The sequence below is a fragment of the Bos taurus genome, chromosome 15 (assembly GCF_002263795.3).
Source record: "Bos taurus isolate L1 Dominette 01449 registration number 42190680 breed Hereford chromosome 15, ARS-UCD2.0, whole genome shotgun sequence".
Lineage (NCBI taxonomy): Eukaryota > Metazoa > Chordata > Mammalia > Artiodactyla > Bovidae > Bos > Bos taurus.
In genome coordinates, this window is record NC_037342.1 from 66,976,414 (window position 1) to 67,120,592 (window position 144,179).

The following is a 144,179-nucleotide window of genomic DNA, read 5'->3' on the forward strand; positions in this document are numbered from 1 at the left end:
CAGATTCTTTACCAGCTGAGCTACCAGGGAAGCCCCATTGAGAGGATAAATTGACCCATTTTACTGCTTTCCTTAGAGGAAGAATGTACCAGCCATAGGCTACAGGAGTTATGTTTTTAATGTAAACAGATTATTTTTGTTTGATTTGTAGATTTGTTTTTCCTGTGAGCTGAGTTAGTGTACAGGCACACTGCGTGGAAAAAAAAATCAGTTTTTGAGCTGAAAGAGCTAAGAGTCAGAATATATTACCAAGGTAAATAATACGTTATGATTTCTCTTGGTACATTCTCTTCTAAACTCTTTTGAAGGCATTATTGTTAAGAAGGATCATCCAAAATTTGAAACACAGTAAGAAGGCAACCGTGTCATTGTTTACCATGCTCACATAATAACTATTACATTTAACTATCTATGTCTGCCCTGGAGGAGGCATGGCAACCCACTCCAGGATTCTTGCCTGGAGAATCCCCATGGACAGAGGAGCCTGGCGGGCTGCAGTCCATGGGGTTGCAAAGAATGGACACGACTGAGGGACTAAGCACACAACACATATCTGTGTCTGATAATTCACCTGTTTGACTTTGCTATTTACTATTTGATTAGAGATGAGACACTGAAGTTGAACATTAACTCATAGATTTGTTTAGTAAAAAAAAAAAAATACTCCCAGAGATTAGCGCACTGTATGCTATTAACCAATTCGTATCTGTTAAGCTGGTAAATCCATTTCCGCTTTCTTTTGACTGACTATAAAATTCTCTCAATAATTAATGGGTTGAAAAAAATCTTACAGTATGTTCATTCTTGATTTCTGTGGCAGTCATGTTGAAGTTTTTGAAAACTATGCTTTAGCATTACAACATTCCTGCTTAACTCTGCTTCTGTCCAACGTTTGCATATTGAATGAATCTCTTAGATTTTTGCAGGGTTGGTTGATGTTTGAATACAACAATGTTAAACCTTTCAGGACATTGGGATCCTTAAAAAAATCCTAATCATGGCACTGTATAGTTGTTTGGGTTATCTACATTTTGAAACAAATAGAGGATTGCTGTTTGGAAGGCTATAAGTTCAAAAGCCTCTTATGTGTGAGTTCCTGCTGCTTGCCAGGTGTGGAAATTCTCACAGCTGCAGTGGAAAGCAGACAAAATCTGAGACATGAAAGAGGAAGTGTCCAGAACTGCGGTCTGAGCTAACTTGGTGGGAAGAACAGGAGATACATTTCCAGTGTTCCTCATTAGATTTTATAATATAATTTCCCCAAAAGGCAGTTAAATAAATGTTTCGTTTCCCTGATTGTCCACAATTGACGTTGAGATAATCTGTCTTTTATGCAACAGTATTATTTTTCATAACTATATCTCTTTCATTGCAAACATTTTTTCAGATACGAGTGTGAGTGAAATTGTCTTTCGTGGGGCAGACAGAGGTGGAAGTGGGGAGGGGGAAAGTGAGTCCCGATTTTAACAATGTTTTCATAGAACATGTGTAGTTTGTTGGAAACAGCTCAATAAAATTCCTTTGGGGGAGAATATACAATTTTTTATAGCTTGGAAACAGCCTAAATGAGGATTACCACAATGACAAAATCAAGTAAATTAAAAGCTGCTTTACTGTAAAAGGGAATGGAAAGGGTGTGTGTGTGTGTGTGTGTGTGTGTGTGTGTTGGTAATGGTGTCACTCCTTTAAATTTTTTATCATATCTAGTAAGACACATTCTGGGCTTCTAAAACCTTTGTGTTTTTCTTTTTCATGTGGTGCTGTCATTAATGCCTGTGATTGTTAAGACAAAACAATTTTCAGTTTCAAATAGAACTTTCAGCATTTCATCCACCAAAAGTATCATACTTTCACCTCAGTTTCTGCCAGACCAAAATGAATTTATTTCTGGATTTTCTAAGTAAAACATTGCTTTGATGAATAAGGTGGGACTGGTTACTTTCTTGTAACAGAGTAATCTTCATGTTCTGAATTATGGCTAATCCTCCAGGCTTTCCTGAAGGAGATTCTGTAGGAGATACACCATATAAGAATTCTGTTAAACTAATAACGATCTTTCAAAACTCTACATTTTCTAAAACGGTTTCTTGAGGATGGTGGTGGTAATTTCTTCTCAAGGCATTTATTAAGTATCATTTACACTTTTCTGTTTTTCTGTGCCAGTGAACTAGGGATATAAGGGTCAGTAAAAGAAATCAATGAACAAGATATCATTACAGCCATGACCAGAGAGGCATTGTTTTCGGATAGGAAATTCCTCAAAGCTAAATTGGGAAAGAGCCAAGTAACAGACTCCAAAGAGGAAACAAAGTCTGAGAGATTGGAACACAATTGGAAACTGGAAATGATGCATCAGCTTTCGTTCTGTGGCCCATAAAATAGTTTATATTTATTTTATTTCTCATATAAAACATTTCCAAAGTAATTAAAATATTTACTTTTATTGATTATAAGATAATAGTAAAGAATGTACAGTTTCCTATCTAAATGCCTGCGTGTATAATAAGTTAACTATTCCTCTAAATTGGAACATCAGATTATTCATATAGTATTTGCTTTTATAATGTGTCAGTGAACTTCTGTGGATAAATCTTTGTCCACATTTTAAATTATAACTTTACGATGGGTTCCTTACATGGAAATTGGCAGGTCAGAGGCTATGGATATTTATAACTGTTTCAAATGACTTCCCTGAAAGACCGTCAATTTTTGTTCCACTGAGTTCTTGGTATGTCTCTTACTCATTCTCCCTAGGATTCTAGGGTAGAGTATTATTTTAAAACACAAATGAACACATACACAGAGAGAGACACAAAACACATACCACATATCCCTATAACTTTGAAAAGAAATTAAAACACACATGCAAGATAAATTATTCATTACAGAAGGTAAAAAAAGATTTCTCCTTACATTTTTGAAACTCAGTTCTACTTTCCTGAAGAAACCACTGTGAAGGAAAAAATATGACTCACTTAAAATTTTTAAACAAGGCCTTGCTCCTCATCTGACTATGTTATGGAAGGAGGAGAATGTCTATTGCTCGGACTTGGGGACCATTTATCACTGTCACAACACTTCGAGGAGAGTACAATCGAAAGTCACCTCTGGGAACCGCCTAGCACTTCACTGGAGAAGATGAGACCCCACGGCATTTGGACAGGAGGGGAAGGTAAACTTTGCAGCTATAAGTCGGCCAACTTGAAAAACTTGTTTAAAGATACTGATAATGTACATTTGAAAAAGTTTCCAGTATCTGATCTGTAAAATGTTTTATAAAAAGTCTATAGCATTACCTATAGGGATAGAAAAGTGGGCAACATTTGTCTAGGCAAGCAGGGAGTGAAAGATTCCTGGTACGGGACAGAGTTCATAACTTTCATAACTACTGATTATGGAGGCTGTTTCATCACTCTTGTCTATTTGTTCATCTTTCAGGAATGTTCTATGTTGGCCGCTTGGCTTGCTTACTCTCGCCCTCCTTCCACCCCAGCCCCCTTAATTATTTGAGAGTTTAAAAAAACTTATTTACTAATTACTTGAGATTTAGGTGCAGGTGTTGTTACATGTTATCCCTAAATAATTTATTATACTAAATAATTCAGTGTAACAATGAGTTATATGGGCTCCTGTATAATCATAACACTATGATCACACTTAAAAATTTACCTTGTGCAATAATTACTGTTTAGCATACAACCGTATTTAAATCTCCCCAATTCTACTCCAAATAATCCTTTAGAGCTCTTAGTTTGGTTTGGTTTTCCATCTAGGATCCAGCCCAAGTTTGCAATTGTATTTGCTTGTCATTATAGAACCTTTAAAAAAATTAAACTTTAAATTTGAGATAATTGTAGATTCTCATGCAATTACAAGATATAATACAGAGAAATCTCATTTCCCCTTTACCCAATTTCCACCAATGGTAATATATCTCGAACAAACATAGCACAATATCACAATATCTTGATATTGATCTGGTCAAGATACTGGATATTTCCATAACCACGAGGATCCCCCATGTTGCCCTTTTATAGCGACACCCACTTCCCACCTCCTTCCCCGCTCCTTCAACCCTGGGGACCACGAGTAATCTGTTCTTCATTTCTAATTTTACCATTTCAAGAATGTCACACAGGACTTCCCTGATGGTCCAGTGGCTAAGACTACACACCCTCAATGTGGGGGGCCAGGTTTGATCCTTGATTGGGGCACTAGATCCCACACACCACAACTAAAGATCCTGCGTGCCATAACTAAAGATCCCACAATGAAGACTGAAGATCATGTGTGCTGCAGCAAAGACCCAGTGTGTGTGTGTGTTAGCCACTCAGTCGTGTCCAACTCTGTGACTCCAAAGACCATAGCCCTCCAGGCTCCTTTGTCCATGGAATTCTCCAGGCAAGAATGCTGGAGTGGGTGACCATTTCCTTCTCCAGGGGATCTTCCCAACCCAGGGATTGAACCCGGGTCTCCTGCACTGCAGACAGATGCTTTACCAGTTGAGCTACTAGGGAAGCCCTGGTGTAGTCAAATAAATAAATACAGATTTAAAAAATAAAAATAAATTTAAAAAAGAATGTTACACTAATGGGATCACTTAGCATGGAAACTTTTGTATTGGAATTGGTGATAAACATTCCTATACAGATTTTTGTGTGAACATAAATGTTTTTTTTCTAGGGGTCAATGTCCAGGAGTGCAATCCCTGAGTCATATTGTATTTGCATTTTAGCTTTTTAAGAAACCTCTAGATAGTTTTCCAGAGTGGCTCTATTATTGTACATTCTCACCAGCAATGTAGTGATTCAGGTTTATTAGCCATGCTGATAGCTGTATAGTGATATATCACTGTGCTTTTAATTTTCATTCCCTTAATGGCTCATGATATACAACAGCTTTCCATGTGTTTATTTGCCACCTGTACCTTATCTTTGGCAAAATGTCTCTTCATGTCTTTTGGTATTTTCTAATTTGCTAGTGTTTTCACTGTGATCCATTTTGAATTAGTTTTCATGTAAGTTTTGTTGAAACTAGGTTTCCTTCCTTCCCTCATTCCCTTTCTTGCTACTTTCTTTTTTTGCTTTTGGATGTCCAATTACTCCACCATCACTTGGTTGAAAAGCCCTCCTCCACTAAATTGTTTCTTTCACCTTTGTGAAAAATTAGTTGGGTATATTTGTATGGGTCGATTTTTGGTTCCTTTATTCTGTTCCATTGATTGGTATGTCTATCTCCTCAATATTACCACAGAGTCTTGATTTGTATAGTTATATAATATCATGAAATCAAATAAATGAGCTACTCCTACTTTTGATTTCTTTTTAAAACTTGCTTTAACTGTTTTAACTTCTCCCTGGAGAAGGAAATGGCAACCCACTCCAGTATTCTTGCCTGGAGAGTCCCATGGATGGAGGAGCCTGGTCGGCTACAGTCCACGGGATCACAAAGAGTTGGACACGACTGAGCGACTTTATTTCACTTCACTTAACTGTTTTAGTTCCCTTGCTTTTCCATATATATTGCTTTAGAATAATATTGTCTATCTGCAAAAAATCTTACGATTTTGATAGGAGTTGTCTGAAACCTATGTTTCAATTTCTGGGAGGACTGACATCTTTATTATGTTGAGTTTTTCAATTAATTAACATAATATGTCTCAATTTGTTTACATCATCTATGATTTCTTTCATCAGCTCTTTGAACTTTTGCAACTTGATAAAGAGCATTCACAATATTAAGGGCTTTAATGTAAAGAGTTAAGGGCTTTAATTCATTAACATCTTTAACACTTCTGAGTACCTCATATAAGTAGAATCAATCTGTATTTGTTTTGTGTATTTATTTCACTTAGCATAACTGAATCGAGATTCATTGATGTAACATATGTCAAAATGTCCTTTCTTTTTAAGGCTGAATAACAGTATCTTTGACATACTCCTTTTCCTATTTGGAACCAGTCTGTTGTTTCATGTCCAGTTCTAACTATTGCTTCCTGACCTGCATATAGGTTTCTCAAGAGGCAGGTCAGGTGGTCTGGTAATCCCATCTCTTTCAGAATTTTCCACAGTTTATTGTGATCCACACAGTCAAAGGATTTGGCATAGTCAATAAAGCAGAAATAGATGTTTTTCTGGAACTGTCTTGCTTTTTCAATGATCCAGTGGATGTTGGCAATTTGATCTTAGAAGCTGGAATCAAGATTGCTGGGAGAAATATCAATAACCTCAGATATGCACATGACACCACACTTATGTCAGAAAGCAAAGAACTAAACAGTCTCTTGATGAAAGTGAAAGAGGAGAGTGAAAAAGTTGGCTTAAAGCTCAATATTCAGAAAACTAAGATCATGGCCTCTGGTCCCATCACTTCATGGCAAATAGAAGGGGAAACAATGGAAACAGTGAGAGACTTTATATTTTTGGGCTCCAAAATCACTGCAGATGGTGACTTCAGCCATGAAATTAAAAAATGGTTGCTCTTTGGAAGTAAAGCTATGAACAACCTAGACAGCATAGTAAAAAGCAGAGGCATTACTTTGCTAACAATTGTCCATCTAGTCAAAGCTATGATTTTTCCAGGAGTCATGTATGGATGTGAGAGTTGGACTATAAAGAAAGCTGAGCACCGAAGAATTGATGCTTTTGAACTGTGGTTTTGGGGAAGACTCTTGAGAGTCCCTTGGACTGCAAGGAAATCCAACCAGTCCATCCTAAGGGAAATCAGTCCTAAATATTCATTGGGAGGACTGATGCTGAAGCTGAAACTCCAACATTTTGGCCACCTGATGCAAAGAATCGACTCATTTGAAAAGACCCTGATGCTGGGAAAGACTAAAGGTGGGAGGACAAGGGGACAACAGAGGATGAGATGGTTGGATGGCATCACTGACTCAATGAACATGAGTTTGAGTAAGCTCTGGGAGTTGGTGATGGACATGGAAGCCTGGCATGCTGCAGTCCATGGGGTTGCAAAGAGTCGGACATGACTGAGCTACTGAACTGAACTGAATTTCATCAGACACTTGCCTGGGGCTTTCAAGTTAAGGCTCAAGCTCAGGCTTTCCTCATCTGGTAGCATATTCCATAGGCCCTCTTGCAATGTGGAAGCTTATTTCTTCCAAGCAGCAGAGGAGAAAAGTCTCTCTCTCTGGCTATTAAGACAGCGTCTTACATGATGTAGCACAATCAAGACAAGATTATCGCCTGTGTCTTGTTCCCTGGCTTTGGTCAAGTCATAGGTTCTACCTGAATTCAAGGGGAAGCGATTTATACATGAATGCTTTTATGCAGTCTTCTGTATATGTAATATATCTTATAGTACATTAAAAAACAAATAAATTAAAAAGAGAAGTAGCATAGATATATAAAAGAATGGAGTCAGCCTGTCTATCTACCTACCTACCTATCATCATAATCAATCTATGGTAAATTAAAAATGAAAACAAAAGCAAACCAGTGCAAGGCATTAAGTGTATCTTAACCATAGTGGAAATCAAAGAAAGAACATCTACAAGCACAATGAAGGTCATTTTATATTGATTGTACTTAATTTTTGCTTTTCAAAGGTAATTTTTTTCACAAGTGGATATTTTCATAATGTTTATTATTCTTTAAATGTTAGCATTTTAACACAATGCACCTTGGAAGAGATCTCTCTATTCATTACCTTTTTCAGAACACAGTGATGAACTCTTCTAGAGTTAAAGCTTTGTTTAGTGCAGGAAAATTGACTTCAATGCTATCCTCAATAATGCTTTTATTCCACGTGATTTGACAGGATTCAATTATTTTGGGGGGAACACACACCAATCTGTGGGTTTCATTTCACTATATTATTTCTTTTATAATATCTATCCCTATTTTTTCTCATTGTTTTCATTTCTGCATTCACTTCCTGTGTGACCTGAGACTTTTTTCCAGTTTGTCTTCTAGATCAGTAAGTTGCAAATGTGTCTTTTATCCCACCCAGTGTATCCATTTTATTTCTTCTCCCTGAGTGTTAGTTTCATTACATATCCTTCTTATCTTGGTTTATCTTGTCTTCAAGGAGGTTGCTTGTTCAACAGAGGCAATTCCTTATAGGAACATAAGTGAATAAATATTTACCCATTTGTCTTCTGTTTCAGAAAAAGCTTTTCCCACTGAATGATTTGGTCATTTACAAAGGCTTTTCTTCATGCTGTAGAGTTTCTTCATAGATATCGTATTGATTTTGTTCTATTATTCATCCTAGAAAGAGAAGTCTCTATAGAACTGACGTTAAAGAATATTTCTGTCTATTTCAATCAGAACCCTCACACTTTCCTACGAGGGGCTACCTGCATTTCTGCTTGAGTTTAAGGCTGCCTGTCTACCACATACAGGCATATAGCTGTTGTGGTTCAGTTACTGAGTCATGTCTAACTCTGCAGCCTCATGGACTACAGCACGCCAGGCGCCTCTGTCCTCCTGTATCCTGGAGTTTGCTCAAATTTTGTCCATTGAGTCAGCGATGCATTCTAACCATCTCACCCTCTGCCACCCGTTTCTCCTATTGCCTTTAGTCGTTCCCAGCATCATGGTCTTTTCCAATGAATTGGCTCTTCCATCAGATGGCCAAAGTATTAGAACTTCAGTAGGTATACCTTGGGATACTGTAGGTTTGGTTCCAGACAGCCATAATAAAGCAAATATTGCAAAAAATGAGTCTCATAATTTTTTTTCATTTCCCAGTACACATAAAGGTTATGTTTACATTATATGGTAGTTTATTAAGTGTGCAATAATAGCATGCCTACAAAAACAATATAAACAGTTTAAAGTATTTTATTGCTAAGTAATACTAACCTTCATCTGGCTCTTCAGAGAGTCCTAACCTTTTTGTTGTTGCAGAGTTTTGCCTCGATGCTGATGCTGCTTTCCGAGCGTGGCGGTTGCTAAAGATTGGGGTGGCTCCGGCAATGTTTTAAAATAAAATGACAGTGAAGTTTGCCACATTACCTGACTATTCCTTTCACAATTTCTCCGTAGCATGCGATGATAGCGTTTTACCCACAGTAGAATTTCTTTCAAAATTGGAGTCAGTCCTCTCAAAACCTGTCTCTGCTTTATCAACAGCTTTATGTAATATTCTAAAACCTTTGTTGTCCTTTCAACAATCATCACAGCATCTTTACTAGGAGTAGAAACCATCTCAAGAAACCGCTTTCTTTGCTCATCCATAAAAAGCAACTCCTCATCTGTTTTATTATGAGCTTGTAGCAATTCAGTCAAATTTTCAGGCTCCACTTGTAATTCTCTTGTTATATCTACCATATCTGTAGTAACTTCCTTTACTGAAGTCTTGAGCCTTTTAAAGTCATCCATAGGTGTTAGAATCAACTCTTCTAAACTCCTGTTAAGATTGATATTTGGACCTCTCCCCACGAAACACAAATGTTGTTAAAGGTATCCAGAAGGTGAATCCTTTCCAGGGTTTTCAATGGACTTTGCCCAGATACAACATAGGGATCACTATCTATGGCAGCTTTAGCCTTATGAAATGTATTTGTTACCCAATAAGATTTGACAGTGAAAATGACTCTTTGATCCACGGACTTCAGATGGATGGTGTGATGGCAGTCATGAAAACAACATTAAAGTTATGGTGCATTTCCATCGGAGATTTTGGGTGACCAGCAGCACTGTCAATGAGCAGCAATATTGTGAAAGGCAACTGTTTTGTCTACCTTGAGAATCTGTTGTTTAGCATAGCCACCTTCACCATTCCCTTAGCATTAGATCTCAGTGGGCTCGGGATAGTAAACCATGCTGTCAACAGATGTGCTATCATCCAGGTTTTGTTCTTCAATTTATAGAACAGAGACAGGGTAGATTTAGTAGGATTTTTAAAGGCTCTAGGATTTTTGGAATGGTAAATAAGCACTTGCTTCAAATTCAAGTCACCAGCGACATTAACCCCTAACAAAAGGGGGCTATGGTGCTTAAAGCCGAGTACTGAAGCTTTGGAGCCAAGCACTGATTTTTCCTCTCTAGCTATGAAAGTTTTAGGTATCATCAGCTTCCTTTACAAGGCTCTTTGTCTATCTTGAAAAGCTGTTGTTTAGTGTAGCCACCTTAATTATTTACTTTAGCTGCGTCTTCTGGACAACTTGCTGCAGCTTCTACATTAGCACTTTCTGCTTCACTTTGCACTTTTATGTTATGAAGATGGTTTCATTTCTCAAACCTCACCCATCAACCTGCGCTATTTCAAATTTTCCTTCTGCAGCTTTCTCACCTCTCAGCTTTCAGAGAACTGAGGAGAGTTAGGGTCTTGCTCTGGATGAGGCTTTGGCTTAAAAGGAAGTTGTGGCTGCTTTGATCTTCTATCCAGACCAGCAACACTTTCTCCAAATCAGCAGTAAGGCTGTTTTGTTTTGTGTGTTCACTGGAGTATCACCTTTCATTTTGGCCAACTGTTTCATATCAAAGGCCTAGATAGGCCTAAAACTATAGGCCTATCTCAGCTCTTGTCATGCCTTCCTCACTAAGCTTAATCATTTCTAGTTTTTTATTTAGACTGAGAGACGTGTGACCCTTCCTTTCACTTGAACACTTAGAAGCCTTTCACTTGAACACTTAGAAGCCATTGCAGGGTTATTAATTGGCCTAATACAACCCTAATTGTTGTATCTCAGGGAATAAGGAGACCCAAGACTAGGGAGAGGAGTAGGAGAAATGATGGTCAGAACACACACAGCATTTTTCAATTAAGTTCACTACCTCATTTGGGGATGGCTCGTTGCAGCTCAAAAGCAATTATAGTAGTAACATCAAAGATCACTGATTGGGACTGGCCTGGAAGTCCAGTGGTTAAGACTCTGTGCTTCTGATGCAAGAGGGGCGAGTTCAATACCTGGTCAGGAAACTGATTACCACATGCTACTCAGCCAAAAAAAAAAAAAAAAAAAATCATCCATCATAACAAATACGAAAAATTATGAGAACTACCAGATTGTGACAGGGACACAAAGTGAGTAAATGTTGCTGGCAAAATGGCATGGATTTGCTCAATGGAAGGTTACTACAAACCTTTGATTTGTAAACAAACATAGCATCTGTACAGGGCAATAAAGTGAAGCACAGTAAAAATGAGGTCTCCTTACAATAAAAACAATGCTATCTTTCTCTCTGAACATAAAGCTCTTCAATGCAAATGCAAAGAGAAATTGCTCTTACTTGATTCAGCAAGTTCTTTCTTATTTGATAGGATAAGGAGGCAAATAGGGATAGGACTGTATACTCTGCAGGCTCCTTTTAGTCTCTTAGCATGAATTTAATATGGTAAAACAAATACACTGTCATTGAACTGAGAATAAATTTTATATGCCTCTGAAGCATTGGTCAGGCAAAAGAGGTTTTAGGGAGAGGCTTCTTGGGGTGTTCTTTAACCTGTCGTTTCTGCCTGACTTCCTGGCTAATGCATTGCTGCTTGCCTGAAATGGATTTTCATTTGTGCCTTTGGAATTAGCTTCTAGATGCTTGGAACAGCTGCTTCTCTGTGCAGATTCTCTCGTTTCCTCTAGGCTCCAAAGCCTCTGTGCTTTGGATGATCCTGTTCATCAGGGCAGCCTCCCTTCCCAGCTCCAAGTTGGAAGGTATACCTGAGGGTGTCAAGAAAGGGGTTTCAAGTCACTTCTCACTGAGCTTTCCCTGTTCTCACTTTTCCCCTTCTCTACTTCTTCCCTCTCCCCTTCTTGCCTGTTTTCCTTCCAGGCTATTTTCTCTGCAAAAATTGAGAAGTGGATTGCAGCCCTGTTATGGACTGAATTATATCCATACCCCTACCCAGATTCATATGTTGAAACCCTAACTGCCTGTGTGACTATATTTGGAGATAAGGCCTTTAAAGGGGTGATTAACATTAAATTGTGGTCATTTCACATGCCAGCAAGGTCACGCTCAAAATCCTTCAAACTAGGCTTCAGCAGTATTTGAACCAACAACTTTGAGGTCTACAAGCTGGATGTTGAAGAGACAGAAGAACCAGAGATCAAATTGCCAATATTCATTGAATCATGGAAAAGGCAAGGGAGTTCCAGAAAAACATCTACTTTTGCTTCATGGACTACGCTAAAGCCTTCAACTGTGTGGATCACTACAAACTGTGGAACATTCTTTGCAGATGGGAGTACCAGACCACCTTACCTGTTTCCCGAGAAACCTGTATTCAGGTCAAGAAGCAACAGTTAGAACCAGACATGAAATTGACTGGTTCAATATTGGGAAAGAAGTACATCAAGGCTGTATATTGTCACCTGCTTATTTAACTTATATGCAGAGTACATCATGTGAAATGCTGGGCTAGGTGAAGCACAAGCTGGAATCAAGATTGCCTAGAGAAATATCAACAACCTCAGATATGCAGATGACACCACTCTAATGGCAGAAAGCTAAAGAACCTCTTGATGAGGGTGAAAGAGGAGAGTGAAAATTCAACATTGAATTTCAATGTTGAATTTCAATATTCAACATTGAGAATTTGAATTACCTCATTAAAATTAATGAGGTAATTAAAAGCTTGAAATTCAACATTCAAAAAACTAAGATCATGGCATCTGGTCCCATCACTTCATGGCAAATAGATGGGGAAAAAGTGGAAACAGTGACAGATTTTTTTTTTCTTGGGATCCAAAATCACTGCAGATAGTGACTGAAGTCATGAAATTAAAAGACGCTCCTTGGAAGAAAAGCAATAAAGAACCTAGACAGCATATGAAAAAGCAGAGACATCACTTTGCCAACAAAGGTCCATATGGTCTAAGCTATGGCTTTTCCCCTCTAGCTCAGATGGTAAAGAATCTGCCTGTAATTCAGAAGACCTGGGTTTGATCCCTGGGTCAGGAAGATCCCCCGGAGAAGGAAATGGCTACCTGCTCCAGTATTCTTGCCTGGAGAATCCCATGGTCAGAGGAGCCTGGTGGGCTACAGTTAATGGGATCACAAAGAGTTGGATACGACTGAGTGACTAACACACACGCCCCCCCACACACGTACAGATGTGAGAGTTGGATCATAAAGAAGATTGTGCGCCAAAGAATTGATGCTTTCGAACTGTGGTGCTAGAGAAAACTCTTGAGAGTCCCTTGGACTGCAAGGAGACCAAACCAGTCAATCCTAAATGAAATCAACCCTGAATATTCATTGGAAGGACTAATGCTGAAGCTGAAGGTCCAATGCTTTGGTCACCTGATGAAAGAGTTAACTCATTGGAAGAGACCCTGATGCTGGGAAAGATTAAAGTCAAAGGGAGAAGTGGGTGGCAGAGAATGAGATGGTTATATAGCGCCACTGACTCAATGCACATGAATTTGAGCAAACTCTAGGAGACAGTGAAGGACAGAGGACCCTGGCATGCTGCAGTCCATGGAGTCACAAAGAGTCTGACATGACTTAGTGATTGAACAACTACACAGAGGTCATGGGGTCATGTGGATGGGCCCTAATCCAATAGGATGGGAGTCCTTTTCAGAAATAGAAGAGACAGCAGGAATCTGTAAGCCTAGGGGAAAGACCATGTGAGGACGCATCAGGAAGGCAGCCTCTAAGCCAAGCAAAGGGGCTCCAGGAGAAACTGACTCTGATGACACCTTGCTCTTGGGACTTCCAGCCTCCAGAACTGTCAGAAATCAATTTCTACTGGTTAAGTCCCCCAGTTTGTATTTTGTTATGTCAGCCCTAGCAAACTAATGCAACCCAATTTCTTTCTCCTAATCTATAGAGACTTCTGGGGATCTTGGCATAAGGCTAATTTTTATCACTTATATCTGGTCCTGCTGAAATTTTTCTCTCATCTGGGATGTTTTTATGGGCATCTTCAAGGGGGCATTGGAGAAGAAGGGTCTCCTTGGCCTTCCCTTAATCTCCTCTGACACTGTACATTTCTTATGGTCTCTAGCATGCAATTTAGAAGTTATGCCCTATCTGTTCCATTCATTAATAGCAACAGCTTTCATATCATCTGCCCAATTAACCTAGCTTGCAAGCAGCAGGTTATTAAATTCTGTTATCTCTGTCTAACACAATGCTCATGCTTAAAAATGCTGGAGATTTGGTCGATTGGTTTAAAACCTGAATTGGATCCAGGGCACAGGGATCCTGTTTCCTCAGTTTAGATGGTGAAGGCAGATTCCAAGGGGACTGAGGGAACTAGGGCTTCTTCCAACAATGTGAGTATTTTGGAGTCCCCAGTCTGATTTCCACATGAAGTGATGTGCTGGTCTGTTGTTTTCCTCAGGGACCTCCAGAAAGATGTAGACAAACAGCAGGTGAGGAGGAAGAGCCCCGGCAGAGCCCGCCGAGCGCTGTAAACAAGCGACGCTATATTAAGAAAGCTCTCCATCTGCAGCACTGCCTCAACCCTGCCCCCTACTGGGCGGATTCCTGAATTGACTTTCCACAGTCAGCTGCTTCGTGACAGGTGTGTCACGATTTTTAAGACACAAGTCGCAGCTTCTTAGAATTGGGAAGATTCTTAAATATCACATCCTTTGGTATTCTGAAAAGTCTCATTGCACAGCATGAAATGAGTTTAGGTAGCACATGAGATGACTTCAGGTGGAGACATTAGCTTCGTGTGCAAGTTAACTGCAGAATTGCTTTTTCTGTTTTTTTTTTTTTTCAATCCTTCTAAATTTGGGAAGGAAAAAGTATCTATTTGGTAGATCTTTATATTCACTAACCTTCCTTTCTAACACAGAGAGAATTTTTTTTTCCTACATTGTATTTCGGCTACAAACATTTGATAGCTTATAAAAATCCTTCTCTAAGTAAATTAATAAGTAAAGAAGGTGGCTTCCTTTAAAGACAAATATTAAACAAATAATAGTGCAGGTGGTATTTGGATGAGGCAAAAATCGTGAATGTGGTCAGAGTGAAATTATGGAGATACTGCTATCCCATTCCCTCCCCTTTGCGTCTACAAATGGAGAAACCGAGGCCTCTTTGTAATGTTTCACCGAGAGGCTGAGTTGGGAGAGATGAGACAATTGAGTAGTGGCATCTGTTATGACTGGGGCTTCCCAGGTGGCGCTAGTGGTAAAGAACCCAGCTTCTGATGCAAGAGACTTAAGAGACACAGGTTCGATCCCCGGGTCAGGAAGATCCCCTGGATGCGGGCATGATAACCCAGTCCAGTATTCATGTCTGGAGAATCCCATGGACAGAGGGGCCTAGGGGTCTACAGTCCACAGGGTCACAAAGAGTCAGACATGACTAAAGCAACTTAGCACACATGCATGGATCTATTATGACTGCTGCTGCTGCTGCTAAGTCACTTCAGTTGTGTCTGATTCTGTGTGATCCCATAGACATCAGCCTACCAGGCTCCCCCGTCTCTGGGATTCTCCAGGCAAGAACACTGGAGTGGGTTGCCATTTCCTTCTCCAATGCATGAAAGTGAAAAAGTGAAAGTGAAGTCGCTCAGTCGTGTCCGACTCTTAGCGACCCCATGGACTGCAGCCCACCAGGCTCCTCCATCCATGGGATTTTCCAGGAAGAGTACTGGAGTGGGGTGCCATTGCCTTCTCCGCTATTATGACTAGGATGCCCCAAAGGAAGAAATGCTGCCCCAGAAGTAACCTGAGTTGGGCCTTGCATCTGCTTGGACCTTCACAATGGTAATGCCTGATACACAGGGAGGGTGAAAGGAATATCCAAGATGAGAGACTGATCCCCATTTTCTTAGTCTGCTGGGGCTGCCAGAACAAAATACCACAGACTGGGTGGCTTAAGCAGCAGAAACTAATATTCTCACAGGTCTGGAGGCTGGATGGTAGATATTAAGGAGCCCTCAGGTTAGTTTCTCCTGAGGCCTGTCTCTTTGGCTTGTAGACGGCCGCCTTCTCATGGCACCCTTACGTGGCCTTTCCTCTGTGCATGCATGTGTCCTTCTTCTCATAAGGACATCAGTCAGATTAGATTAGGATTCACTCTACAAAATTTTTTAACATATACTTTTATTTATTTATTTTTGGCTGTACTACGTCTTCGTGCTGTGCGAGGGCTGTCTCTAGTCGTGGCGAGCAGGGGCTGTTCTTCGCTGTGATGTGTGGGCTTCTCGGTCCAGTGGCTTCTCTTGTGAAGCATGGGCTCTGGCTTCCGTAGTTGCAGTTCCTGGGCTCTAGAGCTCAGTAGTCGTGGCTTATGGGCTTAAGTTGCTCCTCCCCACGTGGGATCTTCCCACATCAGGGATCCAACCTATGTCTTCTGCATTGGCAGGAGGATTCTTTACCACTGAGCCACCAGGGAAATGCAGGGATCACTCTGATACCTTACTTTAACTTAATCACTTCTTTCAAAACTCTATCTTGAAGTCTAGTCACATTTTGAGGTACTAGGGGTGAACATTTCAGCACATTCACATTCACATTTCAATCCAAAGCCCATGTTTAGATTGACAGACACAAACCACAAGTTACTTCAACATTACACTATATTGTTATTGATTGCCACCTGGAGGAATAGGTTTGTTAGAAAAAGGGATTTGTGAGTCCAGGTGGCCAAAAGGCCCGGGAACCCGGGGGAGATTCCTGGAAACTTACAGCGATTTCTACGTAATGGTCTGTGGTCCATGAGAAACAGAGAAGCCACAAAGTCACTGAGGAAGTTTGAGCACTACTCTGATGTCATGCTACTGAGAACCTTTCTTTTTTTCTAGAATAACATATGTAATATGTGCATATTAGAGGTATTCATGGGTTTTGTTGTGGCTGGTGATTTGGGGGAATTGTAGGGGGGCATTGGAGCAACTGGAAAAGTTGAGGGGAGCCTGAGGAGAATGAAGGTAAATTCTTCTTGATGGAAGTAAAGAGCATCAGATCAGATCAGATCAGATCAGTCGCTCAGTCGTGTCCTCCTCTTTGCGACCCCATGAATCGCAGCACGCCAGGCCTCCCTGTCCATCACCAACTCCCGGAGTTCACTCAGACTCGGGTCCATCGAGTCAGTGATGCCATCCAGCCATCTCAATTCAAGCTGAATTCAGCTGGTCTCCCCTTATTTATCACAAAGCAAAGTTATGTTTTAGTTTTATTATTTAAAAATGTATGTTATTATTATTACTGGCTTCACTATAATAATAATTCCTGACCAGGAATTAAACCACCCAAGGCAGTGGAAGCATGAAATCCTACCCACTGGACCTCCAGGGAATTCCCCAGAGTTATTTTTTAAAACTGACATGTGGATAAGAAAGAATAGAATCCAGACTTTCTAATAGAAACTTATATAATGAAATAAATAAATGAATAATAATAATAGTATCTTCAGATACAGAAATAAAGATACAATTTTTTTTTTTCCTGTAACGATAGTGGTAAAGTGTGCTTTTATCTGCATTTGAAAACAGTACTCTTTTTTGAGTGGGAGAAATGTCCCAGAAAAAAATTTATAATAAGATATACATTTAAATCACATAAAATTTCAACTTTTTTGATAAACATATTATAGACAAGTCAATGGCAGGTTTTTGTACAAATATAACTAGAAGCTGATTCTACCTATGTCTTTCCAAAAATCTATTCATAAGTTGAAAAACAATATAATTTTAATTAAAATTTATTAAAAACTTAGCAACTGTTCTCATTAGAGAAAAAGTTAAGCTACATAGTAACTATATATAGACACACAGTTAAATTACAGTTAAATTCCCTTCATTTAAGAGTATTCCTTTCTCACGCTCCAAAAACAATTATAAAATTTTTGGAGCCCCCAAATTGTAGAGCTTAAGACAGATGCCCAATTTGGCTTTTTGTAAACATATCTGTGGCTGTCCTGGAATTAGTCGTTTCAGGCCATTATGTTTATTCCAGGCTTGAGAAACTCATTCCTCAGACTTGAATTTTAACCCCTGGGCACTTGGATAAAATTCATCCTACATTGATATTTGAACTCAGACCCTGTACAGCTGAATGAGATGAGGCAGAAAGAAATGCCTTTCTATGTTTGGGGTTGGAAGGTGGAACAGATGTCTCCAGTTTAGAAAGGATATCTAATAAAGTCTGAAACATTGGATGGCACTTCTCAGTCCTCAAACTCCCTCATGAAGACATGATCCTTAGGTCTTCACTTTCTTGAGGAAGGGGGAGAAGGCACTCATTAAATATTTTCTGGGACCAGTTAGCAGTAGCAAAGTAGGGAGTTCCATGTCAGACCTTTGACTTTGGCGGAAGACTAGAGTTAACTAGGTCAGAGGTCGTGAGCAAGTTACTTTGACCATCTCAACTTCTGATGCTGTTTCTTAGTCTACAGGAATTACGGGAGATTCCTACAGAGGCAGGAGATAGTGAAGGAGATGGGTAAGAAAGACGGAAGTCAGGATACAGGAAGAGAGAAGAGAACCAAACTTATTAACTGCTTCTGAACCAGTTCATGAACTTCCTAAGACTTCTCCTGATGGCCTTTTCTGACTGCTCAATGACACAGCCTTTTTTTGCCCACACGATGGCACTAGTTGTTTAGAAAACAGCTTAGCTAATAATGCCAGAAAGCCCGCCAAGGCACTCCTGAATTTGTGGGGAATGAGCTGCAGCTGACGTTTATAGCAATTAATAATGCATTAGAAAATTTACTAACAGGGATAATCCACATTGAGTTAATTAGAAAGCAATTTCAAGACTGGGGAAGTGGGGGAGAAACGAGCGGGTGGGGTGCCGGCTCTCCACCACCAGCTCTGTGAGAGTCTGCGTTATCACTGAAGGCTCTAGCCTAGCAGTGGCCTGTTGTGGTTCTGCTTCATCGCCAACTGGAGTTCCTTTCCAGGCTAAGAGAAGCAAGAAGGCATCGGGGTGGGCGGGGGACAGATGCTCCCTTTTCAATGTACTGGAAAGAATCTCTTCCTAGGACTCCAGAGACCCGTTTGTAATGCTATTTTTGCTACTAATTCTCATTCCCTCTATGACATTGAATAGGACACTTTACCTTTAGGGGACTGTTTCTCACTTTTAAGAGACATCCATTGGGTCAGATAACCTCTAAGTTCCCTTCCAGCTCTGGCATTCGATTCAGTGATGTTGGAAGACAAGAGTTTTGTGAGCTGGAGATACACAGATACATGCTTCTATATGTAATCACAGTGTCGGTAAACAGCATCTGCTGGATTATGATAAGAGCAGAGAAGGCAGTGTTCACACACTCAGACACAGCTGCAGGAGTAGATTTTGATTGATATCAGCAACTGGAGCTTCTGGCAGTCTGGGAGGAAATTGAATTTGAAAAGGTCTTTTAAAAGGGCCTGCAGGGAGTCCAGGGGAATGAGTGGAGGAAACCTGCTAAGGAGGATTTGGGGCTTGGGTGGAGAGGCAGGTGAAGTGAGAGATAGTAGGCTGCCTGTGCACCATACGGAGCAGGGCCAGTGCTGGCCCCTTCGACATTTCTAGGATTAACCACAGCTAGTCTCTCAGCCAGGAGGGCTCTACTCAGTGCTGGGACCTGCCTGGCCTTGAACTGTCTAAAGTCTAGTTTGCCCTTTTCATTTGTTTCCTCCTGCTAAACTTGGTCAAGATCAGTCGGGCATGTTTTATTTTTAATCTGCTTGGAACAACATGGAAGTCTTGGCAGCTCTGACTTTGCTGTTTCATGATGGAAGAAGAGGTTTGCTCCAGGTGGGGGTCTGTCACATGGCAAAGACTTGAAATGGGAATAGTGGGTGGAATTTCAGTGGCCAGGGAAAGGGGGCATGGATTCATGGCTCAGCGTGTTTTGCTGGCGATCCAATGGAGGTGTCATCTTTCAGCAGAGAAGACGGGACAGCTACAAGATTTCAACATGGATAGGAAAAAGAGGTCCCCAGGTGTGATGGGGAGGGACAGGAAAATATTGGAAATCCTCTCCCTGAAGAATCTGATGTATAAAAATCTAGATTTTCAAATATAAAAAATTAGAAGTGTTTCTTCACATGTACCCAATATCTTATTTTGCCTTGTTTTAAATTTTTAATATTTTATTTGTTATCTTGATTTTTTCTATTTTAAAGGAGACATATGACTGATAAAAGCTTAAACAACACAGAAATCCTTGGCAAATATGATAAAAGATAAAGCTCAGATAAAGCTCTGGTTTGTCTCTGGTCCCTATGGCCTGATGCATATTCTTTAATGAGTCTCTTTGAACATCTAATTTTCCTAAGAACAATTGAAAAGGATTCTATTTATGAATATTTGAGCTTAGAGAAAATTTCCAGCTCTGGTTTGGGGTTGAAGGATGTCCCACTGACTCTGTTTGCCTTGGACTTTCAGGGCCGAACCCAAGAAAGTTCCAGGAGAGTGGAACAGATGGGCCCTCTAGTGTTACATAACTTCTAAGTGGGTTTGTGGAATTGAAGCTGACCCTTGGAAGCTGGGACTTGCTGCTCTGTTCCAGTTCTGTGAGATATGGCTGTTTCCTTGGTTCCTTCAAGGTGAGGTAAGGTGAGGTGGCCCTCCCTTCCTCTTTATGTGAGTCCAGTGGAGATGCAGGGTTTTACAGCGTGGGAGAGTGGAGGGGAAGGGAAACTTCCTCTGCATCAGCGATGCTCTGACGCTTCTCTACATGACCCCATAGTACAAAGAGGATATCAAGACCATAAGTCACATCCTGGAGGCCCTGCTTCCTGCTGATTTGAACATGGGCTTCGTTCTCCAGGAACTTCTCAGGTTCCACCCACCCAGCCTCATGATAGTGTTTGAAACTTGGGTATAAACACAGAAGCTCCTGCAAGACACAGGCCATCTCTCCCAATATTACTGCAATGGCTCCTGCTCAATCTTTATGAGCGGAAACTGTGTCCCCCCAGGACTGTTGCGTGGTTGGACAGGCCTGAGTAAAAAACAATGGGGATAAACCAGGAGAGGAGCTTCCCAGGTGGCTCAGTGGTAAAAAACCTGTCTGACAAACAGGAGACATAGATTCAACCTCTGGGTTGGGAAGATCCCCAAGAGAAGGAAAGGACAACCCACTCCAGTATTCTTGCCTGGGAAATCTCATGGAAATCTCGTTGAGCCTGGCGGGCTACAATCCATGGGGTTGCAAAAGGGTCAGATAAGACTGACTAAACAACAACAACAACATACTAGGAATGTCTTGGAAGACATGTTCTTCCTTGGAAGGAAAGTTATGACCAACCTAGACCTCATACTAAAAAGCAGAGGCATTACTTTGCCAACAAAGGTCCGTCTAGTCAAGGCTATGGTTTTTCCAGTGGTCATGTGTAGATGTGAGAGTTGGACTATAAAGAAAGCTGAGCTCTGAAGAATTGATGCTTTTGAACTGTGGTGTTGGAGAAGACTCTTGGGAGTCCCTTGGACAGCAAGGAGATCCAACCAGTCCATCCTAAAGGAGATCAGTCCTGGGTGTTCATTGGAAGGATTGATGCTGAAGGTGAAACTCTAATACTTTGGCCACCTGATGTGAAGAGCTGACTCATTGGAAAAGACCCTGATGCTGGGAAAGATTGAGGGCAGGAGGAGAAGAGGATGACAGAGGATGAGATGGTTGGATGGCACCACTGACTCAATGGACTCATGGGTTTGGGTGGACTCTGGGAGTTGGTGATGGACAGGGTGGCCTGGTGTGCTGCGGTTCATGGGGTCACAAAGAGTTGGACATGACTGAGCGACTGAACTGAACTGAACTGAGGAATGTCTAAAGAGGGCAGCACAGCACAGAGAAATCCTCACACTGATGCTAACAGTTTTTGCTGAAGATGAGAACAAGGCTGCCCCTCACATATTAGCTGAGCACAGGGGTACTTGGGTCTAAGAAATATAAAGGGGATTTGAAACAGAGACCTTGCTAGGTAGACTGAAGTTCGTTTTTGAGTCATCCTCACACTCTTGCTGCCGATGGCTCTCAGTATTCTCCTTTTACAGAATAGTGAAGTGGTTGAGAACATGCACTTTGAATCCCACTTCACTATTTAGCGGTGTGTGTCCACGGGTAAGCTTCTCCATTGCTTTAAACTTCTGTGGCTTCTCTTTAGAAAAAATAATGTCGAATGCACAGCGTTTTGGTGACAAATAAGTGATAGTAAGTAAAGTAAAGCACTTGGAAGCCTGGCCTATTGCTCTGGATAACAGGGGGCTAATATAATCAATATTGGGATGTAGATGAGGAGATAGCATCTCATAAATCTGTTACTTGGATTTAAGTAATATATCCAAGACCCAAAGCAATTGAAGGCACAGATCCTAGTCTGTTCCTTCAAAACTCTAGTAATGTAAACGTAGTGTTGTTTCGAGGAGCACAAACTTCCCTTACTGAGAACTGTCCAGGTAGGTCATTTCAAAATTATAGTAAAAGTGATCACAGTGTTAGCATTTGATAAGTTCCTATTAAGGGCAGATCTCTGGGCTTGCCAGGTGGCTCAGTGGTAAAGAATCTGCCTGTAGTGCAGGGGATGTGAGTTCGATCTCTGGGTTGGGAGGATCCCCTGGAGAAGGAAATGGCAAGCCACTCCAGTATTCTTGCCTGCGAAATCGAATGGACAGAGGAACCTGGTGGGCTACAGTCCATGGGGTTGCAGAGTTGGACACAACTTAGAGACTAAACAACAACAAGGGCAGATGCTGTTACAAGTATTTTCCTATGATAACTCTCACTGTATAAGCTCACTGACTATTTGAGGTATATGTATTTCCATCTTACAGATGAGGAAACTGAGGCACAGGTATAGAACCTTGGCAGAAGTCCAAAATTATGCTGACAAGATCACTTCCAACCAGTCTTGGGGAGTGACCTGGCGGCTCTGGCAGTGTTTCAGCACACACCAGAGTGTGGTTCTACACTCAGGTCCCCCAGCTAAGCTTCCTGAAGAACCAGGTGCCAGCTGGAGCTGGGGGCTCACGGGCTGTGATTGGCTGCCATCACTTGTGGTTAGCCCTGTGTGGTGGGGGGAGGCTGGGAAAGGCAGTGGAGACTGATAAATAATGCAGCAGCCTGCCTGAAAGACAGGAGAGCACCCTCTGCCTTCTCTTTGGTATCAAGTGATATCAACTGAATTGCAGTCTTCCTAACACTTTGCCCAGGCAGCCCGCTGAGCAAGGTAACACTCATGCTTTTCATGCCTTGAGTCACAATATTTATTATATTTTTATGTTGCTAACTAAAAGTACTTGGGCTTTTTCCCTTGTGGGGAATGAGAGGAGGGATCGAGGGAAGCTGACTTATGTTTGGTTTTTCTCTCTAATGTGCTTAAAATAGGAAAGGAACAAGAGACTAAGTTGAGGAAGACACTGTAGGTTCATAGAGAAGATGCAAAATATCCGAATTACTGTAAATGAGGGCTCTAGGCAGAGGAAGGGCTTGGGGGAGTGTGTTATTTATTTATTTGGCTGCAATGTGTGGCTTGTGGGGATCTTAGTTCCCTGACCCAGGGATCAAACATGTGCCCCCAGCAGTGGAAGCTCAGAGTCCTATCCAATGGACTGCCAGGAATTTCCCAAGTAGTGCCTATTGAAGGGATTTGCAAAGTGAATCAGCAGAAGGAACGGAGTGAGACTCTTGGAAAAAGTACTGCGCTTATCCAGGCAAGAAAAATAATCAGGAGCAAACAAATTTCAGGGTTGGAGGAAATATGTACTTGCCCAGGTATTTGCTAAGAATTGCCAGGAATTTCCTGAGCTGCATCAGATTAAGTAGGAGACCAGTATTTCCCAAAGCATGACCTGTGTGCCCCTAGTAACAGTGCCACTGAAATGCTTGTTAAAAAATACAGTTTCTGGACTCTGTCCCAGATGGAGAATCAGACTCTCTGGGACCTGATGATCTGCATCATTGTTTTAAAACACAAGCTCCCTAGTGATGCTGGCACATAGCAATTTTCAGAACTGCCACTGTAGAGACCCTACACAGAGGTTACATTCGTGAACAGGATTCCTGATCAGGGGCTGTGACAATGCACTTCTTTCTGAAGTAGTTCAAGCAAGAAGTTGCCTGGAGGAAGAGCAAGAATCCTCAGGTCATTTTGTAGATGCCTTGAGACATAAAAAAGCTTTTGATGCTGTCAGTTTTTTGATGTTGGTGTTTGGCAAAAAGCAGACAATAGTTATTTGTGGAGTGAATGAATAAATGAACGAATGAGTGCAACGGGTGTGACAACAAGGGGTCACGCTTGGGCACACAGTAGTCACTCAAGCATTGTATGGGGACCAAATACGTTAAGAGGAGGGACTGTGGACCAAGTACTAACATGTATGTGTGTGAAGAGTTGGGGGCTGGGCTGGGAGTAAGGGCAGTGCTGCAGCTCTGCCTTCCGAAATAACTAATGATGCACTCACATGAATGACAGTTTCTGCCCCAGCCAAGTCACCTTAGACTGGCTGCCAAAGTGAATCCACACCCTGTAGGGAGAAGGACCTCTCCAGCTGTGATGGAAGGTCATAGCAATGCTGAGAGGGTAGAGCACGATGGGAACAGGGCTGAGCCAGCAACAACCACCCTGCCTTATAGAGTCTGACGCTGGTCCACCACTGAGACCCTGTGTTAGAAGAGAGGAGATCAAGAGTTTGCAAGATTCCCAGGTGTCCAAAAGAAAAAAAAAAAATGACCTCAGGATAACTCTTTCATGGTTCAAACTTCATGCTGTCTGCAAGTCCATATTTCAGTCCCCTTTCAACTTGTTTGGGATTCCAGGTGGCTCAGTGGTAAAGAATCCGCCTGTCAACGCAGGAGATATGGGTTCGATCCTTGGGTCGGGAAGATCCCCTGGAGAAGGAAATGGCAACCTGCTCCAGTATTCTTGCCTGAGAAATCCCATGGACAGAGGAGCCTGGCAGGCTACAGTCCATGGGGTCGTAAAGAGCTGGACACAACTGAGCGACTGAGAATGCATGCACAGGTTTACCAGAAAAGAAAAGCTAAGAATGGTGGTCAGATTTGACATTTGGCCAAACTTTTCTGGGAGGAAATTTAGGAAGAAGTATGGGAAAATGAGGAAGGAGAAGAGTGTGTCAGAGGATGAGGTGGCTGGATGGCATCCCCAATGCAATGAACATGAACTTGGGCAAACTCCGGGAGATGGTGAGGAACAGGGAAGCCTGCGTGCTGTGGTCCATGGGGTCACAAGAGTCAGACACGACTGGGCCACTGAACAACAACAACAATGTGGAAATGACTATGGGTACATGGAAATCTAGCCTTAAAAATGTTTTTTCCCTAAAGTGAATATATCACAAAAATTTAAAAAATAATACATATTTGTTGTGAAAAATTCTAATGATATAAAAATGAATTAAATAGAAAATTAGAGATCTTACCAGTATCAATTCTATTTTAAGAGTTGACATTATGAAGGTTTCAGTGCATACTCTTCCAGACTGTCTATATTTTCAGATATATACAAATATGAACAAATATGCAAGAATGAGGTCTTACTATACTTGCTATTGTTGTTCTTGTCTCAGCTTTGTCATGTGTGCATCATTTTATATCTTGATGTATATAGAAATTGCATATATGTATCAATGCATACAGAAAATTTTAATTTCTGTGTTGTTTTCCATTGTGTACCTGGTCCATAGTTTGTTTAATAATGCTTGGTGATTATTTATGCTGTTTTTTTATTTTGCAAAGTAAGAAAAAAATTTTTTAACGCATTTTAAATTTTTTTCTTTCTCTCTTTCCATATAAAATATCACTATGGGAATAACCTGTGGGAATGTTTTTATAGAATTTTCTAAAATCAGATTTATTCCACCAAAGATAATCTGTATTTCAACTTTTAAAAGACATTGCTGCATTTTCCACTAGAAATATTATACCAATTTATACTCCTCCCAAAAATGTATGAAGATACCTTCAATCCCTGTACCTTCATTAATGCTGATGAGCATCAATCTCATGTTTTCAATCTTTGCTAATCAAATAGATAAATGATATCTGATTAGAACTAGTTATTAAAAGTTCTGTCTTCTAAAAATAATAGATGCTTATTTCAGAGGCAGTAAAAATCCTCCATAAGGATAAAAAATATAAAACATCTATAGCTTTCACCTCGGAGAAGGCAATGGCACCCCACTCCAGTACTCTTGCCTGGAAAATCCCATGGACGGAGGAGCCTGGTAGGCTGCAGTCCATGGGGTTGCAAAGAGTCGGACACGACTGCACGACTTCACTTTCACTTTTACCTTTCATGCATTGGAGAAGGAAATGGCAACTCACTCCAGTGTTGTTGCCTGGAGAATCCCAGGGACGGGGGAGCCTGGTGGGCTGCCGTCTATGGGGTCGCACAGAGTCAGACACGACTGAAGCGACTTAGCAGCAGCAGCAGCATAGCTTTCACCTGTGTGCATGCTAAGTTGCTTTACTTGTGTCCAGCTCTTTGTGACCGTATGGACTATAGCCCTCCAGGCTCCTCTGTCCATGGGATTCTCCAGGCAAGAATGCTGGAGTGGGTTGCCAAACCCACCTCTAGGGGATCTTCCCAACCTAAGGATCAAAACTGCCTCTCTTCTGTCTCCAGCATTGGCAGGCGGGTTCTTTACCACTAGCGCCACCGGGGGAAGCCTCATAGGTGCCACACATCACCACTATTAGCTTCTTGGTGTATGTTTACCTAAAAAAGAGAAGAATAACACATTTTCCCTACTCCATTCTTGCTTCTAGTTTGGATAAACTTGTAGCAGCTAAATAGAAAAACAATCTAATAAGTAAATTTGATTTGGATGTCAGTGGCTAATAATAGCATGGTGATGGTACTTTTTCTGGGAGTACTTTCACAAATGTATTTCAGCTGATTCTGATAGACTATTTTAGGGTAGTGGGAGTCAAGGCGAGGTGTGGGTAGGGAGGGGAGACGGTTCTAGGGCTCCTTCTAACATGCCTTGACTTACTGATTATGAAAGTTCAGTATTTAACTTGAATAACTCTAGAGATAGTCATGCATTTTTTAAAAGAATTCAAAGTATTATCTTGGAATTCCAGAGAACTAGCGTGCTAGAAAAAGACAGGGAAGGGGAAGGCTAAAGAAATGAAAAAGACATTTGGGAATGAGTTCAAACCAAGGCGACAGAGGGGGCATGGGAAGGCCCCTGACCCTGACCCAGGACAGAATTTAGGAACATAATTGAACCGTATGCAACTTTGAGGTGTTGGTTGGGCTGCAGCTGAAATACTTCTGAGGTTAAGGAGGCCTTTGAAATGGTTTGGAACTGTTTGGTTCTCACACAGTCCTGCATACAGAACAAGGTAACAGGATTTCCTTTTCAACCAAGACTTGGAAGTTGGCTATTAGTTTTTACAAAAACATGAACCTCCGAAGCATAATGCATGCAAGATGGAGCAGACTTCAGCGGTTTAAGGGATGGCCTGACCGGAAACAGTCGGCAGCCATCAGGACAGCCCTGGCGGCTCCCCCTGCCCTCCCGCCCCCCACCGCCAACCCCACCTCTGAGCAGAGCCTGTTCCTCAGAGGGTAGTCTCCATGACCACATGACTAGAAAAATATCATCAATTTGGTTAGTTAATTGAGGGGAAAATGTTATTTAATATAATCGCCAAGTCAAGAGCATTAAACCAGAGACTTCCCTGGCAGTCCAAGTAATTAAGACTTTGCCTCCCATTGCAGAGGGTGTGGGCTGGATCCCTGATCAGGGAGCTAGGTTCCTGCATGCCTCACAGCACTGCATCCGCCCCCACCAAAAAAAAAAAAAAAAAAAAAAACCTCCAAACATAAAACAGAAGCAATATTGTAGCAAATGAAACCAAGACTTTAAGAAAAAAGAGCATTAATCCAGCCAAATATGGGATATATAGATGACAGTTTGAATATACAGTTGCTGTTTTTTCCAGTTATGTGTACTAAAGAATTTTGAGAATATTGGGCTAATTGGGTCTAGAGATACTCAAATGGCATTTTAAGACTTTTTCTCTACAGTGCCATGATGGCTACACCACAACCCAGATTTCTAGGGTTTCCTGAAATGTATAATTGCTAATGTTTTTCAAAGAAGAAAAATATTACCTCCACCTCTTCTCATTACAAACTATAGAGCTAATTAATGATCAGTGCCTGGTAATGACTTTCAGGATGGCCTGTGGAATTTTATCTGAAAATACTCGAATTTTTCATCTTAAAAGTTCTTCAGAATCTTTGTATATGCACACTGTGGTTTGTTTCAGGTTTAGAGAGTTCTGTGGGGTTTGTTTCTAATGGAGACATAGCCTTTTAATTTACAGCAGCATTCACTAATTAAAATTGTAAGCATAATTACTATCCATGATACTTATTATTAGCATGCATTCATAAAGCTCAAAATTCACTTCATCCTTTCAAGTACTGAGTAATTAGTTTCTTTGGATTTGTAGCTTTATCATCCTTTTATGTCCCGTTTGGAAGAAATAAACAATCAACCTCCTGGGAGACAGCTTTAAAAAGCTGGAAATATATTGTCCAGCTACTGCAAAGAGGCTGATACAATGCAGAAAATATGACTTTTCTTTGGTTTTAGTAGCCAGTTTTTTTCTTGCATTTATTTGGCAAACAACTATTGAGCATGTAATGTGTACTAGGAACCTTGGGGATACAGAGGTAAATCGTGAGATTTTTGTCCTCAAAGACCTTAAGGTTTTAGTGAAAGGGAAATAATATTGTACATATGGTATGTACATCAACTATACCTCAATAAAAATAATAAACTAAAATATAAGGTTGTACACATATATGTAAAATTAACTATGGTGGTGCACGTACTTACATACCTGGTTTAAATGACCATCTACACTGTAAGAACAGGGAATGACTCTATTCTCTGATATATGATCAGCACCTAACATAGTATATTAAAATAGGAGATTTAATAATTAACTTTCTGGATGATTTAATAAGTGAATAATTGAACGTACTAATCTGTATTCTTTCCAAGATGCATCAGTGGGATGTTGACATTTTTTTCTCATCTGACTTGTTTTTATTGTTCCCAGGTTTCAGCCGGCATGGCTGTCTCTCTGCCACCTACCCTGGGACTCAGTTCTGCCCCAGATGAAATCCAGCATCCACATATTAAATTTTCAGAATGGAAATTTAAGCTGTTCAGGGTGAGATCCTTTGAAAAGGCCCCTGAAAATGCTCAAGCAGAAAAGCAAGATTCCTCTGAGGGGAAGCCCTCTCTAGAGCAATCTCCAGCAGCCCTGGACAAGGTTGGTGGTCCGAAGCCAGCCCTGACTCAACCGGTGTTAAAGCCCCACCCAAAATTTCAGAAAAAATCCCACGATGATGGAAAAGCAAGAGACAAAGCAATCCACCAAGCCAACCTGCGACATCTCTGCCGCATCTGTGGGAATTCTCTCAAAGCTGATCAGCACCACAGGAGATATCCAGTCCACGGGCCCGTGGATGGCAAAACCCAAGTCCTCTTACGAAAGAAGGAAAAGAGGGCCACGTCCTGGCCGGACCTCATTGCCAAGGTCTTCCGGATCGACGTGAAGGCAGATGTGGACTCGATCCACCCCACTGAGTTCTGCCATAACTGCTGGAGCTTCATGCACAGGAAGTTCAGCAGTGCCCCGCGTGAGGTTTACTCCTCGAGGAACGCAACGATGGAGTGGCACCCCCACACACCATCCTGTGACATCTGTGATGCTGCCCGTCGAGGACTCAAGAGGAAGAGTCAGCCGCCAAACTCGCAGCTCAGCAAAAGACTCAGAACTGTGATCGACCGAGCGAGACAAGCCCGACGGTGCAAGAGAAGAACTCAGGACAGGATCAGCAGCAAGGAACTGATGAAGAAGACCACCAACTGCAGTAAGATACACCTCAGTACCAGGCTCCTAGCAGTGGACTTCCCAGCACACTTTGTGAAATCTATCTCCTGCCAGATTTGCGAACACATTCTGGCCGATCCCGTGGAGACCAACTGTAAGCACGTCTTTTGCAGGATCTGCATTCTCAGATGCCTCAAAGTCCTGGGCAGCTATTGTCCTTCTTGCCAGTATCCCTGCTTCCCTACTGACCTGGAGAGTCCGGTGAAGTCTTTTCTGAGCATCTTGAACTCCCTGATGGTGAAATGTCCAGCAGAGGAGTGCGATGAGGAGGTCAGCTTGGAAAAATACAATCACCATGTCTCAAGCCACAAGGAATCGAAAGAGACTTTTGTGCATATCAATAAAGGGGGCCGGCCCCGCCAGCATCTCCTGTCCCTGACCCGCAGGGCTCAGAAGCACCGTCTGAGGGAGCTCAAGATGCAGGTCAAGGCTTTTGCCGACAAAGAAGAAGGTGGAGATGTGAAGTCTGTGTGCCTGACCTTGTTCCTGCTGGCGCTGAGAGCGAGAAATGAGCACAGACAAGCGGATGAGCTGGAGGCCATCATGAAGGGACGTGGCTCCGGCCTGCAGCCGGCTGTCTGCTTAGCCATCCGCGTCAACACCTTCCTCAGCTGCAGCCAGTACCACAAGATGTACAGGACTGTGAAGGCCATCACGGGGAGGCAGATTTTCCAGCCTCTGCACTCCCTTCGGAGTGCTGAGAAAGTCCTTCTGCCAGGCTACCACCCCTTCGAGTGGCAGCCACCTCTGAAGAACGTGTCTTCCAGCACTGACGTGGGCATTATTGATGGACTGTCTGGACTGGCCTCCTCTGTGGACGATTACCCGGTGGACACCATCGCCAAGCGCTTCCGCTATGATGCAGCTTTGGTGTCCGCTCTGATGGACATGGAAGAAGACATTCTGGAGGGCATGAGAGCCCGAGAGCTTGACGACTACCTGAATGGCCCCTTCACCGTGGTGGTGAAGGAGTCTTGTGATGGGATGGGAGACGTGAGCGAGAAGCACGGCAGCGGACCGGCAGTTCCAGAAAAGGCGGTTCGGTTTTCTTTCACGGTCATGAAAATCAGCGTTGCTCACGGGTCACAGAACGTGAAGGTGTTCGAGGAAGCCAAGCCTAACTCCGAGCTCTGCTGCAAGCCGCTGTGCCTCATGCTAGCCGATGAGTCTGACCACGAGACCCTGACGGCCATCCTGAGCCCTCTGATTGCCGAGAGGGAGGCCATGAAGAGCAGCGAATTAATGCTGGAGATGGGAGGCATCCTCCGGACTTTCAAGTTCATCTTTAGGGGCACCGGCTACGATGAGAAACTGGTCCGCGAAGTGGAAGGTCTCGAGGCTTCCGGCTCAGTCTACATTTGCACCCTTTGTGATGCCACTCGCCTGGAGGCCTCTCAAAATCTGGTCTTCCATTCCATAACCAGAAGCCACGCTGAGAATCTGGAGCGCTATGAGGTCTGGCGTTCTAACCCCTACCATGAGACGGTGGAGGAACTGCGGGACCGGGTGAAGGGGGTCTCGGCCAAACCCTTCATTGAGACGGTCCCTTCCATAGATGCCCTCCACTGCGACATCGGCAATGCGGCTGAGTTCTACAAGATCTTCCAGCTGGAGATCGGAGAGGTGTATAAGAACCCCAACGCTTCCAAAGAGGAAAGGAAAAGATGGCAGGCTACCCTGGACAAGCACCTCCGAAAGAAGATGAACCTGAAGCCCATCATGAGGATGAACGGCAACTTTGCCCGGAAACTCATGACCAAAGAGACGGTTGAGGCAGTTTGTGAATTAATTCCCTCCCAGGAGAGGCACGAAGCCCTGAAGGAACTGATGGACCTTTATTTGAAGATGAAACCCGTCTGGCGATCCTCATGTCCTGCTAAAGAGTGCCCGGAATCCCTCTGCCAGTATAGCTTCAATTCACAACGCTTTGCTGAGCTCCTCTCCACCAAGTTCAAGTATAGATATGAAGGCAAAATCACCAATTATTTTCACAAAACCTTGGCTCACGTCCCTGAAATTATTGAGAGGGATGGCTCCATTGGGGCATGGGCAAGCGAGGGAAATGAATCTGGCAACAAACTGTTCAGGCGTTTCCGGAAAATGAATGCCAGGCAGTCCAAGTACTATGAAATGGAAGATGTTTTGAAACATCACTGGTTGTATACCTCCAAATACCTGCAGAAGTTTATGAATGCTCATAATGCCCTGAAAGACTCGGGGTTTACCCTAAACTCGCAGGGAGGCTTAGGGGACTTGTTAGACCTAGAGGAATCCCCAGAATCCCAAGATTCAATGGAATTTTAAGCAGGGCAGCCGCTTATGAGTTGGTTTTGCAAATATGTTTTCCTCTGGGTGGCATGAGACCTTCTCCTGGCACCCTGCACTCCAGTGTGTGGGGCTTTACCACACAGGCAGTGGTAGGTTGGAGAGGCCGCAGATGCTGAACCCATGTCAGGAATGGGTAACTGGTGAGCTGATTGCTTGAGCTGTTTAGGGAGTTCAGAAATGCAACAGGGGAAACCAGTTATTTGAAAGCTCAATAGCTGAGAGGAGGAGTAACTGCAGAGGAGCAGAGATGAACAAAGATAGGTATGCGTGTGACTGAGTGACGTGAAAATCAAAGTCAGGGTTGCCAAAGAAGCCAGGGGAGAAATTTGACTTGTGGTCTCCATCCCCCCACCAAGTTACTCTAGTTTATATTGAGCTGTGTTTTTTATATCATTTTTGTAGAATTCTTGGTTTTATAAATTTGATGTATTTTGGCTTATTCTACAAGATTCAAAACAGCTTTTCAGATATCTGTAGGAATAATATCTTCCTTGTGTATGGTACAGTGACCTTGATAAAATGCTCTTGGTACATCCTGTCATTTGGTACACTTATGCAGAAATACCCTACATCCAGAATATTTTTGAAAAATCAGTCCTTTTCTGAATATAAATGATGTCTCTTTTGTAATGGTTAGAGTTTAGGAGATCATCTGTACCATGGATTTTTCAATAACAAAGTTAGAAGAATAAAACTGTTAGCTGCAATTAGTTATTAATCTTGTGGTAGTACATGTTTAGTTTGCTATCAGTAGCCAAGTATGATCTTTATTTTTACTTTTAACTAGATTCTTCAAATGATTGTCCATACAATCTCAAAGGCACATGGGTCCTTTTTTGTTTTGTTTTTACTTTAAAAAATTATTTCTAATTGGAGGATAATTGCTTTGTAAAGTTGTGTTGGCTTTTGCCATATATCAACATGAATCAGCCATAGGTATGCACATGTCCCTCTTCTCTTGAATCTCCCTCCCACCTTCCACTCCACAGTGGTCTTTTAAATCTGGGTTTGTTTACTGTATAAAAACAGATTTAATGTCTTGCTGAAAATTTCTGCCAGGTTTTCTCCATATGAAACCTGGACCAATTTTACTAAATCTAGTTCTCATGGCATCTTTCCCTCTACATTATGTTATTATTTTTTTTTTCTATTATGATCAGTTTAATTTCAGTGTATTAAGGTTTTTGTAGCAGGAAATTGTTGTACTTTTCTCACCTGCTAAGTTTAGAGGGAGGGCTTCCCAGATGGTGTCAATGGTAAAAAATCTGCCTGCCAATACAGGAGATGAAAGAGAGGTGGGTTCAATCCCTGGGTTGGGAAGATCCCCTGAAGTAGGAAATGGCAACCCACTCTGGTATTCTTGCCCGGAAAATTCCATGGACAGTGGAGCCTAGTGGGCTATAGTCTATGGGGTTGCAAAGAGTCAGACATGACTGAGCCACTGAGCATGCGTGCACAAGTTTAGATGGAGCCTGCTCGTGGTAGAGTGGAAGAGTTAACATTTGTAGAGGGTTTTTTTTTTTTTTTTTTTTGCCACTTTTAGAATATTTCCACATTCATCCACATTCATTTGCCTCATTTTTCCTCACGACAACTCTGTGGGGTAGACATTGCTATGATTCTCATTTGTGGAGGGTTAAATGACTTGCCCAAATTTACGGGGATAGTAAATACCTGATCTGGAATTTGAACTCAAATCTTTTGTCTTCAGATTCCATGTTGTTTCTGCCACAAAAACGAACCATTAATTTTTTTGAAATAAAGCAGTAACATAATTTGTTTAGAATCTACAACTCACCACTATAGTTCATAATCTTGAGATTGCATTCTTGGGAGCAGGGACGGGTGGGTTTTAAGTCCTTGGTGTGCTTAGGGCCTTTTGCTAGGAGGAAGAATTGTCAAAGTTCTCAAGAGCCCCCCCAAACCTCTGGTGGCTCCAGTTTCTGGAAACTCTTGTCTGCATCCTTAGGAATTTGGGAATTGCCAATTGCTGGCAATTTAGAGCAGGCATGGGAGTTTATATGCTAGTAAGTCATAATGATATGTTAGTGTTAATTAGTTTTTTTTCTTCATTTGATTTTATTGGCCTTAATTGCCACTCTTCACACACAGTATATCAAAGAGCTTTGTAATTTTGTTGTCAAATGTGCATCAGTGATATTATCCTAAATGGTATGCGTTTGATGCTTTTATAGGGATTGAACCTGGTATTTTCCATTTAAACAATACAGCAGTTTTTTCTTGCTTTTTTTGTATAGAATATATAAATTACAAAGATACTTGTAATTTAGTTGTCAAAAACATACATATTTTAATTTTATTTTCTCTAGAAAACGTTTACGTTTTGCATTAGGTAAACTAATGGACTTTGAAGCACCCCTTTCCTTCATCCCCTTTAATCCTTACAGCATGTCTCTGCCCTAATAAACAGCTAAATTCCTGTAATCTTCTTACTCCCTGAGGCATGCTTGCTCTGGTTTGTGGATTTTTTTTTCCCACTTCCTCTCTGTTACTCGATTGGTGGCAATGTAAACACTCTCCAATGTTAAATTCAACTTTTCTAGCATTGTAGGAATTCCTTTGAATGCATGTGACTAACAGCATGATTTATAGCACAACCCTCCCAGTAATCCCTTAATCAGATCACATTTTAATAAACCTCAGGAACATCTGGCTGCAGGAATTTCAATATGTAGAAATGCGGCCTATGGTTGTTTCTGTCCTCCTCACTGTTGAGATTGTAATATCCTAGACCCTGGTTTTATATTCAAGTCTTATTTTTGACAGTGTCCATTGTAAATGCAGTCACATTCTCTAGGGAAATTCACCACACTGAACGGAGCATTTTTTTTTTTTTCCTGAAGTGTAGACTGAGACTTGAGAAGTGAAAAGCATCTTTTTCCCATGAAACCTGATTCTACAAGTTCTGCCAACCCGCTGAGGTGCGCTGCAGGGCCAGTGATAATGGCTGATGAAAATTGATGAATAGTTGGTATGAGGTCAAAAAGCTCCTTGGGATTAATAAATATGTACCGAGAAACAGGAACAGGAGGAAAAGATGTCTTTTCCTTCCAAGTGAATTAAAATTTAGTTTTGCCTCAATTTGTTATCACAAATATAGATGAAGGTAAAGATTTCTTTTTTTGGGTTGAGCTTGTGGAGGCAGAGTTTGTAAGCACCAGGGGTGGCTGCGGGAATGAATCATCACTTCGATGCAAATGATTTTTGATTGCGGTTATGTCTGTGTCTTCACTTATTGTATGAGAGGTGGTCTATTCTTTCGATGTTGAGAGATTTTGTGACTATATTTTGTCACTATTTGATTTTTTCCATTTAACTACAGTGACCTACATAAATGTACCTCATTCATTTTTGGTGAGATTTTTCCTTTTGTGAAATTGCACTTCACTTTATTTTCATACACATAATTATAAAGTTTGTTTAATGGCTTCTAAGACCTTTCTTCTTCTTTTTTTGTATTTGTTTTAGGAAAAGTTCAGGCACCAGGATGCAGTGGTTTTATTTGATGATTTGTTGTGGAGGAATTTCCATGTCAAATGTTTTTAATTAAAATATGTTTCAGCACTTAATTTTTATATTTTAATATTTCTATTCCTTATTAATATTATGGTTATAGTTAACAGTTGTATGTTTAAGTATTTGAAATAAAAATTTAAAATTTGGAAACAGTGGGTATTGTGATTTATATTCAAATAATAATATTGAGTACAACATTAAAAAAAATGAAATGACATTTTTCCTCGAGGGAACTACAACATGAATTTGGTGCTTTTATAATAAAAAGGCAACAGAGTAATGAATATAGTTTATACTAAAATAAGAAAGACCATTTGGTTCCAGATACTTAAGGTAAATATAGGATGTGAAATGAAAATTTAAATTCCTTTGACAATCATAAAAATACGATCCTCTGCCCCATAAAATTCATGCATTCATACACTCAACATTTTGATCAGAGTGGTTGACTTGCCAGGGCCACACAGATAATGGCAGAAGTGAGCTAGCCCCCCGGTTCTCTTGCCCAGTCCTTTCCCTAGAAACAATGGCGATCACAACAGTAATAATAGCTGCCACTGACCAAACCGTGTGGCAAACACTTTGCCTATGGTTTTCTCATTGGATTCTTTTGGAGTCAGTACTACTATTTTCTTCACGTTACATGCGAGGTCACTGAAGCTTATCTCAGCCCGAAGTTGACAGGACTGCACCTCCACAATTTCCCCTCTAGTTCTGTCCACCTTACCTTCACACTAGTCTGTCAGTGCCACATCATCCGTGAAATTTCAAGCAACTTAGTGCCACCTTTTCTGGAGACTTCCCCAGCTCACTCCTACTCAGAACAGAGATTTGGCCTGGCTAGTGAAAGTCGCTCAGTCGTGTCCGACTCTTTGTGACCCCATGGATTATACAGTCCATGGAATTCTCCAGGCCAGAATACTGGAGTGGGTAGCCTTTCCCTTCTCCAGGGGATCTTCCCAACCCAGGGATCAAACCCAGGTCTCCCACATTGCAGGTGTCTTCTTTACCAACTGAGCCACAAGGGAAGCCCTTGGCCTGGCTACTTCCATGAGTAGGGAGGGTACCAGGGTCTTTGGGGTACATGCTGTTTACCTACAAGTACAAACATATTTCAATATTTAAAAACTTGGTATGTTTGCATGGAAGTAGCCAGGCCAAACATACCAAGTTTTTAAATATTGAAATATGTTTGTACTTGTAGGTAAACAGCATGTACCCCAAAGACCCTGGTACCCTCCCTACTCCTGCAGCCCCAATCCATCTCCCAGGAAATTATATCCAGCAAGTAACAAGTTGACTGTGGGCATAGCAGGGGGCCTTAAGGGCTGTTCCAGTGCTGCCATCTTTGATTGACTTTTAAAAAATCCTACTATCTTTATTCTGTACTATTTTCCCCCAGCTTTATTGAGGTATTATTGACACATAAAATTGTCTGTATTTGAAGGATGATTTGATATAAATGTTCATTGTAAAATATTTAAAATATTTACTCTGATGCTGGGAGGGATTGGGGGCAGGAGGAGAAGGGGATGACAGAGGATGAGATGGCTGGATGGCATCACTGACTCGATGGACATGAGTCTGAGTGAGCTCCAGGAGTTGGTGATGGACAGGGAGGCCTGGCGTGCTGCGATTCATGGGGTTGCAAAGAGTCGGACACGACTGAGCGGCTGAACTGAACTGAACTGAACGGTCATGGCACTTGTGGGTGTGTCATTTAGCTTGCTAGTGTATTACAGTGAGTGTATAACAAGGATCAAGGTCTACTGGAAGTGGAGTCTTCTGCCATCTTGGAGCTGGTTGGTTCTAAACAGTTTTTGTCACGTCCCGTGACCATGCCATTCTTTTTAAAGGTTGTTCCCTGACCCCTTCCCTTTTGCTTCAACTGAAGATGTTTCAGAACTGAAGGAAGGTCTGTGTAGCAGAAGTCAACTGAGGGAGGGGCTGCTGAGTCCAGAGAATCAGGCAGAGGCCTCATCATGCAGGACCCTGTGGTTGGGTAAAGACTTTGGATCCCACCCCAAATGCAAATGGAAACCACTGAAGCATTTGAGGCATGCAACCCATGCAAGCCAGGGGAGGGACAAGAGTGAAATGCTTTTGGAAGGTGTTAAATGTGAAGTGATTTGTCTAAGACTGAGAAGGGCTATGTACATAATTTTAAATGTTGCAGTAGCCACTTCAAACGTCTTAGTGACACACTGCCTGTTAATTCTTTTGTCTTATTCCCTCAAGTGACTGTGGCTCTGTTTCCAGTTTAACAGAACTATGTTAGTGCCCTTCATTATTACTTCAAGGTACTCGGGACTATTTAATCTGCATGTTTAAATATATACTATGGCAGATATTCCAGATGTTCAAGCTGGTTTTAGAAAAGGCAGAGGAACCAGAGATCAAATTGCCAAGATTCGTTGGATCATAGAGAAAGCAGGAGAGTTCCAGAAAAGCATCTATTTCTGCTTTATTGACTATGCCAAAGCCTTTGACTGTGCGGATCACAATAAACTGTGGAAAATTCTGAAATAGATGGGAATACCGGACCACCTGACCTGCCTTTTGAGAAACCTGTATGCAGGTCAGGAAGCAATAGTTAGAACTGGACATGGAACAACAGACTGGTTCCAAATAGGAAAAGGAGAATGTCAGGGCTGTATATTTTCACCCTGCTTATTTAACTTATATGCAGAGCACATCATGAGAAATGCTGGGCTGGAAGAAGCACAAGCTGGAATCAAGATTTCCGGGAGAAATATCAATAACCTCAGCTATCCAGATAACACCACCCTTATGGCAGAAAGTGAAGAAGAACTAAAGAGTCTTTTGATAAAAGTGAAAGAGGAGAGTGAAAAAGTTGGCTTAAAGCTCAACATTCAGAAAACGAAGATCATGGCATCTGGTCCCATCACTTCATGGGAAATAGATGGGGAAACAGTGGAAACAGTGGCAGATTTTATTTTTCTGGGCTCCAAAATCACTGCAGATGGTGACTGCAGCCATGAAATTAAAAAACGCTTACTCCTTGGAAGGAAAGTTATGACCAACCTAGACAGCATATTAAAAGCAGAGACATTACTTTGTCAACAAAGGTCCATCTAGCCAAGGCTATGGTTTTTCCAGTAGTCACATATGGATGTGAGAGTTGGGCTATAAAGAAAGCTAAGTGCAGAAGAATTGATGCTTTTGAACTGTGGTGTTGGAGAAGACTCTTGAGAGTCCCTTGGACTGCAAGGAGATCCAACCAGTCCATCCTAAAGGAGCTCAGTCCTGGGTGTTCACTTGTAGGACTGATGTTGAAGCTGAAACTCCAATACTTTGGCCAACTGATGCGAAGAGCTGACTCATTTGAAAAGACCCTGATGCTGGGAAAGATTGAGGGTAGGAGGAGAAGGGGACAACAGAGGATTAGATGGTTGGATGGCATCACCGACTCAATGGACATGGGTTTGGGTGGAGGGAGGGAGGGAGGGAGGCCTGGCAGGGAGGATAGGGAGGTCTGGCATGCTGGGGTTCATGGAGTAACAAAGAGTCGGACATGACTGAGTGACTGAACTGAACTGAGCTGATGGCAGATATTGGGCTTCCCAGGTGGCTCAGTGGGTAAAGAATCCACGTGCAATGAGGGAGATGCAGGAGACTTGGGTTCAGTTCCTGGGTTGGGAAGATCCCCTGGAGGAGGGCATGGCAACCCACTTCAGTATCCTTGCCTGGAGAATCCCATGGACAGAGGGGCCTGGGGGTTTGCAGTCCATAGGGTTGCAAAGACTGAAGGAACTGAGCATGCATGGAAGATACTGGCTTCATGCTGACCACATCCATTTCCCTTTTCTGGGCACACAGTTAAACTATATTTCCCAGCTCCTTTGCATGTAGGTGAGGCTGTACTACTTGAGCTTTTTTTTTTTTTTTTTTTTAACAGTGGAATGTTGGAGGAAATGCTGTATCACTTGCAGGCTGAAACGTTTACAGGAGAGTGTGCCTTCTCAGTGTTCTTTCTTTTCCTTGTATCTGAAGTCTTGAAGATAAGATAAAGATGGCAGAGTTGCAAAATTGAAACAGCCTGATTCTTTGAGACCCATCTTGGAGGAAACCTACTCTGGTGAATAGCTTAATAAGGGAAACCTGCATTGAACTCTTCTTGAGTGGGAGAGAGACTTTGTGACAATTTACTGGTGTTTTGGGGTTTTTGTTACCCCAGCCAGTATCACTTATCCTAACACCCATTTTCTTCTCATCTATGTGAGCATTCTTATATCTCTTGCGTATTCAGTTAGTGTAACTGATTCTATTTTACTTTCAATATTTATATCAGTATTAAGCTAGACAATGAATAAGTCATTTTGGCTGCCCATAGTGGAATGCAGAGGCAACTCACTGAAGAATTTAATTCAATTCATTTCAATGAAAATTTAAGTGCCTACAGTATGCAAGGCATTATGCTAATTACTAGATATATAGAGATGACAAAATCTCCTGTATCTTGGGTTGAACTGTGGACTTGGGAGAACAATACAAACTCCAGATAAGCTTGGGGAAGTCAAAAACAGAGAGAAGAAGCAACTCACTTTCCTGATAGAACCCGAAGTGAATGTCTTCCTGGGGTGGTTTAGCCTGAGACAGCTGGGGAGAGGTTCTGTGACCCAGTAAAGGTGCGGGATCAGGAAGAGGTGCCCAGGAGTGGTACAGAGCATAGAGAAATCCTAGATGGTCTCGCTAAGAGAACTGTCGCCATGCTGGGAAGGGAAGGGACAGAAAAGATAAAGATCCCCTCTTTATCATTTGAGCCCAGATGGACCTGAAAATAGCAGAGAGAGAGAGAGAGAGAAAGAGAAACTGTAGATGTCCTAATGCTTGTGGTTAAAGCTAAGGTGCCACCCACAAGTCAGGTGGGAATGTGAATGTTGTAGAAGCAGCTGGTGAGGAGGAATGATGACCCTAAATACCAAATGTTTCACCCTCCCTCGCTCCCACTCCTGACACCTCAGCATTATATTTCTTCCTAGAAATTGGAGAAAAAGCTGGGTGAAGACAGAGAACTCTAAATTTATTAAACTAAATTTCCAATGCACTGTGAAAGGGATACATAGTATAATGTGAATTCATTTACAGAAAAATACAGTTTTATTTCTTGTATTTTTGAGTCTGTAAGCAGAGATTTGGGGTGATGGGGTCCAGAGGAGTTTTCCGGGAGGAGGAGCAGATATCTGAACTGGGATGTAAAGAGTGGAGAGGAATGAGCCAGATGGATTCGGGTATTGGCAGGAGTTATCAAGTGCAAGAGGGAAAGCATACCCTGCGGAAGGAATGGGTTCCCCCAAAGCCCTGAGTACCTGTGAAGTAACAAGGGGGGCTCAACACAAATGTTATCAGTTCAGCATTTGAGGAGATTGTGCATAAAGTGTGAAAGCATAAGCTCATTAGGTGAGATGTCCCCACACAGAGAATAGTAACACAGAGGTAAGCAGGAAGGAACAGCTCACATGATATGAATGAAGTTTTATGTGATTTTCTTGTACTGATGAAAAACTGGGGGTCCCTGCCCTGGCCACCTCTCCATGCGCATGCCATTCCACGATCCTCTTGTTTACTGTGTTCACCAGACTGATGCTGTTTCAGTTCCATAAACATGACAAGCTTCTTGCCCTTTAGACTTACTACTCCTTTTCCACTATGCTTTCCACTTTCTTGATACATTGAACTTGTTTGTGTATTTTGCTCTTGTTTATATATATACATATATGTGTGCCTATTTATATAGATATATAGATCCATGTGTAGATATCTGCGTGGGGGTCTTAGTTGCAGCACGGGGATCTTTGTTGAGTCATGCAAGATCTTTCTAGTGGTGCTTGGGCTCCAAGGGCTTAGTTGCCCCACGGCATGTGGGATCTTAGTTCCTTGACCAGGGAATTGAATCCACATTCCCTGCATTCCAAGGTGAGTTCTTATGCAATGGACCATCTTTGTGCTTGGAGAGGAGTAGAGTCCCTCAAAATAGTCACCCTGGAAAGCTATGTACTTATTTATTGACATTATTCTGTGTAAACCGTTTGGGACTTACCCTTAAAATCTATTTGTGAGGCATATCAGAAAACCCACTTTGTTAGCTCAGACTTCACTTTTGGCCTAAAGTGACAATAATGCTGAAAATGACACCTTACTTGGCTTTGGATAACATTTGTCTGTTTCCAAAAACCAAATTCATCTCTGACTGTTGAGTATCTTCTAAAGAATGAAACATAGACTCTGAAAGTGATTGAAAAGTGAGTCTTAGAACTGTGTTAGGCAAAAGCATTATATCCTTGGGATAAGTGAGTACTCTTCTAATGTGGTTCATTTGAAAGTTTGCATATGCTTAGTAGAAAAGAAACTTTATTGTCTTCAAATCACACGTGGTAGACTCATTAGTGCTGCTGCTGCTGCTGCTAAGTCGCTTCAGTCGTGTCCGACTCTGTGCGACCCCATAGACAGCAGCCCACCAGGCTTCCCCGTCCCTGGGATTCTCCAGCCAAGAACACTGGAGTGGGTTGCCATTTCCTAGTGAGATGACTTAAAAAGACCTATTTTTACTCAAACTTACGGTAAGTAAAACCAAAGTACTTGCCCTCGACTTACACACACACACACACACACAAAAGCAGCTTTAATTGAATCTCTCAGATTCTAATTGAATCTCTCAGATTATCGTATGTAATCTGCTTTCACTATGAAACAAATACGTGTAATTACTTTTTAGCCACTTGGTCATTGTAGACAAATAAAGATAAGAGAAGGCTGTGGGAATAACTACAATGTGAGGGAAAAACATTTTGAATACCGTGGAGGCTATTTCAGCTCCCACTCATGTCACTTTCTACTGACAGATAAAAAAGAAATAAAAGTAGAGTGATCTTGAAAAAATTAAACAGTATAATTTTGCCGATAACTGGGTAACTACAAATGTTAATAATAGGAATAAATCAATGTAAACAAAAGACATTTTCATATTTTATCAGCTTTATTAGGTAATAGAAACAATAGAAAATCAAAACAATGGTACAGCAAATTATGCAAAAAGAATATTCATCAAGCAACATTACTGAAACAAAGTGAACATGCTTTAATTTTTTCAGATTTATTTCAGTATCTGAGGCATGAACTGTTAGCAGAACTTTTCAGCACAATTTCATCTCCTGTATGGTTCATATTCCCCTAAATTTGACAATAATACCTTACACATTGTGGACTCAGTGGAAACAAATGAATGAGAGGCTATGGTCTAAGCTCTTGGGCTAAAATGAAATACATCTCCAGAAAAATACTCCGGGGGGGAGGACATTTGTATCTAAGGTCATCTAGTTATCAATTTATGTGAAGCCTCGAAATTAACAGTTCTTTTAATTTCAGTTCTAGCAAGTATCTAATTGAACCTGAGCAAGCTCACTGATTCTACAACTTTCACTGGCAGCAAATGCCATATACCAACTAGACTCATAGACACACATACATTTCTTTTTCCCTTTTAAAAATTATCTACGTGTTAACTTTGTCAATCTCTAAACTTTTATTATTTGGGTGAGTAATCAATATTACTTGTGGAAATAATCTCTCATGAGATCTATTTAGAGATTCTTATTATACTCTGACTCTTCTCCCTGTTTCAGAGAGCTAAGTATCAGTGGACTGAATTTTCATTAAATCTCTCAAAGAACTATTTCAACCCACTAGCTTACTTCATCATCTGTTAACCATATGACTGGGCAGGAGGGAAGGGGAGGGGTGGGGGGGGTGGGGGTAGGGGAGGAGGGGAGGGGCGGTGGGTGGGGGTGGGGGAGGAGTCTATGAAGAGAGTGCATGTGGATAGCTTGATAAAATGTAACAAACGATGTAGATTCATTTTGTCTTTCTTTATGTCAATGGAGATTATCTTTTTTTTTTTTTTTCCATCTAGCTTCCCTGGTGGCTCAGACAGTAAAGAACCTGCCTGCAACACAGGAGACCTGAGTTCAATTCCTGGGTTGAGAAGATCCCCTGGAGGAGGGCATGGCAACCCACTGCAGTATTCTTGCCTGGAGAATTCCCATGGACAGATGAGTCTGGTGGGTTACAGTCCATGGGGTCCAAAGATTTGGGCACAACTGAGTGACTAAACACAACAACAGTCTACCTATCTATCTACCTACCTATCTCCTTAAAGTTTTTTCTGTATATGGGCATAGTCAAGTGGCCATCTTTGAGGTGTATAAAGAACATTCATGTGGGATACAGGTGATCCCAGTTTTAATTTCTGGTCAATCACCAAATTGTTATAGTCCAGAAAATAATTCATTTAATTCCTTTGGGTGTTAGCTTCTTTACTGGTTAAATTTGTATTAACTCCTTGGTGGATTATTTGTTACCAAAAGTCCTATAAAGGATATAAGCATACCTTGATTATTATTACTACTTCTGTGTTTAAGATTCCTTGAATAAAAATTCAGATCATAAATTCCATTGAATATAACTTTAAGTAAAATATTTTCAGAATACAGGTTACAGGTCCTTCATAGGTCTAAACACAATGACTGTATTCAGTATGGCATTATAAGCACTTTCCCCTAGTACTTGACTCATATAACTAAATGAAAACATTAGATATCTTCAATAAACAAAAATACAAAGATAAATTTTATCATTGTTACAATTCTTTAAAATAAGTTTAAAATTTTGATGCACTTGAATCTGAAAGGCTTTCATGGAACTAATCAAACAACCTTCTAAGAAAGGATTTCTTGGCAGGAGTAATTATTTTCCCAGAACCCTTTTTATGGAGGGATCTCAGTGGAGGCTTTTTTAATGATTGAACTCTTTTGGGAGTTTGCAGTGCTCTTGCTATCTCCACATGCTCGTTACAGTAATATTTATTGCTTCCTTCTGATAGATGGATGAGTGTGAGTTCTGCCAGATCCATACACTGGGCATGGACCCAATGTCCATCTCCATGAGAGCAATAGATCATGGCAGGCTTGTTGAGCTCAGTTGAATAAAATGGTACCCACGTATTGATATCCACATCACAAGTAGGGCAGCATGTAATCCAATAGCCTGTCTCAGACTCATCTTCCTCATCATCTTCATTGTAGGTGTCAAATTCATCATCACCATCGAAACTGTTTGCTTCTGCGCTGAAGCAAAATTCTTCTGAGTCTTCAAAGGGAGTGGAGTCCCCTGGGTCTTCTGTTGATGTCTGACTACTTGTCAAAGTTATCTGATCTTCGTTCACATCGTCTTCAGCACATTTCAATGTATAGAAGTAAAATGCTTCTGAAACAGCCTGTTTATTGTCTCCTGGTATGCCGAGGAAAACAGTTCCATTTCCCATGTTGCTTCCAAACCATATCTTGCTGTGCTTAATATCTGGGGTCCAATCTGGGGTTTCCATCTCAAGAATGTCTATCTTGTTATCCTTGAAAGAGATGATGTTACAGACCATTCTTTTTTGATTTTCAAGCTGATAGCCACCAACAATAACAAATTCATCATTGCTTATTTGAGTCAGGATTGCACTGGAGACAGAGATTCCTCCTGGCAAGACTGTGCACTCCACAGCTGGGCTACCCAGGGGGAGATCAACCCTTATTCTGTACAGATTGGCAGGGCGGATGTTATTGGCAAGTGAATGGCCTCCTAAAATATAAACGGTATCATTTCTGGCAATGGAGACATGAAAAGATAGTCCATCTTGAAGTTCTGGAAGAATGTATGACGTAGAGCACCCAAATTCAAAATCCACCAAGAAGACATGGGGCAGGCAGTCAGCTACACTGTTCCATTTCTCTGTGGTTCTTTGGGCAGAAGGTATGTATGACCGTCCTCCAAAGAGAACACCCATACTTTTCCCCCGACTATACACCACATCAATGGAATGACCATATCTGCCTTCAGGAATGTCTCCTACCAAGTCCTTCTCTGTGCAGCGAAAGGTAACTTTTTTGTTGTTCTTGGAAACAACAGACATCACATAAATCTTATCTGAAAGCTCATTGTTTGGTGTTTTTCCTCCATGGATGATGTACTGATGCTTTTCAGACTCCAAGTTGCCGCTGAATGTGCAAGTGGCCGGGTATCGAAGAGGAGGAAGGTAGCAGGAATCCTTAGAGAAAACTGCAGGCTTCAGTTTAAGATGATTATGCTTTACCTCAAAATGGAAAACTCCAGTGGGGCAAGACCTCTTGGGCCAGCCTTTTTGGCCAAAGAAGAAAACTTGCCCATCAAAATTCATTAACGAGAAGCCTGGTTGAATTAAGGCTATGCTATTTCCGACTGTTACCATCTGTAGTGACATATTCTCTGACGGTGGATAGATATTTTATCTGAAAGAATTAAAAAAAAAAAAAACTTTCTTTACTTACTACATCTCTTCATATAAAATCACTATGTGTAGATTCCCTCACATGCAAAAAGCATGTTAAAAATAAAGAGTTGTCCCATAAGTTTGCAGTGGAATACCAAAAACTCAGGCGGCTAGACAAGCAAAGAGACACAGAACCTTTTTGCTTAAAACAATCGTAGCAGCTGGGAGCTGTTTTAGACATGGACTACCGTCCCTTAGATTTCTGGGAATTGTAGTCATTTTCCCTTAAAAATTCACCACTTGTCAGCAGAAAGAACTACATTTCCCAAGAATCCGTTCTCTGTGGGACGTGTGGCTCCAATAGTTGCTTCTCCAGGAGACAAGTCTCGCTGAGTAAAGACTCCCAAAATGCGAAGTGACTATCTGGCAGCCAAGACAGAAAACTAGGGAATGGGAGGTGAGAATGGCTGATGCACACCTAACATCCGGGTTATGGGAAAGTTGCGTACCAGGAGGGGCGTCAGGCTTCCCCCCTCGGGTGTTGTTGGAGCCTCTCCCGGGGACTCATTAACAGATGACCGGGTAGGAAGCACAGCTGCTTCTGGCCAGAGTGGGGTTGCCTGGAAACCGCCGCTTGAAGAGATTCCTGGTCGAGGTGTCCTCACGGACTCCTGCCGGGACGGTTTGGAGCTTGGACTCAAAATTGCACACTTGGGCATCTTTAGGTTGCTGGGGCGGGAGTTTGAAGGGGGCACCAAGAGTACAAAGCTGTGACTGTTTTGCAGAACCAAAAGATTAATCTCTGAATACTCAGCGTGCTGGGGAGAATTTACCTGATAGTGATTTTTACCATTCCTGTATATAGTCATGGAAATATGGTAATTAGACTTTACCGAATACCTCTCCAAAGGCTGTTTGTTTTCTCAGCTGCTCTGGCTTCGGTTTTAGAGTTCTTTTAGGGAAGCAGAGAACTTTTCCAACACCTCTTCTCTCCCCTGTCTCTTCCCATCCCTCCCTTCCTCCCTCTTTGGATAAGAAAATGAGAGTTAGTGGCCATTATTTCAGATCCCTTTCCTGTTCCAGAACCATGAAGTAATTCTTTAGTAATTCTGTTGTAAGCAAGCGTTAAGAAAAGAGGTACCAGAATTATACAGAAGGTAATATTTGCATGATTTTTAAAAAGAGATGTTTATCAGATGAAGTAAGCTTGATTAATTAAAAAAATTATTACCTACCTTGAAGAAATATCAGGAGCCTTTATGTGAAATACACTCCCTGTTTGCAAACTAAATTCCTAAATTAAAGGAAACAAAAAAAGCACAGATTCCTTGACTTCTAAGAATAAACTGTTAATGTTTCAAAAACAGTGGCTAAGAGGATGGACTCTGAAAGTTGACTCCCTGGATTCAAATCCTGGCTCTGTCACTTCCTATGTTACCTTGGGCAAGTACTTTAACCTGTGTCTAGTTTCCTCATCTGTAAAATGATAATTTTACCTACCTCACTGGTTGATGTAAGTTGTGTCTAGTAAGTTAATACATGCAAAGCACTTAGAACAGGGCTTTGTACACTCTAAGTCCTAGTTGTGATGATTATATTTGAACTTATAAAAAGTAAGGTTGTTAATGCACAGTTAGCTGATTAGAAGGGTTTTAAGGTCTGGGAATCTGGTTAGTGGGTGTAGATTGATAATTTTTTAGACTGGTGAGAATTGAATAAACATATGCAACAGTCAGTCCTAAAGAAAATCAGTCCTGAGTATTCATTGGAAGGAATGATGCTGAAGCTGAAGCTCCAGTACTTTGGGCACCTGATGCGAAGAACTGACTCATTGAAAAAGACCCTGATACAGAGAAAGATTGAAGGCAGGAGGAGAAGGGGACAACAGAGGATGAGATGGCTGGATGGCATCACCAACTCGATGGACATGAGTTTGAGAAAGCTCCAGGAGTTGGTGATGGACAGGGAGGCCTGGTGTGCTACAGTCCTTGGGGTCACAAAGAGTCGCACATGACTGAATGACTGAACTGAACTGATGCAACAGAAGGGGCTTCCCAGGTGGCTCAGTGGTATAGAATCTGCCTGGAATTCAGGAGACATGGGTTTGATCCCTGGATTGAGAGGATCATCTGGAGGAGGAAATGGCAACCCACTCCATTATTCTTGCTTGGAGAATCCCGTAGAGGATCCTGGTGGGCCTGTAGTCCACAGGGACACAAAGAGTTGGACACAACAGTGCATGCATAGGACAGAGGTGTTGGTGATGAGCTCAATTTAAGTAACAGGGAATATTTCCTTCTTCTTTTTACCCTTCCACTAACTCCTGATTAAATATGCAGACTCTAAAGTTAGATTGTCTGAGTCCAAATTTGGGCTGAAACACATATTTGCTATTTAACTCTCTTGGCCAAGTTTATTTCCTCTCTTTTCTTATCTGTGAAGTAGGGATAGTATTAGTATCTATTCATTGAGTTATTTTTGAGAGTAAGTGGGATGACACACATAAATCACATAGGACATATGTGATTATATATGCTGGTACATAATAAGTATTGAATAAACATTAGCCTGCCTGCCAATGCAGGAGATGCAGGTTCGATCCCTGGGTCAGGAAGATCCCCTGGAGAAGGAAATGACAACCCACTCTGGCATTCTTGCCTAGAAAATTCCATGTACTGGTCCAGGAGCCTGGAGGGGCTGCAGTCTGCTGCTGCTGCTGCTGCTGGTAAGTCGAGACAGTCATGTCCGACTCTGTGCAACCCCATAGACGGCAGCCCACCAGGCTCCCCCATCTCTGGGATTCTCCAGGAAAGAACACTGGAGTGGGTTGCCATTTCCTTCTCCAGTGCATGAAAGTGAAAAGTGAAAGTGAAGTCGCTCAGTCGTGTCCGACTCTTTGTGACCCCATGGACTGCAGCGCCCCAGGCTCCTCCGTCCATGGGATTTCCCAGGCAAGCGTACTGGAGTGGGGTGCCATTGCCTTCTCTGGGGCTATAGTCTATGGGGTTGCAAAGAGTTGGACAGGACTTAGTGACTGAGCGTAGCACACCACACAGCAAACATTATTTGATGCTATAATTTATTTTATTCCGCCTGCAAAGTTTCCTTGGGCCATTTGGAATCTGTGGTCAGTCTAATGCAGTTTTGGTGGGGCCTTGAAGATCAGATCTAATTAATTGCTAATTATTCTCTTCTAGTTATTTTTAGCTTGGGAGATTCAAAGTGTGATATTTTAATAATCATCTTGTGGGTTATTAAAGCAAATGAGGAACTTGAATGAGAAGGATTATGCCTAAGGTTATGAAGCAAGCCTCTTTCTTCCTCAGACATGGTGGTTTGTAGGTCCAACAACTTGCCTTGCTTATGAAATGACCTGGGCAAGTGTTTTATTTACTTGTGGCCTATCCAGGTATATGTGAGAGAAGGCATCTGTGCAACTAAGAAAATGCTCTCCATCGGAACTAAAGGGAAATATTGTTGGCACTCAGTTTAGTAAAGGAAAACCAGCAGTGATTACACTCAGCATGATGTGCGCATGATTTTCAGAGTTGCGCATTCTGGGGTTGAGGGAGCACCTGCACCAGCGCCTGCTTGTTGTAAACACCAGGGAAGATTGGCCTTCACCCAGTAATGACTGGGCTGGAAAGCTCGCTGTGCAGAGGTAATGGATCCCAGATCCCAAGGGGTGACCATACACCAAGAGTGCTTGCTTTTACACAGAAAGTTTCACTGTAGCCTATTGGCTTCATTTTAAAGTTCATGGGGATTTTGAATTTTAAATTAATTTTTATTGGAGTATAATTCCTTTTCAACGTTGTATTAGTTTCTACTGTACAACAAAATGAATCAGCCACACATATACACATATCCCCTCCCTTTTGGACTTCGTTCTCGTTCAGGTCACCACAGTGCCTTAAGTAGAGTTCTCTGTGCTGTACAATGTTTTCTCATTAAAAAACATTACTAACAAAAAATTGATTACAAATAAAGTTCATAGGGATTTTGACTTCTCATAAAGGAAAACATGGTTATTGTAGATCAAACAAACATTTTCTTAGACAAGACGTGATGAATACTATCTCTTTGTGTAGCCTTTTTGGGTCTGCAAAGATTCCTGACCTCATTTCCCTTTGATGTCCTGCTCTTGGCTCACCCCATAATTACAGGGGCCTAAAAATAGTCATAAAATAGATTACTGTTAAGATGAATTACCTCTTCGTGTAACACAAAGTATTTGTGTTTTTAATTTTTAGGTTACACATTTTAAACCATGGCCAGATGACTTATGTATTTAAAGAATGAACATTAACATTGAAAGTGTTTTCACTTTATTTTGCCATGTAGTTTAGATTTTGTAATTTTGCTTTACTAACTTACATATGTCTTCACAGGAGTAGACTATGGTATATTTTCCACGGTTTCAATGTGACTCTATTTGTCCCATATCGGTTTTTAAATGAGTTTTTAAAAGGTGATACTATAACTAAAATAATCTACTGAAGTGGTTCTCTTTAAATAGGCCAGATAAAAACAGGCAGGGTTTGAAAAAGAAGACACTGTTCTTCGATTGAAGGAACTTTCAAAGTCAACACATTAAAGATTCTTTTTAAAAGACAGAAATACGGGACCAATAAATTTATACAAGTTTCTCAACCCCATGCTAACATCCCTCAGCAGGGAGCTTTTCACTTATTCACTATGAAGCTAGGGCATAGTTGAGAATCAAAAGAGGACTAATGGTGTGAGGTCTGGGTTTGTAGTTTCCTGTGTTTGAACTGACTTTTTTTCTCTTCCAAAGAAAGCTACTGTACTCGGAAGCATTAAATCTTACTGATCAGCGTGGCCCACGTTTTCCTGATTGCTCCAAAATAGCAGGTAACCTCATGTAACTGCAGTCTTTTCAGTGTGTGAATTAACCCTATCTTGCACAGTTAATTAGGCTTGAGGCACACATTGATTTTTTTTGCTGCCAGTGGAGCCAGGACTGGGTCTTCCTTCTGACCCTTGTACCAGAGAAGCATTTATGCACTAAGATTAATATGTCAACTTGTATGTCACAGGAATGAAATCCTTGTTGCAGCCTGAGACCAGAAAGCTCCTTTCTCTCCAAATTCTACATCATCCCTTCCCTATCTGGACACCCAGTCCAACTGGAACTAACATACTGCTAAAGGGGCATCTTACCCTAAAAGTTGACAAGCGTAAGCTCCCAGGTTTTAGCTCCAGTAGAAATGAAGTTATTGGACCTACCTGAAGGCCAGGGGTCTGCTCAGCCCTCTCTCAATCTTTGCCGCTAAACCCGGTATTAAATGTCAGCACGTGGGGAAGATTCACTGACTGCTGACTCTGACCGTGGCCTGCAGAAGGATGACGGTAAACAGAGCATGTATGTGTGCCTACAGATGTCCCAGTGAACGCAGATCTAACGGGAGTAACTGACTGTGACTTTTTTTTTTCTTTAGATGGTTGAGGGAGATATCCACCAGGGTGTACCCTCAAGATTTAACTGTTTCCTTACTGGTGAGCAATGAAAACCTAATCTACTATTCATCTATAAAGGCAGAAAAAAAAAGCCCTGGTAGAAACCTGATTTATTAAAAACATTTTAGAAAAATGAATATAATTAATATAATTTAAATAAATACTGGGGCTTCCCAGGTGGCTCCGTGGTAAAGAACCCACCTGCCAAGCCAAACAGGAGTCATGGGTTTGATTCCCTAGTTGGGAAGATCCCATGTAAAAGGAAATGGCAACCCACTCCAGTATTCTGGCCTGGGAAATCCCATGGACAAAAGAGCCTAGCGGGCTACAGTCCAAGGGTTCACAAAGAGTCAGACATGACTTAGTGACTTTACAACAACAATGGCAACAAATAAATACTACCATAATTCAAATGGGGAAATTATTTTTCCTAGAACAGAAACCACTAGTACCAGTGTCAGTGATTTTGAGTGCTCTTGTTTTCTTTAATGCAAGGCTCGAGAGGACTTCTGTTTATGGGAGGCCTACCACCAGCTTTATATCGGGCAGCTGCTGTGTAGGATTGTACAATGGGGTGATTAAGAAAATGGGCTTTAGAGTCAAGTGGTCCTGGTTTTCTCTGCCAACTTTGCTGTTTTCCAGGTGGAGTCATCTTAATCCTTAAGCCTCTGTTTCCTCATCTCTGAAATGGGGATAGAAATATCTACCTCAAAAGATTGTTGCAAAACGATTAAATAAATGTTCTGCCAAGGAAAATATTTCACAGTGGTCTTAAAAGCTGTGATGGTAGCCTCCCCCATTCCTACCCCAAAGTTGCACAGTCAAAGAAGAATAAACCAAAGGGTTCAGAACAGATGTAAAAGCTGGCTTAATTTTTTAAGATAAACTTTATTTTTTAGAGCAGTTTTAGGTTTGCAGCAAAATTGTATGAAAAGTAGAGTTTCCCATATACCTGGTGCCCCTGCTCATTCATTGCCTCTCGTTATCAGTACCTTCCACCAGAGGTACATTGGTTAAAATAGGTGAACCTGCATTGACACATTGTGCTGTGTTTAGTCGCTCAGTTGTGACCGACTATTTGCAACCCCATGGACTGCAGCCCGCCAGGGTCCTTTTTCCATGGGGATTCTCCAGGCAAGTGGAGTGGGTTGCCATGCCCTCCTCCATGGGATCTTCCCAACTCAGGGATCGAACCCAGATCTCCCACATTGCAGGTGGATTCTTTACCCATTGAGCCACCAAGGAAGCCCACACTGACACATTATTATCACTCAAAGTTCAGAGTTTACATCAACATTCACTCTTGGTGTTGTACATTCAGGGGATTTGGACAAATGTATAATGGCTGCTGCTGCTGCTGCTAAGTTGCTTCAGTCGTGTCCGACTGTGTGACCCCATAGATGGCAGCCCATGTATCTATTATTATAGCATCATGCAGAATAATTTCACTGCCCTAAAAGTTCTCTGTTCTCCACTTACTCATTGCTCCCTTTCCTCAACCCGTGAAACCACTAATATTTTTTACTGTTTCCATACTTTTGCAGATTTCATGATGTTGTATAGTTTTCACATTGGCTTCTTTCACTTACTAACATGCATTTAAGTTTCCTCCATGTCTTTTTATGACTTGATAGCTCATTTCTTTTTAGCTCTGAATAATATTTCATTGCCTGGATATCCACAGTTCATCTGTTTTCCTATCAAAAGACACCTTGGTTGCTTTCAGATTTTGACAGTTATGAATAAAGCTGCTATAAACATCCATGTGCAGATTTCTGTGTGGATGTAAGTTTTCAAGTCCTTTGGGTAAATACCAAGGAGCACTGTTAGTGAATCATATGGTAAGAGTAGGTTTAGTTTTGTAAGAAACCTCCAAACTGTCTTTATGATTTTGTATACCCACTAGCAATGAATGAGCGAAGGCAATGGCACCCCACTCCAGTACTCTTGCCTGGAAAACCCCATGGACAGAGGAGCCTGGTAGCCTGCAGTCCATGGGGTCGCTGAGAGTCGGACATGACTGAGCAACTTCACTTTCACTTTTCACTTTCATGCATTGGAGAAGGAAATGGCAACCCACTCCAGTATTCTTGCCTGGAGAATCCCGGGGACAGAGGAGCCTAGTGGGCTGCTGTCTGTGGGGTCGCACAGAGTCGGACATGACTGAAGTGACTTAGCAGCAGTAGCAGCAGCAATGAATGAGAGTTCATGTTGCTTACATCCTCACCAGCAGTTGGTGTTGTCAGCATTCTGGATCTTGGCCATGCTGATAGGTGTGTAGTATCTCATTGTTTTAATTTTGCACTTCCCTAATGACATGATGTGAACATCTCTTCATTTGCTTGTAATCTGTACGTCTTCTTTAGTGAGGTGTCTACTAAGGTGTTTGGCCTATTTTTTAATCAGGTTATTTGTCTTCTCACTGTTGCGTCTTAAGAGTTCTTTGTATATTTTGGATAACAGTTCTTTATCAGATGTGTTCTTTGCAAGTATTTTCTCCCATCATATGGCTTTTCTTTTCATTCTCCTGTCTGTTTTTTTGGTGGGCATAAGTCTTTAATTTTGGTGAAGTTCAGCTTATCAATTATATTTTTCATGGATCATGCCTTTAGTGTTGTATCTAAAAACCCATTGCCATACCCAAGGTCATCTAGGTTTTTTTCTGATATAAAAATTCTAGGAGTTTCATAATTTTGTGGTTTATTCTTTGTTCAGTGATCCACTTTATTCATAAGCCTAGATTCCTGTTTTTGCTTGTGGATGTCCAGTTGTTCCAGAACCCTTTGTTGAAAAGACTGTTTTTTCCTCTATTGTGTTGCCCTTGCTCCTCTGTCAAAGATCAGTTAGCTCTACTTATGTGGATCTATCCTGAGTTCTCTGTTCGGTTCCATTGATCTATTTGTATATTCTTTCACCAGTACCACACTCCCTTGATTACTGTAGCTGACTTAATTTTAAAACAATTCATTAAAAACAGTTACCTCAAGAAAAATATATACCACTTATTTAAGCCCATTTCCTAACCACAAAATTTTTTATTTATTTGTGTTCTAATTTTTATCCAGGTGTACCTACATTAATAATTATGATAAGAATGTATTTAAATTGTGTATTATCTTTTTGATGTAATGTTATTTCATATATACTATGAAATGTATATTTCCACCTTTATAATTTTTAATACTTGCCTAAAATTCCATTAGGTAAATATAATGCAATCTATCAGACCGTTCAGTGTTGTTGGTCATTCAGTCAGGTTCTGTGTGGCTTAGATGATAGAATGTAGTGATTAGAGGTAGATAGATTTGGATTTGAGTCCGAGTTCTGCCACTTACTAGCTGAATGGCCTTTTTGAGCTTCAGTCCTTATCTCTAAAACAAGGGTGATACCTGCCTTATTGGGAGGATGGATGGATATGAAGTGTCTGTTATAGAGAGTGTACTCAATAAATCTGTCTAATATGATGGTGCCATACATTTATTTGTAAAAGTGAAGATGTTCATTTTTTGAAAAACTTTAGGATGCATTTTCAGGATTGACTTTTTAAAAACCAAGCAACTAGCTCAGTTGTTTGGCTGATTTTCATCATTTGAAATGTTGGTCCATTCTTTAAAAAAGTGTCATCATCTCTTCTGGTTACTCCCACAGTGATTTTTTTATCTCTGTCTGCAAAAGAGCATTGGGTTATTTCCCTAACCTATTCATGGTGTCGTATAATGATAATGGCACTTGAAATTCCAGCATCAGTGACAGCGCTCATCTAATTGACATAGTGGATATCTCCACAATAAATATAAAATAATAAATGCAACACAGACCAGGGGTGAGTTTAGGTAAGTGCTTTAGCCTTTGCATTCTGCTAACACCAGAAAACAGGCAGTTGGTTGCTGAGTGGGTTCGTTGTCCCCAGCCTATCAACATCCTAGCACAGAAGCTAAATGTGAAGTCATGAACAATATTTATCCAGCATCCACTGTGTACCTCCACTGTGGAAGATTAGGAAAAAAAATATCACAGACACAGGTTTTGCCTTAAGGAGCTTGCATGATAGTAGGAAGTAGTCACCCTTAAAAATTCACCAAGAAATCACAATTATAGGGGCAGAGTCAAATTCATACTGAGATATGTGTATTTCTTCTGCCTTAAATCCAAAGACAGCAGGCAATTAAAGAATACAAGTCAGTGTCATTACAGAGTAAAATAATCTTTATTCCACAGAGGAGATAAAAGATTTAGTAATGGGGTATTCTGTCATAGTAACTGAATAAAAAGGAAACATAGTTGGAGAAAAATAGAACGTCAGAGATGGAAGACAACTTCAAATCCTGTCCCTTTATATCTACATTCACACTACTTAAGGCTAAAAAAGTTAAATAACTTGAAAGGGTAACACAGCTACAGGAGTGTGTGTACATGGTGAGCTGAGGCGGGCAGAGGAGGAGCACAGTCTTGTGAACTCTTGACAGTGTTTCCCAAGAAATGTAGTGACCTGTCAAGCATTTCCATCCCCTTTTATAAATGAAGAAACAACTTAAATGACATTGCCCAATGGGTTAGCAAGTGTTTGAAATAAGGTCAATGGCAGCTTTTCACAGCATTCAAACAGGCATAGACAATTTTTACTTTTTCAAATAAGTGGCTGATTTTTTTTCAGGAAATAATATAAATAGTATGGGAAAGGGAGGTGTCTGACTTGTTGAATGAATCCCACGATAGAAGGCACAACTGAAACTAGCAAGGAGGAGAAAAGAGGAAGGAAAGGGAAACGTAGACGGAAGCAATCTACAGTTAGTATGATGGATTATCAAGAGAAGAACATGACAAGTGAGTTGTCATTTTTTATTTAAAGTGATGAATTAAATGCAGCCACCTGACCAGAACATTCTCTGATTTTTAAGGAGGATTCCTAATTGTAGAATAAAATGGAGCAACATTTGAGAGGTGATTTACAGTGTTGTTTCAGAAAGAAAACGCACTTAAAATTTTTATTCTTAGAGAAGGAGGGAATTTGTGTTTCTTAATTTCTGCCTTTGTGTATAGAAACCATGCTGGCAAAAAGAAATTGGTTTTTACGTAGGGGTGTGTGTGTGTGTTATGTTGTGTACACAAAGCAAAATTGCAAATAAAATGCTGAGGGAAATTGGAAGTTAGGGAATCACTGTGTTACTCCTTAAGGCCCATTTGTTATTCTACGGTCATAGGAATTTAGAATCAAAAATAGCTGAGAAATACAGCTTTAAAATCTTATTTCTTTTTAAGAGAATGTCAAATGAAAAGGTCGATATTATTTGCACCATCTGGCATTTTGAAACACTTTGTGAAATGAATTCCTAAAAACAGAGTTGATTTAGTCTGGTGGGTCTACACCTGCTCCTAACTAGCTGTGCAGGTGTTGCTTTAAAGCAGGCTTTCTGGTTTTGTGGAAGTGCTGTGTGCTGTGCACGTGGCCCACAGGCTGGGAAGCCAGACAGAGATGACTTTAATTGAGAGTGGATGCTTTTGTGCCACAGTTGTCATGCAATACAGATAAAATGAGCAAAAATGGGACATCGTGTCCCATGGGAAGGCAGCATTACAGTTGAGCTAATAACTCTTTTATGATTGAAACCTTATTGCATGATTATAGAGCTCTAAAGTTGACTTAGAAACTCTACTGCCTGTTTGGATCCACAGGTTTATCAGGGGCCTTGAAAAAATGTTCACTGAAATACTCACTATTATTGTCTGTAACTCATTGAGGTAGATGATCACGTTTCTGAGGCTAGGAGATCAGTTTTGAGTAAGATTGAAATATGCGTATTGTACATTTGTCTTGATAAATGTACTAGTCTAGAGGTCATGCACTGGAGAAGGAAATGGCACCCCACTCCAGTGTTCTTGCCTGGAGAATCCCAGGGATGGCGGAGCCTGGTGGGCTGCCGTCTATGGGGTCGCACAGAGTCAGACACGACTGAAGCGACTTAGCAGCAGCAGCAGAGGTCAGTTAATATGTTTGTAGTTTTGTTAGGAGGTGAAGGTAGGTGATTGACTCAAATTTTTCATAAAAGCAAATTAAGAAACAAAAATGATAGTGGAAAAGTAATTTTTCTGCTTTTGAAAACAATGGATTTTCTAAAATTCGTCTTATGGGTACAGCTTTCAGCTTCCATGTCCACAGGTAATTTGCTTTAAAAAAAAATGAGTAAGCAAGGAGAGGGAAGTTCTGAATGCTTAACTGTTTGCATTTTTGTTTAATGGAATTAATAACTGTGTAATTGAAAACAGTCTAATAGTTGACCCGCCTCAGTGAGTCAATGTAGACATTTCTGGATTGATTTGAGCAGCTTGGAGGAAAAGTATGTTTTGGGGAAATAAAATTGATTTTATACAATCTGTTGATGAACAAGTCTTAATAAATGATAGTCTCAAGAAACCCCATTACGGTAACTTGGATGGATAATCAGGAAAGGGAAGCAAATTTTTCAAGAGGAAACTTTCTGCTTAAGCATGTAATTTTATAGATTAGTATTATTCCCACTCTCTAGAGCTTATTGCAGGAGGAAAACCATCAACACGCCTGAGTTCCAACATTCTTGGTAAACTTTTACTGGGTGTCTTCTCTTTCTCTTTTCCTTAAGATGAGATTTTTGTCAAGGAAAAAGTGTAACAAAGATGTGCCAACTTCTGAGACCTCTGCACAGATGACAATATGCAGCTTTTCTTTTCTAAAGCTTTGTTGTTTAGTTGTTTAGCCGTGTCTGACTCTTTTGTGACCCCATGGACGTGGCCTGCCAGGCTTCTCTGTCCATGGAATTTTCCAGGCAAGAATACTGGAGTGGGTTGCCATTTCCTTCTCCAGGGGATCTTCCCAGCCCATGGATCAAGCCTGCATCTCCTGCACTGGCATTGAACTACCTGAGAAGCTGCTCTTCTAAAGCTTTGTAGTTAGCAGTTATCTCCAAGCCTCTCCTGCCTCCTACCAAAGGCTTCCTGTAATATTCACTGCAAAGGGTTGTATCAAGGGGAATCTATATGGAAATCTAGAGGCTTATCGGAGAAGGCAATGGCAACCCACTCCAGTACTCTTGCCTGGAAAATCCCATGGATGGAGGGGCCTGGTGGGCTGCAGTCCATGGGGTTGCTAGGAGTCGGACATGACTGAGCGATTTCACTTTCACTTTTCACTTTCATGCATTGGAGAAGGAAATGGCAACCCACTCCAGTGTTCTTGCCTGGAGAATCCCAGGGACGGGGGAGCCTGGTGGGCTGCCGTCTATGGGGTTGCACAGAGTTGGACATGACTGAAGCGACTTAGCAGCAGCAGCAGCAGCAGAGGCTTATACTGTCATCTTTTTTGGTGATAATGGAGAATTCCATGCTTTTTAAAGTATTAGAAAAGGCTCATTGGGAGAAGCTTGTAACTTGAAGTGTTGTGTATTCTTTGATGCCAGAATATATGTTTTTACCACCTGGATAAAAAACTATAAAGGAATTTAGATCCTCTTCTATTTCATAAAAAGTTTTGTATTTATTTCTTCCTCTCTTCCTTTGTTTTCTTGTTTGTATCGGTAAATGTCTAAAACAAATGATGTATATGCATGTGTGTGTGTGTGAGTGTGTGCATTTTGCCTCAAGATGTTTTGTATGTTACTGGGATAAAGAACGTAATTGTAGTCAGACACACGAATACACCCAACCTGAGTGAGATTGCTGCTTATTGCTTAATTTCCTGATGACTTACTTCATCTATGCATTAAAAATCATAATCAGGAGCATCTCATTACTGTTTATGAGAACCACATAATGCTGCTCTCCAGTAGAGTCATTAGTTGACAAAAACCTCACTTACAGTTTCTTTTCCAGATTCGTTTATTTGTATTCTGTGATTGAACTAGATGACCTTTAGGTTTCTCTCAACTCTGAGACTCTGTGCCAATTTCTGTCATTGAATTTCATTCTCCTTATTTTGATCTAAACAACATGAAAATATTATAGGATGCAAAATAGTTTTTGTTCAGTCAAGGCAGAGGCTGTCAGTTCATTCCGAGTCTCTTCTATCATGTAAGTAAATCTGTACCCTTACTGTGTAATTTGGTCTTTTGAGATTTGTTCATTTTCCAAAGTATAAAAAGAGACCTAGCCTGTGCAGCACCAAGGTTGACATTTTCCTTCCTCAGATTTTGTGAATTCTTTGTAAAATATCCCATTTTACCTTTCATACATCAGGAGCTGCTTGAAGAGAACTATGAGAATTTGAGACAATGGGCTTTGATAGTCCCTGCAAAACTCTTTAAAAATGTGTTATTTATTACTTTCAAGTATCAGCAATAAGCCTCACAGTTAACAACAACAACAAACACGATTTTGCAGGCATATACCTTTCTGTACTGTTAGAAAGCAGATTATATGTTTTGAAAGCTTACTAGCTCAGGGTGACTTGTTTCTTAAGGCTTCTTGCTTTCATTTCTGACAGATGTGTTTTAAGTAAGTCACAGGAGGCAGGGATCTGAAGATTAGTATCCAAGAAATACTACATCAGTGGTGATAGTTCCACATACTTTATTTTATAATGATGTCTGTAAAGGGGTGGGACCCTTTACAGGGACCTTCCCAGGACAGATCACCCCCCAATCCCCACTCTTCCTCTGCTTGCCTCTTGTTTATAAAAAGGCTTTAGTCTCCTAAACCTTCCCTGAGCTCCAAAGAGCAGATTCAAACAGGTACTCTCTGGAAAAGTGAGGGAATGTACAAACAAAGGAAAAAACAGCCCAGCATAATTTTTTTCTATTCTTAGCTTAAACCAGTGTCTTGATTTATGACCCTGAACTGTTGAGATAATGTCCTGTGGGTTCAACCAACTGGCTCCAAGTGGACCTGAAATTGATGACACAGGGAGAGTCAATTAAAAACCGAAACTCTTAAACCATCATGAAGGCTCTAAGTATATAACAAAATGTCCCAACCATTGCTTTTGCTTTCTCCTAGAAAGAAAGAAAGACCTTTGCCCCTGTTCCATAGAAATGGAATGAAGGATTGACAGTGGGGTCTTACACCCAGGGCATGAGCTGATCCATCTTGAACAGCACAGATTTTCAAGTTCATGGGCATTTTCCTTTCCTGCTGGCCCTGGCATGCCTCAGAGCTGCCTAGATAATGACAAGCTGACGAGGAGAGAATGAGAACTAATCTCGCTTGCCTAAGAATTTCAGAAACCAACCTCAAGGACACGGGAATGGAATGACCCTGAGTAGAAAATTAATGAACACCTAATGAAGATGACATTAACTGGACCAGTTTGGAGATGATTATCGGAGCTGACTGCTGTTGTGCATGTCAACCCCTGCTTGTACATCCCTGAAACTCCCCTTGAAAACCTTGGTCTCCTAGCCAGCAACTTGGAGATGATCTTGGAACATTAGCCACCATCTCCCCAGGTCACTGGCCTCCTGAATAAAGCAGCTTTTCCTTTTTTACCAATACTTGTCTGTCAAGTATTGGTCTTTCTGGCAGTGAGCAAACTTGGGTTCAGAACTAGCCTGGATGTGTTACATTTTCTTTCAGAGAGCAGGTGACACTACCTGGCTTGAGTGGTCGTTAGTTTTGTTATTTGAAAGGAAGAAAGCAGGACTCCAGGAAGATGGTGCGGTTCTTTTGCTAGCTCCCAGGGACTCAGTAAGCAGAGAATCCTGTTCCTAAGAAAGCTTGTGGTCTTTTGTGGAGTTGAGTAGTCCAAGCAGAGCGACACATCCTCCCAGCGGTTCCTTCTGGAGGCTGTGATTGTGAAAGTGTATGTTGTTACACGTTTACTTATCATCACAATATGTTCTGGGTCTTTTTTATGTGGAGCTTTAAGCGTTAAGACAAAAAAACCAAATCAAAGAATCCTGTTATCCAGGCAAGTATATCTCTGTCTCTTCCTTTTTGTCTTTTAGAAAAACACTTCATGGTAAAAACACAAACTAATGTGAGTGGTAACTGAAAAAGCAATGCTTCCTTCTAGAAAACCACTAGGATTTGCATAAACCACTTGATTGTCTGGTAAATGATTATCTGCTCTGTCAGTCTCTGAGGACTTTTAACATGAGGTTATTTGTATTTTCATAGATAAGGAAAGTACTAAGTTTGAAGGTGGGTTAAACTCTTTAAATCATGACAGCTTGTAAAACTGGATTTTGCAAAAGTCTTTAAAATGTCTGTACAGTTACTGTATTGTGATAACCACAGGAATAAAATTAAAGACATTGAAAGATGTTGAATTTGTGCTGTGCTCAGCCTGTTAATTGTCTGCCTTTAGTAAAACTGAGATGTGTTAAGGCTAAATACTCAAAATATACCAATTTGAGAATTGCAAAGCATGTTTAAAGGAATTCCTATTATAACTCTCAAAGCATCCAGCAATATAAAGTACAACCTGGCTGCTACTGTTTGATATTTGTCCACAGAAGTAGATTACCTGAGATGGGTTGAGGAAGAGGTTGCTATAATACAGTGCTGGAATTTTGCTGGGGTCCACTTCTGGAAAAGCAGATTGATATTAACATTTTGGTAATTAAGTATTTGTCCTACTGATAGTTAAATAATAACCACCTTTGAATTTATCATTATTTATTAGCTAGCAATTGCAAGCATAATTAAACTATGGGTTGCTGAAGCCTGGCAGTATTATAGGCAAATTTGCATAAACTGTAACTGGTGCTGTTTCTTATATCTAATTTTCAGGTCCAAATTATTTCTTTCATTTTGGGTTGGTGTATAGCTAGACTTTTTATTTTCACTAGGACTGCTACAATATCATGCTTTATCTAGGGTTGTAATGCATCATGAATTCTCTTGGTTGATCTTTGGGTAATATTAGTACCTTCAAAGTCAAAGGGGTCACAGTAAACACAGGTCTTGATGTAAACAAAGGACAGGGTACCAAGGCTGATCCGTTGTCGTCATCCTCATGGCTGACATTTCTTGAGGCCTCCTGTATATTCATCTAATCCTTACAGCAATCTTGAGAGGTACCTGTAGCTTCATACTTCGTATTTAAAACTCTTGGGGTCAGTTGTCTTTCAGAATTCAAAAGTTTTTTGGAGTTTAGAAAGGTAATCAGGGCAAATGCCACATATTATTAATACATAAAATCTCCAGTGGGGTCTGGAAAAGCACCTCAAAAGCAAGCCCATGAGTTTTTTTTCAGGGAAACATAAATAGTAATACTATTTATACAGAATAAATAAAAGCCACAAACACTTTCATGTTAATTCAGGTTGGGTTTTGCCACTAAGTGAGTTCAGGTATCACCTTGTGAATATATTTTTGGTTTGTTTTTCCTGAACTTTATGGTAAATATCAAATAATGATGTTAATAACAGACACCAGATGTTCACTTTTATTCAGGAAAAATAGAAGAACCACGGGATTTATATAGTATCGGAGAACCCCTCCTGTGAATCACACTGGCTATTTAGGCTGTCATTGTTCTTCTGCTTTTTGTAGATAGTCACTTTTCGCAAAGCTGTGTAAGAATCATATTTCACACAGAATGAACAGAATTTAACAAGGTGAAATATCACAACTAAAAACAAAGTTCAAACTCCTCAAGGACTGAGGTACTGTCTCAGCTGACAAGCATTTAGTTACGAAGTAGTCAATGCTCTGACAATGTGAGGGGGCCACTAGCTTGCGAACGGGATCTTTGCATGAAGTAGGAGTAAGGCATTTAGAATATGAGCATTAATCAAGTATCACTGTCTCCAGACTGTTCCTGGAATCTTGTCTTCATTTTTGGAGGACACATTTTAAAGGGATGCAGACAGTGTGAAATCTTTTCCAGGTAGATTGATCAGAAGGGTGAAAGGATTCAAAGCCATGTCACATAAGGTACAGATACAGTGACTGGGTAGGCTTAGCAGAGTTTTTGGCCAACTTCTAACAATATTTGACTGTAGTACCTGCTCAAATGAGTAACTTTAGTTTGAGATCAATGGACCGCCAACTCTGTGCCATGTCCTGAGCTATGAAAAGATATGGACCCTTTCTCTCACGGGCTCCAGGTCTCATAGAACACACAGAAATGTATACAACTATTTACAATACAATGGGATAAGTGGAACACAGCATAGAAAAGCAGCACAGAAATTATGATGTGCTCTTGTGGTGATGGGAGATGGAAAGCTAAAGCCTTCAGAGACAAACTGAATTCTGAACTGAATTTTGAAAAAGAAATTTGTGTAAGTGGGTGAAATAAGAAGATTGAGAAAGGGCAGGACAGGCTTGCCCAAATATTTGAAAGGAAATCGTATATGAAAAGAATTGAAATGGTTCAGTCCCATCCAGGGGCCAGGACCAGTTTGGGGTAGGGAACACAAAGACACATTTAGGCTGTTTTAGAAGGAGGCTTGAATAGAGCTGTCCAAAGGCTTCTTTGGACATAAAGGGTTTTCAATATCTGGATGTGTTAAAGCACAGACAGGTCAACTGTTTGGCAGCACAAGTACCAGAGTATGGAGGGTGTGTGTGTATGTCATGCAGTGAATAGAGAAACATAGTGAAGTACTTAGGGGCATGGGTTCTAGGGTCACACTTCTAGAACTGACATTTCTGCTTACTGGCTCTGTAATCAGAGCTAGAATTGTTATGAAGTTAAAGAACAGTATCTGGTACCTAATAGGTGCTCAATAGGTAACAAGTGTTAGCAACTGTTGCTGTTGTCTTTGGATGGGTGGTTGGTTTATCTCACCTTGAAAGATTTTGAGTTTCTAGTTATGTAACTGTGTGATGATATTGCTGTGAATTAAGAAGATGGTAACCAGGAAACAAGCAAAAATAAAATTGGGATAGTTCAATTCTACAATTGAGATATGAATATAACTCTGGTCTCTTAAACCAGGGTATATCACTCTAATAACTATCTTGATTTGTCCTTTTGGAGTGTTGGAATTCTTCCACCTACCCATCCAGAGTAGTTTCAAGAGGCTGGTACTGCACAACTCACCATAGCTCATGTTTTTCTTGGTCTCATAGATAAAGTGGCCTTATGAATAGGAATGCCTGCCAAGACACCAGAATTGGAGATGATGGATGAAGATCGGCTAATTGAAGAAGTCTTGGATAAGTTTGTTAATTGTCATGAGCAAACATATGAAGAATTTCTGAGAACGTTCACTCATCTTTCAAAAGGTAAGATGGAAAAGTAAACTTTCTATGACAGTAGTGAAGTGAGAGTTGCTCAGTGGTATCTGACTCTTGGCGACCCCATGGACTGTAGCCCCCCAGACCCCTCTGTCCCTGGGGGTTCTCCAGGCAAGGGTACTGGAGTGTATCCTCCCCATGTCCTCCTCCAGGGGATCTTCCTAACCCAGGGATCGAACCCTGGTCTCTTGCATTGCAGGTGGATTCTTTACCAACGGAGCCACCAGGGAAGCCCAGTAGAGATAACGAATTTTATTATGATTTTATGTCTTTGCTGTCTTTTCAGAAAGACTATTGAATGAGCATTCATTCATTCCATTATTTTGATCTGGTTATTCTCATCAAGGCATTTGCAACTGATGCATATAAATGCTAACTTTTTTATCCAGCCAAGAGTTGTATTGTGGAATCTGAGCCATTGAATTTGAGAACTAAAAGGACCCAAGAAATCATTTAGTATAATCCCTTTGTTTTAGTTTTGAAAAAATAGAAGTGCAAAGAGTCCAGGCTTTTAAGAGCACACTGAAAACATTGAAGAAACCTAGCACCATGTAGGATATGGAGTCACACCATACACGTTTGGATTCTGGCATTGCTTCTTTCTGGCTTGAGGGGACGTCACTTGAGTAGAGGGGGGATATTCATAGTACCATAAAGGTTGATGAAGGCTAATTGCGATAATCCATGTAAACCTCTTAGCATAGTGGCTAGCTTGTAAATGCTTAATGAAGGCTAGGTATTATTATTGTTTATTGTGGTGATATCATGCTGTGGTTTCTGTAGAATGGAAACCACCCTTTAGACCAGAAGTGATAACTGAAGCCCTAAAGGCCAAACGCGTGCTGTGTTTTGTAATGTGTTTGGTTACCTCATGCAGTATTGTTATTGTTTTATTGAGCCAACATTTAAAAGTTGGAAATGTTACACAAAAATCTTGATGTTCTATTTTTTCTTTTTTCTGATTAAGTGAGAAGACGGTTGCCTCTTATTTCCCTGATGGCAGTATCAGCAGCTAGAGTTCAGGAGCCTTACACTTACCCTGTGACCTTACTAGTGTGATACACTCTCTGGCTCTCACACACCCTAAAACTGTGTGCATATCCTGCCTGCTTCCTTCACGCCACTGGCTTCTATAGGCATTGAGTTCTGTTTCGACTGCCATTGGCTTGCTCTCAGCCTTGGTCCTTTTTGGGTCATGACTCCACATTTGGGAGAATATTGACTTACATGTATCTTGGACTCAACTCCAGGGCCCTAATGGGGCCTGGGAATACAGACTTTTTAAAAGTTCCTATGGTGATTCTAATGTGTACCCAGGATTGAAAATAGGGAGTTCCATAATTTCTTAGGTTATAACAATCTCAGGATCCTCAGCTCCATGATTTGAAGCCATAATTCATGTGTCCTTAACAAATGTAAAAGAAGTGAAGTTATAATGAAGAAAAGGAAAAGAGATTCTAACCTGTTTCTTTTATTGTACAAGGTAGTGGGAATATCTATCTGTTTTGTTTACTCTTAAGGGAAATATGGCAACCTACTCCAGTGTTCTGGTCTGGAGAATCCCAGGGACGGCGGAGCCTGGTGGGGTGCCGTCTATGGGGACACACAGAGTCGAACACAACTGAAGCGACTTAGCAGCAGCAGCAGCAGCAAGGGAAATAGGGTTAGGGCTCCAAAATCACTGCAGATGGTGATTGTAGCCATGAAATTAATAGACGCTTACTCCTTGGAAGGAAAGTTATGACCGACCTAGATAGCACATTAAGAAGCAGAAATATTACTTTGCCAACAAAGGTCCGTCTAGTCAAGGCTATGGTTTTTCCAGTGGTCATGTATGGATGTGAGAGTTGGACTGTGAAGAAAGCTGAGCGCCGAAGAATTGATGCTTTTGAACTGTGGTGTTGGAGAAGACTCTTGTGAGTCCCTTGGACTGCAAGGAGATCCAACCAGTCTATCCTAAAGGAGACCAGTCCTGGGTGTTTATTGGAAGGACTAATGTTGAGGCTGAAACTCCAATACTTTGGCCACCTCATGCGAAGAGTTGACCCATTGGAAAAGACTCTGATGCTGGGAGGGATTGGGGGCAAGAGGAGAAGGGGACGACAGAGGATGAGATGGCTGGATGGCATCACCAACTCGATGGAGATGAGTTTGAGTGAACTCCGGGAGTTGGTGATGGACAAGGAGGCCTGGCGTGCTACAATCTATGGGGTCACAAAGAGTTGGACACAACTGAGCAATTGAACTGAACTGAACTGAAAGGGAAATAGAGAATTTAGGAAATACTTTGTTAAGTTGGGGCTGAGAATGATCTATTTTGGTATCATATGTGGATCAAATTAATCTTGATAATGGCCAAATCACCATTTGTCTTATGCACATAGATTTAGGAAGATGCTTGCCTTCTCAGAGTCTAATGATTTAGTTTCATGTTTTCCAGACCCACACATGCATGGTTGTGTGAATGGCTGGGGCAGGCTGTGGAAACAAGGATAAAACTGGCAGAATTCATGCATTTTGGTATGCCAGTGGCATTTTGATAACCCAGATTATTTTGGAACTTACTTGTAAGGCTGACTTTATTTTTGTACTCTGGAAGTGTAAGAACTTCTTGCAAGGACTTGGATATTTTAAGGAGGTTACACTGTTTTTGTTTTTCCGGGTAAGGAGTCTGTTCTGTTTGCAGATTTCTGTGTGCTCATTCCATGCCCAGAGAATCTGTTGCAGATGTGGTGACTTCATTTTGAGTTCAGTTTAGGCCCCAAATTGAGCTGAAATAAATGATGATGCAAGTTACATAAACTGCATCTCCAAGCACACTAGTTTTTTCCCTTTCAAAATATCCTTAGGCGCCAGTTCACATTATAAACTAATGACCTGAAAAAATTCCTCCTAGAGCACAAGAGCTGTGAGTGCAAAAATATGTCTTAAATCACTAAGTGTCCTTTCTTACCCTGAAACTTTTAAATACCTCTGAAAAACCACATAGGACTTAGGGTCGGGCCTAAGAGTTGAATGATAGCCAACAGAGTTGACCACAGTCAATGCAGTTAGCTCTGTTTGAAGGAAGATCTGAAAGCTTTTTCTTCAGTTGTCTTCTGCTTTCCAGCCCTTCATTTGTCTTGGTATTTGGTTGTCGTGCTAATATGAAGTGGAATCTTGTCTGTGTTAAAGTAGTTCTCACCGTGTATAGTTACATACGTTTCTTTAGTTTCTCAAGTATGCTTTCACTGATTGACTCTTCTATTTATTTTTGTAATAGTTACCTGCCAGAATGCATATGAGATTCATTTTCTTTCCGAGAGTGTTAAAAGGGTCAGTAATCCTATTAAAAATATTTCCCTGGAAAAAATTAAACTAGAGCCTTTTTGAAGAAATTCACGTTACTGCTTCAGGTGCTTGGGAAACAGTTGGAAACTGTTAATATTGTAGCATAATTCTCACTCTAGTACATTTATATTGACTATGTTTTGCAGTTTTTTTTTTTTTAAGCAGCTCTGGTTTTTATAATCATGGTGCATATTTGATGATAAATACTGTATTTTACCAAAATGTTTAAAGAGATACATTGCTTATTAATTTTAAGCAGACATTTTAATTGAATTCTTCAGTTCAAGAAGGTTAAGACTGAGTTTAAGATTTGTATTAGAAAATTAGTGTGCAGATTTTGAGTTTGTTCATTATCAGTGAAGACATTATTATATTTTTGACATTATTGTAGATAAAAATAAGAGGCTGACTTTCAATCTTTGATATTTCAGCTTCTTTGTGAATATAATTAATTGATACCAGACTGTGTGTCTAAAGGGAAAAAAATGCTTCTTCCTCCTTGTTATGTTTCTATCATTGTTTAGGTTACAAAAACACAGATATAAATAATTACATTTGATTTTCTGTTAATGCATTCATTCATTTATTCATTCAACAGTCCTCTGAGTGTCTTCTTGTCTGAATTTCTTGTTTTATACGCTAAGGATTCGAAAACATTTAAGGTATAGTTTGTGTTCACCAACACTCATTGTCTCCCACACATACACACACACACTCACACCATTATTGTCTTTTTTTGTGTGTGCTTCAGAGTAAATGATTAATTTTCATTAAGATTGCCAGTTTTTACCAATTTCAGCTTAAAATGCTTTGGAAATTGAGATGAATCTACTGTAATTTTATGATTAACTCTTAAATAAGACTTTGCTTTTCATTCTCTCATTTCATTCTTTAAATACCTGGGATCCAGATTCCCAAGTGATTTTATCAGTTTCTATATTATCACATAATAACAGCTTTCTACTCACTGCCATATTTATACACTTAAACCAGTTGAGATCAAAGATTTTGTTTCTGATTTTGATGTGTTCTTGTTTTCTTTATGCCATTCTCATTTCCCTTCCAACACTTCATGCTTTTAGCCTTTTATTGTTCTTTGAACATATATTTGGAAAAAAAAAAAAAAAAAAACCTGTCAACTCAACCTGGCTTTTTCCCTTCATACTTGTTAATATTTGAATGAAATCCCCCCTTAGGTAGAATACTATGTGTCTGAATGTTCTGGACAAATGGCCACACCTGTGACTTTATAATCAGGTTGTGGTCTAGTCTTTTGATTGTCTCAAAATTTTAGTCTCAAAATCTCTAAATATGTTTCAGTTTTTCTTAGGTTCTAATACTCTTAATAGCAGGAGAAGGTTTGACCTACCCTTATTGATAAGCAGCTAACATTTATTAAGTACTAGGAATTATGCTTGGCACTTTACCTGGATCATCTCAAACTTTGTAATAACCTAGTAAATTTCTTTTTTTCCATTGTAACTTTTAAAATTTTTATTATTCTCCATTTACAGATGAGAAAACCAAGGCTTAAGTTTAAGTAAATTGCTGTTGTGGACTAAATTTTGCCTCTTCAAAGTTTATCTGTTGCAGCCCTAACTGGCAAGGTGACTGCGTTTGGAGACAGGGCCTTTTAAGAAGTAATGAAGACTAAACGAGGTCGTAAGGTGGGACCCTAGTTCAGTATGACTGGTGTCCTCCTGGAGAGAGAGATGCGCCAGGGATGCATGCACACAGAGGAAAGACCACGGGAGGCCACTGCAAGGAGGCAGCCTTTTGCAAGCTAAGGGGAGGGACCTCAGGAGAAAAGCAAACCAGCACACGCCTTGATCTTGGACTTCTGGATTCTAGAAGTGTGGGAAAATAAATTTGTGTTGTTTCACGCCACCTAGTCTGTGGTGAATTGCTATGGCAGCCCTAACAGAATTACCTAAGCTCCTGTAACTGTTTAGTGATGGCATTGGAATATGGGCCTAGTCATCGTAGCGCTAAAGCCCATACCCTGAGCTGTTTCAGTTTTCTACCTTCCACATTGCAGCTGGGCAGTTCTCGAGACCTGGGGAGTCCCTGGCATGTGGGTAATGTGAATCATAGGAATGGATGTGCTTCCTCAAAATATAATTACTCTGTCTTCTCCAGAGTGTAAGCTCCATGAGGTCTAGTTGCTTGAGGGTTTTGTTCATTATTATTATTTTCGTGTCTAAAGCAGTGACTAGTAATGTAGAATAAATTGATGCTTAATAAATATTTGTTGAATAAATGAAATAAAAAGAAAATAAGAGAACGCAGGATGGCAGAAAGATGGACAGGAGGTCCTCAGACCAGACCCTAAAGGACATCCACATGTAATGGCTAGGCACAGAAAGAAGAGCCTGCAAAAGATGCCCTGATGTCATGATGCCCTGAGTTTGGAGTTGATATACTAGCTAATTGGGAGCCATAGTGGAATTTGAGCATGCGTGTGCACACACACACAAAGTGATTTTGAAAAACAGAGGCAAAGAAGGAGAGAAGCACCTAGAGTCAGGGAGACTAGCTTAGCCAGGAGGCTGAGCAGAAACACATATAAGGTGGTACAGACTCCATTAGGGCCATGGAGAAGGAAATAGAAAGAAAATAGGGCCAGTGAGACTCTGCAAGTGAGGAAGTGCAGCCCTTGGTAACGGGTGACTGACAGAGGATTAGGGAGAAGAAACAGCCAAAGATGGGTCACAAGTGTCCTGCCTGGAGATCCCAAGGCCCACCGAGGCCAACCTGTTCACAGTTCTCCTTTCAGGAGCCTTTTATTTTTTTTTCCTTACTGAGTGTATGTTCTGTCAAAGAGCTTAGAATCTTGGGCTGGGATTTGGTTTACACTTCTGGACTGATAAACTTCGAGTTGTCATTTCGGCCAAAGGGATATATTCACCATTCACCCTTGACAACTTCTAAAAAAGGTAATTAAAAATGAAACTGGTGACAGCACATAAAGCAACACGTTTCCAAAGCTGACATATCATTTTGGTCCCCAAAGCTATCTTGAATTTGATCGTTAGCAATGCATCTTTAAGACTTCCCCAGGGAGACGAAGCATCTTTTCTCCATCTGAAGAATGAATTTAAAACCTGCCATTGACAAATACCACAGAGAAAAATAGAGAAAGCAGCTGGCCCTCTTACCAATTTCAGAGCAGGAAAGGAATTTCAGTAAAGCATAAAAACAGCTTTCTCTCATAAAAGAAAGCACGACAACAAAACATAATCTTTGCTGCATAGCCTTTTGCAGTTGTTTTCTGTTGAGTATTAGAGACCAGCGGGCTTAGCACTGTTTTGACACCCTCACCACTGGCAGATTGCCCACCAGTGGGAGTTGGAAACGAACTGACCAGCTTTATACTTCCAGGTGGATCTTAAGCCACTTTTTCTGTGCTGTTGTTATCAGTCATTTAATTCCCCACTGAATATTGAGTGGTGTTTATAGTTCACAGGCCATTTGTAGTGTCTTTCTGTTTCCTTTTTTACATAAGCCACATTTAAAAAAAAAAAAAAGGCAACTCGGGAAGCACTTTTACAAATGTGAATTTAACAGTAAAGTGCACTGTTGAAAATAGCACAGCAAGTAGTAATAAACTTGCTCTAAATTAGGATGTAGACCATGGGGATGTTAACTTCAGAGAAATTTGTAGAAGGCATCAAATGAGGATTTGCTAATAAAAGCAAGTAGGCAATTAAAAAAAATCCACCTAATTAATCTGGCATCCAAACGGAGAGAATAAGGATTGACTGATTGATTTTTTTTGAGGTGGGGTTATTGGTCTGTCTAGTCAAGGCTATGGTTTTTCCAGTGGTCACGTATGAACGTGAGAGTTGGACTATAAAGAAAGCTGAGCGCCAAAGAATCGATGCTTTTGAACTGTGGTGTTGGAGAAAGCGGAAAAGGCAATGGCACCCCACTCCAGTACTCTTGCCTGGAAAATCCCATGGATGGAGGGGCCTGGTGGGCTGCAGCCCATGGGGTCGCTAGGAGTCGGACACAACTGAGCGACTTCACTTTCACTTTTCACTTTCATGCATTGGAGAAGGAAATGGCAACCCACTCCAGTGTTCTTGCCTGGAGAATCTCTTGAGAGTCCCTTGGACTGCAAGGAGAGCCAGCCAGTCCATCCTAAAGGAGATCAGTCCTGGGTGTTCATTGGAAGGACTGATGGTGAAGCTGAAACTCCAGTACTTAGGCCCCCTGATGCGAAAAGCTGACTCATTTGAAAAGACCCTGATGCTGGGAAAGATTGAGGGCAGGAGGAGAAGGGGATGACAGAGGATGAGATGGTTAGATGGCATCACCGACTCAACGGACTTGGGTTTGGGTGGACTCTGGGAGTTGGTGATGGACAGGGAGGCCTGGCGTGCTGCGGTTCATGGGGTCGCAAAGAGTCGGACACGACTGAGTGACTGAACTGTACTGATTGCTGAAAAGACTAAAAGGAAAAGAAAAAAACTCATGATTTTATATCGGTCATACATTTAGTGGCTGCCTGTATGTGACATATTTATCACAGCATTAATATCAGATAAACACCGAAGGAGAAAAGAAGTATTGGATGAAGTGAGCTACTTTATAGCAGAGTCCAGTGGAAGAAATACCATCAGCTGTTTAACCTGTTCTTTCACTTTGGGGGAACATCTGCAAATGGTAATTAAGCAATTTTCATTTGTTTCTCTATTTCTTTTGTCATCACTAAATCACTACACTTGGGGAAAAATTGGCAAATTATGAAACACAGAAAACTGCTGGTTCAGTTGCAGAAGGAAATCCACCCCCCACCAAACTATGATGGATTTTGAGCTGATCAAGCCATTTTGCCTTAGATATATTAGCATAAATCTTCAGCTGCAGTTGTTACAATTCATATTCATTCTGCACAGGAATATTTGGTCCATAGATAGTCGTTTGTTTTCTGTGTCTGCTGTAGTTTAGGTGTAATTGGATAAGGAAAGAAAATGTATTTAAGTATTTACAACATTCTGAATTACAATCATTAAATTATTTTTGGCAGTGTTTTTGACATGTATTTTCTTACAGTAAATGTATTTTCTGGTGTGTTTTCTCAGTAAAACACACAAAAGATATTATGTGAAGTTTTAAATCTGGTTTATGTCCTAATAAATGAGTCATTTTCTTTCTCTTTTTATAACTTCTCAACACACACATACATATATATTATTTAGCATATTTTATATGTATGCGTAAATTAGAGAGGTGTACTTTCTTGGGCAAATCGAATTTTGAACTTTTCAAAACACAAGCAAAGAATTACTGGTAGCCAAAGAACTCTTTTTTTGGCGGGGGAGGGGTTGCACTGGGTCTTTGTTGCTGCACGTGGTTTTCTCTAGTTGTGGAATTGGGGTGCGAGGGCTTCTCATTATGGGGGCTTCTCTTGTCGCATATCATTGGCTCTAGATGTGTGGGCTCAGAAGTTGTGGCACATGGGCTTAGTCACTTTGTGGCATGTGGAATATTCCCAGATCAGGGATTGAACCCATCTCCCCTGCATTGGCAGGCGGATTCTTAACCACTGGACCACCGGGGAAGTCCCCAAAGAAACTTTTAAGATGGTCACTATCATCCTTTAAGTAGTCAATTTAAACAATATAAAGTGCATGCACGTTTGTTTAGAATGCTGAGGAAGACTTGGCAACCGCCTCCAGTATTCTTGCCTGGGAAATCCCATGGACAGAGAAGCCTGGCAGGCTATGGTCCATAGGGTTGCAAAGAGTCGGACACGCTGAAGTGACTTAGCACACATGCACGCATTTCTCAAAAATCATTGTTGTCAATGTATTGTTATACTTGATGGAAAAAACTAAATTACTGGACTTGAAACTGAGGTGGTCGCGAGACTGTGTCCTTTCACTCCGTGAGTGGGTACGTGTTCACATCTGGATGGTTTTAGCAATGTTCTTTCAGGCATGGAACAATAATATTTTCTTTGAAATGGTCCACTAAACCCAAAGGGATACAAACAGGAAACCGTGTTTTAACCAAACTCTTATCTTTCTTATATGAAAATCAAACCGCATCTGTCTATATGCCACTTTTTGTCTTTTTTCCCTTCCTATTCGGATGTGTCCCAGATGGGGTAGGCTGAAGTGACGCTAGTTAGCTCACTCTTTTTGCAGCCATTGCTCCCTTAGCACATTGAGGAACCGCTGGACCATTTTTACATGCTTTCCGGACTTAGCTTCTTTTATTCTAGTTTCTGTGGTGTGCCAATCACTGGTTAGAAAAGAAGGGTTGTGAGCCAAGTACCATTTTTTCCCCCACCTTCTCCAAATCATGCTTTGTGTGACTTGTAGCCACTCATCTAATTTCTGAGTACTGATTCTAATTCCTAATTGTGGTGTCAATCCAGTTTTTCTTGCTAATGTTGAGGCCATTTCTGTATTGAGTGTGTTCCTGCTGTAATTCAGGCATTGAGTTGGAATCTGGGAATACAGATAAATGAGACAGAAATATGTCATTCTTACTAATTTCTGTGTACTGGGTGTTCCAAATGCTCTAGATGTATGAAAAAGCAATAGCAATCTGTATATTTGTAGACATTATAGTTATAGATTGATTGAGGAGCCAGTGCTCACTACTCTTTACATAGTGCTGATTAAACAGTATCCAGGATATTGCCTTTGGTTTTGGAGTCTCAATTTTAGGTTGAATAAACACTTAATATGAGTTAAGAAAAGAGCAATAAGAATGTTTAGAAACAGTGGATTTTCAGACTTTTCTTTGGTTTTTTGTTTCAAGGTTTTTTTTTTTTTTTTACATTCAAGGATGTCTTGTAGTGCTCTGAAAAAAAACGAGAGTGTGAAAGACATGTATAATTTATCTCTGTGTTTGCATTGCTCTCACACATCAATGTATGAGTCCTGTGTTATTACAGATTTGTACAGAAGAGGTTATTCTACCTCATGAAGTTTGAAAACTTGTAGGAAGCCTTTATTTATGAAGGAGACAGAAAAAAAATTACTCCAGCTTTCTCCAACCTGTGTGAGTGAAAGAGATTGTTTTAAGTAGATGCATCTTTGTGTAGGCAGGCAGAAGGGCATGATCTCAGAGTGAAGGGGAGTTTCTTAGGTTGGCAGGATTTAGTTTTATGGGGAACTTAGTATACTGCCCTTGTATTTCTTATTTTGTCATAGGTAGGATGATTGTAATGGAAAGGATGCTATTCTAGTATAGGATTCAGAAGACTGGGTCCTGACATTCATGAATTCTCTGAGATTGTAGACCTGCCGCTTACTCTCTCAGAGTCTGTATATCAGGGGTAATCCTGTCTGCTTGGTGTCTCTTATGGTTGTGGAGATAATCAGATGAAATATACATGAAGATTCTCGGTAAATTTTAAAGATTTACTCTCAAGTATTATGATTATGCGGGCTATTTATAATTTAAAAGAGGAACATCAAGGTTAAATATAAAGAAATCTTGACTTTACAGTATAAAAAGTGTAAAATACTACCTATAGTATTTTATATTTTTGTAAGATGTTATATATTTCGGTATAGTTTTCCGCACTTCTTCACTGAAGTAGCTAAAACCAGCTATGTGTAGTGCGTATTGTGTAGTGTCTAAGTGTGTATTATGTAGTGTGATACTGTACAATGCAGGCAATAATCCTACACTGGCCTCTGGTGGAGGGACTAAATAATATGTCTACGTGGATCCTTCAGGCAAAGGCATTTGTGTGCTTTGACAAAGATGAGGCATAAGAAACCTCTAATTATAAATTTTTTAGATACTGCTCCATGGAATCTTTACTTAGGACTCTCACCCGAGGTATATGTAAAGATCACCTGGGAGAGGCTTATTAAAATGCGGGTTCCTGGGGACCAATCTCCCAACTCTGATTTCCAGTTCTTATGTGCAGCCCAGGCACTTTGACTTTCAGACCAGCTTTGATAAACACCCTAAATGAGATTAAGGAAGGGTGTGGGAAGATGGATGAATTCCTCAGAATTCTGGGCTTTTGTATATATAGAATTTCTCTAGGAATAGTTGAATAGCTTTCATGAAATTGTCCACACTTTACCCAAAGGGTAAGAACAATTATTGTACTTTAAATATAACTTTTAATTTAATGCCACCATTTTACATTATTTAAAAGATACTTTGACAGTGAAAAAGCATGGCAGGTCGCAGGAATGATAAAAAAATTTTTTTTAATTGTTTTAAACTGAAATATAGTTGATTTATAATGCATTGATTTCTGCTGTGTAGCAGAGTGACCCAGTTATACACATGTACATGTTCTTTTCCATTATGGTTTCTCTCAGGATGTTGGAATAAAGTTCCCTGTGCTGTACAGTAAGACCTTGTGGTTTATCCATTCTATATACAATCCTTTGCATCTACTGACTCCAAGCTCCCAGTCCGTCCCTCACCTGCCGCACCCTCCTCGGCGACCGTAAGCCTGCTCTCTGGGTTTGCGAGTCCGTTTCCGTTCTATAGGTGGGTTCATTTGTGCCACACTTCAGATTCTACGTACAAATTATATCATATGGTGTTTGTCTTTCTCTTTCTGACTTGCTTCGCTTTATATGATAATGTCTGGTTGCAAAAATATATGGAGCAATTCACGAATTTGTATGACATCTTTGCTCTGGGGCCATGCTGATCTTCTCTTATTTAATAGCTGATCTTCTGTTATTTCAGTTTTAGTGTATGTGCTACCAAAGTTCCCCAGTCACAGAGAAGTCTCCCGCCTGCTTCTGTTGCTACCAGAAGAGTGTTTGAGCATTTTATCATTAGCAAGCGCACAGGCAGGAGACTCGGGAGGCCACCCGGGCTACGGGGGCATCTTGTCACGTGTATTTCTAGGAAATGCCCCACCGATAATTCTGTACTTTTGGTAACTTTTCTGGTCTATGTTTCATACATGAAGCTTCTTGGTAAGCTTTAAAAACTTAGTCAAGCATAACATTTTATGATTGGGGTAACTGATTTATAAGAGGCATCGCTTCTCGGCCTTTTGGCTAAGATCAAGTGTGATTTATAAGAGGACCCATCCATAAAGAACAGACCTGTGGATGCAGTGTGGGAAGGAGAGGGTGGGATGAGTTGAGAGAGCAGCACTGAAACATAGACACTATGCTATACTAAGGCGCTTCAGTCGTGTCCGACCCTGTGCGACCCCATAGATGGCAGCCCACCAGGCTCCCCCGTCCCTGGGATTTTCCAGGCAAGAACACTGGAGTGGGTTGCCATTTCCTTCTCCAGTGCATGAAAGTGAAAAGTGAAAGTGAAGTCACTCAGTCGTGCCGGACTCTTACAACCCCATGGACTACAGCCTGCCAGGCTCCTCCATCCATGGGATTTTCCAGGAAAGAGTACTGGAGTGGGGTGCCATTGCCTTCTCCGAACGTAGACAGTACATATGTTAAATAGACAGTCAGTGGCAATTGCTGCATGGTGCAGGGAGCTCAAATCTATTGCTCTGTGGCAACCTAGAGGGGTGCAATGGGTGGGAGGTTTAAGACAGAGGGGACATATGTATACTTATGGCTGATTCATGTTGATGTATGGCAGAAGCCAACACAATATTGTAAAGTAATTATTCTCCAATTAAGAATAAATAAATTAAAAAAATTAAAGAGGGACCACAAAGTTAAATGCCAAAGGAGACTTTTGTCCAAAATATTAAAACATGTAAATGTAAAATACCATATATGTATGTTTTTCTCCAGTATTTTTAGGAAAGTCTTCTTAAGAAGGAAGGAGATGCATGTAGGTATTCTCCCTGAATTGAGGGTTTGAAAACAAAATGCTTTTCACCTCTATAAATGAATGTTTATTTATTTATTTTTTTTGTTCATGGTAGGAAATTAGAAAGTACAGAGAGGCATCAAACATATGCACACACAACAAAACAAAAAACGTACTCTTTCTCCGGCAGGAAAATCTTTAGCTACTCTGTGGTCATTCAGAATGAAAGTTGTATTTCTCCTTCTCCCTTGCAGTTGGGTATAGCCATTTGACTAAGTATGTGCCTGTAAGAAGTGAGGGGAACTGATGTGTGTAACTTTGAAGTCACATCCTCAGGAAACATGCCCTGGACTCTTTTTGTTTCATTTCCCCTGGCTCGAACTAGGCAATCATTGGAGCAATTCCATAGACCCAGAGGGGGAAGCCCTATGCTGAGGATGGCAGGGCACCCCACCAGCCTGGATCCCTGCGTCGTCTCATGGAGCAGGGCCTGCCCACCTGCCCCATGAGGAATAAAATGAGAGAGAAATAAAATTCTTGTTTCAGCTGCTCTGTTTTGGTGCTTCCTCCATTTAGTAGCTTAAACCAAACCTTGGCGAGTAACAGAGGGAGGCAGACATGCATGCTTTCTTCTTCTCTTTTCTTCATCCTCTTGCTTGGAGCAAGGGTGCTTCCTCCTGGATCATGTGGAGAAGGGTGGTTCCTTAAAAACAGCAGAGCAGAAAGATAGAAGGAGCCTGGGTTCTAGGATGACTTTGTGGAGCAGAACAACCATATTAGCCCTGAATTATCTCTACCTGTACTGTTACATGAACGAGAAATAAACTTCTGTCTAGTTTAACCAATTGTTACTTCGGGTATCTGTTTCACGTACGCAAACCTATATCCAATTAATAAAACCATAATCCTGTGTCTTAAGAGATAAATCATGGACATATTATATATCCTTCTTGAATTTTTCTTTTGGTTAATTTGTATATATGAAAGGCAATGCGAAAGAATGCTCAAACTACCACACAATTGCACTCATCTCACACGCTAGTAAAGTGATGCTCAAAATTCTCCAAGCCAGGCTTCAGCAGTACGTGAACTGTGAACGTCCAGATGTTCAAGCTGGTTTTAGAAAAGGCAGAGGAACCAGAGATCAAATTGCCAACATCCGCTGGATCATCGAAAAAGCAAGAGTTTCAGAAAAACATCTATTTCTGCTTTATTGACTATGCCAAAGCCTTTGACTGTGTGGATCACAACAAACTGTGGAAAATTCTTCAAGAGATGGGAATACCAGACCACCTGACTTGCCTCTTGAGAAATCTGTATGCAGGTCAGGAAGCAATAGTTAGAACTGGAAATGGAACAAAAGACTGGTTCCAAATTGGGAAAGGAATACGTCAAGGCTGTATATTGTCACTCTGCTTATTTAACTTATATGCAGAGTACATCATGAGAAATGCTGGGCTGGAGGAAGCACAAGCTGGAATCAAGATTGGCGGGAGAAATATCAATAACCTCAGATATGCAGATGACACCACCCTTATGGCAGAAAGTGAAGAAGAACTAAAGAGCCTTTTGATGAAAGTGAAAGAGGAGAGTGAAAAAGTTGGCTTAAAGCTCAACATTCAGAAAACGAAGATCATGGCATCCGGTCCCATCATTTCATGGGAAATAGATGGGGAAACAGTGGAAACAGTGTCAGACTTTATTTTTTGGGGCTCCCAAATCACTGCAGATGGTGACTGCAGCCATGAAATTAAAAGATGCTTACTCCTTGGAAGGAAAGTTATGACCAACCTAGACAGCATATGAAAAAGCAGAGACATTGCTTTGCCAACACAGGTTCATCTAGTCAAGGCTCTGGTTTTTCCAGTATCATGTATGGATGTGAGAGTTGGACTATAAAGAAAGCTGAGCACCAGAGAATTGATGCTTTTGAACTGTGGTGTTGAAGAAGGCTCTTGAGAGTCCCTTGGACTGCAAAGAGTTCCAACCAGTCCATCCTAAAGGAGATCAGTCCTGGGTGTTCATTGGAGGGACTGATGTTGAAGCTGAAACTCCAATACTTTGGCCACCTGATGGGAAGAGCTGACTCATTTGAAAAGACCCTGATGCTGGGAAAGATTGAGGGCAGGAGGAGAAGGGGATGACAGAGGAAGAGATGATTGGATGGCATCACCGACTCAATGGACATGAGTTTGGGTAAACTCCAGGAGTTGGTGATGGACAGAGAGGCCTGGTGTGCTGCGGTCCATGGCGTTGCAGAGAGTCGGACATGACTAGGCAACTGAACTGAACTGAACACAATTATTGGATTTCCCAGGTGGTGCAGTGGTAGAGAATCTGTATGCCAATGCAGGAGCTGCAGGAGATGTGGTTGGATCCCTGGGTTGGGAAGATGCCCTGGAGGAGGGCATGACAACCTCTCCAGTATTCTTGCCTGAAGAATCCTGTGGACAGAGGAGCCCGGTGGGCTACAGTCCATAGGGTTGCAAAGAGTCGGACACGGCTAAAGCGACTGAGCACACACAGGAAGGTCAAATCTGAATGAAGATTGGAAGGAAGTGAGGAAGTTAAACCTGCAGAGACTTGAGGGAAGAGCGCTCGAGGCCAGTGGAACAGTGCAGAGGCCTAGTGAAAGCAGTACCCAGCCTGGCTGAGGAACGGTGCGGAGGCCAGAAGGGCCAGAGTGGTATGATGAGGGGAGAGAGGAGGAGAAGCTGACATCACAGGCTGTGGAGGTGGGGGTGGACGAGGCATGGTAGCTTTGTAGGTCCTTGAATGACTTTGGTCATATGTATTATTATTATTTTTTTAGTAGCTATATTTTTGCACCCTTCTTATTTACGGTCTTTGAATAAATTTTTGCACATGGAAATGCTGGTTCAAAGATATGCAAAAATGTAAGGCCTTGATTAAGTAAAAAAATTTCAAGGGAATAGATCAGACATTTTTGGCTTTGTAGTGAAATCTTTGCCCACATAATTATTTTTTTGGATAAATTCTTAGACATAGAAATGCTGCTGAAAGATATGCAAAGTGTTATGCCTTTGAGTGAGTAAAAGTTTTAAGGAGATAAATTCTGTTTCTCTTAGGCAGAGGTCATGTCCTTTAACTTTCTCAATTCCTAGTGTTCCAGCCTAGCATGGTACAGAACACACAGAGATCTCGATGGGTGAAGGGTAGTGCGTCAGTCCACCTTCCAGTCTTAATCGTTACATGTCCTTAGGAATGGGGAAAGGATATTTCCCTTTCAGGAACTGTGAGTAAGTTTCTGATAGAAAGGTCCTTATTCTCCTTAGGCTTACAGTTTAGTAGGAAGGGATAACCATGGAAAATTAAAGAAAGGCAATTGCAGATGATTTCAGTATATTTGGAGAAGAGAACAGGATCATGTTTCTAAGTCTGTGACTATATGAGATGGTAAAATGATCAGAGAGTTATGTAGCTTCAATTGATACACACATTTCTTCCCTCGTTGGGGTGTGAAGGGAAGCTGGAACTCTGTGGTTGGCTTTTGTTTTGATTTCAACATGTCTTGGCACCACAAAGGAATTGGATTAGTGATGGTGGTCTTTGGATCAAACTCAGTATTTGAATCAAGGGGGTGCCAACAATCCAACTGTCCATTAACTGGTGAATGGAAAAAAAAATGTCTATGAAGATAATGGAATAGTTCTTGACTATAAAAAGAAATTAAATACTAATATATACTACAATGTGAAAGACCCTCAAAGATGTCATATTAAGTGAGGAAGCCAACTACAAAAGAGAATAGGTATCATTTATATGCAGTATCTAGGAAAGGCAACTCTGTAGCTTTAAAAAGTAGATTAGTGGTTGCCTGTGTTTGGCAGTAGGAATGGAGAGTGACTACAGATGAGTATCTGAGACTTTTGGGGATGATGGACATGATCTAAACTGTAATTGTGGCGATGGTTGGACAACTCCATATATTTATTAAAAATTATTGAATTGTACACCTAAGTGACTGCTTGCTCCTTGGAAGGAAAGCATGACAAACCTAGACAGCATATTAAAAAGAACAGACATCTCTTTGCAGCAAAGGTCCCTATAGTCAAAGCTCTGGTTTTTTCAGTAGTCATGTATGGCTGTGAGAGCTGGACCATAAAGAAGGCTAAGTAATGAAGAATTGATGCTTTCAAACTGTGGTGTTGGAGAAGACTCTTGCAAGTCCCTTGGACTGCAAGGAGATCAAACCAGTCAATCCTAAAGGAAATCAACCCTGAATTTTCATTGGAAGGACTGCTGCAGAAGCTGAAGCTCCATTACTTTGGCCACCTGATGCAAAGAGCTGACCCATTGGAAAAGACCCTGATGCTGGAAAAATTGAAGGCAAAAGGAGAAAGAGGTTGGCAGAGGATGAAATGATTAGGTAGCATCACTGACTCAATGAACATGAGTTTGTGCAAACTCCAGGAGATAGTGGAGGATAGGGAAGCCTGGTGTGCTGCAGTCCATGGAATCACAAAGAGTCCGGCACGACTTAGTGACTGAATAACAACAAGGCTATGGTTTTTCCAGTGGTCATGTATGGATGTGAGAGTTGGACTGTGAAGAAAGCTGAGCGCCGAAGAATTGATGCTTTTAAACTGTGGTGTTGGAAAAGACTCTTGAGAGTCCCTTGGACTGCAAGGAGATCCAACCAGTCCATCCTAAAGGAGATAAGCCCTGGGTATTCTTTGGAAGGAATGGTGCTAAAGCTGAAACTCCAGCACTTTGGCCACCTCATGTGAAGAGTTGACTCATTGGAAAACACTCTGACGCTGGGAGGGATTGGGGGCAGGAGGAGAAGGGGACGACAGAGGATGAGATGGCTGGATGGCATCACTGACTCAATGGACGTGAGTCTGGGTGAACCCTGGGAGTTGATGATGGACAGGGAGGCCTGGCGTGCTGCGATTTATGGGGTCACAAAGAGTCGGACACGAATGAGAGACTGAACTGAACTGAACAACAACAACACACTTAAGTGAATTCTACAGATATACCTCAGTGAAGCTATGGAGAGGTAGAGTTACTGTTCACGGACACCTAGATGCTTACCTGAGTTATAGACACCTAGATGCTTACCTGAGTTATAGACACCTAGATGCTTACCTGAGTTCTTCACTGGATGAGCATATAGCCTTGTGACTCTGGATCTGGCTGAAGAACTCTGAGGGTCCTGATTGTCATAATTATTTCCTACCAAGAAAATAAACCATATGTGCATAGACTTGACCTGGAGGAGGGCATGGCCACCCACTCCAGTACTCCTGCCTAGAGAATCCCATAGACAGAGGAGCCTGGCAGGCTGCAGTCTATAGGTTCGCACAGAGTCAGACATGACTGAAGCGACTCAGCAGCAGCAGCAGCATAGACTTGAAAATTTTAGGTAGATAAAGACTGTGATACAAAAAAGAAACAAACTTCCCAGATGCCACAGTATCCTACCTTGTGTAGACAGTGCCATTAACGGGTTAGCCTGTTAGGGGTTCTGGGAGCTCAGGGAAGCTGTGCTCCCATATGCTGCATCTCTACCCACGCTGGGCCAGCTCCCTTCTGCAGCCTCGAATGAAGCTGTTGGCAAGGTGAACTCATCGTATGGGATGATGTATGCAGCCTCTTTGTACCACAGTGTGATCCATTTGACAGATTGCAAGCGTTCTGTAATACCTACTACCACCACCACCACCACATAGATTGTTTTTTTGTTTTTGTTTTTTATTTATCTAGGGCATGCCAAATGAAATTAAGAGAATAGTACAGATTGCCGTGGAAAGATCAGGTGAACCTTCTGAGGTATCTCGAGGGAGAAACATAACCACTTGGAGACAGTGTCTTCATTTCTGTTCTAGAAACACAAGAAGAGCCCACTTTGTGAACTCTTCTCCTTTCTAAACTCCTGTTACCGAGGCTCCCTTTACTTCTCGCTTGGATTGTTGGAGTAACGTCGTACTTTTTACCTCCAGTTTCTAAAGCACTCTGCTGTGTTCCATCCAGTTCGTTTCCTTAGAGCTTGGTCTAGTGATGACTCCCTAGGGCCTTGGCACAGTGCAGAGTTTTTGTCAGGCCCCATAAGTAGCAGGCCTTCCATGCATCGCGCAGTGCGTTCTCCTGCCTTCCTGGAGGTGTGGTGGTTCTTCCTCGTGCGGTTCTTCCTCTGTGGGATAGCTCTGCACAGGGCTCACCTGCTGAAATCGTGGCCAGTTTTCAGAGTCTAGCTCAGACTCCGCCTTCCTGTATGAAGTCTTTTGTGATTCTCCTAAACCAACCGTGACTTCACCGTTCTCTAACTCCGCATCCCCTTACAACCTCTCCTTTTTTTGTTGTTGTTTAGTTGCTAAGTCGTGTCCGACTCTTCTTGTGACCCCATGACGGTAGCCCTCCAGGCTCCTCTGTCCATGGGATTTCCCAGGCAAGAATGCTGAAGTGGGTTGCCATTTCCTTCTCCAGAGGATCTTCCCCGCTCAGGCGTCCATCCTGCGTCTCCTGCATTGGCAGGTGGGTTCTTTACCCCTGAGCCACCAGGGAAGTCCATGCTCTGCCTCAGTTGTGTTCAAGCTGAGTGGTTTGCATACCCGGCTTGACTTCTTAGTCTGTAGACTCTGTAAGGGCAGGGACTGGGTCTTCCCCATCTTGATCACATTGCACATATTCGATGCTCAAAATATAACCTCTGGGTTGAATGAACTGCATAATTCAACTACGACTCAGCTTTTCTCCCTGAAAATAAACTTACAGCAACTTTACATTCTCTTCACATTTTTTTTTTCTTCCTGAAAGCACCTAACACTGGACATTGCAAAAATGTCAACTTAACTGCTATTGTGTCCCTCAGCTTGGACTTCTGACACACTCTTTTTTTTTTTTTCCTGAGCTCGGGTTGTACGTTTGTGTCCTGGCAGCTTGAGAGCTCTGACTGTGAATAATGAGTCAGTTACTGTCCAGCCTCGGGGAAAGCACAGGGATCTCTGCTGGCCAGTCTGAGGCAAGTCCCTCTTCCCCGCGCCCTTTCCAGTGAAGAACATGAAACAGTTGGAATTCAGAGCGCTGCAAAGGGAATTTAGGCAAAACCGTTATCTGCTGAATTTAGCTTCTTTGGATTTATTCTGATTTATGATTGATTGGCTTTTAAATTGCTTATTTAATCCTAATGACTCTCGCTCCAGGGGAGGCCACATACCAAGGAACACGTGATCAAGAAGCAGTGGAGTGAAGTAGTTTGGCTGGTCAAATGAAGAGCAGATATTGTCCAAAGAAACATTGCTCTAGGCTAGGAATGTGATGTGAAAATCACCCCCTGATTTTCAAAGTTCCCAACCTTGTTATAAGCATGAATGCTTATCCCCTACGCTCTTGGCAGAAGGCTTTTTGCAGCTACCCGGTGTTGCACAGAATTTTGCACCCCCGCCCCCGCCCTCACCCCGCCATGAATTTTTCTTTCCTTATAGCAACGTATTCAATATCACTTCTTGACTGGGAACATGCTCTTGATTTATATCGCTGTTGACCGTGGTGCAGAAAAACAGACTCTAGGGGTTGCCAGGAGGATTAGATCGTGAATTCTGATGTTGGTTGGGTTGATTTCTGAAAACTTTCCCAGAAGCCTAAACTTTCTTCTCAGCTCATGGACACTAGTCCAGCCTTTGAATGGGGGAATTTGAATTTTTAAAAATTTCTTTTGAAACTGAGTTCTCTGAAATGGATGGCTTTCATCTGGAAGATATAGAGTCAATTTATGATAGGTGTTTAATTTATCAAGGTATCAGTAGTTTCAACCCTTTTCCAGGAGAGTAAACTTTTCTTTGGCCTGAAAATAGACACAATAGTTATAGTTGGTAGCCTTGTAAGGAAAGTCTGTTGGAAGCTTGTCTGTTTGGTATCAAAAGAAAATTGAAATTCCACTGTTTCAGAATAATGAAACTTTTAGGGGGGGAAAAATACAACTTTTGTTTCATGTATATTGAAGTTTTGACTCAGAAATACCCCAAAGAAACGCTCTTTCAGGTCTCAAAAACCTACTTGTTCTCTGAAATATTGCTGTTATATTTCTTAAGTGTATTATGTCTGACACTTATTTCAAAGCAAGAAACATTGGGGATCAGATGAAAGGGTGGAAAAAGACTCTGATGAAAAACAGAAACAGCAGAATGTGAGACACACACTTGGATGGGATGTGCAGATCGCCAGCAGAATCGCCCTGGGAGGCAGCATCTGCACTCGAATCAGGCTTGAGGCCACGTTGGATCCTGGGCTGTGCCATCTTCTGCCATTGTGTCATTGTCATATTGAAAAGGAACTTTTTCCCTATCTTATTCTGCCCAGAGATTAATTTTTCTTTGCCTTTGGTTTTTAAAATGATGAAAGCCTTTGTAAGAAGCACTTTGGTGTCTTTGGAGTAAAGCAGTATGTACTCTTGTGAGACTGCTTTCAAGATTTAGGAATGAGTCTTCAAGTGTAGGTTGAGTCAGAGAATAATTTTTTTTTTCTGCATCTTTCGGTATTTTAAAAATGAAAGCTCTATGTGTACAATAGGAAGAAGTTTTAAAAGAGTGAATGAGAAGTTTTGTTCAATCTGAGACCTGAACAGTCGTTCCACATCAGCATCAGAAGCCAGGACTTCATTATATTTTGCTCTTTATTTCGAAGGAGTTTCATCTGGTTATCTGTCAAATAACCTGGTATTTTATTGGAAATGGCAGAGGAGTACACTGAGTGATTACGAGAACAAATAGAACTTGTCCTTAGAGAGCATCTGTTCTTCCCAGACATCACTGTGCTTTTCAAATATGTAAGTCAATAGATTATTACAGTAGTGTTGTGCTGGGTACACAGTATTTTCTCTGGAAATACTAGACTTTAGGTTGTGCTAGACTTAAAGGATGGGCTTTCTATGTGCCAAGTGTAAAGAATTTGTGTGCCAGTGCAGGAGACAGAAGAGATGCTCGTTCCATTCCTGGGTGGGGGAAGATCCTCTGGAGAAGGAAGTGGCAACCCATTCCAGTATTCCTTCCTTGAAAATTCCATGGACAGAGGAAGCTGGTGCGCTATAGTCCATGGGGTCTCAAAGAGTCGGACGCGACTGAAGTGACTTAGCATGCATGTGTGCACCTTACCTCTGCTCCCTGATAGTACTTCTGTTAAATGTCCTGCAGACAGCCCTACAAGGCTTAATTCTACCAAAGATGAGGTATCCAGAAACAAAGGACTCTGGCTACCTTGCACCAGGCTGAGGTCATTAGAACACAAATCCCACTGATTTCAGTGGGCCTCCTCTTGCCCACACCTCCCATCCCATCGCTCCAGGCCACAGAGCACTGAGCTGCTTGCCGTTACACCGCAGCGTCCTGCTAGCCATCTGTTTCACACACAGCAGTGTATCTGTGCCAATGCTGCTCTCCCAGTTAAGTTGCATAGCACAGTAAGTGGTTAGGAAGGACTGGGTTCAAATCCTCACTTGGCTACTTACCAGCTGTGTCACTTTGAACAGGGTCCTTAGGCTCCCTGTAGGCCTTGATTTCTTCCTTTGAAAAATGGGGATACTGACAGTACCTACCTCTACACCAGTGGCGAGGTTTAAATGAGATTTATGAGATGCATATAAAAGACTGTCTGACACTCAAGTAAGCGTTAACCCTTATTTATTTTAATATTACTGCTAATATTAAAATTCATTTTATGGCTTAAGCCCTGCCTCAGGGTAGTTGGCTCACTGGCCCTTCGCCTGTCGCTGTGATCTCTCTCATCCTCATTTTAGCTTATGTTTGCAGCTGCCTCGGGTACTTTTCCCTCAGTCTCCTCCGGCATCTCAAATGCAACTTGGGACAAAGGTTAATTTGTCCTCTCTCATCTGAATTTATCCCCCACATTTCTGTTAATGGCACCATGTTATCATAATTTTCTCTTAATTTAGGATGAAATCTTAGACTCTTTCCTTATCCTAAGGACATAATCATGAATGTGCAAAGATTTAGTACAAAGGTATTTACTGTTTACAGTTTTAAATAATTGAGAATAGGAATTGGTTAAACTATGTTAAATATATACAATGGAATTCTCTACAGTCACTAAAATTACACAGAAGAATATGCAATAATATGGAAAAAATATTCTCAAGTTGCCTTATAATATGGTATGTATCATACAGTTCCATTTTTGTTTTAGAAGTTTATGGATGCATAGATAAAAGATGAGAAAAATAGTCACTGAAAAAATTGTTTTGTAGCGTTTCTGTCTTGTAGGATTATGTGTGATATTCTAATTTTAATTTTTTTCTCTTACAAATTTTCTAAAATCATCTGTACATTGCTTCCATATTTTTATTTTTTTAATTTATTTAATTGAAGGCTAATTACTTTACAATATTATATTGGTTTTGCCATACATTGACATGAATCAGCCATGGGTGTACATGTGTTCCCCATCCTGAACCCCCCTCCCACCTCCCTCCCCATCCCATCCCTCAGGGTCATCCCAGTGTTCCAGCCCTGAGCACCCTGTCTCGTGCATCGAACCTAGACTGCGATCAGTTTCACATATGATAATATACATGTTTCAATGCTATTCTCTCAAATCATCCCACCCTCGCCTTCTCCCACAGCGTCCAAAAGACTGTTCTATACATCTGTGTCTCTTTTGCTGTCTCGCATATAGGGTCGTCGTTGCCATCTTTCTAAATTCCATATATATGCGTTAGTATACTGTATTGGTGTTTTTCTTTCTGAAAAAAAAACCAAAAACAAAACCTCAAATTTAGGGGAAAAACAAAGAGATGGGTGATGTCTACTGCCGCCAAGTCGCTTCAGTCGTGTCCGACTCTGTGCAACCCCATAGACAGCAGCCCACCAGGCTCCCCCGTCCCTGGGATTCTCCAGGCAAGAACACTGGAGTGGATTGCCATTTCCTTCTCCAATGCATGAAAGTGAAAAGTGAAAGTGAAGTCACTCAGTCGTGTCCGACTCTTAGCGACCCCGTTGACTGAAGCCTACCAGGCTCCTCCATCCATGGGATTTTCCAGGCAAGAGTACTGGAGTGTGGTGCCATTGCCTTCTCCAGGTAATGTCTAAGAGTCTTGCAAGTACTGTATTTTACTGACCTTTTAACACAGGCTGAGAACAATGCTGGATACATAGTAAGCTCTAAATGTTTGTTGAGTAGTGAATGAAATAATGTTGTCTTTTATGCATTTTTAGAAATAACTTTATAGGTTAAGAGTACTTAATGCTTCAAGCATTCAGTTTGTAGATGTCCTTGAAAGGTTTTCTGTTGCTGTTTGGAAGAAAAATTCTCAATAAACACAAAATAAACTAGACTGGATGTGGTGGGTGTTTTCTAATATTACGTAATTTATCATTTCAGATAATGTGACCAAAAGAGAAGCCTTTGGAACTAATTCTTCAGAAAACAATTTTACTTCAATAAAATTTACTCAGAGAAATGAACCAAATGATTGCCGTCTTAGCAATAAAGCCATCTTTCTTCATACTTCATCACAATGTTCGGAAGAGGAGCAGGTAATACCATAGCACCTTTATGGAAGCAGAGAAAAACATTCATCATGAATTTAAAACAAGAAACTGTAAGAACATAAAAAACACTGGACAGTTGCTGGATCAGTAACTCACACTCCTGATTTTAGAAGGAGAGCCCCTGGATTACTTTACTGAAAATCGTCATTACATTTCATGATTTCAACAGCCAACTTTTATGATAATATCAGGATCTGCCATCTACAGATTTTTCTTGTAATTATTTCTATATTTTAGCTTATCTTCTGTTCGGGATAAAAGAGTTTCCTTTTTATAATTCTATGTGTAAATGGGGTTTCTTTTACTGTCCTGGATTCAGTCCTTCAGACTTAAAGCAGAATGTGTTATCTTGGTTTTTCCACGAGTTGGTCAATAAATAAATGTTAGATGCTCTCTTTCTAATCTTCAAGATTTCATAGACTATATTCACATTCTTTCTAGCTATGTTTTTTTAACAATCAAGGAATCCTAGTGGAAACTGTTCTATTTTTTTTAAGCCATTTGAGTTTCTACTTTATATCTCACACGTCTCCCCTGTGATATGGTGGATAGAATGTATATGAGATTGTGGTTTTATGCAAAGGAAAAACATCTCCACGTTAGAAGTGTGTTTATATACAGTGAAGGCCTATAATTCTTTACTTCTATAACTTATTCCAGAGAGACAATTAAGGGACAAAACTTTTTTTTTTTCCTAGAAGATTTCCTGTCTGTTGGCAATCACTGGCCGTTGGAATTACATTTTCTGTTGAATCTTTAACCTGCGTGTGAGAGGCAAAGAATTGTTTCACAATATTTTTCCTAATAACTTGAAAATGTTGTACTAGCGTTCTCTGATTTGTCCTGCAGAGGTTCGTTGGGATGGCATGAGAACTGGGGTAATGAGGTGGGGAGTGTTCCTGTTTTACGCATGAGAAAACCGAGGTGAAGTATGTTACTCTAAGTTGCACTGTAGATGGGTCTAGAGGACAGAAGTAGAAGTCAGACCTCCTGAAACCTGTTCCCTGACTACCACTGTGACCTACTGAATCTGCCGTCACTAAGGTGTGATGGTCTGTCAAGCATAGCTAATGAACAGAAACCGGAAGGGGAGTTTTGTGCCTGAAGGGCTACAGATCAGCTCCTTTATTTTCGGTTATTTCAAGTTCCCATCAATCTGTCTTCAATGGTTTTTGTCTTGTTTTTCAGATAATGATAGGTGATGGCCAAAAAGCTGGCAGTTCCTTTCAAGGTGATCTGAATCGAGCAGGGAAGGTGAAGGTGAGGCATAATTCAATTTTGTTCCATGGCCAAAACCCCAAAAAAGCACAAGAACCTCACAGGACTCATTTGCTTTCTCCCATACAAATTTGGAAAATTCAGCAGAATTTGTCCATATGATTTTTTTTTTAAATGGTGTTTGATTAAAAAAAAATGATGTTTGATTATCTTCAACTGTCTTGGTTGGCTGGGTTCTGGATCTTTTTTCCTCAAAGCTTTAGAAATGGAAGTGGTGCTTCAATAGAGAAACATGACTCTCACTCCCCTGAACTTATACCATTAAGAGAAATGACAATATAACAGATTCTCAAGTTTTAGCACTAAACCATCATTTGGAAGATAAGTTTTTGCTGTCACTTGGATGTCAAAAAATAGCTGCAGTTATGTACTTACAAGCCATGGAAGCTACCATTTTTAATTCCTGTGTAAAAGCCATGGTCTGATAAGTAGAGTGGGGAAGAAAGACCTAGGCTGTGTTTTGAATTCCAATGATGAAATCTAAATTTATAATTTTATGGTATTTTGCTATGCACATGTTTTAGATCATAAGCATAAAAGGCATTTCGACATCCTGCCTTTGCTAGGTCTGCCAGTGGTGAAATCATTGTTTTAATTTACACTCTTTGATATTCACCTGAGATGAATCAGTTCATGTATGAAGTGTTAACATTTTGTTAATCTAAAATGTCTCATTGTCAGCTTGCTGTGGAAAGCAGTATTCCACGTGGAATAGTTTTTCATTAAAATGCTGCTATTGTGTCTGTAAAGGTCATTTGCTCTGCTTTTTACCTTTAAAGTAATCTTCAGTTTTATTTGGTCGAAAGAGAACACTTGATTTTTTGCCCTGCTCACCTTTCTTGTGGTTACCTGGGGCAGGATGATTCTATCTCGAATGAACCTTCTCTCCTGCTTTCTTTAGTTTCTTCTGTCTCTTTGGAGTTTAAAGCACACCGTTATGAGAACAGACAGACCCACCACCATCGCTGGCCAGAGAAACACAAGCAATAAAACAAAAACAAAAGACGGAGACACTGCTTTGGACTGTCTTGATGGTGGTATATATTCTGGGATAGAATCAGGAACAAAACTTTTCAAAAACTCCGCAGACTGTATTTTTTCTTTCAGTCTAGAGATCTTATTATGGTGCCTACAAAATCCAGGCCAACTTCTAAATTTACTGCTGCTTTCAGATGTCTCTGGGAAAGCACAGAACTCTAGCTGGGACTCAAAAGTTAATGAGAAAATTGGATTCAGTTGCTCACTTGAGTGTTGTAGAAATGGATTCATTGATTCTTAACTCTAGGTCAGATTTGCATAAAATGATATTAATCCTTTTCTAGGTAGACAATTTCCTTGATATAGAAGATTTAGACCTGGATGAAGAGATTAATCCCCAACTGAGCAAGGGTATGTTTTCTGTTTCCTTCCTACACTGCTTGACCTCTTTCTAGAAACTACACGTAAGACTTTAGACAGCTTTTCTCTTTTTTTTTTTCTGGGTGGGTGGGCGCAGGGTGCAATTCTTACCTCTCCTTTCCCCAAGATACAGAAAGCTGGAGTCCTGCAGTCTTTTTTTTGTTAATAAAGATTTCAGCTGAAAGGTCAAACAAAGCTTGTTGAAGGTTGTAAAGTCTTTGATCTTAAAAGAAATAAAGATTTTCTTCCTCCCATCTCCCATTTACCATATGATTGATTTTTGGATAATTGTCTCAAGTAGAACCATTTAAGTCAAACTCTTATTTCTTAGAATTTCTGCATCATGCTGTAAATTGAGATTAGTTTTGAATGCTCCATAAAATACCAGTTGATCGTAAACATTATGAGAGTTGGTCATAAAATAAACACAAAAGAAAATAAAATCCAGATCTTTGCTTTTATGAATATTTATTAATATGTAAGCCAAACACTTGAAACTAAAGCTGTGTTGTGAATGTTTTTTTCTGGGCTGTTCTACATAGGCTGGGCTGAGAGAGCCTGCTGTCCGCTGACATGTATGTAGTCCATGACTTTTATGAGGCCTTTTTCCTCTCCTGGTTAACATTTCTGTGTAAGCATAGGTACCCTTTGTTGTTCCAAGAGCTTTGAAATATGTTCAAAATTTGAGTTGTTTTGAAAACTCTCATTCCTAATTTAATATGCAAGAATATCTCAACGTTAATGTTGAATGTTTCCACGGGGCAGTTTCCACAGGGGAGTTGGTTGTTGGCGTTTGTTGTTTACAGTCCTTAGGTGGTCATAAACAGCCATTGTGGTCATTATTGTTGGGGAGGAGGGCTTCCTTGTAATCACACAGGAGTTAAAGTGCAGGCTCTAGCTGGTTTGTGGACTGCTGTCTGTAAATTGTCTCTATAAGCCTCTGCTTTGGCTTCTCTGGTTCCCCCTGAATTTGAGAGGCTTTGGTAATTGGAAGCAATTAACATTTTTATTCTGCTTCCAAACATAACACTACTCCACTGAAGGGATTATTTCTCAAGCAGTCTATTAACCAGTAAACTGCAGATTTTTTCCCCCTTGCTTGCTTGGTTTAAGGGAGATGAGGGATCTAAGGGAATCACAGACTCCTGGGAGAGGTTCTCTTAACTTCTGTGCTTTAGGCGGCTCTGAATTTCTTTATAAGAGCAATTTAGGGGTTCTGATTGGATTAGAAGGTGTTGCTAAGGGTTTATGAGGGAGCCAAATTTGTAGAGCAAGCACACTGTTTCTGGGTTTTGGGTAGTTTGGGGGAAAGGAGCAGATTCCTGGGTCTTGTTCCCAAAAAAGAGTTTAATTCAGAAGGTCTTTTGTGACACCTAGTGATCTGTGTTATTAACCACTCCCCCAGGGGATTCTGATACAGTTCTTCTGTGGGTAGCACTTGGAGTAGGTACTTGGAGTTGGCGCTTGGAATTGGCATGTATATATTTGCAACATAAAGTTACTTTCACAGGAGGGCACAGCAGTGCACAGGTGGAGCGTTTCTGTGATGGTTCCTTTTCTTGCCAGTAATTAGAAAGTCTTTATACCGACATAATCCTGCATAGCCAGTGAATTTGATTTTGGTTGTATCAGTATTTTAAATTAGTCTTTACTTTTCCCACTACTTTTATATTGTTTCCTTTAAACATTTTTTAAATTATTTTTTATTGCTATTAGGTCTGTTTCTTTTGTTTAAAGGATTGCGTAAAAACGTCTTACTAGTATGATTTTTCCAGAAATTTGAGAACAAGTAGTTTTTCATTTGTGTATAAAAGCTTCCTGAGGCTGAACCAAGTCTCAGTGGACTTGGATTAGCTAGTCAAGACCTTCTGAGGTGTAAAATAATGTGAAAAGTCAAGGCTAAAAAGCAACCAAGGCTTCAGTGATCTATCCCAATTACTGAAAAGACCACCAAGCTTCACTGTTTTTATAATGTACAGTCTGGGTCATCTGAAAGAAAACACACACACACACACACACACACACACAAGAAATTTGCCAAATGGGTTTTATCTTTGGGTCTAATTTGTATTACACTTCAGGAATGTGAGCAGAAGGTAAATATATCAGATGGGAAATGTGACATTTTAAATAAGCAAGTTGCTTGTATAATTTTGGCAGCTGAGAGGCTTCCTGATTAGATTCTGTCATTATTGTTTAAACAACAGATTTGCCTGGGGCAACAAGGAAGTGAGTTGCCTATTGTTTTTCTACCATGGACTTTATTTGTTCACCTTCTTCATTTTCATAAATATTCTCCAAGATTCAGGCCTTTGATGCCGCCCTGGGATTTAGCTTGTTGTTTCAGCAGCCCAGGTGGACACACTTTTTCCAAGAAGCCAACCCAGTGATGTGCTATTGACCAGTTGTCCCAGGAAACCTTGGTCACAAAGTGTGGTGCCCTGTGTTTATTTGACATTAAATTAACTTTTTTTTTTCCTCTTTTGAGACAAGATAATTACCCTGATTACTTACTGTCATGCATATCCAGAAAGATTATTATTTGGAATCGGTATTAATTATTATAGGGGCCTCCCTGGTGGCTGAGTGGTAAAGAATCCGCCTGCCAATGCAGGAAACTCCGGTTTGGTTTGAGTTGAGAAGATTCCCTGGAGAAGGAAATGGCAACCCACTCCAGTATTCTTGCCTGGGAAATCCCATGGACAGAGGAGCCTGGCAGGCTAAATAGTCCATGGGATCACAGAAGACTCAACAATTGGTTTGCCCTTTAGAGTAGAAAGAATCTTCTGATTGTCTTTATTTCCGCCCCTCAGTTGGCCCAGCCTGTTCTGTGGATGAGTGCAGAAGGTCAAAGAGACCATTTTGAGGTCTGGTATTCAGAATTATACTGTATTATACACGTTTCTTGACCAGTATATGTACTTATGTTGTGATTGATTTCACTGAATTAAAATGGGCAACTGATCCTGCTTGAAGATTGGCAGCCTTATTTGATTTTCATTTTCAAGCTTTCCAGTACTTCCAGTTTTAATGAAGGTATCAGTTTCTCTCCCTCTCCCTCTTTTTTTTTTTTTTTCTTTAAAATTTTCCTTATCTGCAACTTAAAGCAGCTTTATGTACCCTGTGAATGACCTGGCTTTTATTCAATAAATGTTTAACAACTGTGACTGGATCTGGGAATAAAATAAAAAATAAAACATATCTGGTTCCTGTCCTTACAGAAATTCATAGTTTATTGGAAGAATTGGACATTAACCAGATAATCACAAATATATAATTATAAATTGCTCTAGATCTTATGAGAGCACATTGTAGGGGAATTTAATTTTTCTGTGGATCAGATAAAGAGCAGAGAGCTTGAGATCTAAAGGATGAGTAATTATTAACTAGGTGAGGGCTGGGCAGGAGAGTATAGGAACAGGATAAGAACAGCATATGTAAAGGTCCCGAGCTAGGAGAGGATGGCATATTTCAGCCCTTCAGAGTTTAGGCATTTCATTTACTTTATACTTGAGACTGTTAAAAATCATCCTTGCATTGCTTAGAAGATCACTAAAAACGTTGAGAAGGAAAAAAATCCTAGCTTCAAAATGTTTCTGTCTCTATTCCTCCAATTATTTTTTATGTGCAGACTTATCCATCTATTAAACTCCAGTTTGAAAGCAATGTCAACCACAAAGATAAATGCTTCCACTCCATTCCTGAGAACAGAATTGGCATGATAATTACCCCCTTTCAACAGTTCCTATGTTTATTTCTCCCGTAGGAAAAAAGAAAGGTTTTATCTAATTGGAGAGATCAGGGGAAAACACTGGATGTGCATGGATGAGGCCTTTGCTTCCTTTGGGTCATGCTGTGTGGAAGGTGTATGTCCTCTCTTCTGTGCTCACACCGCCTTTCTTATTGCAGACGTACTTTACATGGGGCCCAGGTCTACCTCACCCGGTGGTTTTCAACCTGAGATACATTAGAATCACTTGAGGAGCAAAGAACTAAACAGACATTTCTCCAAAGAAGACATACAGATAGCTAACAAACACATGAAAAGATGCTCAACATCACTCATTATCAGAGAAATGCAAATCAAAACCACTATGAGGTACCATTTCACACCAGTCAGAATGGCTGCGATCCAAAAGTCTATAAATAATAAATGCTGGAGAGGGTGTGGAGAAAAGGGAACCCTCTTACACTGTTGGTGGGAATGTAAACTAGTACAGCCACTATGGAGAACAGTGTGGAGATTCCTTAAAAAACTGGAAATAGAACTGCCTTATGATCCAGCAATCCCACTGCTGGGCATACACACTGAGGAAACCAGAAGGGAAAGAGACACGTGTACCCCAATGTTCATCGCAGCACTGTTTATAATAGCCAGGACATGGAAGCAACCTAGATGTCCATCAGCAGATGAATGGATAAGAAAGCTGTGGTACATATACACAGTGGAGTATTACTCAGCCATTAAAAAGAATACATTTGAATCAGTTCTAATGAGGTGGATGAAACTGGAGCCTATTATACAGATTGAAGTAAGCCAGAAGGAAAAACACCAATACAGTACACTAACGCATATATATGGAATTTAGAAAGATGGTAACAATAACCCGGTGTACGAGACAGCAAAAGAGACACTGATGTATAGAACAGTCTTATGGACTCTGTGGGAGAGGGAGAGGGTGGGGAGATTTGGGAGAATGGCATTGAAACATGTAAAATATCATGTAAGAAACGAGTTGCCAGTCCAGGTTTGATGCACGATACTGGATGCTTGGGGCTAGTGCACTGGGACGACCCAGAGGGATGGTATGGGGAGGGAGGAGGGAGGAGGGTTCAGGATGGGGAACACATGTATACCTGTGGTGGATTCATTTTGATATTTGGCAAAACTAATACAATTATGTAAAGTTTAAAAAAAAAAAAAGACAATACCTGCATCCTGCCTTTGGGGATCCTTTCCCAAGTAGCCTGGTGTGTGTCCTGGGCACTGGCAGGGTTTAAAGCTCCCCAGGTGACTCTAATATGCTATTGAAGCTGAGAACCAGCTCTAGACAGTTCTGGAGGTATCACTCTTGAGTGTCTACTCCAAGAGCTACAGGGATGTGAAGAGGTTCTCCTTTTACCTGGCTGGATTCGTGTCATCTGTGTAGACTTCCTCTCAGGTGGGATAGTCTGAGGTCTAGACTTGGGAGGAAAGCTCGATAAATAAGAGGTCCAATTGTGACTGCAAAACAAGCTCCATTTTCAAAATCAGCTTCATTATTTATAAAGCTCATATTTTGATCCCCATTATTTTGACTCCTGAATGTATTTTCCTCTATTTCTATATTTAAAGGGAGGGGGATATGATTTATTATCACTGTCAAATGCCAGCTCCAGCCGTAAGTAAGTCTTCCCTGATCTTCCCCAGCTTCTTCCCCAGCTCCTTGGATGGCAGTACTGGTCTTCTGCCTCCTTTTATATTTCCACTTTTACCTTGCAGTTTTTTTCTTGAAGTGGGTGTTGGTTAATGTGTCTCTTGAAAGTGGCGTATGATTTATTCATGTGCGTCTAGACACACACACACACACACACAGCTTTGTCTTTTAGAGTGTCTAATCCATTTATATTTAATACATTGCTGATATATTTGACTTTAAATCTCTTATCTTACTCTTTTGTTTTCCAGTTGTTCTGCCAGTTATATGTTCTTTTCTTCACTCATTTTTTGCCTATTTTTGGATCAATCAAATATTGTTTCATGGCCTCCTGTTTTTTCTGGGTAGAGAATTCTACCCAGAATATATATATAATTATTTTCTTCAGCATTTTAAAGGTGTTATTCTGTTTTGTTGTGGTGTTAATTGTTCCTCTATTGAAAACTGTAGAAAAACCAAATGTCAATCTGATTGTTGTACATTTGAAGGTAATATCAATATGTTTTTTACCTCATTTGCTTACTTCTATGATTTTCTCTTTGTTTTTCAGTAATTTCATTGTGCCTTGGCATTGTTTACTTTGTATTTATTCTGCTTGGGCTTTGTAGATTCTTGTAAATGTTGGGAAAGTCTCAGCTATTATGTCTTCAAATAATACCTGTGCCCAGACCTTTTCACCATGTCCCACATCTCTCCAAGCTCTTTCCTGCATTTCCATCATTTTCTATTTCCTTTCTTTCTTCAGCTAGAATATTTTCTACTGTGTTCCAATTCAGTAATCTTGTACCAAATATGATGTTAAAGCCATCAGTATTTCTGTTATAGTTGTCAAGAGATCTGGAGTATCTATTTTTAAAAAATTCAGTTCCCTGCCAAAATTCTCCATCTTGTAATATATTTATTGGAATGTATTAATTGGTTATTTTAAAGTTCTTGTCTCATAATTCCAATAACTGAGATGTTCCGTGGGTCCGTGTGTATCATTAATTTTCCCTTTTGATCCAGTGTCTTTGTATACCTGGTAATTTTTGTTTGAGTGCTGAATACTGTATATAAAATATTACAGAAGCTCTGGATGATGTTACCTTAATCTGTATTTAGAGAAACTTCAACATTCTCTGCTAGCATTTAGGTCATCTTAACCCAATATGGGATTGAGCTGATTTGGTGACTGAGTTTCAGGTTTTATGAAAGAAAGTAAAAGTGTTAGTTGCTAATTCATGTCTGACTTTGCGACCCCATGGACTGTGGCCCTTCAGGCTCCTCTGTTCATGGCATTCTCTGGGCAAGAACACTGGAGTGGCAAAAATACTGGAGAATACATGTCATTCTCTGGGGAAGAATACTGGAGTGCCATTTCCTACACTAGAGGGTCTTTCCAACCCAGGGATTGAACCTGGATCTCCTACATTGCAGGCATATTCTTTACCATCTGAGCCACCACTTCAGGCTTTATGAGGGCTGCTCTACTTCTAGTTCTCGCTTACTTCTAGGGTGTAGCCCTTCAGGGTAAATTACAGCCCTTTCTTTTTGGAAGTCCTGAGCTCTGTTTTTGTCTTCATAGCACTGTGAATCTGTTGGTAGTTCTGCTAAGCTTCTCAGCCTCTTAGCCTATTTCTTCTTCTTGGTTTTTTAGCCTCTGCTTACAAATCACTAGATGCCATATGTTGAAAAACAGCTTAGAATCTTAGACTCACATTCAGTACTTTCCTTCTCTCCAGGATCTTAGCCCCTCAAGTTCTGGGCTTCCCTGGTAGCATTCCAGTGACTTTAACTAGTTAATTTTTATCATTTTTCCAGCTATGCTGGTGTTCTTGGTGTGAGGTTCAGACTATCTGATGAGGGTCAGATATTAAATGTGGTCTGGGAGCTCCTTTGGAAACCCCAGGGTCTGAAGGTCAAATATGTTGACGTTTACACTGATGTTGCAAAAGCAATGATGGGTAAAGATACTAGTACCTTAGTGTGAATCAAGGTAGAAGCACCAAACTATGCTAGTCGTCATTGTTATCTTCACTGTCATGAATTTGTAGTTAAAACAAATGCCAGTTTTCATCGAAAATGTCTTTGATGAAATGGTGTTTGTGTGGGGTGTGCTCAGTCACGTCCAATTCTTTGTGACCCAGTGGACTGTAGCCCCCAGGCTCCTCTGTCTGTGAAATTCTCCAGGCAAGAATACTGGAGTGGGTTGCCATTGCCTTCTCCAGAGGATCGTCCTGACCCAGGGATCTAACCCGTGTCTTCCACATTGCAGGCAGATTCTTTACCGTCTGAGCCACCAGGGAAGTAGTAAAAGTTATTAATTTTATTGAATCTTGATCCCTGAGTATACCTCTTTTTAACGTTTTGTGTGTGTAAAGCACTTCTGCTGCATACTGAAGGACAACAGTTGTATTTCACATGTGCATGAAATACATGAGCATTTTTTCATGGAAAAAAGGAAACACACTTTTTCATGAAAAACGCTTGTGCTGTTGGGTGGTGTGCTGAGTTACTTTTTTTTTTTCTTTCATGGATCAACATTTTTACTTGAAAGGGTGACTGACAAAGTGTAGTTCTCAAAAGTGAAGGAAGTGAAGCTGTCTTTTCAAGACAAACAACTGATACTCTTCATTGCCAGTGATAAAGTTGGCAATGGATCAAGTGAAAATTGGATTTTTGGAAAACTTATATCCAGTACTGTGAGCTTGACAGCTTCTCAATATTTAAAGGCTTTTTTGACAAAATTGGTAATGTTAACTAATGTGACTTTTATATTACATAATGAAATATGTCAACATTTGACAGATCTGCATAACAGGGTGAACCACCAGTTTCCAAATAACCGATTTATGGTGTTCCAAAATCATGCACAGGAGAACAGTTCATTTATGATAAAGGGCAGACCAATGAATTTTAAACATAAGAGCATGAAAACTTCACTGAAAGGGTTTCACGTTGCACATTGAAAATATTTTTAAAACCAATATCATTTGTCAAGATCCAGTGTGTATCAAAGACTATGCCCAACTGTATAAAAGGAGTATTAAGGTACTCTTCCCCTTTCCAACATATATATCGTGTGAGACTAGAATTTCTTCATTTTCATCATGTGAAACAGCATGTTCCAAAAATTGAATGCAGAAGCAAATATAGAATCCAGCTTTCTTCTACTTGAGACAAGAACTTAAAAGATTCAGCAAATGTAAAACAATGCTTCTCTTCTATTATCTTTGCTTTTGGAAAATATCTTTTTAAAATTAAAGTATTTATTTTAATAATGATTGTATTATTTTAATAATTTGAAGTCAAATATTTGAAAATTCAGTTTCTAATACGGTGAATATTGTTAGATATAACTCCCACAAAAAAAGCTCTTTGCGTCTTCAAAAATTTTTAATAACAAGAAACTCTGACATAAACTATCATAGCTGTAATCCATGTGCATAAGAGGCCTCAGTCCATTTCTTATGTGTATCCTTTTTGGTCTTGAGGAGTGCCCAAAATTTCAGGAAATTTTGGCTATTTCTACATGTCAACAAAGGAATGAATTGGTTGATCTTATAAATATGATAGGCAGATTAAGTATTATTGTTGTCGAGATTATCAGACATCAGATTACCTTTTTTTTTTTTGATTGCTTACTTTTAAATGTATTACCTTTGACTTGCTGGTCATCAGTTAAATATAGGAAGGCAGATGGCAGAAACAGATACTTTATAAACATTGAGCATTCTTATTATGTAGCTGAGAAAGAGATTGAAATGCTTTCAACCAGGCTTGCCATCCAACATGAAGATTCCTTTTTGAGAGTTGCCTTAACTCGACAAAGCCCATCAGTCAAGATGGTGGTATTTATCCATAGTTAAGAAAAAACTAGTTGTTGTAGAAACAGTAAGCCTGGATTGAGTAAGCTGTGGGAAATAGTAAAGGACAAGGAAGCCTGGTGCTGCAGTCCATAGGCTGCAAAGAGTGGACGTGAGTCAGTGGCTAAACAGCAGCAGCAAAAGTGTCTTAGAGATCAGATTTCAGTCTAAAAAGCTTTAGAGATCTCCAGAAATTCCATTCCTCACCATCAATGAATACAATCCTGTTCCCTCTCAGAGAATGAATATATAAATGCCCCATCAGTGACTATAAAATGGGTAAAGGACAAGGTAGCTTTCTTTATAACTTACTTATTATCAGACTGTTCGTGTCCATAAGGGTTTCACCATTTTATAAATCTGTCCTATTTAGAGGTAAAGCAGTTCAGGTTTTGTGTTGACTGTTCTGTGATTTTATGTGTAAAAATCATATCCCTGTAAAAAAAACTTAGCTTGCGAGGATAAGGACTTTACATATTTTGTATCATTCCAATGTTCTATGGATAGGTAGACTTACACGTGCTGTTCAATTTAAAAGTTGAGATACAGGAAATCCATTCCCTTTCTGCAAGTATGCGTTGAATTTACTACACATAAGGTGCTGTGTTAGACTCCAACAACTATGCAAGTTTGTGCGTTTTCCTTTTACCCTGGAGAAACAAATGACAGGAATGTGGAATGTAGTGGATACTGAGTCTGAAAGAACTGTTCCCATGGCAGTGGGCTTTTTAGGAAGGAAACCATTATTGCTGAAAATCCAACCTTCTTTGCAAATATATGAGGGATGTGAAGAATTTCAGCAAAGGAATGGCAGAGTTATCCTCCTTGGTGCACAATATTGTCAGTCGGATCTTAAATAGCTCAGAAAGCAGAATTGATTTTGATTTCACATTTGAAGTGATGTTTGCTCTGGCAGCCAGTGGGTCTGGTAGATATTGGTTTTTCATATTAAGAGGCTTGACCCTTACTCTCCTTGCCTCTGTTGTTGGCTGGCCCCTAACTAGTGAAGGAGTTTAGCTTTGGACTCATAAAGGGAAAGCCAGTCTTTCCACCAGCCTTATTGAGTATTTAAAAGTATTACTTCTCTGGTTATAAAACATGTGAACACACTGACTGCCGACTAATCGTGTTAACATGCTTATCATAGTGACATTTCTTGGCCCTGAGTTTGGAGATACGAATCTGGTAGATATAAATAACATAAGTGATGAAACTGCTTTCTTAAAAATCAGTTTCTGATGTGACGTCTTGGGTTTAGAACAGGGCTCTGCAGCCAGGCTGCAGCTGTGGCGCCTTGAGTGCGGTGATTCTGGGTGTTAGAGCTCCTTGCCTGTAAAACAGGAAATAATAGAGTTGTTGAGAGGATTAGCTGAGTTAATGCATGTAAAAGGCTGGCTAGTATTATTGTTTTTATTTCCCCTAATTAATCAGGTCACATTCTACGATTTCAGTAATTAATCATAGTCATGCATGCATGCTCAGTCCCTAACTTGTGTCCGACTCTGTGCAACCCCATGGACTGTAGCCTGCCAGGCTCCTCTGTCCCTGGGATTTTCCAGGCAAAAGTACTGGAGTGGGTTGCCATTTCCTCCTCCAGGGGATCTTCCTCACTCAGGGATCAAAAAAGACATGATTACAAAATTCTTAAGCTTCCAGGTGGTATCTGCAGTGGAGAGAGATGTATTTCAAATCTGTTTCCGTTTTTGAATAGCAGTACCTGCTCAGTTATCTCCTCATATATGCTGCCATTGGCAACAGCCAAGGCATACCTGTTGTTAATTAATCACTTCCACTGAGAACTTAATTAGTGTCTTAATTAGGATCATCATTGAGTAGCAGGCCGCAGCATCCTGCGCCAGCTGCAAGTTACTGGCTGGCTCCAGCAGCCCTTCTGGTCCTGCAGAAACAGGCCAAGGAGCTATCCTTTTGGGCTTCTATTTGTTTCTCTGTCTTCAAAGAGAGCTGTGGAAGATCATTGTTTGTCCATGACGCATCAATGATTCTGCCACATGTGTAAAAAAAAAATAAAGGAACACATCTACTTCTAATGGATTGATCAGAAAACCAGGATTGGCTTTTGAATTCTTGCTGTTGTGCTAAACAAGCTGGAAACACAGAGCACATTGTTGTTTGCAAGTGTTGGAAATGAGGCCCTGCATTCTGAGTATGACGGATTATTTCATTTTTCTGCTGCAAGTGAAAGTTCCTCCCTTCTGGCATCATTGTTTTTTAATATGTTGTTTTGAAATATTGCCATATTGTTACAGGATGAAATCAGCACTCCATTTTCTTTCTCTTTCCCCCCTTAGGAAAATATGGCAAAATGAGACAAAAGTAGCATCTTCTGGACTTAGTTTCCTATAGAAGTAGAAGTTGGGTTGAAAGGCATGAACAAGCTGTTCCCCAGACAATACTTCTTCCAGACCTTTTGGATGGGTTGTTAACATAGCAACAATCAGAGGAAAACTAATGCAGCAGCAGCTTTTATTTTCTAGAAGGGAGACACCCTTGAGTCAAGTTCCCCAGTGAGAACAGGTGTTGTGAAACGGGCCTACTTGACTTGAGTATATTTGCTCATTCTTTTGACTACCGTAGGCTTCTTGATGGTTTAGGTCAGTTGTGGACTTGGTGAAGGGATCGAGTGATGTATTTTGTGTTCAACAGATGTGCTGCTGCTTCCAGGACAAGTGGAGCAGGAAGTGAGCTTGAGTGTTCCCTCTTACATTCCTTCTGTGGCCATCCAGCCTGTCACCCCTGGAACGAAGCCCCGACCCACCGTGAAAGCAGCAGATAAACAAAGCAAAGAGGTACTTCTCAGGGAATTCAGGGCTCTTGAAATTGCCTCAATTCTATAACTGGTCCTTTCAGAGAAATGCCACCATACCCGTGTGTGCCTGTATTTTTCTCAGGTTTGGGAAAATGTAGAATTCAGGTTGCTTAATTGGGTCCCTCTCCCTGTCATCTCTCTCTAATGTGTATAATCCCTTTTGAACACACAGAAAGCAATTATATTTTTACTCAGAAGCTATTTTTATGTCATGATGTTTGCCGTGCTGCGGGACGGTGCTACCTGGGGACTAATCCGCAGATAGGATGGACAGATTTCTTACCTCTTTTTGTCTGTACCAGCCTCTTTTCTTTTTATTATTGTTTCCAAGTTTCTATAAACATTTTGCATTAGTTAGGGTAAGGCCAGGCTGCTATAGTAGGGAACCCTAACAATAATTCAATGGCTGAAAGGAGACAGAAGTGTATTTCTCTCCCGTAACAGTCTATAGAGAGCCTTTAAAGTGGGCAAGTGGTGGTTCTGTTTTCAGTCATTGGGGCCCACCAGGTTCCTTCTCTCTGGATCTCACTGCCCCTCAGGACATTGTCTTCATGTGCATGTTTCAGGTCAGGTCACTGTCCTACCTGGAGGGGCCGGGGATGAGAGGATGGGGATAGCACATTTCCCCAAGGCTGAGGACGTAGGTGCTTCATTTCTGCTCGCTCTCCGTGGGCAACCCGCTAGTCCCGTGTTCCTATCTGGTCACTGGGGAAGTTGAGAAATGTCATCTAGCCATGTGTTCCTCCAGCGTGGGAGAATGGAGTCTGCCACATGTTAATTCTCCCTAATACACAACAGGGAGACTCATCTTTTACTATCCTTTCCAGCTCATCTTCATCTACTTAATCGACACGCACCAACCGAGGCTGCTGATGGCGCTGGCTAGTGACCTTTATCACCTTTTTTACGCTAGCATAAAAGGGGATCAGGTACAAGAATTTGTTAAGGGCTCTTTATTATTGATTCCAAATAAAAATACTAGAGTGTTTCTTGAGTATGTAATCGTTCAGGTACTAGTCTTGTCACCTGAAGATACTCTGTTATGGAAGCAGTCATTCAATCAGAAGTAATCCACACATTTCAATTTTTGCCCTTTGCTAATAGAACTTTTGTTCACTGACATCAGAAAAGTCTATCTAGGAGGCTTGCAGACTTATATTGAACCCCCAAATAGGTTACTTGGAGAAGGAAATTGCAACCCACTCCAGTATTCTTGCCTGGAGAATCCCATGGACAAAGGAGCCTGGTGGGCTACAGTCCATGGGGTTGAGACAGCCACTTTTCAGTGTCTTTTTGAATTACGGAGCTTTCTCTGAGTATTAAGAAGCTAAAATTGCAAGGTGATTGCTAGCAAGAATCAGCTTCTTTTAAAGACTTGTTCATGTTCTTGACTTCAGTTGTGACCATACAAATTATTGGGCCAGCCAATGGTCAGTGGCACCTCATGCCATTATAGAAATTGTTACAAAATGGCTTTAGTTGATGGGTTTAAAAAAATGAATGACTTCTATGATCTCCCATATAGCCAGCAAAATGCTAGTTAAAAGCCTGTATATGATTGTATCTTTAAAACAAGTATAAGTTTCTTCTCAGAAAATGTGAAAATTTTTAAATGTTCAAATCAAAATGATAGGAACAATTTTTGTGCTGGCAAACTAATGACACATCAGTCAGTTCAGTTCAGTCGCTCTGTCGTGTCCCACTCTTTGCGACCCCATGAATCGTAGCACCCCAGGCCTCCCTGTCCATCACCAACTCCCGGAGTTCACCCAGACTCACGTCCATCGAGTCAGTGATGCCATCCAGCCATCTCATCCTCTGTCATCCCCCTCTCCTCCTGCCCCCAATCCCTCCCAGCATCAGAGTCTTTTCCAATGAGTCAACTCTTTGCATGAGGTGGCCAAAGTACCAGAGTTTCAGCTTCAGCATCATTCCTTCCAAAGAAATCCCAGGGCCGATCTCCTTCAGAATGGACTGGTTGGATCTCCTTGCAGTCCAAGGGACTCTCAAGAGTCTTCTCCAACACCACAGTTCAAAAGCATCAGTTCTTCGGCGCTCAGCTTTCTTCACAGTCCAACTCTCACATCCATACATGACCACTGGAAAAACCATAGCCTTGACTAGATGGACCTTTGTTGGCAAAGCAATGTCTTTGCTTTTTAATATACTGTTTAGGTTGGTCATAACTTTTCTTCCAAGGAGTAGGCGTCTTTTAATTTCATGGCTGCAGTCACCATCTGCAGTGATTTTGGAGCCCAAAAAAATAAAGTCTGACAATGAGACATAGATGAATAATTTTTGGTGTTTCTTTAAATATTCAGAGTAATATTGTGGGTGGGATTTTAATTTCTAGACACTATTTGTTAGAGAAACATTTCAGGACTGTCTAGAATCACAGTACTGCACCACCTCTGCCTTGGTTTAATAGTATTAATCTTATTCTAAAGTATGCAGTGCAAGAAGAAGAACATAATTACCAAATTCCAGCACATGTGTCCTGTGAGGACCTATCAAGGGGCCATTTTGGGCTAGAGATGGCGGTTGCTTTCTGTGATGTCAGTCTCAAAAGATGAAAATGTATCCTGGATGTCCTGACTTCCTCTTAATTGCCTAATACGAATCTATAACTTCTTGATATGAACTGAACCCATTTAATTTTTTTCGCTAATTTTATCACTGCTTTTATACATGTGCATTTCCCCTTTAACAGTCAAACCTTTTTCAAGAACCTTCCACTTTCCCTTTGTGAATAATTTCTTGCCATGGTCACTCTATTTTGATGAATTTTGGAAGTTCTGAATAGCTTTATAGAGCAAAAAGAATTCACATTAAGAAGATGAAAAATTATGAGTTCCTTTCCTACTTCCCAAAGTACAGGAGAGGTCATTGAAGAAACTTTTGTAATATTTTAATGGGAGATGGCCTGTTTTTCCAATTCAAAATAGGACTCTCAACTTTTTCACCTGTAGAGACAGTTTAGTTACCATATTACTGTGCAAGACAGCCTATAGCTAAATGCTGCTATTATTGATTTGAGCATTAGTTTTATTTTCTTTAATTTGCCTGTGTGGTTCTGTGAATGAAAATGATTCTTCCTGTAACAGTGCCCGTCTTAGAATAAGTCACAGAAACAATTTTAAGAAAACCAGCAGTTTTCTAATAGTGTAAAAATTCTATTCCCTGGGAGGCTACAAAAAGATTTCAATTAGATTTGAAATTAGACACCTGAAATCCGTATATTTCTCTCAGCTCCTTAGGCAAAAATAACAAGTTAATAACTTAATTCACAGTTGTTTTCTGTTTAGTAGCAGGGGATTTGGTGTCCCATCGCACAAATTCTGCCCTTTGAAATAAATCAGAAGTTCAGTTTGCAATCTAAAAACCTCGGCGCCTTAGAGCTTAGAACCCGAAAATGAACCCAACTTGAAAGAAGAGAATTCCCAAAGTGTGCCACAGTAGCCAACAGCTGAAATGCATAAATAGAACTGCAGCTTTACTGTGGCTGAAAAGCTGTCATTTTGAAGATCAGAGCGAAGTCTTCTAAACTGCAGGGTACATCAGGGTACACTTTGAATTACATGTATGCCCCTTGTCTTAGAAGGCTCTACATTCACTCGTGTGTGTCTCTATAAGGAGGTTACTTAATTGAAATGCAAAAAAGTCAGAACTAGTGCTGAGTTCAGTGCTATGCCTGTAGAAGACGTAGTAAATACTGAATGAGCAAAAAAAAAAAAAAACTTTACTAGCTACCAGGAGTGACTTTCTGGTATAATAAGATGGTGAGGGTCATTCTCTTTTTCCTTTTCTATTGGTTCATTCCCCTCAACATGTAAACACGTCTAAGTCTCTCCCATTCTTAACAAAATGAAAGAAAACTAAGGAAAAATATCCTCCCCTTTACCTTGGACCCCTCTTGGCTATTGTCCTTTTTTCTCACTTTCCATGTAGACTTCAGAAACCGTTAGATCTAGCTCCCCTGGTCGTCTCTGCTTCCTTTCCCCTCATTCCTCATTCAGTTCATTGCAAAATGTCCTTGTGCTGATCATCTGCCTGGATAGATTCAGAATAAAGCTACCGAGCACTTTATTATTGCCAAATGCCAGTGGACACTTTTCTGTCTTTAATGGATCTCTCTACTGCAGTTTTCACCACTGATCTTGCCTGACATTCACAGTCCACTGGTTTTCTCTTCCTGGCTCTCCCTGTGTGTATTTCTGTGGGTGTTCTTGCCCTGCTTCCTTTGGGGGTTTCCTGCCATGCTCCCCTTAGGAGCTGGTGTTCCTCAGGGTTCCATGCTAAACCTACAGCTCTTCCCACTTGCACACATGGATCCGTTTTCGTCTCTAGGTGACTCCCCTTTGTACTTCTGTCTCCAAATCTGTATTTCTGTAGGTTCAGACCTTTTGCTGAGCTCCAGGTTTGTGTGTTCAGCTGCCTGTTGACAATTCTATCTGGATTCCTTAAGGTACATTCAAATCAGCATGTTAAATACTGAACTTATCTTTATCTGCTTCCATTCCTGCATTCTGTCCTTTGTCCCTTCCCATATCCAAATTAGTCAGCAAGTGCTGCCAGCTTTTCTAAAATTTTCAACTGTCTGCTCTCAGTGCCCTGTGCTCATTGTCTCTTGTCTGGACTGCTTCAGCTGACCCCTGACTCCAAGCCTACCCTTTGTTCCATCTTCAAAGTGACTTATCTCGATGTACCCTCAAGGAGGGCAGGGCATCCTGTTCTCTGCACCACACCTGCATCCCCAGCACTTGTCTCAGTTAGCATTTGAATGAAGGAAGGAATTTATTTGAAATGCATAGATGACCAGGTATCTACCTGCTTTCAAAAAAAATCCTTCAGCGACTTTTCATCATCTCTGGGAAAAGCAGCATACAAGACCTGTCGTGATCTGGCACTGTCCTCGTCTTCTGCTGCTCTCTACCTGACATTTTCTGCTTTGACAGCACTGACCTACTTGTAGATCTACATACATGAAATTCTGTGTCTTTCTTACTTGGCCTCCTCTGCTCATGAGACCTGCGTTTGTCCTCAGATCATTTTCCCTCACCTTGTTAAATAATATTACCTTTGAAGATTCTGCTTAGATAGCACCTCTTCCAGGAAGCCTCCCCTGATTCCTTCCCAATGCCTTCTAATCTAGACTGGGTTAGGCTTTCTTTCTCTTTCCTATTCCCTCCTAACTATACCATGTATACTTACTACATTTTACTATGATTGTTCATATATGTATCTAAATCATTTCTCTGTGATTTCATACAAGTCTGCAGCTTTGTATCCTCAGCACCCAGCGCAGCACCTAGATTTTAATAAACATCCGTGGAAAGAATGGAATATATCTGAATGATTGCAGGAGACTATTCCTCTGATATTTTGATCCTGAGATGTACTGGCCACCTTGCAGTACAGAGTGACAGTGATACACCCAAACAGTTTTAAAATGTCTTGAGTATCATATTTTGGCATTGTAAATAAGAAATTACTATCACCCTTGGTTTCTTTCTTTTATTATATACGTCAGTATTTAACAGATTGCCTAAAGGAATTAATCTAACAAGAACTGCTGTTAATAACTGAGTTTCTAATGAAGACATTTATATTTTTAAGTATACTGTTATGTTTTTAAGTGTACTATAAATGAATAATTCTTGCATTGGCATTGTATATTTATTGGCTAGCTAAAAACTTGGCATCATTTAAGTTAATACCAAATAGCTGATGAAGGAAATTGTGCTCTATAATAGAGAAAAATTTAAGTGTATGAGAAATAACTTACGGAAAATAAAAACTTTCCACTTAAAGATTAATTTCTATATCTCCAGTTCCATAATGTTGGATATTGTGGCCAAAAGGTGTCTTGGGTCCCTTGGGAAGGAAGAGTGGTAAGAGGGTGATGGGTTGGGCCGTACCTGGGAGAAAGGACTAACTTTGACTGTGGGAGTCAGCTGTTGTCAAGAGAGTCTAGAAATTCAACACACCAGCCTTGCTCTGTCTGGGTTGCTGGTACAAGGTGGGTCATGACTAGGGTGTTGAGTGGGGAGTTGAGTAGGATTTTCTGGAGAGTGGCCGTGCTCAGTTGGAAGTAAGCTAAGCTCAGCACTTTGCCCTCCATGGTAGCCCTTTTGCATCCCTCTGTTGGGGAGCATGGAGCATGATCAGGAAGTCATTCCCTTACTTCTCTCTTCTCCTTGAAGTTACAAAACCTCGTGGACACAGATTTTCCTTTTCTTCATCTTTATGTGTTCTCAGTATCCAGTTCACATTTAACGCTCAATAGCTGTTTATGGAGTGGACACGTAGAGGGGAGGGAGGTGGGCAAGTGAGGGCTGTTCATGTGGTGTGAACGAGTTCGAGAAGGATGATCTTGCTGAGATTTTAGCTCAGCAAAGAAATTTGTTGAATTTGCACCCGCTTTCCAGGTAGGTGAAGGCAGAGTGACTGCATCTATTGAGAGTGGCTGGTGAAGTCTGGGCAGGTCTTAGGGGCCTCAGGACAGGGTTCAAAGTCCTAGTGCAGTGGGCAGCTGGAATCTTGGTGGACATGTGGATGGCAGGCCTTTAACCAGGCTACAGGGCAGCAAGAATCCCATCAGACAGAAGCTGGTAGAGAGGGGACTCCTCCTCGTTGTCTGCCAGGACCAGGCTTGCAGGCCTCAGTGCAACTGCCGGAGTTGGAGATGGTAAGGCTGCTTCTGTTCAGGAAATGAGCGTTTTATGTCATTGTGTACATGTTTCTTCACTTGAGCTGGTCTTAGCCCTATTACCCCACTGGCGATGAGAAATTTAATTTTCAGAAAGTGACCAGAATGAACAGATGCCACTCAGCAGACTGATTTGATTCCTGTATACACTTGCTCCTTTAAAGACAGTCACGGTATTATGTGGATCCTTGAGTGCATTTTTTATGGTAGACTGGGAGAATTTTTTAGCTTGTTTAGAAAAGATCTTTTCTCCCAAAGAGACGTGATTGGCTTAGTGAAACTTCAAGGTTGATCTTTGCTGGTGTTTTTTGTTGAGAAGGTGGCAGCTTTATCTACAGATCACCTGGGATTCAAATCTTGCTTCTCTACCTTACTAATTGTACAGCCTTGATAAGTTACTTAACCTCTTAGAGCTTTGTAAAATGGGTTGTTTGAAGATTACTGCTAATTCCCACAAAGTTCCTAGTACTGGGGCTGGCGTGTGATGGGAACTCATTCAATGACAGGTTCCATCATTACCGTTGTCAGGAAAGCACAGACACTTTCTAATAAAGAGGAAATGAACAAGTCTCTGAAATTTGTTCTCTTGCTGGTTTTACTAAGAAAGGATGATAGATGGCTGGGTGTTTGCTATTAGCACCGCATACCCAACTACAGAATGCAACTTGCTAAACAGATAGGTGATACCTACTTTTCATGTTTTTTTTTTCTTCGCATCTTTGAAAACAGCACACAGCTTCTGAGTGAGATGCTCCATTTTCAAAAACATTGCAAAAGCCACTCGATGAGATAATTTTCCATGCAAGAATATTTAAAGCTGATTATAGCTTCAGGGCATTTTTTTTTTACTCTTGCATAAGCCATAGTTTTCAATTATTTCAGCATCATCATACATAATATAGAGCTACAAAGAAGAACTGGGTGATCTCATAGTATCACACACCATTTGATTTTGGAGAGGCTTTCTAACGGGTAATACAATGAGATTTAAAGCATTCTCTTTTGTTTATTGGAAAATACACTTTTTAAACTACCTTCCTTTAGGAAGTCTTTAAAATTCACAGATTATGAATAAGCAGGTACAAAATTATTATTTCTCTTTGCAGCTACTCTGAGTTGCCAATAAATTCTGTAATATTTTAAAATGCTTGGTGGGAAGAAAGGATCCTAGACTTTTTAATTTAAGGGGGACACTGTGTTTTAATTCCTGCTGTTATTGGCCCAAGTACTATCTGAAGAAGTATGTTAAGCATAGAGTATTTTTATCTTCAAAAATGAATGTTTTTTTGATACAAGTCTTTTTTAGTAAATACTAAAAATAAAAATGTCTTTAAGATTGAACAAAATCTTAGGGTTTATTTTCTCACATTTGAATATAACTCTTAAAAAGCAGGGACATCATTTTGCCAACAAAGGTCTGTATAGAGTCAAAGCTATGGTTTTTCCAGTAGTTATGTATGGATGTGAGAGTTGGACCATAACACTGAAGAACATTGAAGAACTGAGGCTTTCAAATTGTGGTGTTGGAGAAAATTCTTGAGATTCCCTTGGACTGCAAGGATATCAAACCCGTCCGTCCTAAGGGAAATCAACCCTGAATATTCATTGGAAGGACTGATGCTGAAACTGAAGCTCAGATACTTTGGCCACGTGATGTGAAGAGACAACTCATTGGAAAAGACCCTGAGTCAGATAGGACTTAGCCTCTGAACAACAGCAAACTTAGTTTTTTTTCCATATGCCTGTAGCCCTTATGCTACAAATGGTAAAAATGTATTGAATGTGTGTAAGAGAGACTTTCTGATTCTTGCCGTGGGTGGAATTAGCTAATGATATTCATTCCGATGCAGGATGGTACAAATGGGGCATATTAAAAGGCCTAAATTAGGTCAAATTGAATAATTGAATTTATTCCTTTACTTAAAAACAGCTTAATCAGCTGAGAGTGCTGAAGTCTAAAAAAAGTTTAATTAAATATTAATAGGGAGTTTATGTTTTCAGCTTTATCTTCATTTACAATGATTATATATGATTTTCCTCCTCCATTACCTTTTATAGATCGTTGGAGACGAAGTTCAGCCCTTCTCGCTTGATGAAGAATTCGATTACGATGCGGTGGTGCTAACCCCCAAGTTCACTCCTGCAGAGATGAATGCCATCAAAGAGCTATCCAAGCAGAAGACAAAGAGCGCAGACTTAGAGGACCCCCATGACTGATCCACCCAGACCTCTTTACATTTATTTTTATTTTGTTCTTATTCAAGCAACATGAAATTAAAAGAGAAACCTGTTGTAATCCCCTTTATGTAAATGTATGTGTGTGCATTGATTTATAGGGTTATTTGTCAGTGGACTTCCCTGGTGGCGCAGTGGTAAAGAATTTGCCTATCAATGCAAGTAGACGCAGCAGATGTGGGTTCAATCCCTCGGTCGGGAAGATGCCCTAGACAAGGGAATGGCACTCCAGTATTCTGGCCTGGGAAATCCTATGGACAGAGGAGTCTGGGGGGCTACAATCCACGGGGTTACAAAGAATCGGATACAACTGAGCATGCCCATACCACCAATCTTTTCAATAGGGCGATGCGTCTGAAAAGTGAAAGTGAAAATAGCTCAGTTGTGTCCAACTCTTTGTGACCCATGGGCTATACAGTCCATGGAATTCTCCAGGCCAGAATACTGGAGTGGGTAGCAGCTGTTCCCTTCTCCAGGGAATCTTCCCAACCCAGGGATTGAACCCAGGTCTCTCACATTGCAGGCAGATTCATTACCATCTGAGCCACCAGGGAAGCCCAAGAATACTAGAGTGTGTAACCTATCCCTTCTCCAGCGGATCATCCTGATCCAGGAATGGAACTGGGGTTTTCTGCATTGCAGGTGGATTCTCTACCAGGTGAGCTACCAGGGAAGCCCAGGCGATGCGTCTAACAAAACCAAACTGCTCTCTATGGTTTATGTAGTTTAGTCGCTCAGTCGTGTCCAACTCTTGCAATCCCATGGACGCCAGACTCCTCCGTCCATGGAATTTTCCAGGCAGGAATACTGGAGTGGGTTGCCATTTCCTTCTCCAGGGGATCTTCCTGATCCAGGGATGAAACCCGGTCCCCTGCATTGCAGGCAGTCTACTGCATTGCAGACAGATTCTTTACCAGTTGAACCACCAGGGGAGCCTCTATCCTTACAGAATTCTCTTCTGTCACTTGGCTGTATCCATGGCTGATAGGGGGAGATGGAGGTGGCAAATGGGAACAGGAAGCAGCACCTACAGAAGGGTCTATCTGGTGAGAGCACTGCAAGAAGGTAATGAGGGTATTGTGACACTGACTGGAAATTTCACCCTACCTACTTGGGGAGGAAGGGCAATTGAGCATGCAAAGCCTGGAGAAGAACTGGTCATGTGGTAGGTCCCAGGTGCCAGGTATCCAGAGACAGTGATATGGATGTGAGTGCTGAGAGGCTGGGCTTCGAGAATTGACTGGGAAAGACTTTACTGAAAAGGAAAGCATCTGAAAATTGATTATATGTCATGTATTAAATTCTTGTACTTTGTTACTGCCATTCAACCATGTATAAGGATAGTTACAAAGTACAAGGAATGATCTCTATCTCCAGAAGTTTGAAATATAATTTGAGAAGGCAAGACATAGAGAAGGCAACCAGCGAATGTAAAAACTATTATGAAGTGCCAATTGTGTACAATACCCATGAATGCTTTAAAGGGAGGATAAAAAGGGGGTGAGGGCACAGAAGGGGGATAGTATATATGAAGTGATTTTTGTTATTGAAGGAATCAGTAACAAATCAAACGTACTTAGCCTTTTTTCCTCTGTATGTATTTTATTCCTATTTTTTTCCCATTATGGTTTATTATAGGGTATTGAATATAGTTCCCTGTGCTGTATGGTGGGACCTTATTTAGCCATTCCGTGGATAATAGTTTGCACCTGCTAATCCCAAACTCCTTATCATTCCTCCTTCCCTCCCCACCCCCATGCTTGGCAACCACACGCCTGTTCTGCAGACAGCCTTTCTGAGTCTTTCTGTTTCATGGATAAGTGCTGTCAGTCTTTCTGTTTCACAGATAAGTTCATTTGTGTCGTATTTTAGATTCCACATGTAAGTGCTGTCATATGATATTTACCTTTCTTTTTCTGACTTGCTTCAGTTGGTACAATAATCTCTAGGTCTGTCCATGTTGCTACACATGGCATGATTTCATTCTCTGTTTGACCGAGTAGCATCCCATTGTATATATGTACCACAGCTTCTTTATCCATTCATCTTTGGATAGACATTTACACTTTTCCCATATCTTGGCTGTTGTAAATAGTGCTGCAATGAACATTGGGGTGCATGTATCTTTTTGAAGTATAATCTGTTTGGATATATGCCCAGGGATTGAATTTCTGGATCATATGGCAACTTTATTTTTAGTTTTTTGAGGAACCTTCATACTGTTCTCCATAGTGGCTGCACCAATTTCAAATGTACTTAGTCATAATTATTTTTAATACAAGCCTGTGCTTGTATGTGTGTGTATATTCATAAAACTGCCATTCATATTCCTTACAAAAGAATTTCCTTGATTTATTGTTGCTATAGTCAGGTGATTTCCGTGTCCGTTTTTCTTTGTCTAGTCAACAGACTTTCACGAAACACCATATATGTGGCAAGCCTATGCTTGAGGAGGATATAGGTAAATTAGATATAGTCTGATTTAGTGGGAAGGACAAATGTATATGCAAATAATTACCATAGAGCTACATGATCCAACCTCATAGCCATTAGCCACTAGTGTGACTGAGGAACTGATTTTGGATGTTAATTTTAACTTAAAATATAAAGTTGATATTTGATGCAGTTATTATAAAACTCTCAAGTTCATTTGGAACAACTTGGGTGTGTGAATCTACTTTTTTCAGTTGTAACTTTTATGACAACTAAATACAGATCAACTATTTTTGATAACACCTCAGTGTCTAAAACATGCTGTAAAGGGAAAACATACATTGGATTTCAAAGAACTAATATGAAAAATTATAGAATATCTTGTTTTTTGTATTGATTACATGTTACATGATAATATTTTGCATGTATCTGGTTAAGTAAAATATATTGTTAAAAATTACCAATTTCTTTTTGCCTTTTTAATGAGGCTATTGGGGCATTTAAAATTATGCTTGTGGCATGTGTATTTTTATTTGATGGCATTGCAGTAGAGTATAATCAGTATTGTAAGAGTGGTGTGTACTAAGAGCTACTGGGTGAAGCAAATCAGAGTTACTGAGTCTCCCCACCCTGGAGAGGTGGGGAATATTCACAGAGGAGGAGAGGTTTGAGGTTGGTTGGAAAGAATCAATAGGACCTTTTGATTTGAGGCTGTTAGAGTGGGTGACGTGGGAGATGACAGCTGGAACCAAGGCAGTGGAGGTGGACATGACATGGGGGCGTGGATCTGATGAGAGTTTGGAAGGTGGAACTTTCAGGGACTGTTGGTTGGTGCATTGTGGGCATAAGGGAGCAGTTGTGAGGTTAAGACAATATATTTTTTGATGATTAAATTTACTTTTAAGTAGAGGATAATTGGAGAAGGCAATGGCACCCCACTCCAGTACTCTTGCCTGGAAAATTCCATGGCTGGAGGAGCCTGGTAGGCTGCAGTCCATGGGGTCGCTAAGAGTCGGACACGACTGAGCAACTTCACTTTGACTTTTCACATTCATGGATTGGAGAAGGAAATGGCAACCTACTCTAGTATTCTTGCCTGGAGAATCCCAGGGACGGGGGAGCCTGGTGGGCTGCCATCTATGGGGTCGCACAGAGTCGGACATGACTGAAGTTGGACACATTAGCAGCAGCAGCAGCAGCAGCAGCAGCAGAGGATAATTGCTTTACAATATTGTGTTATTGTGAGGTTAAGACAGTATTTTAGTAGGCAGTCTATACATATGCTAACTTGACAACCACAGTGTGTTATGGTTGTTCATAATATCAGAGACTCTCTTTTGACTATATATATATACACACATATATATAGCATTTTGGTATTGTAAATAAAAGGTTTCACCGTTTTATTTTATTTTTTAAATTATTTTGTGATGGTTTTTGCCATATATCAACATGAATTGGCCATTTTATAAACTTAAATAGTTTTATAATAGAAGAAACAAAAGCAACTATTCAAAAAGAATTACATGTTGGCAGAGTATTCCATTAACTGGGGGCGGGGTGGGGGCGGTGGTAGACGCTAGATGCATGTTACTGCAGAGCATTCTATCTGTAGAGTTGGTATATCATTAGCTTCATTCCCTTTGGAAATTTTTGATTCCTGCATTATTTGGGGCAGTTGTGCATTACAGCAAAACTGACACTGGAAATAGGTCCCTTAAAGCCTTTGAATGAATTAGTTTTGTCTCAACTGTACCATTACTCTTGCCCTAACTAGTAAAAACTCCATCATGACTTTCATCTTTATGGATCCCTTGAATTGATGTGAATGGTTCATTTTGTATTGACTGGCAAACCCTAACCAAGTGCCTTTAGAAGAAACCTACAAGTGTATGTATGAATGATCCTTACTTGGATTAGGTAGTGGGATTTAGGATAAGAGTAAGAAGGAGTAGAAGATCAGGAGAAGCTCCTGCAGGTATGCACCAAAATGGTAGGGGAGAACATGAAAATTTTGAGTATCTTGAAATAAAGTGGCAGTCGCTACACGAACTAGCTGGAATGGAGAAAAGTTCACTCCAAGTCTGCAATACCAGCCCTAGCTTGTTCTGTGTCGTGGCTCAATGGGCAGTCTTATTACTGCAGGATCCATCTTGTATGGAATCACATAAGAAGGAGAAAAAAATATTTAGTTCTGGTATTGAACTTTCTTGCTTCCTTCATCAAAAAATTTCTTTGCCCATGAATGAGATAGAGCTGTATCCTCTTATAAAAAAAGAAATTTTCCTTCAGTTCAGTTGCTCAGTTGTATGCGACTCTTTGCGACCCCATGGACTGCAGCACGCCAGGCCTCCCTGTCCATCACCGACTCCCAGAGTTTACTCAAACTCATGTCCATTGAGTCAGTGATGCCATCCAACCATCTCATCCTTTGTTGTCCCCATTCGCCTCCCACCTTCAGTCTTTCCCAGCATTAGGGTCTTTTCAAATGAGTCAGTTCTTCACATCAAGTGGCCAAAGTATTGGAGTTTTATCTTCAGCATCAGTCCTTTGAGTGAATATTCAGGACTGATTTCATTTAGGATGGACTGGTTGGATTTCCTTGCATTCCAAGGGACTCTAAAGAGTCTTCTCCAACACCACAGTTCAAAAGCATCAGTTCTTCACTGCTCAGCTTTCTTTATAGTTCAACTCTCACATCCATACATGACCACTGGAAAAACCATAGCTTTGCCTAGACAGACCTTTGTTGGCAAAGTAATGTCTCTGCTTTTTAATATGCTGTCTAGGTTGGTCATAACTTTCCTTCCAAGGAGTAAGCATCTTTTAATTTCATGGCTGCAGTCACCATTTGCAGTAATTTTGGAGCCCTCCCCCCCAAAATAAAGTCTGTCACTGTTTCTACATCTATTTGCCATGAAGTGATGGGACCACATGCCATGATCTTCGTTTTCTGAATGTTGAGTTTTAAGCCAGCTTTTTCACTCTCTTTCATTTTCATCAAGAGGGTTTTTAGTTCTTTCATCAAGAAATTTTCCTTATGTGATAGTAATTGTATGATTGAATTAAAATATGAAAAAGGCAAAAAAATTTCATTTCATTGGCTTGTTTCTTGGAGGCGAAAGGTGTATGAATACAATAGCATGGGAAATGACGTGAAAGAGACAATCTTGGAATTTCCTAGAAAAATATGTCTCCATAAGCAAGAGAGTTCTAGAGAAACATCTGCTTTATGGACTATGCCAAAGCCTTTGACTGTGTGGATCACAACAAACTGTGGAAAATCCTTAAAGAGATAGGAATAATAGACCACCTGACCTGCTTCCTGAGAAATCTGTATGCAGGTCAAGAAGCAACAGTTAGAACTGGACATGGAACAACATACTGGTTCCAAATTGGGAAAGGAGTACTTCAAGGCTGTATATTGTCGCCCTGATTATTTAACTTACATGCAGAGTATATCATAAGAAACACTGGGCTGGAAGAAGCACAAGCTGGAATCAAGATTGGCGAGAGAAATATCAATAACCTCAGATATGCAGATGACACCACCTTTATGGCAGAAAGTGAAGAACAACTAAAGAGCCTCTTGATGAAAGTGAAAGAGGAAAGTGAAAAAGTTGGCTTAAAGCTCAATGTTCAGAAAACTAAGATCATGGTATCCGGTCCCATCACTTCATGGCAAATAGATGCGGAAACAGTGGAAACAGTGGCAGACTTTATTTTTGGGGGCTCCAAAATCACTGCAGATGGTGATTGCAGCCATGAAATTAAAAAACGCTTACTCCTTGGAAGAAAAGTTATGACCAACCTAAACAGTATATTAAAAAGCAAAGACATTGCTTTGCCAACAAAGGTCCATCTAGTCAAGGCTATGGTTTTTCCAGTAGTCATGTATGGATGTGAGAGCTGGACTATAAAGAAAGCTGAGCACTGAAGAATTGATGCTTTTGAACTGTGGTGTTGGAGAAGACTCTTGAGAGTCCCTTGGACTGCAAGGAGATCCAACCAGTCCATCCTTAAGGAGATCAGTCCTGGGTGTTCATTGGAAGGATTGATGTTGAAGCTGAAACTGCAGTACTTTGGTCACCTGATGCGAAGAGCTGACTCATTTGAAAAGACCCTGATGCTCAGAAAGATTGAGGGCAGGAGGAGAAGGGGATGACAGTGGATGAGATGGTTGGATGGCATCACCAACTCAATGGACATGAGTTTGAGTAAAGGGGGGTTGGTTATGGACAGGGAGGCCTGGTGTGCTGCAGTCCATGGGTCGCAGAGTTGGACACGACTGAGTGACTGAACTGAACTGATAAGCAGAAGAGAAATCCATTCACCTCACCCTGGCCTACCCAGCCCATATATCCTATGCCCCTCCGTAGGGGCCTCTTCAATCTCATTTTGTACCTCCTTCATCATTGGAGAAGGAAATGGCAACCCACTCCAGTGTTCTTGCCTGGAGAATCCCAGGGACAGGGGAGCCTGCTGGGGGGCCGTCTCTGGGGTCGCAGAGTCGGACACGACTGAAGCGACTTAGCAGCAGCAGCATTTTTAAATGATGTTCTAACCAGTTTGTATTCTTTTTGTTTTTCAAATACTCTACCTTGTTTCCACCTTTGTGCTCTTCTCTTGCTCTTCTTTCTGCCTGGTTTTCCCTGCTCTTGGTGTGGCTCCTCTTTCTCTTTATTCAGGTCTCAGTGAAGTGTGTTCCAGAGTCTCTTTCTGACCAGTCTGTCTAATCCTCTTATCACAGCCTTCACCCTGTCACTGTGCATCCCTTTACCTTACCTTGTCTATGTCTTACCGAACTCTCCCATTAGATCATGAACCGCAAGAGGGTACCGCGCTCCTCTGCCTTTTTGCTGCCATGGCCCCAACACCTGAAAAGGGCCTGCAATATAGTAGTTGTTCAATAAGTATTTACTGAATGAATCAAACCTCTAAAGTTTGAAGAAGAACCGAGAGGTCCATTTCATCAGTTCAGTTTGGTTAGGCATTTATTGAGCACTTTTATATTCAAGACATAATATATATGTATATGTATTATATAAATATATTACTTCTTAGACTCATGATGATTATCCAATGGCCACTGTGAATATGGACTAGAACTATTCCATTTACCCTGTTCCTTCTTTGCCTTGCCTAACCCCATGGAGAATTGTGGCTCACATGGGAACTTGACTGACTTCTCAGTTGTCTTTTAAAACCTTGTTATGACTTCTTTCATTGAAAACCCTATTTGGGAGCCATTCATGAGATATAATACCAGTATTCCCAACATTCTGCATTAAAAAGTGTGGTCTGCTGACTAGAAAAGAAAAGACTGAAAGGGAAAAAAACTGGAAGGGAAAAGGAAACAGAACTTAAAGAGTGAGTTAGGAAGAAGGAAATTTCACTTTGGTAGCTGACTGTAACACAGAATCTTTTATCCATTCATTCAAAAATGTTAGTGCTCACCAGAGTCGTCACATTGTAGAGGGGGTCTTAAAGCCTAACTGCCTTGTTTTCATTACTTTTTATTTTAGTGTCATGTAAGTCACAAGAGATTTGTAAACAGAGGAGGGACATAATCTGATTAATATTTGAGGGGAGACGGGTGGAGAGGGGCCAGGGCTGTACTATGTTGGGGAAAGGCTCTGCTGGAGGGGTGTGCCAGGCTGCACTGTAAAGGGCTTTTCTACCATTCTCTCTCTCTGTGTAAGTTACTGTGAGTTCATTATCCCCTGTTTTCTGAAAATTTACAGCGATCTTTGCTGACACAGGTCTGTTTTCACTTTTGGTACTGGGCACTCAGTAGCCTTTTCGTCTGGAAAGCTACATCCTTGGTTCTGGGAAATGGCCTTGAATTATTTTTTGATGACCTTCTTCTTTCCATTTCCTCTTTGTTTTCCTAGAATGTTTGCTTTTTGGATATCGAACTTCTTAGATGCTACTCTAATATTTTTGTACTCTCTTGTTTTCTTTCTTTTTGCTCTATTTTCTGAGACTTTCCTCAACTTTATTTTCCATGTTTTTTATTGCAAGATGCATATACTTTTATTTTTTGCATTTTATTTTAAAAATCCACTAAATAGTAAAGCCATTTTCATGAAAAGGAAAATAAGGACAGATGCCACAAAACCACATCTAGACTGATCAGGACAGCATGCCAGAGCTGCTTCAGGACTGGACCATTAGAACTGTGTGAATGAAGGTAGCATCTCATCCTTGGTAAGGCTGAACATGGTGCCCCTCGAGGGGAAGCGCTTGTGTTTAGGACACTGAATGAGCAAAGGTGATGGAGATGTCAGGAGGGTCTTGGGTATTCCTAGCATGTTGTAGAAAGCCTCAGGGGTGAACAAGTGGAGGCTGAGTAAGTTCTAGGTTCCCTGACACTGAGAGAGGGAAGTGATACATTAAGTGCTGGGTCTCTGGCTGGGTCTCTGGAATGTGTGTCTTTTCAGTGTTAGGCATTCCATCCTCTGAAGCACCTCCCTTTCCTATTCCTGATGTTCCTATTTCTGTTTATGGCACCACATTGGTTGCCTGAGTATCGTTTTGGCCTCTATACTTCCTTTTGGTTCCAGTCTCTCCTTTGTATCCTCCTGGCCTTTATTCAAGACTTCATTGTTACTGATCTCCTTCTGGAATCCTTCCTACTTCCCAATTAGTCCCTAAATGCCTCTATTCTTTCACTGTAGCTTGTTTTGCACATTGCTTTCATATTCATCTTTGTATTGCAATCTTTTCAAAACCACTACTAGCTGCTCTTTGTCTGCTTCTGCTGCCAAGTCACTTCAGTTGTGTCCAACTCTATGCGACCCCATAGACGGCAGCCCACCAGGCTCCCCCGTCTCTGGGATTCTCCAGGCAAGAACACTGGAGTGGGTTGCCATTTCCTCCTCCAATGCATGAAAGTGAAAAGTGAAAGTGAAGTCGCTCAGTTGTGTCCGACTCTTAGCGACCCCATGGACTGCAGCCTACCAGGCTCCTCCTTCCATGGGATTTTCCAGGCAAGAGTACTGGAGTGGGGTACCAGCTCATTGTCTACTGATTGTTAAAAAACTTTTCAGTTTAACGTACAAGGCCCTATTCCCTAGTCTGGCCATGATACAGACAAAACTCAGTACACATGGTTCCCAGATGTTCCTTTCCACCTTCTTGATTTTCTTCTTATTGTTCATTCTTTCTGGATGGTCACCCTTCATTTCTACCCAGTGAATTTCTACTCATCCTTTAAGATTCACCCCAGGGGTCACTTCCTCTGTGAAATTTTCTGATCCTTCCAACCAGGTATAATTTCATCTTCCCTGAAACCTCCCTGATGCTGGGAGGAATTGGGGGCAGGAGGAGAAGAGGACGACAGAGGATGAGATGGCTGGATGGCATCACCGACTTGATGGACGTGAGTTTGAGTGAACTCTGGGGGTTGGTGATAGACAGGGAGGCCTGGCGTGCTGCGATTCATGGGGCCGCAGAGTCAGGACTGAGCACTGAACTGAAACCTCCATAGCATTTTGTGATACTGTTGCTACTTGTCACATTCTGCCTTGTGAACACTGTTTCCCTGCCCAAACACTAAATCTCATTCATTCATGCCTGTTTAGGAAGCAGGGTTCTTAAATATTATGGTTCTCATCACTGGCTTCCTTTAATTACAAAATCTAGGATGCGTGCCACAAAAGTGGGTCACATCAAGATTTTTTCATTCAACTAATGTTTCTTTATAATCTACTTCCTTTGTTACATTTTGTTATAGAAAGAAATAATGTCATGATTTGTTAGCCCACTGAACTTATGATAAAAAAGGAACCCAAAATGTCTGCACACGCTGCACCAGAATGTTGATTTACTGAGCGAACAATTAGAAAAAGTAATTCCATCTGGTACAAAGGTGGGAGGAAAACCCAACAATGTGATTTTAATGTAAGTAAAGTTTGTAAGAAGAAATAAAGGAAGTCATTTTAGTATCAAAATAATGGCAAGTCAGTAATAAAGGTTATGGTACATGATATGTAATTATAATACTTTTCAGGTCTATACAAATGCTCTTTTTAAAGAGCTTTTCTGTTGTTCATTACACTTCAGATGATAATAGATTATCTCCATTGTATATGCTTAGAATATGGACATCCCTGTTAAGATTAGAAAAGTGAATCTAATAACTTTTCAAATTGTGTTAATATTGGCTAAATTCTCAGAAGAAATTAGCATGAATTTTAGTTTAGATTGAACAGGATTTTCAAAGGCAGTAATGGTGCTTGAAGTAATTAGGGTGTTTAACAACCAGGCAGAAAAAAACCACTAATTATTCTTATCTTCTTTTCCACCCCCGCCCCCCGACAAAGATGGGAAAATCCAGAAAGTATTTGTATCATAAGCATTGGGTCATTTAGAAAAAACATGGTATATCTTTGCAAAAATGATTTCCTCAGTCCTTTGGGTTTCAAAAGGTTGTTGTCTTGAACTTATAGAGGATTTAGCTTGGAAAGCAGAGATCTGTTTAGGAGACTTTAGTTTTTGGAGAATAGTTTATGATTTTCTTTAAATGCTTTGGTTATAGTATTATCCTGTTGTTGACATATTGACCGTAACGACTTTTGATGACTTGATGTTTTTATATCCATATATATACCCTTGGGGCTTCCTTGGTGGCTCAATGGTAAAGAACCCATCTGCCAATGCAGGAGAAGTGGGTTTGATCCCTGGGTCGGAAAGATCCCTTGGAAAAGGAAATGGCAACCCACTCCAGTATTCTTGCCTGGGAAACCCTGTGGACAGAGGCGTCGTGTGGGCTACAGTCCATGGTTGGCAAAAGAGTCGGGTACGACTTAGCCACTAAACAACAGTATATGCATGATATATATTGTGTGCAAATAAATTTATATTACTTTGCATTGAATCCAACTTATTTTCAAATGTGAAAGAAATTCACAGATTAGTTGGTCTGTGTCGCCTTTTTGTTTTGCTAAAATTGAGTTTGCTAACCTTTCTCTGGGGACAACATCCTGCAGTGTTTGTCTTTCTTCAGCTTATTCCTTTTTATTGTTCTGTCCTGGAGGCTTTGCCTGTAGCGCCGGTTTCTGCACCCCCTCCGTGCACCAAGTGGAAGTGTGACAGAGGGAGCTGCGTGTTGGTGGTCGTTTGGTGTCGAACAGCTGAACACCTGGCTGCCTGTGTGCAGGTGCACAGGACTCTGGAGAGGGGGCTTTCATCCAAGACAAACAAAGAAGAATGTGTGCAGGTTGCAGGTGAGGGCTTGCATGTTGGACTTGAGAGGCTTCTGTTTTCAAAACAATAAGGAAACAAACAAAAAGCAGTAAGGAAACGTGAGTCCCTTACATGTCAGGAACTGTGTAAAGGGCTGGTCAGAGTATTTCTGGAAAATTTCTTCACTTCTGTAATGGCTTCTGTATTTGTTGGCCTAAGTGAGTGTATTATGTCCTGTCATTAGGGTCCTCGATTTGTCAGGATCCCAGATGGTACCCACAATGATCACTTCACATTGTGGTGAAATTAAGCTCTAATATGCTATATATCAAATAAATAAACCATCCAGTGCCATCCACCGTAATTTAGAATGAGAAATGAAATATATTTTGCTACAAGTGTGCTCCCATCTTCAGTTCCCCCTAATTTGACAGTCATGACATGTTAAGCAATTAATTAATCAAAATAGAAAGCATTAAGAAAACACTAAGTGTCAATTGAGTGTTCACCACATGTTCGCCTTCAGTTTAGATGAGATGTGGAAGAAGGAAAAAAGAGTGGCTAATTACTCAGTAACATCACAGAGAGGCCAATTTTGACACAGGAAAGAGAAATCAATGCAATATCCCAGAGAACCCACTGGTGAACTAGTACTACATTAGCTAGACGCATTGTTTCAAATAAACTGACCTTCCATAGCTAAAGTGTTAGTTGTTCAGGCATGTCTGACTCTTGGTAACCCCATGGACTATAGCTTGTCAGGTTCCTCTGTCCATGGAATTCTCCCTAACCCTAACCCTCCAGGCAAGAATACTGGAGTGGGTAGCCATTCCCTTCTCTAGGGAATCTTCTTAACCCAGGGATTGAACCCAGGTCTCCTGCATTGCAGGCAGATTCTTTACCATGTGCGCCATCAGGGAAGCCCTTAGATAAGGGGAGAAGTAAACAGACCTTGCTTTCTAGAAGTTGAGCTCAGTGTTCCTTTGGGAAGAGACGGCTCATCCTGATGACATGACATTCATGGTACATACCTGCATCTGTATGTATTTCCCTGCCTGTCCCCTCCCCCTCACACACTACCCTACAGATGGCACATATTCATCTTGCGGTGCTGGAGGGTTGACATCAGAAGCAAAGAAACCCTTGAAACCCCATCCCTCTCAGCCCACAAGAGCAGCTTCTCTCCACCACAGCGATGCAAGCTGGAGATAAGAGGGGCATTCCCACCACTGTACTCTCTTGTGGGTAGCTGACAGTTAACACAGGTGGGCGTCAGTGGCTGCCCATCTTTTGAAGGTCGTCTGTTGAAGTGGAAGCCCACCTCCCTGGGATCAGTGCCCTGCTTTGGCCCAGGAGCTGCTCTGAGAGTAACCAGGTGTTGAGGACCTGCCTGGATTTTCAGAAAATTAGAGGTGGTTGTCAAGAAACCCTCTGTCGTTCAAAGGCAAGCTGGTGAGCCTTTGGGATGAGTGCCCGTTTGAGGGGCCACCTTGATTCTTCTTTTTGCAGAGGTCAGATTAGATTGCTTCACAACTGGCTCATCCACCTCCTCCCATCAGCTGGGTGGGAGAGAGGCTGAGTCTGTGCAGCTCTGGGGTGTGCACAGCTAAAGTGCAGAAGAGAAGCAAGTGTTAAATGAGTCAGCCATTCACTGAGCAAACATCATTTCATTTAAATTACACTGTGCTATTTTATCTTGACCCGCAACCCAATGCAACTCATTGTAATACATTATCACATACAAGATAGTTGGCTCATTAATAATACCCCAGGAAGGAGACAGGGGTAAACAATGAAAACTCCCACACATTAGCACCATAATGTACTACAGTATTTTTCTTTCCTTTCATCAGAATCCTCCATGTAATTAAATCCCAAGTAAGTCAGCAAACAAATCCCTCAGCTTCTTTTATTGTACTTTTTTTTTCTGAAGTGAATTAGTTATTTTTCATACTAAGTAGCAACTAAGCACAAGTCCTAGATGGAGATGAACATTTTCCTACAGACAATAAATATTCATTGAGTGCTTGTTTGTGATAAGCAAGGCATCAGCACTCTGGAGTTGCAGCAGTAAAGACACATTGCTGATAAATGCTGCGATGAATGCCAACCTGGATGAAGGAATAGAGAGCATTTGGGTGGAAAGTGAAAGCCTCATTAAGGAACATACAGGTAAGCTGAGACTGTAATGGCAAGATGGGGCCAGGCTTGCAGTGACCTGGAGAAAGTGTGTTCCTGGTTGAATCAATAGCTAGGTTAAGACCCTGAAGTGAACCAAACTTGTTGACCAGAGAAATGTAAGGAATGACCGTGCGTCTGGAGTGTAACGAGGGAAAGCCAAGATTCTTGGGGGTGAGTGAGGCAGCTAGTGGGATTCACTGTCTGACATTGGAGGTCATGGTGGGGGTTGGAGTCTAATCTCGGTGCTATGAGAAGTCATGGAATTTTGAAATCTTTGATGTGCTTTGTATTTTAAGAGATCCACTCTGCTTGATGGGGTTGAGATGGGATCAGGAGAAGAAGCAGGGTGACTGGCTATGTGGCTGGTACTGCAGTCATCCAGCTGGGGTGATGGTGGCTTGGTTGGTAGTGCTGGAGGTGGAGAAACGTGGATGGATTTAGGACCCATTCTGGATGTGGGGTTGATGGAGCTTAGTGAGGGTTACATAGAGGGAGGGTGAGTGAATGAGAGAGTTGAGGCTGAGTCCTGAATTTTTGCCTCACAGTTTTCTCTTCCAACCTCTGAAGGATAAAGCTGGGATAAAGAAAAACATGTTGACCAGGACGTTGAGATCTGTCTGGAACTTCCAAACACAACACTATGATAATTATTATAGGAGGTTTTATTCTTTACGAAACATCGTCTCTTCTGACTTGTGATACTTCTCAAGCCACATGCTAGTTGCCCTCTTTTCAAGTTAAAACCTATGGATTACTTAATTCCACTATCACTTTGCAATAGCCCGGCCTCATTCTATCTCAGCATGTGAGAGGTTTTTTAAGCCAGTCATCTAAATATCAGTGGTGCCCAGGTCACCTAGTATAGACCTAGAAATTGCCTAATAAATGTCTGGAATTGAATTGTAAAAGGATTTAGGGCAAAGCCTCTCTTGTGTGGTCTGCAGTCCCGCATGGTTCTGTGAACTGTTACAGGTCCATGGTAAGATAAGTCTGCGACTGAAGAGTAAACATTTTGAAACTTTTATGGCAAAGTGAAATTGCTGTGACACCCAAGCAGCCTGTCATTTTCCCATTAATTTACTTTTATTCTATTTTATAATGAATGTAGCCATCTAAGATAGATTGGAAATTCTCAGACAAAAAGAACTGATTTTTCACCCCCGACCCTTCAAGAAGCACTGGTTGAGGACACTAAACAGTATCATGGCCTTTCCAAGCGAGGAAAGTGTGGTGGCTGCACTCGGTAGGTCGGGTGTTAGGAGGCAGCAGAGCCAGTTCTTGCTCTTTGTTGCTTTGGTTTCTTCCAGTCACAAGTGGGTTCTGGGTTGCCCAGGACATGCCTGATATGTGTCACCCCGGAAAAGCCAAAACAGGAAGTGAGTGAAGGAATACCAGGAGTGTGCATTGTGGGGAAGCATGAAACTGTGCTCAGTCGTGTCTGACTTTTTGCAACCCCATGAACCACAGCACGCCAGGCCTCCCTGTCCATAACCAACTCCCAGAGTTCACTCAAACTCATGTCCATTGAGTCGGTGATGCCATCTAACCATCTCATCCTCTGTCGTCCCCTTCTCCTCCTGCCCCCAATCCCTCCCAGCATGAGGGTCTTTTCAAATGAGTCAGCTCTTTGCATCAGGTGGCCAAAATATTGGAGTTTCAGCTTCAACATCAGTCCTTCCAATGAACACCCAGGACTGATCTCCTTTAGGATGGACTGGTTGGATCTCCTTGCAGTCCAAGGGACTCTCAAGAGTCTTCTCCAACACCACAGTTCAAAAGCATCAATTCTTCGGCGCTCAGCTTTCTTTATGGTTCAACTCTCACATCCATACATGACTACTGGGAAAACCATAGCCTTGACTAGATGGACTTTTGTTAACAAAGTAACAAGTCTGCTTCTTAATATGCTGTCTAGGTTGGTCATAACTTTCCTTCCAAGGAGTAAGCATCTTTTAATTTCATGGCTGCAGTCACCATCTGCAGTGATTTTGGAGCTTGCATAGATGATTGAAAATTGTGTGTGGACAAGACCAATTTCATCTATTTCTTCTCTATGAGCCACTCTCAGGGGGATATTTGAAATTGGTTTTGCAATTCAGAAAGCCGTCAAATGTGGAGTCGAGAGGTACTTTCTGATACTGTTTAGTTCCATTCCTTCATTTTCCAGATGAAGTGACTCATATCCTAAGGATATGTTTCGAGAGGAAACAGTTTTTAAGGTCCAGGAGCCAAGGGTAAAGGGCACTGACTGATCCTTTCCACCCCAAACCAAGCTGAGTGTGTAGGTGGTTTTGCACAAGGCTCATGTTTCAGTGTTGTGATTTGGATCAACTGTCTTCACAAATCCACATCTCTGTGGAGCCTAGGAATCTATTTTCAGCCTCTTGTTTTGACATAAACCAAAGTTCTCTTTAGTTGTAAATTTGGATTGGAAACATACGATCACGTGCTCTAGCAGCTTTCCTCAGTTTGCACATCTGTCGTTGGAAATATTTGCCAAGAAAACTTCACGAAGAGTCTTTTACGAGGAAACCAAGGAAACCAAGCAACCCACATGGTTTGTCTGCCTCCCCTCTGTATCCCTTTCTCATAGGATTTTATGAGCCTTTAATTGTTATACTGAGAGTCATCAGGGCTTGGTGGATAAAAGGGTGAGTTTTGGGGTCCGGAAGAACAGGTTTGCGTTTAGCACACATTAGTTGGATGATCACGTGAATAACATCTACTATATTGGTTTAATGCATGCGTCATCCAATGGGGGTAATATTACTTACTTCACAGTGTTGTGGGGTTAAAAAGGTGGTGGTGGTGGTTTAGTTGCTAAGTTGTGTCTGACTCTTCGTGAGCCCGTGAGCTGTAGCCAGCCAGGCTCCTCTGTCCATGGAATTTTCCAGGCAAGAATACTGGAGTGGGTTGTCGTTTCCTTCTCCAGGGAATCTTCCTGACCTGGGGATTGAATCCATGTCTCCTGTACCGCAGATAAATTCTTTACTGCTGAGCCACCAGGGAAGCCCGAGGTTAAAAAGAAATGAAGCCTATAAGCCCTTAGCATGGCATGTGCATGCTTAGTTGTGTCCAACTCTTTGTGACCCCATGGACTGTAGACTGCCAGGCTCCTCTGTCCATGGGATTTCTCAGGCCAGAATACTAGGATGGGTTGCCATGCCCTCCTCCAGCAGATCTTCCTGACCCAGGGATCAAACCCACGAATCCTGCCTCTCCTGCACTGCAGGTTGATTCTTTACCACTGAGCGACCAGGGAAGCACTTAGCATGGGGCCTGGCCTAAAATCACCACTCTGTAGTGGGCTGCTGTTGTAGGCAGATGTCATACCTCATGCAGGCAGGGAGTAATGCATGCAGAGGATCAAGTGAGGAGGTGGGCTGTCCAGTCAAGTCCAGTGTGAAGACCACGTGTTATTCCAATGTGACAGCAGAGGCCAGCTCTCCAGAGCTTACTAGATACTGCATGGGAAAGGAGAACCCCAGACAGGAGCTGTTGGTCCATGAGTGGCTTCCTTTGCTGGGTGGGCTTCCTCCCAAGCAGGGAATTAGAAGTGGTGACGTAATGCTTCCAGGGAGATCTGAGGGATCCTGAGCTCCACGTTGGCCGTCTCCAACCCAGGGGCTCATCTATGGGAAAGGTGGGTGAGTCTGTGAAAGTCAGTCACTGCTGAGGACTCTGAGTTGAACAGAAATGTTAAAGGCAAGCAAATGAGGGTGACGGAGATGTGAGTGAGAGATTGAGACAGAGGCTAAGCCAGTTACTAGCAAAAAGGCAGTCAGGTCTCCAAGGAGAACAGATGTCTGTGGTCAGGATTTGAATCTAACACCCCTGTCAGGGAAGACGATGTTTCATTAAGTGGATCTGGGTGAGCTCACCAGCCTTCACCAGCAGGCATGGTTTGGGGCAAATTTCTCAGCTTCTCTGTCTCATTTCCTTAAGGTATAAATTAAGTTCATTCCCACCTTGTCAGCTTGTTGTGAGAATCAGAGAAAATGCATGTCACGTGTCTAGCACAGTGCCTGGTATGGCAAGGTGGTTAAAATGATACCTGCTGTTCTTATTTATTAGTGCCTATTCTGGTTCGTGGGCTTCCCCAGAGGCTTAGACAGTAAAGAATCCACTTGCAATGCAGAAGACCCAGGTTCAATCCCTGGGTCAGGAAGATCCCCTTTGAGAAGGAAATGGCACCCCACTCTAGTATTCTTGCCTGGAAAATTCCATGGACAGAGGAGCCTGGTAGGCTATAGTCCATGGGGTTGCAGAGTCAGGCACGAGTGAGTGACTAACACACACATACACACACACATTCTGGCTCCTAAGGATACAAAGTAGAGGTTGAGTGGTCTGGAAAGATGTACGCATGACAGTCCTTTTAAAGGTCCAGGAAAGAAAATGGTTTACTGACACCAATATTTCCAGAGCTGAGTTCCTTAGCATATGAAGGCCTTGGAAGCTCTATAATAAAAAGCTTCTATAGTCATATGTCAAAAATATCTCCCTTTGGAATTTCAAATTGCACATGAGAACATTAAAGGCTCTGATAAGTCCTGCAGTAAAGAAATCATTTTGCTTAAAGTTGTACAAAGCATTTTTCAAACCTCACTGTCTCTTTTTCTTTTCTTCCTCCTTTCTTCTTTCTTTCCTTTTTTCCTCTCTACATCCTTACATTCTATTTATTTCCTTCCTTCCTCCTTCTCTTATTCTTTCCCTCATTTCCTCCTCCCTCCCTTCTTCCTCTTCTCCCTTCCCTTCCTCCCTCTTTCCCATCCATCCCTCCTCTGCTCTCCCCTGACCTTCCTGTTTTTCAGAACACCTTTAAGCTGTGAGAGGTTTTGACTGAGGAACAGTAAGACCTACTTGGAATGTCTGAATTTTCCAATAATTATAAAAATTATTCTTTATAATTATAAATTATTAATATTAATACAATTTAATAAAGTAATCTAATAAAATCCTTGCAGTTTTCTCATCATATTTAAATATAAAAAATTGTCTAGAAAATAATGTCCAGTCTTACTCTTTGTCAATAGGTTTGAAAAATAGCTTTCTCTTTTGTGGATTAGCACAAACCTGATTTGTGATGCAGGAAACATGGGTTCAATCCTTGGGTCAGAAAGATCCCCTGGAGGAGGAAATGGCAACCTAATCCAGTATTCTTGCCTGGAAAATCCCATGGACAGAGGAGCCTGGCAGGCTACAGTCCATGGGATGGCAAAGAGTTGGACACAACTGAGCATGTAAAAGACAGACAAAGCTGACTGGATTTTCTAAAGCAATGTTTCTCAACCTTTGCATGTAAATCCCTCAGGGAACTTGTTAAAATACAGATTATGATCCAACAGTCCTGGGATGGAGGCTGAAATGATTCTAACAAACTCCCCAGTGATGTTTATTTAGAGAAGCAGAGTCTCAGGCCTCATCTTTAGATTTACTGAGTCAAGACACACACTTTTTTTTTTAAATTAATTTATTTTTATTGGAGGCTAATTACTTTACAATATTGTAGTGGTTTTTGCTGTACATTGATATGAATCAGCCATGGGTGTACATGTGTACCCATCCTGACCCTCCCTCTCACCTCCCTCCCCATCCCACCCCTCAGGGTCATCCCAGTGCACTGGCCCTGAGCTCCCTGTCTCATGCATTAAACCTGGACTGGCGATCTGTTTCACATATGTTAATATACACGTTTCAATGCTATTCTCTCAAATCATCCAACCCTTGCCTTCTCCCACAGAGTCCAGAAGTCTGTTCTTTACATCTGAAGATACACACTTTCTCAAGATCCCCTGGTGATTCGTAAGCACATAAAAGTTTGGGAAGCACCGATCCATCAGGGTTTCTCAATATTAACTCTATTGACATTTTGGACCTGATAAATCTTCATCCTGGGGGCTGGCTTCTGCATTGTAGGATGTTTAGCAGCATGTCTGGCCTCTTCCCACTGGATACCAGTAGCATTTCCTTGCTACTGCTGCTGCTAAGTTGCTTCAGTCGTGTCTGACTCTGTGCGACACCGTAGATAGCAGCCCACCAGGCTCTCCCGTCTCTGGGATTCTCAAGGCAAGAACACTGGAGTGGGTTGCCTTTCCTTCTCCAATGCATAAAAGTGAAGAGTGAAAGTCAAGTAGCTCAGTCGTGTCTGATTCCTAGCAACCCCATGGACTGCAGCCTACCATGCTCCCGTGTCCATGGGATTTTCCAGGCAAGAGTACTGGAGTGGGGTGCCATTGCGTTCTCCAAGCATTTCCTTACCAGTTGTTATAAGCAAAACTTCTGCACGAATTGATGAGCATACTCCAGGATGGGAGGCAGTAAGAACTCACCCCAGTTGAGAACAGCTGGTCTAAATCCAACAAATTGTCTCATATTTCTGTTCCAGGCACTTAAAAATTTTTTTTTTGCTTTTTCTGGTAAGTGCCTCGTGGGCTTTTTGTTTTTTTGGCCACACCACTTGTCTTGTGGGATCCTGCTTCCCCAACCCGGGACTGAACTGAGGCCCCAGCAATGAAGGTGTTGAGTCCTATTTGACCACCAGGGAATTCCCTTGGGTTTTGGTTTTATAATTTTTTCTTAATGACATATTATTGACATATAACAGTATATTAGTTTCAGGTATATAACATAGTAATTCAATATTTGTATGTATTGTGAAATAATCCCCACAAGTTAATATCCATCACCATACACTGCCAGGATTTTTTTTCTTGTAATGCGAACTTTTAAGATCTACTGTCTTAGCAACTGTGAAATACACAATAAAATATTAGTTTTAAACATGACTAGTAACACAGTCACTATGCTGTGCACTATATTCTCATGACTTGTTTATTTTAGAAGTGGAAGTTTGTACCTTTGACCCATTTAGAGATATTTTAAATAAGATAACTAAGTGATAATCTCAATCTCACTATGCCCATCCATAGTTCCCAAAGCTGTCTCGTATGAGAATCACCTAGGGGAAGGTTTGCAGAGTCTGACTCAGGACTGGGGAGAAGTTTAGGAGCCAGTTTTTCAAATAAAAATAATATTTTAGACTTAGGTAACAATGTGTGCCAGGCACAGTTATAGGAGCTCTATGTGCATTAACTCATTTAATCTTTATAAAACCCTATAGGGACTTTCCTGATGGTCCAGTGGTTAAGTCTCTGCATTTCCATTGCAGAGAGTGTGGGTTCGGCCCCTGGTCAGGGAACTGAGGTCCCACTGGCCCCTCGGCACAGCCAAAAAATAAAGAGAAACTACAAGCCAACACTGTAAGGTGGGCCCAGATATTATCTCTATTTTACAAATGAGGAAATCAAGCCACAGGGTTTTCAAAGACCACAGAGTCGGTATTAGAAACTGCTTGGCAGTGCAGGCGGGGAGGGTGTCTGCTTAGAGGACTGTGCTTGGGAGAAGGGTCCCCAGTGCTGGTGTTCCTGAGGATGGCAGGGTGGGGACTGCGCAGCCCGACACTCGCTCTCTGGATAGTTTTCCATTTCAGCACTTGGAGAGATTGGACCACTGACATTTTCAGAGCTATTCCCTTATGCCAAGATTTTGGAATCCTTCACTTTTTCTGGGAATAGTAATATAGTTGTCCATTTAGGGCATATTGACATATTTCCCTCAGTTGACTTCTCTTGCCCTTCTATTTCGGAGAAGGCAATGGCACCCCACTCCAGCACTCTTGCCTGGAAAATCCCACGGACAGAGGAGCCTGGTGGGCTGCAGTCCATGGGGTCGCTAAGAGTCGGACACGACTGAGCGACTTCACTTTCACTTTTCACTTTCATCCATTGGAGAAGGAAATGGCAACTCACTCCAGTGTTCTTGCCTGGAGAATCCCAGGGACGGGGGAGCCTGGTGGGCTGCCGTCTATGGGGTCTCACAGAGTTGGACATGACTGAAGCAACTCAGCAGCAGTAGCCCTTCTATTTTCAATTGCCTTTTCCTCAGGCTTCCCAGTTGGCACAGTGGTAAAGAATCCACCTGCCAATGCAGGAGAAGCAACAGATGTGGGTTCAATCCCTGGATCAGGAAGATCCCCTGGAGGAGGGCATGGCAACACACCCCAGTATTCCTACCTGGAGAATCCCATGGACAGAGGAGCCTGGCAGGTTACAGTCCATGGGATCGCAAAAGAGTCAGACCTGCCTGCATGACTGAGCCCACCTCTTCACCGCCCCTGCAAAGTGCTTGCTTTTATCCAACAATTGCTTGTATCTTGAGTGAAGGAAATGGAGATAGCATTTATGTCCTGCTGCTGCTAAGTCGCTTCAGTCGTGTCCGACACTGTGCGACCCCAGAGACGGCAGCCCACCAGGCTCCCCCGTCCCTGGGATTCTCCAGGGAAGAACACTTTAGTGGGTTGCCATTTCCTTCTCCAGTGCATGAGAGTGAAAAGTGAAAGTGAAGTCGCTCAGTCATGTACGACTCTTCACAACCCCATGGACTGCAGCCCACCAGGCTTCTCCGTCCATGGGATTTTCCAGGCAAGAGTACTGGAGTGGGGTGCCATTGCCTTCTCCAATTTATGTCCTAGTGATACTTTATAAAGGATAAAACTGTATTTCTTAAAAATCTAGAGTTTAAATGATTAACATTATGTTACTGACACATTTAGTCTACTACAGATAATTTTTATTTCTTTTTACCTCACTTGGTGCAGAATGAGGATATTAAAGCTACAATTAATTACTTTGGTGAGCGCTGAATTGTGGGCCACATGAAAACAAGATGACATTTTAAAAGGCCTTAATGTAGAGTTCTTCACTTAGATCTTCACTTAGACTTTCCTCTAGCTCAAAGGGTAAAGAATCTGCCTGTGAGGCAGGAGACCAGAGTTGATCCCAGGGTTGGGAAGTACCTCTGGAGAAAAGAATGGCAATCCACTCTAGTATTCTTGCCTGGAGAGTTCCATGGACAGAGAAGCCTGGTGGGCTACAGTACATGGGGTCGCAAAGAGTCGGACACGACTGAGCGACTAACACACAGTCTCACTTAGATCCAGACATCCAGGGACACAAGTTTCTAGAAGTATTTCCTGGAGTTATTTCTAGAAATAAAGCTGTTTAAAAAAGTAAAGCTACTTTAAATTAGCATTTACTATCTTTCAGCACTGTTTTAAGTTCTTTAAATATATGAATTCATTTTGGTCTCTCCAACAGCGCTACAGACAGGTGCAATTATTACTAGCAGCATATAGGTGAGATCATTGAGACACAGAGGTTGTGCAACTTGCCCAGAGTTGCACAGCTGACACGTGGCAGAGCTGGAATTCTAGCCTGGGTGCTCTGGTTCCAGAGTTTGGTCTGTGGACCAACTTTACTGGATTTTGGCTGGTATTATATCAGCTTACTGCAGTAACGTGGTAGCCCTGTGCTGATCAGAACTTAAATTATCATTTTCTGTGTCCTTCGTTAATTAAAAAAAAAAAGGGTAACAAAGGGTTATTAATAAATGCTATTATCTTATTATTGGTTATTAGCATAACGAAATCCCATGGACAGAAGAGCCTGGTGGGCTACATACAGTCCATGGGGTCATGAAGAGTCTAAACGCCTCTTCCACTAAACAACAAAAACAATCATGTTTCAATACGTGGAAATTTGGGGAAGAGTGTGACAAGGGTCCTTAATTGTGAAGATCCTGGACAAACATTGGTGATGACTGCTCATGGGACTATCGTGTTGCCCTCCTGCAATGTTTCTGTGTCAGACGGGGCATTCACTGGAGGGGCTCAGGAGTAAATTTAGGGGCTGTGGAAATGTGAATGTAGGGGATCAGGGACTGGGGAAACCTTTAGAATCCCTGTTTGCAATTGAGGTAGCTGTGTCTATTGTTTCAATAAAGCTCTTATTTGGCTTTCAATAGAGGGGATCAGTCTTCTTTTTGGAAGTGAATATTGCAGGTGAACAATTTTTTTGTTTGCCTGAGTTTTTGCTTGTTTTTGTTTTTTCCCCAAAGAACTGAAGACAATCAAACATGGCCAGCAGTTTTTTCTCCATAAACCTGATCTGGCCTGTTAAAACAGATAGCTCTAAGCTTTACTGAAAGAACATATTTTCATCACTCTTTTTGCCCTCTTCTGACTATTCAAAGGAATTCTGGTCAAGAGTTCCCAGAACTCTGAACGTAGCTACTGTAGACCTATAACAAATTCGCTAGGTGCCCCACTACCCCCATAGCCTCGAAGCTGTTTTTTTGTGGAAAGTGTGATCTCTTTTGAAGAGTTTATTCCAAAATTATTCTGAGTTGAGATATTTCAGGAAACCTAGTCTTTTAGAATCCTTATTTGAAACATTAAAAAAAGATATGAAAATCAATTAACTTCACACATGAAAGAATTCTTCATATGGTTAATCTTCCTTTACATACTTTCTTGATTATGTTTGGAAGTAAATTGCCGTGATTATACCTTGGATGGAAAGGAATGTCTTTTAATTAATTTGAGGCATGCTGTCGTGATGCTGATTTGAACCATAGAATGAGAAATTGGGTTGAGAGCTACAAGTCTCTCTGATAGGAGTGAGCAGAAGTTGGAATTTTATTTTATTTTTGGTTGAGTGGTGGACTTGGAGTTCTGCTTTCTTAAAGGGACAAACTGAAAATCCCGTCCCTTATTTGGAAGTCAGGCTGAGTTTTATTGGCCTTTTGTTGCATGAGAATTTGTGAGGGCATTTTACAAACTTCTCCTGTTTTCTTTCTTATTTTTTAAAAAAGTAAAGACTCTGATGCTGGGAAGATCGAAGGCAGGAGGAGAAGGGGATGACAGAGGATGAGATGGTTGGATGGCATCATGGACTCAATGGACATGAATTGGAGCAAGTTCCGGGAGACCGTGAAGGGCAGGGAAGCCTGGCCTGCTGCAGTCCATGGGATCGCAGAGTCAGACACGACTGAGCGACTGAACAACAACAACAACAGATTACCAGGGTCATCAGCAGAGACACTGGCTACAAAGATACGGATTTTGAATGACAGAGCTGAATAGAGTGATTATATAACAATTTCTAATGATATGCTTTATTAAGGAGAAGGCAATGGCGCCCCACTCCAGTACTCTTGCTTGGAAAATCCCATGGACGGAGGAGCCTGGTGGGCTGCAGTCCATGGGGTCGCTAAGAGTCAGACACGACTGAGCAACTTCACTTTCACTTTTCACTTTCATGCATTGGAGAAGGAAATGGCAGCCCACTCCAGTGTTCTTGCCTGGAGAATCCCAGGGACAGGGGAGGTTGGTGGGCTGCCATCTCTGGGGTCGCACAGAGTTGGACATGACTGAAGTGACTTAGCAGCAGCATGCTTTATTAAGGGCATTATCTCATTTAATTTTAACTCATTTTCAGCTGAGGAAACTTTGAAGAGAGGTTAAATAACTTGATCAAGGTCACACTGTTAGTTTATGGTTCAGCAGATCTGTTTGATTTCAAATTTATGTTCTTAATTGTTTAAGTCTTGGTATCTTAGAAAATTGGGAGCTTCTCATATGACTAGTGTTCAAGGCTAAATTGCTAAAATTAAACTTAATTTAAATGGTACAAATAGTAAATAAACCTTGTAAGGTATATATGATGACTAAGCTATAGGTCTACCTGTGAGTTTTAATGTAGGAATTTATAGAGTTGGCCAAAAAGTTTGTTTGGGTTTCCATAACATCTTATGGAAAACCTGAATGCACTTTTTAGGCCAACCCAATAGAAACCAGATAGCCTTTTGTCTGTTTGCTCTTACGGTAACAGTGTTCAAATTTTGGGTTAAAGATTTGTTGCAACTATTACTGATCTTTGTTATGAGGCCATTGTTCATTGCTGTGGAATTCTTTAAATGTCAGAAAAGTATAGAAGGTATTTGTATCCAGGATTTAAAATACATGTATAATTTAAAAAGAATCTGAATATGCCCAATGACAAAATCTTTGAACATTTTGCTGATAGAAATAGAATAGATAATGTGGATAAGGTAGAGAGGTGACCTTACACTAATGTCAAAGACACCTATATTTTTAAAAACATTTTGTATCCTTTGAAAATCACTGGAAAAGTCCTGAAATGTTTTTGTTTTTTTCTCAGCCAGGGTTAAAAGAAGACTTACTCCATCCAAGGAATCTTTTATAGATGAGCAGAGGATTTGGCGTTATAGGTATGTGATCAAAGCAGATGTTTACTAAACTTGGGGCCATATTAAGAAGATATTTAAACATCTCCCAAAACCAGTAATTGATTAATACATGTTACATAATCTTCATTTTTCAGATGGAGAAACCAAATTTTGTAATAGTTAATCAGTCATGTTAAAGATTATCCAGAATATTCCAGAATTATCCCTCCTTTCTGGTAGTTAATTCCTAGTTTTTTGCAAAACAACTAAATAGCATTCAATTCTGAATTCAATCACTCAGATGTCCAACTCTCTGTGACCCCTGTGGACAGCAGCTCGCCAGGCTTCCCTGTCCCTCACCAACTCCTGGAGATTGCTCAAACTCATGTTCATAGAGTCGGTGATGCCATCCAACCACCTCATCCTCTGTTGTCACCTTCTCCTCCTGCCTTCAATCTTTCCCAGCATCAGAGTCTTTTCCAATGAGTCAGTTCTTCAAATCAGCGGGCCAAAGTATTGGAGTTTCAGCTTCAGCATCAGTCCTTCCAATGAATATTCAGCACTGATTTCCTTTAGGATGGACTGGTTGGATCTCCTTGCTATCTAAGGGAGTCTCAAGAGTCTTCTCCAACACCACAGTTCAAAAGCATCAATTCTTCAGCACTCAGGTTTCTTTATGGTTCAACGCTCACATCCATACATGATTACTGGAAAACCATAGCTTTGACTAGACGTAGCTTTGTTGGCAAAGTAATGTCTCTGCTTTTTAATATGCTGTCTAGGTTGGTCATAGCTTTTCTTCCAAGGAGCAAGCGTCTTTTAATTTCTTGGCTGGAGTCACCATCTACAGTGATTTTGGAGCCCAAGAAAATAAAGTCTCTCACTGTTTCCATTTTTTCCCCCTATTTGCCATGGGAATAACATTCAGCTGGGTTTAATTCTTATATTAATTCCATTGTGTAATATCAAGATATTACATTATTTAAAAAATCACAAATGTACAAATTATTCAATACAGAAAGATTTGAGTGTCAAAAGATGTATCAGAAAAACAAAACCTCCTGCCAACTCAGAAAACCTCTCCACAAGGATAGAAGAGAAACAGTTTTATTACTGAACCAGCATTAAACAAGGACATGATAAGTATCACAGGCAATCCATTAAGAGATTACAAAGACAGAAAGAAATCTCACCTTTTTCTATAGTTTGTATAGCCAAGCAGATATACCCATTCCATACACATTCTCAAGATAAAGGACAACTAGCCCTCAAGAGGACTTAACAGCACTATTTCCACATGTAGTTGTTCTTCCTAAATTCACCATGTAATGGGGATAATGATCTGTGTTGTTAGTTGCCTTTATCCAAAGAAAAAGTAAATTTCTCATATCTCCCGACAAGAAGTAAGTTTGCAATATGAATTCAGGAAGGGAGGGTCCTGTCCTCTCATGAAACTGAGAAATAGGGTCCTATCTTTCTTGATGATTACTTTTCAAAGAGATGGCTCCCTGCTCCTGGAGGAAACATCCCTGGATTGTAAAATTGGCAAGGGGATTATTTACCTTCTAAAGAGATTTACATACATTTTGAGGAGGCAGAGAAAGAGCTTACAGTGATGAGTTTTTAAAAAAGCTCAAAGAAGAAAGGGAGTTGGAGGATAGTGCCTTTCCATTTTCTTTGCCTCATGGAGAATTGCCTTTTCCCCCTTATTTCTAATTTGTATTTATGCTTACACCACCAGTATCAGCATCACCTAAGATTCTGACTTCTAAATGTTACACTTTTTCATGCTCTATTTGTAGCTTATTCAATGTTGGTGCTTCTCTTAAAAGTATAACGACACACACACACACACACACACACACACGATCTGGAGTAATTACTGGCAATATTTAGTTCTATTCTTTTAAGTCTTCTCTCTATGAAGTGAAGTCGCTCAGTTGTGTCCAACTCTTTTCGACCCCATGGACTGTAGCCTATCAGGCTCCTCCCTCCATGGGATTTTCCAGGCAAGAGTGCTGGAGTGGATTGCCATTTCCTTCTTCCAGGGGATCTTCCCGACCCAGGAATCGAACCCGGGTCTCCCACATTGCAGGCAGACGCTTAACGTCTGAGCCACCAGGGAAGCACACTTTCTCTCTATGAAAGTTGACTTAAAAAAAAAAATCAACATCTACCCTTCTTTTAAGAGGTCTTACTGAACAAAGAGCAGACGGGTGGAAGTTACTAGATGTGAGATTTCTCTTTCAGTGGACTCTGACATAATAGAAGCCTGCACAGGAATGAGACGTTTCGCATAGCGTTTAATTAGGGGCTGTTTGGTCCAGTTTGATGTGGCTTGTGCAGTACTCAAAATAATCATGAGCACACATTGCCTGTGTACAGTTGAGACCCGGTAGTGTCCTCATCCACTCCCCTTTCCCCTGGGGAATTGTTGGTTCCTGACGACCGGGGGAGACGGGGGGTGGGGGGGGGTGTGCTGCAGACAGCAGTGTAGAGTGCAGGGGTTGCTTGCCTGCTCGCTGCTTCAGGGCTTCTCGTCCAAGAGGCAGAGAGATTAAACATTTAAGAGCCTCACGATAGCAGAGGAGGAAGGGAAACACCAGGGGTCGGGAGAGGGCCTTCCGAACTGCCAGCAGTTTAGTGCCCTCGACACCAGTTTGTGCGAGTCAGGTCTTAACTTTGATTATTCAAGAGTCTCTCTTACTGTTAGACTGAAAGTTCCCTGAGGTTGTGACCATGTATCGTGTCTCTTCTGTACTTCCTGTAGTGCTTTCTCAAAAACTGAAGATGAAGCAGGTACTCAGGAAGGATCTGGAGAATTTAAATGAAGAGCTAGGGTGATATTTTGAACAGGGTGATATTTTGAAACGTTTTCTTATTTTACACTTCCCTACATGTAATCTTCTCCCTAGTTTACTTGAGGCAATCCTCCTAACTCTTAGAATGGTTCCTAGAGGGGGGCAAAGAGAAAGAAGGAGTTAATATTCCACGTTTGGTGTTCAAATAGTGTTTTTGATTCTGCAGTAAGATAAGACATTTTCCCCCAGGGGGAAAAAGACATCTAGGACTCCTTTTTTAGGGGTCCCACTTCCCTGGTGGCTCAGATGGTAAAGAATCTGCCTGCAAGGCTGGAGACCTGCATTCAGTCCCTGCGTTGGGAAGATCCCCTGGAGAAGGGCATGGCAACCCACTGCAGTATTCTTGCTTGGAGAATTCCGTGGACAGAGGAGCTTGGTGGGCTATAGAGTCCATGGGGTTGCAAGGAGTTGGACACGGCTGAGCGACTAAGCACACACTCACTCCCAGCATATTGAGAGGAGGCCTCAGTAGACTAAAGGATAAAGATTTTCCAAGTGTAGAGGCTCCTCCTTCTGCCTAGGACAGGTAGGGCACAAGACTTGATGTGCAGAAGGAGGCCAGTTTGTAGAGGAAATGGAAAATCCATGGTCTATCCCTCTGGCATAGGTGAATGGGAAGAAGAGGAGGGAGAGAAATGAAGTGAAGTGGGGGAGTGAGATGTCCTTTCTTCTGGGCCTGAGCTGGGGCGCTGGGAAGTGTGTGTGTGTGACTGTGTGTGACTGTGAGTGAGTGTGTGTGACTATCTGTGTGTGAGTACGTGACTGTGTGTGTGTGTGTGAGATACCAGCAGTAAGCTGGGTTTCTGGGTGTAGACTGGTTTCTCAGGTTGCCCGTGCAGCCACCTGTGGCAGCTTCGTCAGAAGACACTGCCATCTCAGCTGGGTTAGGCCTAGGAGGGCCTGGCTTTTTTGAACCACCCTTCCTTCTCAAGTGACTGAAAGGGACCTGGGATTTCTTCATACCCCCAGGGCTGGCCACTGACTTTTGCAGAGCCTGGGGAGCCTGGCAGAAAGGGGTTACTTCAGGGGGCAAATTGGGCTTCCGTGGTGATTCAGATGGTAAAGAATCCGCCTGTAGTGTGGGAGACCCAGGTTCAATCCCTGAGTTCAGAAGATCCCCTGGAGGAAGGCACGGCAACCCACTCTAGTATGCTTGCCTGGGGAAGCCATGGACAGAGGAGCCTGGTGGGCTACAGTCCACGGGGTTGCAAACAGTCGGACATGACTGAAGAACCAACACTTGCAGGGTGCAAAGGAGCCAGTGTTGCTGAGGACAGCAAGGCAGAGATTCCTGGCAGATCTTAGGGGTGTGTCCACTGTGCCGGCAAGAACTAAGGTGAACTGAGTCCAGCAGACCCCGAGTGATGTTAGCCAAAGACTCAAGTGGCACCAGCAGAAAGTCCAGGGCACCTGCTCACACCTCCGTGGGCTCCAGGCAAGGGGTCAACCCAGCCTGTATCCTTCTCTGTGGATGCTGGCCGACATCTCAAGGACCCTGGCCATCTCCCCCCTCTCCCCGAGAGGTCACAAAGCCACACTGTTCCTTTCAGATTCTAAGGTATCAGCTCAGGAGGCACCCGGGACGGGGAGGTGCAGACTCTGAAACAGTAAGCACATATCCAAGCCAGCCCAGCCGAGATGGGATTCCAACTAAGACTATGTTGCTAGGCCAGATAGACATTTCATTATTTTCTTCTGCCATCAGCTGGTTGAAGTCCTGTGAGGGAAGCTGATCAAAACAGAGGAATAAAAAGGCTCTTTGTGCATCTGAATATAGTGTAAGTGAATATTGATCCTGCTAGTGTGGGTGTGTTATGCTTTTCTTTTCTTTTTTTAATTTGTAAATACTATCTTTTTTTTTTTTTTAATGGAGGATAATTGCTTTACAGTGTTGCGTTAGTTTCTGCTGCACGACAACATGAATCGGCTAGAAGTATACATATCTCCCTCTCTCTTGAGCCTCCCTCCCACCCCCCGAGCTCGTCACAGAGCGCCCTGTGTCATACAGCAGCATCCCACGAGTTATTTTACACATGATAGTGTAAATAATCTATATCATATATAGATTATCTTACACATGATATATATGACGATGCTACTCTCCCAGTTTGTCTCAGCCTCTCCTTCCCTCACTGTGTCCGGTCTCTATGTCTCTGTTTCTATTCCTGCTTTCAAATAGATTGATCAGTACCATTTTTCTAGATTCCATATTATATGCGTTAATACATGATATTTGTCTTTCTCTTTCTGACTTACTTCACTCTGTATCCCAGATTCTAGTTCATCCACCTCACTACAACTGAATCATTTTTGTTCCTTTCTATGGCTGTTATGTGTCTTTAAATTCTCTCGGAATGAACATTCCCAGCTTTCTCTGTAAGCTCCCTGTTGATACACCTGTCTGCAGGAGGCAGCACCTCTCAGGCTGGAAGGAATGTGGGGGAAAACTTCCCAGTTGCTTCAGGTGAGGTGAGGATAAGCTGGGAGGATTAAACTTGATTTAACCAAAGCTGCTGGCCAGCAGATCTGAAAAACGAATGTGCTTATTCTC

The 144,179-nt window shown here is 41.2% G+C and overlaps 3 protein-coding genes and 1 pseudogene across 8 annotated transcripts; 2 read left to right on the plus strand and 2 right to left on the minus strand.

The window, feature by feature from the left end:
• Positions 1-28,413: 28,413 nt before the first annotated feature.
• RAG1 (recombination activating 1) lies at positions 28,414-35,762 on the plus strand. Its single transcript, XM_024975902.2, has one exon. The coding sequence runs from the start codon at positions 28,872-28,874 to the stop codon at positions 32,058-32,060; it is 3,189 nt and encodes a 1,062-aa protein (XP_024831670.1). The 5' UTR covers positions 28,414-28,871; the 3' UTR covers positions 32,061-35,762.
• A 7,766-nt stretch (positions 35,763-43,528) lies between these two features.
• RAG2 (recombination activating 2) lies at positions 43,529-51,308 on the minus strand. Its single transcript, NM_001082469.2, is given in 2 exon segments — positions 43,529-45,952; positions 51,184-51,308. A coding segment is annotated over 1 exon segment (1,584 nt). The 5' UTR covers positions 45,925-45,952; positions 51,184-51,308; the 3' UTR covers positions 43,529-44,340.
• IFTAP (intraflagellar transport associated protein) lies at positions 46,287-112,944 on the plus strand. 6 transcript variants are annotated; one of them, XM_010812787.4, is made up of 9 exons: positions 46,287-46,390; positions 50,732-50,808; positions 51,396-51,453; positions 64,405-64,560; positions 88,996-89,150; positions 90,354-90,425; positions 91,766-91,832; positions 103,768-103,910; positions 104,758-105,015. In XM_010812787.4, the coding sequence occupies exons 4-9, from the start codon at positions 64,428-64,430 to the stop codon at positions 104,998-105,000; spliced, it is 813 nt and encodes a 270-aa protein (XP_010811089.1). In that variant the 5' UTR covers positions 46,287-46,390; positions 50,732-50,808; positions 51,396-51,453; positions 64,405-64,427; the 3' UTR covers positions 105,001-105,015. The 6 variants fall into 6 exon arrangements, with proteins under 6 accessions (XP_010811089.1, XP_005216445.1, XP_010811088.1 ...); XM_005216388.5 differs by lacking the exons at positions 51,396-51,453; positions 104,758-105,015 and adding an exon at positions 112,698-112,944; XM_010812786.4 differs by lacking the exon at positions 51,396-51,453.
• LOC112441709 (uncharacterized) lies at positions 76,493-76,613 on the minus strand (annotated as a pseudogene).
• Positions 112,945-144,179: the final 31,235 nt, after the last annotated feature.

Coding starts and splice junctions, on each gene's coding strand:
- RAG1 (XM_024975902.2), top strand. CDS start 28,872: ATGTTGACATTTTTTTCTCATCTGACTTGTTTTTATTGTTCCCAGGTT.
- IFTAP (XM_010812787.4), top strand. CDS start 64,428: ATGCCTGCCAAGACACCAGAATTGGAGATGATGGATGAAGATCGGCTA. Junction 91,833..103,767: donor TAATCCCCAACTGAGCAAGG/GTATGTTTTCTG, acceptor TGTGTTCAACAG/ATGTGCTGCTGCTTCCAGGA. Junction 103,911..104,757: donor CAGATAAACAAAGCAAAGAG/GTACTTCTCAGG, acceptor TATCCTTTCCAG/CTCATCTTCATCTACTTAAT.